Source organism: Canis lupus, chromosome 31 (assembly GCF_048164855.1).
Source record: "Canis lupus baileyi chromosome 31, mCanLup2.hap1, whole genome shotgun sequence".
NCBI lineage: Eukaryota > Metazoa > Chordata > Mammalia > Carnivora > Canidae > Canis > Canis lupus.
This window is the reverse complement of record NC_132868.1, coordinates 10,151,040-10,295,218: the sequence shown is the minus strand read 5'-3', so window position 1 is coordinate 10,295,218 and position 144,179 is coordinate 10,151,040. Positions and strand designations below refer to the sequence as shown.

The following is a 144,179-nucleotide window of genomic DNA, read 5'->3' as shown; positions in this document are numbered from 1 at the left end:
GGTGTTATTGTGACCTGCACCCCAATGATCTCCGCCTCATTTCACTTTAGAAGACACGACTCTGCCTTTCTCAGAAGACATCAGGGCTGCTGCTGAGGTTTGCAGAATCACTGCTACCCCTCACATTGTGGAGGAGAAGCAGTGCACAGAGCATATCGCTGAGTGGAAACCTGCTGCTTTACTCCACTTCTTCGGCGACATCGGGGCCGACGTGGTTCTCAATCAAACATTGTTCCAGGCAGAGGGAGTGCCATGGTAGTCTTTCTACGGGAATGCTGGTAGGAACAGAATCAATGCCCGTGATGTCTCCATAATGTAAAGAACTGCATACTGAACAAAATTAAACAAAATCTTTCCAAAGGGCATGTAAATCCACTGGCTTATTGCACCGACTTAATATGAAATGGTGCATTTCAATTCTGATTAGCAACAAGGAAAACGCTCTTCTTGTCCTAGAAACAGAACAGAACAAAACAGCAGAGCCCAAAGAAAGGCTTCGAATTGATCAAGCATGCACAAGAAAGTGCTGTCCGACCAGCATGAATGAATGACCTGCAGGGAGACCTGGCTCAGGAGAAATTTATTTTAATATTTCCACAACTACGTTCATTTTTAAAAGCTTTGACAGGATTTTTGGTGTGTCTGATTTGCAATTCTTGTTCAAAATTTGTGTGATTTTCTGCTAAAGCTATTAAAAACACGTGATTCTGTCAATGAAGTTAGGTTGTTTATCCCTCACACATTCTTTTTCCTCTTATTTTTCAGCAGTGTGATTCTTTCTCTTCACATCACATACAGAAACACTGTGAAGGAGTTCATTTTACCTCATGGTTCGATAGTATTTGAAGCCAATTACCATCACTAATGTATAAAAATATAAGAAATTAAACTTTGGTTCCCAGCATTTTCCAGAATTTCAGACTTACTGCATTTCAGTATTGCTTGGAAATTCAGGATGTAATTTCTTTAAAAATACTTCCACTTTAAAAATGTCTTTCCGATCTGTATTTTCTTTTAAATCTTCCCTTCTATGTTCTTCCAGGCAGGGGCAGAAGGATTAAAATCTCTTCTGCCCTGTATCTGCAGGGGAACCTCACGCTTGGCATGTGTGCCAGCCAGGGCTACAGAGAATATACATTTTCTATCACAAATACCTACAGCTCCACCTGCATATATAAATATGCAAATACAGATATAACCATATGTGCTTTCCATGGGGGTGTTAAGTTAGATCTTCAACACAGAAAGTGGTCTTGAAATGGTGTCTTGATTAGATCATAACAGGATACTTCTCAGCCCTGCAAGAAGAGGTTGTACAACATGTGGTTTTATTTTATATTAAGCTGTACCATTATGGTAAAAGATTAGATTAGACCTATCATGTATGTTTAGATGGTACAATATTTGATACTGCAATGGTTGTTTTAATTTCATATTTCTAAAACCAGTTTCTTTTTAAAAATTTTTTAAAACTCTTTTCCCTAAAAAAAAAAAAAATGTCTTGCTTAAAAAGTGACCACTGCAACATGCTTAATGCAGAGAAAAACTTGAAAGATAAGGGTAAAAGCAAGCATACACTGTCATAAAATATCAGCCAAGTGGCCCTTTTATGTTTTCAAAATCAAAGATGTATTTTATTATAGCCTACTGAAAAAATGTATTTTGCATGTACTTTTAAATCATGAAATAAATAAGTGTATGTCCTCTTGAGTCTGTTTTGGGAAAACCTGAGGATGGTATAAGTTACAGTGGCTACAATATTTGTGATCATCTGGCCTGCCGTAAAAAACACCTATTTAAAAATCATTTGTGCAGATACTCCCAGTGAATCATAAACATGGGACAGGAATAACAAATATAAAAAAATCAAGTGCATCTCGTGTATTTTCTTTATCAGGCTTTTTTTTTTTTTTAATTATTTCTTTCACCTCTTAGTGGAGTTATTTCGATGGATTACTTTCAGAAAACTTTTCCAACCTGTTCCAAAGTAGCCGGTTAAAAAAGTGAGGGACAAAGCATAGTATGAATATAAATTATTTGTCAACATATGGTAAGGGAGGGCGTGCCAAACTGCAAGTCTGCACGAAGGGCAGGCATTGTTTGCCGTGATGAAGTTCTCAAATTGAAGTCCTATGGTAGCGCGAGAAGTTGCTCGCATGGTCTGGGGTTACAGCGTTTGGTAAAGCGAGGGACAGCTGCACCAATTGTACATAATTAGTCAAGGTCAGACACGGCAAATGGAGGACACTCACCATTTGTCAGGAGAACAATGCAAGGGGACCTGAGTGTTCTCGACTGGGGACAGCCATAAGAGGGGTGCATTGAATGTGGCGAAGCAGGCTTGCCCTGTTTTGTGCTCCCTGGAAAGGGGGGGGCGGCACTCAGGACGATTCACATGCTAGCACTAGCCAGCCTAGCCAATGTCACAAAACACAATCTTGTTTTAACTACCAGAAGCATATGTTCATTGACACAGTGTGATGTTGGTGACACTTGAAGGAAACAGTGAAACAACAGACACCAGAATAAATGTATTTCCTACATGTGCTTGGGATCGCATGCCCCTTCCTCCATTCAATGGTATGATCTTTTAAGTTACCAACTGATGCAATGTAATCCTCTAAATAAAGGGGTGATTGCTTTCGAATGAGCGGTGGAGCTTGGAGTGAGGAAAAACGTGTCGATCTAGAAGGAAGTGCTTTTGTCTTAACAGTTGCTCAGAGAAGGGCTTTATGTCCAACGGCAGAAATGCAACATGCATTCAAACGGTCAACGAAACTTAGTTAAGATAAAAGAAAATGTTTGGTGCTGACAGGCGTTTTAGACCTCCCGTGGAATTTAATCCACCCAACAAGCAGGTGCGTCATGTGATTTTGAAAGCTAAAAAGTCTGCGGGAGTTTCAAGGAAGAGAAAATGAGGACACTAGTGTTTAACGGAGACCCACAAAGGTTCGAGGAGCTAACTTTGCAAATGCCCGCACCAGAGCCAGTGAAGACGAGGGCTACCCACCTTCCTGCCGTCAGGCCGCTCCTTGCAGCCTGTTGAGGCTGTTCCAGCGCCGGGCAGGTGTGCTCTGGCCTGAAGCTGGGTTCACCCTGGCGGACACAGCCTCTGTGCCGGGCGGGTTCCTCCTCCCTTCCCTGAAGCAGCCCCGCGAGAAGGAGCAAGGACAGGGAGAGAGGACGGCTGGCGCGGAGGGGACCGTCGGGTCTGTGTTCTGCAGTGATTTCTCATTAGCTCAGTCTCCCTGATCACAATTTCCAGGTGACATTCTTTCTTTGGACTCCGGGCCCTCATTAGTGCCTCATTATCATGTCTCCCCACATATCAGATTTATTTCAGTCCGTGCACTCTGCAACACGGTGTCCACCTGCCGTGGGAGGAATAGAGTCAAAGAATTACTTTAAAAGTAAGGATTTAGTGGATGACTCACACACACACACACACACACACGCATGCACATGCACGCACGCACACACACAAACACTTGCACACAAAATCTGTTGAACATGACAGCGCACCTTGCACTGGGAGAAGATGCCAGAAGAGCAAGCTGGTTTACCATGTTTTATAATTATCCACCCTTATAATGGGAATTCATTATTTCGTTGTGTACAAAGCAATCCATTTCTGATTAGCCTTTTATCACGCTTTCATTTTCAGAGGAATAAATCAGAATAAGGGGAAACTGCCTGTAAAATCCTCCCCCAGTGCTGCTAGCAAGGCAGGTGAATTATACATGGCACATAAATTTCTAAGTTCTTATAGGAAGAAACTGTACACGCACATACACACTCATGTATGCAGCACACACACGCACACGCGCGCACGCACACGCACACAGCATCTGAGTCTCTTCTCCATCACTGCTGCTCAACGAACAACCCCGGCTCTTTCTCTCCCAATCCCCTCACCTCTACATAAAAAGAGGAAAAAAATGTCATCTGTGATATCAGAGCCATTTCTCCCACATTCTTCACATTGTCAAGATTTTCTCTTGTGTCCTCTGGAGGAAGAGATAGAAACTGCCGTGCAATTTAGTCGATCCCCGAATACAATCTTAGGAACCTCACTCCCTGTAAAGTTAATAAAGATAATACAAAATTAACTCCCTGATTCCTCTGTAGTGCAGTTCTTCCTGGGGCACAAGGAACCGTGATGTTATGTAAGCAAGGCAAATGACGCTGTTGGCTTCCTCACTGGGAAATAGATCTGGCAATTAAAAATGAAATACACCATTAGGTAAAGCCATCACTCACAGCATCCCCTTTATGCACGCTTCCTCTAAATTGAGAAGAAGAAACCAGGAGGAAGGGCAATTTTTGCGCTCCTTACGGTGGATTCAGGGCATCCTAGCGGGAAGCCCACCGCGCTGCCGCCCGGCCCGGTGCCCACGTCTACTGCTGCTGTGCTACCTGGGCTCCTGGTAGTTCAACGTGGCAGGGGATGGGGACTCACGAGCACACCAGGCTCGGTTTCAACTGAATCCCAAAGTGGAATATTCACCCCTGATGTGAGAATGCGATGCAGCACGTTTATTGCGGTGCCATTACGCCCAATTATTTTGATTTCAGTTAACAACACGTGCAATCAACAGTCTCTAAAGACATAAAGCGGTCCTGATTTATTTCTGCTCTGAAATGTGACCGAAGTTGATTAAAGTAATATGAAGAAAGAGCATTTAGCATTAGGCATCGGCTGTTGAGGCTTCAGAATGAAAGTGGTTCCGTACCCAGCTCAGGCTGGGCTCGCTGGACCCGGGGCAGGCAGTGGTACCCACGAGGCTGCGGTGATCCCCTCTTCCCCTGGATGCCAGAAACTCTCTCCACAGGGCACTTGCCTCTGAATGGGGAGCAGAACAAGCACATTTCTAATGAAAACTAAAGTGACTTTACTATCTGTACATACTCTACTTTTTAATCTGTAATTTTGCCTTAGAAAAGAGTAGTACCTCATATTTCTCTTATAATCTCATCTTTGATATTGTACTTAGACTCCTACTTCCACGTCACTGTGATGGACCATAATATAACCCCAAAGTGCAATAACTTAATAATTCAGGACTCAGAGCAAGTGTGCTTTTCTCTTTTTTTCCCCCTAAATTTAAAAGTAGCTTAAAATTGTATATTATTAACTGCCTATTAATTGCAAGGGGAAAAGGGACCCAGACATAGCTCCTCTGACTTGAACTTGTTCTAATTTTTCTAATTAATTCATCTAATTTTTAAATATTAGTTGAAAAACTGTGAACGTCTAAGGCTTGGCTGTGTGGTTTTAAAATTTCCTCTCTGTCTCGTAAAGTAAGTGTTTTCCACTTTCAAGTATCTTAACACTATAATTATTACCATCAATCTTTGTTTAAAGGCCAGACCTACGTTACTTCCTGGTAGTGAATTTTAATAACTACCACAGCGTGCCCAATGGGAATCCTAGTGACCTAAAATAATTAATGTACCTCGGAAAGCACTAGAACTGCTCATCAGGAGCATGCTGGGAAAATCTTACAGAATTAGCCCCATAGAGCAAGACTGTACCAGCCATAGGAAGAGTTAGGATTGTTCACATTGGGATTTAAAGCTAGCTTTCAATATCTCTGTCTTTGCAACGTGAAGATAATCATACTCAGGCAACCAAGGGCCCGGGAGAATTTGTGTTGCTATTTTGGTTTGCTGCGCAGTCTTGTGTTTTCTTTACACAAATCGCGAAGCAACCGCTCACCTTGAATGAGGTTCCCTCGGTTCCCACCCCACAAGGTGAGATGATGCGATGTTGAAGGGAAGGGCCTACGTCTCGGTGGACAGTCAACCACCTTCTGAAGCGGCTGCCTGAGACGACGGTAAAGGAGCCCGCACCAACTCTCATGTGCACTTCGGAGTTTCGATGTGTGTCTCTAAAGCCTAATCAGTCATTCCAGTTTTCATTATTTCAATAGATGTCAATAAAGAAAAGGTTAATTATTTGCATTGCATTGCTACTGAAATTAGACAGCTGAAGAGTCTATTGTCTCCGAGAATCTGAGAATCTGAGATACTAATTCCGAAGGAAGATTTGCTAGTTTACAGTAGACAGTTCCTTCACTGCTCTTTGAATTCTCTCTGCTTCTGATGGTATTGGATACAGTTCAGAAATCCAAGCTTCTACCGAATGCGGGATCCATACATCAAACAATGGTGTTATTAGTGATTTGGCCAAATTGTTTCTCCTTCGTTAATGCTATTTCTTTTTCCTTTCTTTTTTTTTCCTCTGTCTTTTAATTCGGTGAAGACAGTTCCTGTATTTCTCAGCCCCATTTCAAAGTATTAACCGGGGAGCTGCTCATTTATACTTGTGCCAAACTTCTGGCAGAAATTTATGAAAGATGCTCAAGGAGAGAGAAAACCGGCAATGATAATCCAGAGTACGGACCATAGATGTAAAATTTAGAAAAGACCCCTTCTCTGAAACAGCCTTCTGGAATGGTCCAACAGCACCCTCTGCCCCCTCCAAGGGGGAAGTGTTCATCACAGCAGCACTGCAGAGATGCGGGGCCCGGGCTTGGAAGACAGCAGCGGGCTTGCTGGCTCTGAAAGCGAGCTCCAGAAAGGCCGTGCCCGTCCAGCCCGGGCAGGACGCGGTGGGAGCCCCCCACCGATGCCGCCCAGGTGAGCCCTGCCACAAGCTTCTCTTCATTAGTTCACTGATGACTGGCCGGAGGTAACAATTAAAGGGAGGGTTTTTTATGACATTATTAACGTGAGAAGTATTAAAGGTGACTCCATTTGTCATGCCTTATTAGCAAAAGCATGGGAAAATATTCAAATCACAGAACATTCAACCTCCTTCCCCCCAACAAAGTCGACCAAACCATTTAACTGTCCCACATTCCCGTCCACACCAGCAACTTCCAGTTAGAAAGGGATCGAGCTGTGGGGAGGTTTGCCTGTGGAGGCCGGAAGAAACAGGGTTACTTTAGGGCGGTATTGCTCAAAATCTTAATGTTTTGAATGTTTCTTGAATTCTCAGTATTTATTTCTAACAAGTACAAATGCACCTATACTCAGGTGACCAAACATGTCATTTAAACCCCAGTTTAGCCCGGGATGCTGGCATGGAAAACACAGCTTGGTTTTAAGAAGCCAACATACAGATTGAGTATGGCTTTATCTGCACGTAGGTAGTCACGCTCACAAAGGAGCTTGCATTTTGTCTGTTTTCAACTACAGACTCCATGCACCCACATATATCTTAAACACATAGATAAATTTATTTAATTTTCCTATGTCATGCTTACCCAAAATTTAAAAGAAACATGCTAATTCATTCCATGCCACCTAATTTAGATATTCCAGTCATGTTTCCTTAGGAAAAAATGATTAAATGTAATCATTACTAGTTAAAACCACACTCATCATCTGAAATCCTCTGCCTGTGATAGATCATGATACTGATTCACCTCAGTGTGGTTTAGCTTTCGCTTTGAGTCATTTTGCTGGTACAGATGTGGTATTCGTTCATTCACCCACCTATCCACGTATGTAAGGTTATTGAGGACTTACTGGGATTTACTTACCCTAGTAAGTAAGCCAAGGGAGTCCCTGGCTCCCTCCCTCACAGGCCAGGGAGCAAAGCTCATGAAATGTGCCCACTTGCCCCGGGAGCACATGAAGGAGAAGAGGACTGGCCAGATCTAGCACTGACACAGCAAGAGATGTAGGCTTGGCTGCACTCAGGTATGCCCTGAAATTTTGGCTTTATTTCCCTGTACGAGCAGCCATGGCATTGAATGTATAGGTATATATGTACATGAATATGTGTGTGTGTGTGTGTGTGTGTGTGTGTGTGTATATATATATATAATATATATACACATTAATAGTCTAATATCCTCATGTGCCTACTTAGGGCATATTGGTATTGGCTTTTGCATACAGGACACAAAACTATTACTCTAAATTAAAACAAAATACTCCCTCGAATAATACATCTCTCTCATTTCCTCTTCCCTGTACACATGCATGCTTGCATACTCAATGTGATACAGTCATTTATCAAATTAAAACAAAAACAAATTATTAAGGATCTCTGCAGTACTAACAAAGAAACAGCCTTGTAAAAAATGTGAATTTATTAGCACCCTATCCTCTGAATGTACATTGATAGAAAATATAATTAAATCAGCATTTTTTACTACTCACTCAGCATAAATTGTCGCTAGCTCTGCAAGACTGATGCAATGCATTGTTTGTGCTCGTGAGGACAATAGTCTTTGAGGCTGAAATCCTTTCTTTTAAAAAAAAAAATCTATACGGGATCTCCATACCCAAACTTGGGCAAATGGGGGTAGAATGTCAAATAATAGCTTCATTCTCATCATGCCACCCAGAAATTCTCATCTTGCCAATTGCCAGAGCACTGTGTATGGGAAATATCCACGATCCAAGAGCTGACAAGGGATGGCTCTTAGAAGCCACTAATTATTTGACTCCTGGTATTCGCATTGGATAAATCCCACTAACTGAGAGGCAAAAGGCAAGATAGGCTCTTGCTTCCACTCTTTGAACAGATACTGTCAGTCAGCATGGGCTGCTCTAGCAAAATGCTATAAAGCGGATTGCTTAAACAATAGATATTTATTTCTCACAATTCTGCAGCCTGGGAAGATCCAGGTACTGGCAGGTTAGGTCTCTGGTAAGAGCCCACTTCTCGGCTTATAGACGCTGTCTCCTCTCTGTGTCCTCACATGGCCCTTCTTTGGTGAGTATTCCTGGAATGAGACCTCCCTCTCTCCTTTGTCTCTTAAAGGCACTGATCCTGTCGTAGGGGTCCCACCTCCTCATCACCTAATCTAAATGTAATCTAGGGCAGCCTGGGTGGCTCAGCGGTTTAGAGCCGCCTTCAGCCCAGGGAGTGATCCTGGAGACCTGGGATCGGGTTCCATATCCGGCTTCCTGTGAGGAGCCTGCTTCTCTCTCTGCCTGTGTCTCTGCCTCTCACTGTGTGTCTCTAGTGAATAAATAAATAAAACCTTTTTTAAAAATTAAAAAAAAATAAACCTAATCTAAGCTTAATCACCTTCCAAAAGCCTCGTCTCTAGAACCATCACACTGGGGGCTAATGCTTCAACATATGGAATTTAGGAGAACATACATATATATGCAGCCCATGGTAGATACTATACTCTTATTAGACTAATATGACCCTGAAGCTCCTCTCTTCTGGAATCATGGATGATATCAAAGTGGTGCAGCTTAGTTTTGAAAAACTAAAACAAAACAACATAACACAAAATAAACAAAACAAAACAAACCAGACCAATCATAAATGGCCCCCATGATTTCTGCCCTCCACCCAAGGAGCCTGAATACCACAGGAGGACAAAGTCATACCCAATGGTTTGCCAAAGTGATACCACCAGCCAAAATCTTTCCTCTAACTTCTCTAGTAACTTTTTCCAGGATGACTCCTCAAGTGCTTCCGTGCATTTCCACAGCCATTGCCCTGCATGACTTTCTTGGGGACTAATGGCTATGCCAGATGATCTGGGAGTTCACGTTCTAATCCTAATTTTTCAATGGACTTCAACAAGTTCCTTTCCTCTTGTATGATTTTTTCCTCTTATGTAGCACATGAGCTAAAGTCAGTAGGAAACATAATTCTGATGGTGCTAGAGACCACGGCACAAGCTCTGCAAAATAGGTGGTGCTGGAGTGGCACAGGTGTCCCTGTTCCAGGTCCTGGGGGCGGGGGGATGGGGAACCAGCAGTAAGAGGTGGATTTTGACTTCAATTCACGGTGTTCCCAGACTTCTAGGGTGAAGGCCTATAACCAGCAGAGCTCTGAAGCAGAAAGTGAATGCCTTCGTGAACAGTCTTGCCTGCCATGCTTTCCCCAAGGAGAAGGTAGAGGAGGGAGCAGACCTCTGCCAAAGACTGTGGCTTGGATGTTCTGGGATGAACAGGAAGCAACAGGGAGTTGTCTCGCTGTGTTACGGGTCTACAAACTTCTAGTTCAGTGGAGAGGAAATTTGCCTGAACACCTTTGTCACTTAAAATACCTCAAAACTGAGCACATCTGAAGAAGGCAGCCATCTATTAAGGTAGAGTCTCTGTGTACATGGGAAGATTCCTCCCACCTTGCGAGGGTGCATGTTGCTAGCTTAAGGGGTAGGTCTGGGCCATGAGCTTCTGTGCCCCAAGCCTCTCCATGTGACGCCCTGGTGACCAGACACCTGCAGCTCTGACACAGGGGAGCTGTGAACAATGGATGCTTCTTTCCATGTGTATAGGTTGTAGAAACATTTGCCGGCTGGCTCCGTGTAGATGGATGAGAGTTGGCATGAGAGTAAACAGGCACCATAAAATACAATGTACTTATTTTAAAGACCTTCATGCTCACAATGTCCTGTTCTTTTTCAATGTCTGTCCTCATCTCCTTGGGGACCAGTTGCCATTCCAGTGTGTCTATGGACACACTGCAGAGAGCTCTTCGGGCCACCTGGCTGGTGGTGGCTGGAAATGGCACCCAGGGCAGCGCAGCAACATCTAGGACTCCGCTCTTGCTTCTCTCCTGAGTTACGTTCATGAAGAAAGACCCATGAGACCATACTTGGGACAAGTCCCCAGCTTGCTGTCCTTGAGAATAATTCTAACACATCCTCAATGGACGCATTCCAAACATGTTAATGAAACAAACTCGGTTAGTCAGAGAGTAGACACACCTACTCAGTGGACATAAAGTTCCTGTCTCTGAGTATGTGGAGGAAAATGTGGGACTGGTCTGGGGACAGAGGGTGGAGGAAGGGACAGTGAAGATAAGACATTCAATGATGTTACCTGGTACTTTGACTAGAGTAGAGTGCTGGAGAAGGGAAGTGAGCCCTGGCTCCCGGCCCAGGCTGGAGGAGAAGAAGGAACATATTTAGAAATTAAAGTAGATGGTGGGATCCCTGGGTGGTGCAGTGGTTTAGCGCCTGCCTTTGGCCCAGGGCGCGATCCTGGAGACCCGGGATCGAATCCCACATCGGGCTCCCAGTTCATGGAGCCTGCTTCTCCCTCTGCCTGTGTCTCTGCCTCTCTCTCTCTCTCTCTCTGTGACTATCATAAATAAATAAAAATTAAAAAAAAATAAAGTAGATGGTGCCTGCATAAAGAAAAGCATTAAATCATAACAAAATACACCCTATGTGATTCAATCTATATGAAATCAAAGAATGTATATGCTAGTACAAAACTAGTAAATTCAGAATGGTGATACCCGAAGGGGAGTTAACTGGAAAGGGCACCCGGGAATTTTCTGGGTGACGCAACTGTCCTATGTCTTATTTTGCTGACAATTATTTGAATGTGTGCAATTGTCAAAACTTATTGATCCGAACACCAAAGATTGGTGTATTTTGCCATATGTAATTTATGCCTCAATAATAATAATTTTAAACTATGGAAGGAAGCTGTTACTAGACTGAGACTTGGTAATGTCGATATTTTTTAAGAGAAGAGCCTAAGTGGTTCTGAAATCTGGTCTCAGCAGGCAGCAGCGAGCCTTTCATTTTCAGATTTCTTGAGCATCCTCTTGTGCCCGGGACACAATGGAGTTATGTGTAAATAAATAATAGTGGAAGCAGCACATTGGAACACTCACTTAACCTGTGAATCGCAAGGTTATTTTTGTAGCTGTGTCCTGTCTTCCTGTGTGGAGGGTGATTTATGGTTTTCCGCCGAGCTTCATCATCATTGTGCTCACCTTTGTTTCCATCATAGTTAATTAAAGGGAAGGTCATTGTCACCTTATGTTTTAAACCTTCTTAAAATAATATATCACCCTTGGTACACTTTAATAAGGGGATTTGTGAAGGAATGGTGTAATAGGAAAAAAGTTTACGGCATAATCCATCCTGTTCACAATTACACTTTAGCTCTTGCACATAATGAAAGTTAATAAGTAGACAAAATGAAAGGTCTATCTTGGGATTCATTCAAGTGTTGATTAATTGGCTGGGTGATATAGTGGAAAAGAAGATACCTAGCTTTTCTAAACTGCACGCAAATGTGGCCAAAACAAACTCCATTAAAGGACAATCTCTCCTTCCCTTTTTTCCTTGCAAATTGTCACCCCTAAACAATACGAAATTAATTAAACAACTGTTTATTGAATGCCTTCCATGTGCCAGGCAGAGTATGAAACCTGGAACATAAAGGGTGAAGCAAGATACTGTCCCTTTCCCCGAGGGGGACGTAGACTAGTGTTGGTTGAGATACAAAGGAAGGACAAATTATTTATTCTAAATGGTTACTCCTGGGGATACCAGAATTAGTTAAGATTCATAAGAATGACTGAAATAATATTAAGTACGCCAAGCACATCTGCCAAGAAAATGTTAAACCCTTTCTCCAAAGCCATTTATTTTATTTAACAAACACTTATAAAGCACTTACTAAAAGACAGCCATTGTTCTAAGTGTTCTCTAAATATTAAGTCATTTAATACCAACAACGTCCCTAATGAGGAAGGTACCATTATCATTCCTCTTTTATAAATGAGAAGACGAGGCACAGAGTGATCAAGTAATTTACCCAAGGTGGTATAGTTCTTCAGACTCTGAGCTCGGATCCACTAAGCTACACTACCCATAAATAAGATTCTTTTGACAGTTTCAGAAAATAATGACTTTTTACAAAATGTTCAGTTAAAGGGGACGGTGTTGCATAAAGATCTTTTAGGATTCTATATCTCTAACAGTAATTCTATGTCTAACAGGAATTACTGGTCTTGTGAAATAATACAACTCACCTAATGTAAAGAAACGATTAGCCCAGTAAAAGTAAATTGCTGACCCAGTTAAAATTTAGGAGAACATGAGGCAAGATGAGAAAAATGTGTTTTGAAGCATATCCTCTTATGCACTTGCAAAAAAGAAAGGGGATATGTCAAATCTAGGATGAGGAATATGTGAAGTGAAGCTTCACACATCAAGAAAAGTGTCATGGTGATTAAGGTAGAAGGGGTTCATCAATGACACGATTCACTGTTTGAGTTATCAACAGGCCCATCTTTGATCTGTGTTCCCCTAGGATAAAGATGGATGCAGGTTTGCATAATGCAAAAGATGAATGCAAACTAAAATAAATCACAAATGGCCAAGTGAGAATTGAGAGGAACAGTGTGGTGGGCAGTTTCCAAGATGACGGCACTGATCCTGCCTCCTGGTGTTCACACCCTTGCATCAGTCCCCCACCTTTGCGTGCAGGCTGGACCTAGTTATGTTACAGAGAGAGCAGATTCTGTCCTGGCCACTGTTCCTCCCATGTGTTCACTCTGACAGTGCTCTAGAAAGGCTCATGAGACAAGGAAGTGAGGGTGGCTTTGGACAAAATCCAGCAAGGAAATGAGGCCTCGGGCCAAGAGGTTGCAAGGAACCAAATCCTGCTACACCCACAGGCATGGGAGTGGAAGTGGATCCTTCCCCAGGCAAGATTTCAGATGAGACCACAGCCCTGCTGGACACCCTTACTGCAACTTCAAGACAGACCCTATGTCAGAGGTACCCCGAGAGGCTGCACCCACATTTTTGACTCGCAGAAACTCAGACATAATATGTATTTCTTGCTTGAAACCACTAAGGATTTATGTGATTTATTATGCAGCATACATAGTAAAAGCACTTTTCTTTCAATACGTGTTTATTTTCTGCTAACTGCCAAGAAACAGAAGGGAAACTGCAGAAAGGATGAGGTGCAGCCTCTGCCCTCGGGGAGGCTGCAGTCTAGTAGAGGAAAGGCGAGTCCATGCTCCCCAAAATTGTCCAATAAAATGTCATGCTCCTTGGGCAACAAGGAGCAAAGGGGCCTCTGTAATGATGTGTGTCAAACACCAGACACAAAGTCCTCAATGATGAAAGGTGGGGATTGGGTGGTTTTCAGTATATTTATGCTTTGTTTTGTGTCAATAGAACACAGAAGTTTAGGGGGACTGTTAGCAGATGATTTTCTTCATTTTGTAGGTGGAGATAGGCCCTAGGAGATCTGGGTGGGTTGCCTAGAAATGGGGAAGCTCTGGCATATGGCTGCTCCTTTGTTTATCTCCACTCCTTGATTCTCCCTGTGGTTGTAGTAAAACAGCAAAAGAACTGGAATGAGAAAGGATAATACAGTGGGTGATGTGCCTGCTTTTCTTCCAATAAACACGTGTTCAGCAGCTCTATGTGCCAGGTCTGGTGTTTTGCTGAGAGATACACATACCCTATATGTCTCCATATGGTAATATGGAGATGAAAAGAAATAATTTTCAATTCAAAATATATTTTATACAAGATGCCTAACGTGGTCTACCTGTTGCTTGTGTAGATGTCCTTAAGAATACTAAGTGGACTTCACATGTGTAACTCAAGCTCTGACGTTCCTTCATGTAGTTAAACTGATACTTTGTCTTCCAACATGAGCATCTGTGTTTGAAAGAAAACCAATAATTCTATAATGTGTATCGCCAATACCTCCTCTTTATAACAATCCTAAAAAGGAATAAGATATTGGGTAGATGTCAGTTCATTTCATAGGGAAGCAGTTCTCTTTCCAATAATAGAAAATAAATATTTTCAGATATATTTTGAAATATCAGTTCAATTCCATGGGAGTCTCTCTTACTGGTGTAAAGTGCAAGACATTCATGACAAAGGTGCATGGATTTCACCCACCAGAGACCACCAATTAGCTTTATTTGATCTTGTACAAATCGCTTCCCTGCTGGCAGACCATTTCATGGCCTTTGGGGAGGGAGACAGAAAGACGGCCCACAGGGCCCCTTGAGGCAGTACCACCTCTCTGGAGTTTGTACTGAGATGTACCCTTCACTACTTATCAGTCACATGGGCACGGGTAAGTGACCATCATTTTGAACCTGTTTCATTATCTTGAAACTCACCTTACACTCATCTCATAAGATGAGGAAATCAAAAAGAGATAACCTTTACAAAGTACAAAGCCGAACAACTGTCACAGGGTAGGTATTTGATTTATAGTGATCATTAGTATTTCTGTTTCTTTAATTCCATGATTGTTATTTATATCGCTGTTATATAAGGTGGCAATTTCTGAGTCTCTACACCAAAGGGAAAACTCTCTACCTGAGACACTGGGAAATAAGAATATATGACTCAGCTTTGAAACCCTTTTTGCAATAAGCTTATGAAATCAAAATGGTGCCCATTAGCTCCACTTATCTATGGAAGGATTGAGAAACACTTCCAGGCTGAAGCTGTGTTCATTTATTATCCTCTCTGTCCCTTGGTGCCATGGCTGACACAAGTCAGCACTTAATACCTGCCAAATGACTGGATTCCTTAATGGCTTTTAAAATATTAGAAATTTCATCCCCTTTAATTACTTATGGGAATGTTTCAAGGTGATGGAATTCCCCTGAATTCCTGGATGGAATGATCATCTTCATCTGAGAAAGTCTCATCCCTTCCTCTTCCTTGGCTTATGTTGAGGAACACAGGACTTATTGTAGATGGGCTGGGTTTCAACACAATTCCTTTTTTTTTTTTTATGGCAGATTCTTCTGAGCAACACTTCTTATTCAACAAGTATGACACATAGATTAGTATGACTTACTGTGGTCTCACTCCTTGAAAAATCCGGGCTTTAAGAGCCTGAGAATGCATGCTCATATCATGACTGGATTCATCCTTTCCTGGCAAGTCTAGAAGAATCACTGAATCGGAGCCCCAGGAAGTAGAAACGAGGCTTGCAGGTGATTGCCGTGTGTCCATGCCAATGGGCAGCCATCACACTCCTCTGGCCAACTCAGTACTTTGTCCAGAGCTTTATTTTAGCCCTGTGAGCATATTTAGGTCAGGTGATTTAACATCTGGTAGGACTTCTTCACTGATAGTTTCTGTTTATTTTTTTTTTCTTGTGATCTGGTCACACTGTCTTGTTTTTTTCTGTATGCTTCTTTTTTCTTTCCTGAAAACTGGACATTTGAATATTATAATGTAGCAACTCTGGGAAGCCGAGACCCCTTCCCCTCCCCGTGGCCCCAACTGCTATGGGCTCCTGTTTGCCTGTGTGGAGGCTTCTTTAGACCAAAGCCCTAGCTCTCATGACTGAAATGAAGGCAAATTAAATTCAGTCTTTTTCTAAATATCTTTCAGTCTTCCCCTAAAAGAGACCATAATGGACTCTTCTTTCCCAGACTCCCAGCAAGAATAAGTCAAGTCTCAAGTGGACTCCACTGCTCACTGCAAACTATTTTCCTTTAAATCTGGTCACAAAACCAGCAGAATGTGCTGTGCAGCCCAAGCCTTCTTATCCCTTTGCCAAATGAGGCCTCAGTGACCAGGGCAAGCAGGCTAGTAGAGCAACTATCTTCTGGTGGACAAAGCGACAAACTGAATAGTCATGTTCTGTGGAATACGTATCCAACTGTTGCGACGGATCTATCTCTTCCTGCCAGACCTTCCTTTCCTGGCTAATGCTCCACTTCCTGGGCCCCTGACAGAGAACCACCTGGCCTGATCTGCTTCTTAGAGATGCTCCTCCAACTCAGCTCTGGGGACGCTACAGGAAGGTAGCTTTCTGAAGTGCATGTGAACTTCTCCATCCAGAGAGGTGCATTTGGTGAACGGCTTTTAGGATCCAAGTAAAGAGGTTAGGCACTTTTTGCCTATTTCTAAAAGAAGCAAACACACACGAGGCAGGGCCTCCCACAAACTCCCTTAGGAGGAGAATGTTGCTTTTAAATATACTTTAATGAGGACTTGTCCCCTTTATGTCTTGTGGAAGTTAAATAATTCTGCAAAAGGAAGGTTCTCCAAGGGTTCCAGACTGCTTCAGAGACATGCCCATATCTGCTGGCCCCTGGCCTCCAACTACTCACACTTGCCTTCTCTGAGCCACAGTCTTGCTGCCCAGGGTCTATTGGGGTCTCCAAAGTCTTCATGACTCCATTCCTCCAATTGTGTCATTCAGAAAAGGCAGGCATGATTTGACAACAATCCAAACCTTTCATGTAACCTTTTTCATACAACTTTCGGATAATTTAGTGACTTTTTCTAGATATCATAGTGCAAATTATTTAATAAAAATGTTTGTTCCAGGATTAGCAAACTACTTTAAGCAATGACTTACAGACTGCTCTCTCTTTTGCAATCTTTAGCTCATTCTAATGAGCCAAACTTCTCTCTGGTGTTGATCTTTGATTTAGAGCTTCAACTGGGACATGCTTTGCCAAGTTCACACTAATCAAAACAACTGGCACACTAGGTGATTCATCAGGACAAGCATCTACTTTGTGTTCTGTTAGAATACTGACCAGCAGAGCATAAGGTGCTACTTTCTGAGATTCCTGACCCTCCTGGGCTCTAGTGCTTGGCCTCTAGGCCTTTCCTGGTGCAGATAGACACATTTCAGGGTATTTTCACACAAATATGACACCTACGTCTTCATCTCCAATGACCAAATTGGTCCCTATACTACTATCCTTGTTTGAAATACATGATAAATTTTCTTCTTGGTTGAATAAATGACTTTACAAAATAAGGGTTTATGTCATGAAGTAGGATTATTCTATCAATCTAAGGGTTTCAGTGGTGTTGCCTGGTGTTAGTTCATATTTCCCACTTGGCAACACAGTTCCCATTTGATGACATAGAGTCTCTTTCCTTGTGTACATATTTGGTGATCGTGGCTTTGAGTGTCTTCATCCTTCTAAGAGTGTAGTATCAGGTTGAGTATCTGAAGTTTTCTGCTCCATTTCAAAGATTATGCAACATCACTGTAGCTACCGGGTTAGATTAAAAACACCATCATGTTTATCTGCTGCCTGTATATGTATCATCAGTTAACTAGTATTTAAATGATGTTTCCAAATGGTTTACATTTAGAAAACAAGCTACCACCTAAATTAATTATCTATCACTATGCACTAAATTTTTGTGATAAGGTTATGTCTTTATTAATGAGTAAAAATCATAACTTCTCATCTGTCAGAAATCCTATTGAAAAACATTTGGCTTGTTGGCTATTGTATAAAATACTTAAAGCTTTGAACATACAGCTTTCAGCCTAATTTTTAAACACAAATGAGCCAAAGAGCATTGGAAATGCAATGTCTCAAATGTCTGCAAATGTCTCATCCTGATTTTGAGGCCTGACATGGCTCTCATCGAACTAAAATCAAGATGCCTACAGGGCAGTATTTCTATCTGGAAATTCCCAGGGACAACCTTCCCCTGGCCCTTTCCAGCCTCCAGAGGCTGCCTGCATGCCTTGGCTCAGGAGCCCTTCCATCTTCAAAGCTGGGAATGGTGGGCTGAGTTTGTCTAATTCACACTCCCGCCTCCTCTTGCGCGTACAATCCAGGACTCCTGGGATTACACTGGGTCACCTGGAGAGCAAGTCTCAGTCTTACAGTCCTTTACTCAAACATATCTGCAAAATCCCTTTTGTCATTTAATTCATAGTCCGGGACTCTTGTACTTAGGACATGGACACATTTGGGGTTTGTTATTCTGTCTACCATAATGTATTTAATTTGAGACTTCATTTCTTAATTCTTTCAAAGAGACAGGATATCACAAGCAAGAAGTCCAGGCAGGGGAAGGCCCTACAGCCACAGTGGAGACACATGGGAAAGTGGAGGCTATGTTTGGTTAGGTCACAGCGTCATCGGGCATCACTTCCCTGGAATGAAATTTCTGAATCATGACTAGTAAGTGCAAAAGTATGGCACTGCTCATGCTTGGATCTTGAGGGTAGCTGGCTGAGACACAGTAAAGGGGAGGATATGTCCAGGTAGGGAGAGTCCAGCTCACGAAGGAAGCCATGGGATATCCTGGCCAAGCTAACTTTTATACAGACCAACGGGACACTTAAGAGGCCCTGAGGACATGAGAGTATGACCATATTTTCATTTTGAGTAGACAACTCAGGTACCTATTTGAGGCTGAGTTGGAGCAGTGTTCTGTGGGGCATCAGGAATCCAGGAGAGAGACAGAGGATCTTCGTCCTCTGGGGGAGACAGAGAGGACCCAGAGCAGACCTTAGGCTTTAGGCAAAGGTTAAAATCCAGAACTTAACAACAGTTGTGGGAGCTTTGAGGAGAGGAGGCAGGCCAGCCCATGCTCAGACAGTGGTCTTGGATGGCTGCAGGACAGGTACTGCGACCACAGATGGGCCAGAGTGGAGGGTCAGATTTAAGGGCACAGCCCAGAGTTGGTTTGTCATCTATATCTGAGGTCCCTAGTGCAATCGGGGTTATGTTGGGGGCCTAATGTAACTAGTGCATTGAATTAAGAACATGCGGATTATGGCCTCCTGAATGAAGAGGCACGGGCCACCCACACAGGGTGACAGCTAGCTCCCTCAGCATCCAGGCTCCTACTTTGGGGAAGTGAAACTCAGGATCATTCTGGTTGAAGGCGCAGTTTCAATACGCCCACACAAAGAAAGTAAAGCCATAGGTTTATTACTGACAAATCTCAGAGCAGGGGTGCAGAGCCCAGGGAAGGGCAGTCCTCCATCCCAGGTCACAAGCGAGAAGCAGACAGAGGGCAGGGCGGCAGCACCTATTACTTTAAAGAGGTCGAGGTGGAGGTCACCAACTTTTGCAGACTCAGCTCTAAGTGATTTTATTGAAAGGTTTCCTGGGCAAAACAAAGTGGGAACTTCTGTCAGGAATCCTATGCTCGGGTTCTGCTCTAAATGTGAAGATTCTGGGAGCACCTGGGTGGCTCAGTGGTTGTCTGCTTTTGGCTCAGTCGTGATCCCAGAGTCCTAGGATCGAGTTCCACATTGGGCTCCCCGCAGAAGCTTGCTTCTCCCTCTGCCTACGTCTCTGCCTCTCTGTGTGTGTGTCTCTCATGAATAAATAAATAAAATCTTTCAAAATAAATAAATAAATGTGAAGACTCTGGGCTGAGAATCTTCTACCGTAAATGCCCAGGCAGTGCCTCAGAGTGGCTATCCTCTCATCACAAATTTGAAGCCGACCACAGGGCTGCCCCATGCAGGGTCTGATGGGGTAGTCAGGCAGAGAGGAGAATAGAGGCCCTGGACATCTAAGAGGCCCCGGACATCTAAGAGGCCCCGGACACTCAAGTGAGGCCTGTGCATGCTAACCCCAGGGGAAATGCACTGGAAACATTCCTCACCCTCTAAAAGCCTGAACAGGATGAGAATCCTCACATGGTAGCTACTTTGACTTGTCATCTGGACTGGCTCATAGGACACCCAGCAATTATGTTGAACATTATTCTGGTGTGGCTGTGAGGGTGTTTCTGGATCTGCAGACTGAGTCAGGCAGGTGGTCCTTGCCCAGGTGAGTGGGCTGCATCCAGTCTTTCCAAGGCCTGAGTAGAATAAAAAATTGAGTAAGAAATAAATCTCTCCCTACCAAATGTGGCCTTGGACTGGAGCTATACCACTGGCAGTCCTGAGTCTAGGTTTCTCAGCTTCCGTAACTGTGCGGACCAATTCCTTGTAATCCGCAAATCAATAAGCCAATAAGTCAATCAATCAATATCACACACACACACACGCACACACACGCACACCTCGCTATGAGTTCTGTACCTCTGGAGAACCCTGACCTAAATATCCTGTTTAAAATTTGAAAACAATGGTGCCCGGGTGGCTCAGTCGGTGAGGCATCTGCATTCGGCTCAGGTCATGATCCTGCAGTCCCAGGATCAAGCCTGGCATCAGGCTCCCTGCTCAGTAGGGAGTCTGCTTCTCCCTCTCCTTCTACCCCTCTCCCTGCTCATGCTCTCTCTCTCTCTCTCGCTCTCTCGCTCTCTTGCTCTCTCAAATAAATAAATAAAATTCTTAAAAAAAATAAAATTAGAAAAAATAAATAAAAAAAATAAAATAAAATAAAATAAAATAAAATAAAATTAGAAAATAATCAAATTCATGTGAAGCCTGATTTACTTGAGATGAATTGGCATAGCTCAAGCTGTGACGGGCTAGAACACATGAAGGCTGGTTGCTGGAGTGGGGAATGGCCCTGCACCCATATCACCCCCACCCCACATCTCGGGTCCCTGCTGTGTGTGTGGCTCCCATTGCCATGGGCAGAACAGGAAGAAAGACATCTCTCACCAGGTCTGCTCACTCCCACACTGCAGTCATGATCATTAACAAATGGACATTTAAATAAACAACGACATTCAGGAAAGCAAGGAATAAAACAGTTTGTCGAGTCTTATCTTCACCTGCTAGCCTTCTCACCTCTCTACATATCTCCATCTGACCATCACACTCGTTTCTGTCTTGTTTTCCTGTGTTGCACAGGTACTTCCTGTGTCTCACGACCAGTGAGGAATGACTGTGCGCTCCAGTCACACGTCTACCTGGCTGCACCCTCGCACGTCCTTCGCCAGTGACCGATCCATCACACCAGTCACACCAGGGCCCCGATGCAGCGGGCAAGCCCTCTATCCACTTGGCCACCTCCGCTCCTTTTTCTTGGGCTACCCAAGGATTTCAAGACGACACCCTAAAGCTTGACCACCAGGGTATAGAACTCTCATCCGTAAAAAATGCTTTGAAGTTTTAAAAGTCATTGAGAGAAACTAACTTCCATTCTCTCTTAGCTGCAATAAGCCTCCCTCAGAGAAACACATTCTAGCACTGAAATGAGAAAAAAAATAATAAGGTGCTTACCCAATCCATTTTTAAATGTGGAATCAATAAAACCTACTAACTTATTGTTTCGAGGTTACCTTTAAAATGGTACTGAGGGAAGGGTCTGTGTACATTAATGCATGCAAATAATTCAGGATTTAACAAGAGCCTGAAGATTTTCTCAAAGGAAGAAACATACACACCTGCTTTCTCACATGCTCTCCAATTCATCATTGTGTTCTCTTAAACTCTGGGGTGTTGCATTTTAGGGTCCTATTAAATAAATCACAAGAGCATATTATCTGAAATTAGGAACCAGACAGGACAGCAGCTAAAATTAATTCACCATAGTAATCTCCTCCTAAGAAACTCCCCTGGGGGAAAACGTTATATGCCCATTTCCATGGGCAAAGATTTCAATATATCTCTCCTATTAGCTTTACATGCCTAAATCCCTATGCATTAAAATAAAATATATCTATCCTCTCAGAAGAGAAAACTGGAAATCTGTACCGCCCTCTAAATGAGTCCAATTAAATTTAATCAAGTTGCACATCTACATTTTAGAAACCACACCGAAAGGTGGCGGGAAAACGGGTCTAAAGATAGCTGTGCCCGTGTACATTTCCAAACATTTCAACTCCGGCCTCTGCCAAAGAAAAGAAAACCCAAACTGAGAGCTATCAACACAGACACATGCACGCGGAAATCCAATCATCCTAACCCCTTCATCTCGGAGCTACACATGCAAAAATAATAACTGTGTTCAGCGGAAGTGTTGTTAAACACCAGTACCCAAATTCCATTTCATTTCACCTCCAGTGTGTTTAGGGTGGGGGGCACGAAGCGCGCTTGGGTTCGTTGAAGATAATATGATACGGGGCTCGAAGCCCTCCTTGGATTTCAAACAGGTCAACTTGTCAAAGCTTTATGTGGGAGCCAATTACATTAATTTTCCACAGCAGCCAAATACATATTTCATTTCCATCTCCCACAAGAGATGGGGTCCAGGGATCCTGTTTCGAAAGGCTCTTATCACTAAGTAACATTCATACCCCCAAAGGAACCCTTGGCAGCCGGTGGCCCGTGGATGTGATTGAGCGAGGCCGGGCTGCCTGACGCTGCCGCCGAGCCTCTCACAGCCGCACGCGCGCGGGGACAATGGGCTTCCACGTCGGCCACATTGTCAATAAATTTCAATTACACTAATTGCCAAGAGTTCAATGAGTGCACTTTGAAAAGAGGGAGAAAGGAGTATAAAAAAAAAAAAAAAAGGAGCTTATGCCTCGTAGGGCTAAAGAAAAGGAAGTAATAAATAGTCTGTGTTTTCTAATGGGGGCATTCAAGTATTTTTCAACATGGCTTAACCAGATTTTACAAGCTGTTCCCAGCTTCGGGGGATCCTGTTTTACATTTCTTTGTTACTGTCTCCAAACAACATACACAGAAACTCAATTATGTGGTGTTATATTTCAAGGGAGATTTAATTTCTTAGTTTTTTTTTTTTTTTTTTTAAACTCATCAATCTGCTCTTGCTTGGATTTGGATGGATAATGTGCTGAGTGCATTTGGGGAGGCCGTTTTCTGAATGAATGGGGCGGTTTTAAACGCTCACCCCCAGGATGGCACAGGATGCAGGGTGGGTGTCCCCATGACCTGCACCCAAGGAGTGTGCGACATGGAGAAAGGGAGCCCCGTGCCATTCTGGGGGTCACACACCCACGGAGTCGGGCACTCTGACCGGTCTCTGGAAGGTTGGTGGGACTCTGAGCAGTTCTTCACCATTGGACACATCCTCAGCACCATTCACCCTCTTCGGTCTTCATAAGCGAAGAGACAAGAGAAAGCAAGAATGGCCTCACAACCTGTAGGACGATCGGGGTGGCTCCCCGACGCCGGCCTGGGGCCACAGCACCCACTGCGTGCGGTGCCAGAGCACCAGGTGTGGAGGGATGCTCGCTCTGCAGGAGGCTGCTGGCTGGAGGATCCAAACACCGCTTGCGGGTATGTGGTCAGGCCCCCTCTCTGACACCCTCCCTGAGAACCTCGGCGTCCAGGGCACAATGAGGCCAGGAAAAGTAATGAGACAACACACCTGCCGGTTGCTCTTGCGACTGAGTACCAGGAGCTACGTTAGGCTCCCTCCCCGCCAGGTGTGGTCCATCACAGCCCCGTCCAGCAGGAGCCTGGGCGCGGAGGCTCCTTGGTTCGCACCAGGGCCGTCAACCTGCGCAGGCCCCTCTTCCTTTGTAAACTGGAGATAATAGCAACCCCGCGACTTGGCGGGTGCTCTGCAGCAGGCACTGTACTAAGCCCTTTATACGTATTAGCTCATTTCATCCTCAAATTGAATCCTCAGGGTCATCTTTTCTCATCTTCCAACACAAAACCTGAACACCAGAGAAATGTGGTGTTAGTAAATTACGCCTCGGTAATACTTTTAAGTCATTGTATTGCCTCTTGCAAGGATATTTTCATTTTAAACAGTATCTCTCCTTATTGAATGAAAAGCTTTGTGCTCTGTAAAGGGGTTTTCAGCATCAAGGAGCAGATGGGGGAAATTGTAATAGCTTGATCTTTGGAAACATGGTGCTAATTACACCCTGGGAGGATTAACAAGAACGAGGAAGGAGCATGACAGCACTTCTGAACACATCCAAAGGAAGCAGTCGTTGGGCTGCCCTCAATGGAGGCTTGTGTCCTGGTGAACAAAATATTCAACAGTGTGGTACGTGATTCTGTGAATGCCTCGTGCAAAGGAGCTGTCGCCGCCGAGGATGAAGCCAGGGCTATTTGTAATATGGCTTCCCGACTTGTCAGGCTCTGATGTGCCTTGAGTCTGTCATTTGGTTACATGACTCAACCTCCCGGGCATTTTGGATCTTTTAGGGCAGAAGGTTGACCCCTGAAGGTAAACAATTTAAAAAGAATAAACAAGAATAGAAAGGGGAAGAAATAAAGAGGAGGTTTAGGGCCACTAGGCCGTTCCTCAGAGGGCATGGAACAAAGTTCAGAGGACGCATGCATGAGTGCATCTCAGGAACTCAAAATACTCTTATCTTGTACATGCCTATAAAATATTTATAAAAATTATGAGTTCAAAAAATGAGTCAATTTGTAAAAAAAAAAAAAAATTCGAATGAGACGTGCACGGTCCCTCAAAAACCTGCTTATCTTAACCCTGGAGCTTCACTGCCCAGTACGGTGGAACAGAAGGAGGCTGTCTTTGCTCCCAGAGAGCATGCACTCTTTTGGGGGAGGGCTCTGGTCCCCAAAACACCATGGCTGCTGCTGGTATGGATGATCTTGGAAGGCCTTCCTTCCAGAGATCTCTGGCTACCTGTCCAGGTCTCAGGTATTGTGCAAATAAAACACCTTGTCATTTATTTATAGACTTGAGATTAGTTCCAAGGCAACACACCATAGAGTCTACCTTAGGAAGGAATCCAGACAGTCCTTTTGAGGAGACAGGGAGAAAAGAAGTCATGTTTGCATTTTAGCAGCAAATACAGACAAGTGGCAATGGGTCTCCAGGAGCCCGGAGTTGATTGCACACTTCCAGGTGACATGAAGTTCTCTCTCCAGAGATGGTTGGTTAGACAGGAGAGAGAGAACTCCCACATCAGGACACAGAAACTCAGGGATGGAAACAGAGAGAAAGGGTGTGTGAGCTGCTCTATGGCTTAGGAAGCAGGGGGGACACAATCCAGCTCGGCCTGGGGCAAAGTCATCCACGAAATTGATGAGGCCATAATCCCACGTGAGAAACAGAAAGTGGGGGAAATTCGGGCAAAGCAGGAGAGGGCCACTGCAGGGTGAAATGTAGCACGTTCATGTTTCAAGAGGTTAAAAATCATCTTATCTTGATAGAGAAATCATTTACTTCTGCAAGTTGACTTTTCTTAGGTATTTTCTCTTATAACAGGGCATACTTGGCACATAATTGTTTATTTGATGTAGCATATGCTGGTGTCTTTGGCTCCCGAGTGTGACGGCATTCTGATCGATGTCCTCAGGGAGATCCAGGAGGGTAGAATGAAAAACTCTTGTCGCAGCCCTTGACGGGTGTGCAGTATTAATTCCACTCAAAAGGCCCCACGCTTTACTCGGGATGCAAAATCCATCCTCTGGGAGCATTTACCCACAGGCATTAAGCAATGGCAGTTAAGAATATTGCTGCCTCGGCCTTCGGAAAGGTTAAATGCCCCGTGAGGACTGTTGTCTTGTGTTATTTTAGGACAAAGAGCAGGTATGAATTATTACTTCCCAATCTTGACCTTGCCTTGTTTTAGAGAAAGCCATCTCTCTGCTTCTCCCAGAGTGGCCACTGATAAGATTATCACGATGATATTTTAGTATTAACGATGAGGACGGTAATGACAGCGGCCTCACCCTGCGATGCTTACCGAGCTCTTTCTGTGCGCCAGGTTTGGGACTATGTATTTTTCACGAATGATCACATTCAATGCTCTGAAACAGGCTATGCTGTAGGTATTGCTGCAGACTTCACTTTGTAGGGAGGAGGGAGAAACTCAGATTGCCTACGTAACTTCCCCGTAGTAGCACAACGAGTGAAGAGCCATGCCACATGACCCATCCGTCCAAGCCTAAGTTCTTAACCACTCAACACTGAGCTTCTTCATGACTTATAAACGCATCACCCTCAGAGCAAGACAAAGCCATCCTGTGGCTGCTGCGAGGTGGAGAATACAAGCATGGAGGGCACATCTGTCAGCATGTTGAGGCTCATTCTGAACTCCCATGAATGTGGTGGACTAACACCACCATAGACGTTTAATGTGATGGCCCAGGATGCATGAGGGGGTCCGGGTCTCCCGTTACTAGGCACACCTGTGATTCCAAGGACACCTGCCCTCCTCCGCTCCATGAGCTCCTGGGCTCCTCTACCAGCCTTGTCTGCTCCTCAGTTTTGCTTGGTTTTTCTCCTGAAGAATCACAAGCATGTGGACCATGCACTGAGACATCATTTTGATGATGACAGGAAGGGAAAGCCAGAGTGAAAGCAGCGAGTGACTCACCTGGGATCTCATGCGATACAATTGACACTCAAAATCCCAATACGCACGTTTGAGGTCCCGTCACCCTGCCTCAAGCTCCAGAGACAGCCAGGCCTCCGAGCACTAGGATTAATGACTTTATACAGTGCAAATTCTATTACTTCCATTTAGAGGGAATAAAAAAAAAAAAGAGCCTTAAGTGTCAGTCTTATCCTGTGATCTGATCTCTTGCCCTGTCCTAGACATTTTCTCATTAGAGCTTTTAAGATGTCTGTTCATCAGGCTGAAGGGGACAGAACATCCTCTCTGGCTTCAGTTCTCAGCACACACAGGCTTGTGAGCCCTGGCTTCTAGACCATCTCGCAACAGCATTGTGCTTCTTTTCTCTCAAATGGGAAATAACCATTCTCTACACCTATGACCTTTAAAATGAGGAATCTTGTAAAAATTGAAACCATGTTAATTGGGTTTTATTTCCTTTTCAGCTTTAGTTCCCCACCCACCCACCCACCCCCACCTTGAAACTTCCAGTAAATGCTCAAGGTGTTTTTAAACTCTGGGAAGCAGTGACTACAGCACACCAGCGACACAAACTCCAGAGTGTGATGTATTGAACCTGGCAGGAGCCGCTCATTCATCTTTGAGGTATAGCTGGAGCATCAGTAATTCCAAAAAGCATTACATTAAAATGAAAAGCCCTGATGGCAATTGAAGGTGGTTTTTTGTTTCTTGTCATCATCCATTTGTATCTGCCAATAGCCTCTAGTTAAATCAATGTTCCTGATAAATATTGCTTGACTGAGGAAATAGAGCCAATCATCATTTCTTAGTAATGGATATTTATCTCTTTTGTGATAACATTTATTTTTCAGAGATGCACATGCACAACCTGTCCCAATTTCATAATCAATTAACACAGTTTTGTGGGCAACTGAAAATTAAAGCTACTGAATGTGTAATTATTTGCTTTCTCATCTGTTCTTTTTTTTTTTTTTTCCAACAGAGTGAATATAACTGATTGATACTGGATGCATAAGGAAGAGCGAGGACAGAAGCTTCTGATGCCCTGCCATTTAACCCTGGGTGCCCTGATCCCTCTACTTTCAGCATCCTCTCCATGTGCATCCACTGAACGCCAATCCCTAGTCTGTGCCAGGCCTTGGGCCAGCTTGGGGATGGCCTTGGCCCTCACAATCATGGGAGAAGGCAGTAACTTAAAAGTCAGACCAATAAATGGAAATTTGAAGCATAAGGAGTGCTGCCCAGGGAGGCTGGAGCCGGAGCTCTTGCAGGGTGGGGGTGGAGGGGGAGATGGGAGCATCTGAGGCACCAGAGAAGGCATTCCCACACAAGCGGCTCTGTAGCTGCTGTTCAAATTACCCATACAGGTCACTAAACAGGTGTTGGAAGGAAGCACATTCCAGGAAGACAGAACAATTTGTGCCAAGGTTGCTGGGAGGTAGCAACTTTGCAGGGTGCAGGGACGAGCAGTGGTGGCAACATGTAGTGACAAGAGGATCCTGCTGCAGAGGAGGAAGTCCACCAGAGCCAGCTGTGTGGTGCCTGTGTCTCCATCTCAGGGCAATGGGAAGCTACAGATAACTACTGACAGCAAAGCTACTGACAGTAAAATGTGGGTACGAGGGAAAAGGGGTGTTTATGTCCATACCTGTCAATTGCAATGATTACTCCAGGTGGATCATGGACACTGGCTGGAGGAAAGATGAGGAAGGGTCAGAGACCATGCTGTAGCTCATTTACAGGTGACTGCAGCGCAGCAGAGAGGTGGTGGTGGGGGTGGTTATGAAGGTGGGTCACAGTGGATGATTGGAAGGGGGCTTGGGAGGTGAAACCAACAGGGTCTGATGTCGGTTGGGTATACAAAATGAGAGCAGGGTGTGAGGGATTGTGTCCCAGGCTTGCGGCCAGCTGCCCAAGGTGAACATTGCACCATGACCTAATGCAGCCATATGAGAGAGGGCCCTGCTTGTGAGGAGACCGAGTCTAATTCACACCAATATGAGGAATCTCATTTGTAAAGAGATTCTTTCTGTATGTAATACATTTGTTTGTGTAACCATGTGGTGCTCACTCTATTCTGAGCCCTGGTCTAAATTCCTCACTCTATGAGCATCATCACTGCTTGTCATAACCCTACAAGGGGGCTCCTGCAATTGTCACCACAGAGGTCAAGAGAGTTTACTGCATGTGCATGAGCACTCACAACCCACCTGTGGGTGTCTGGGCATCTGATCGGCCAGGGCCTTGGGCTCTCAGCAGGATACAAGGCTGCCTCCCTCGGTACACACAGCCCAGCTGGCTTGCTTGGGGTTTTCACAGTTAGGATTACTGCATTTCTGGGATTTAATGAAACTGACACCAGTCCTTTTCCTTCAAAACAGTAGTTCCTTGGCCAGGTTCCACAACTTCTCAACATGGCAAGCTAACAGCCCTGCGTCATTCAAACATTCAAGGTTGCAGTCCTTCTGTGCCTGGGGTCCCTGCTCAGCTCTGGCACAGCATGGCTGGTGCCCTCGAGCATCCGCTTTCCTGTCCAACACTGCTCAGGTCCCAGGGAAACCTTCCTCCCAGACCTTGCTAGCTTTATGCCCTTGCCCCAAAGGTCACTTGTATGTGAAGGCCATGGAGGTGATGGGGTAGGCACGACCAGTGTCAGAGACCGATGGTCTCCAGGATGCAAGCAGGTTTGAGTGGAAGAACCATCAGGTAAAAGGAAAGACAAATTAATGAACTCGCCCATCCCAGAGACAGCATAAAAACAACAAATTATTTCAGAATGAAATACTGTCTCTGAGTGCCTAACACCTACTTCTTCCTTCTTCTTGGGCCTCAATTCCCAATTCTAGAAGTATTCCCAAATTAGCATAGTTGTGCATGGTGGCTGCAGACAAGCTTGCAAAAAAAAATCATATTACTCTTAAATTTGTGCATATAAAAATCTACACCAAACATTTGTGAACTGTGACACCAATTCTTTAATCGACAACAATATTCTCCTCATGTCTATATAGACACGTTCCCAGGGGACATCTGGCAAAGTCTTATTTAAGAATATGACATGGAGTTGTTGTAACTTAATCTCAGAAGTGAATTCATTTTGTATTTTGAGTTTATTGTGGTCTCCTTGGGTCTTCCTGCCTAGTCCGGCCCCACCCCCACATGCTGGCACACACAATTTCTTCCAGGGAGTGTGCCATCGGTCATCATGCAGGGCCAAGAAAGCTCTTGCAGTCAGTATATGACCATAATCACAGGTTCCTAATCACTAAGGGGTTTCAAAAAGTCTTTAAGGAATGCAGAAGATCACATGTAAATGCAAGTGACAATGGGAAATTAAACAAAAGCAGAATTTTATCGTGTTTGAGATTTGCCTTATAAGTAATTCATGTAGATACTGGTAAACACCAAGTGTTCATCAATGGTTTGGACTTATGATCAATGTGAAGCCACACTGGCAACAGTGTGAAAGTTGACATTGGAAATCAAAATAGTTAATCTCACCATGTTCCAGTTTCAGACCTGTATACAATTTTTTGATATTTTACATCGGCAATGGTCAGTTGAGGCAAATTTTCTCCTTAGGGGACATTTGGCAAAGTCTGGAGATACTTTTGATTGTCACAATTGGGGAAAGGGAATGCTGTTGCCATTGAATGTGTAGAAACCAAAAATGCTCCTCAGCCTCTTACAAAGCAGAGGATAGCACCCACACACACAACAAAGCATCACCTGGCCCTAAATATCCGTAGTGCTGACATTGGACATAACACAGAAATAGTGAGACTATTGGAAAAATAGCTGAGAGTTACCTTGAAATATTTGGAGGAATGATAACCAGGGAAAATCAGGTACTAGTTCAAAGCTATGTGTAAAGCTCATGCTCATTGCCAGATATATAAAATGAACACGTGTCAGTTGTGTTAAGACAAAGTCTCTGAGATTTCTAGCAGTTGTCATGCTGAGTTGAGAGGAAGAGGTGGGTAAGATGGGGGGCAGATGGTGCAAGCTTTCACAACAAGGTGGGGCGGGGAAGGAGAGGAAGAGGAGGCAGGCGGGATGGTGCTGCCTTCCCTGAGGGTCTAAAGAAACTGGCAAAGAGTCTGGAATGAGGCCTGCCTCGTAAGCACAGCAGCTTAGAAAATGCAATTCCGTGATCTGTTCCTCATGTTGATTATTACTATGACTACGCTTTATCAGCGCTTAAAGATTTGTGAAAGAAAAAGCCATAGGTTATTTAAAAGCAATTGAAATAATTCAACAAGCACCTAGGAGTGATGCCATTCTCTTTCTGGGGCATGAAAGAAGTGCTTGACATTTAGAGAATAAGAAAAACAGGTTGTGATACTTGTCGACAGCAGCAACACAAAAATGCAGGCCCTGGAATTGCCTACATGCTAAATGTACAGTCACCAAATAAATACGACCTGTGGGGCACCTGAGTGGTGCAGGCAGTTAAGCAATCCACACTTGATTTCCGCTCAGGTCATGATCTCAGGGTCATGAGATAGAGCCCAGGTCGGGCTCTGCACTGAGCATGGAGTCTGCCTGAGATTTTCTCCCTCTCCCTTTACCCATCCCTCACTCCGGCTTGCACATGCACTTGCTCTCTCTTGCTCTCTCTCTGTCTCTATCAAATAGATAAATAAATAAATAAATAAATAAATAAATAAATAAATACTACCCTTGCTGCCACCAAGAGGGACCTCTCCCTCAGAAGTCAAAAACAGTAGCTATGTATGGTTCCTGGATGGAGGCCTCTGTGCTGCATTGATCATTTCTCCGACGTTCACCAAGGATTTTTCACTCTGACCATCAGACGCACTGCCCCTGGGGCTCCCCCAGTATCTGCACCTGAAGTGGATGCATGACTCTGTCTGGCCACCACCTTTTATCAGAGTGCAGAGCTGGGCAGAGAGCTTCAGGCACACCCCAAAGGTGGCTGCAGCCTTACCACATCCTCCTTGCTCTCCTTCCCTAGAATCGAGACAGTGCTTTTACAGTCAACTTCACCAAAGTGCAACCCTCTTGGAGGTGACATGTCCCAGCCCATATACCTGACCTTTGACTTGGTCTGGGTCACAAAGCAAACCACCAGGGCCATTATGAACTGTGCACATCAGCAGAACGTCCTCAGCCTGAAACATTGGCACATTCTAGAACTTGGCCCATATAGTAACACGGTTAAGTCTAACTGGGCAATTAGTTTGGCTAAGTAGAGTGCATATAAAAAAATCAGAGTTTGTTTCTTCTTGCTTTTCAAGCTTTTCTGATTTTATCACTTGATGCAGGTTTAGATAAAAAGCATTAGTGAGTAAGAAAATTAAAAGTTGAGTTGATTTTAGTGATTCTAGAATTAATTAAGAATATCAAAAGGAGGTCATGAGAGAAGTATAAAGAAATGGCTGCGGTGAAGGAGAATGATGTTGGCCCAAAGTTGACATTCCTTGGGCTTAGAAGACACAGATTCCGGCTCCTCATCTTCCTTCTGAGAATGCCCTGCTCTTAATATGTTAACTCTACACAGAACTGGAAAACAAGGAGGGAAAATTGAGTAAATGTGCTAATACTTAATGACATAGTAAAATATGATAACAGTGAATTTCAATGATCAGATCCATAAAAACTCTAGGCTATGTGTTTCCAGGAGGGGAAGAGGCTGGTATGGGCAAAACTGAGTTCGCCTCATCATAAAATTTTGACATTAAAGAATCAGAGCTCAAACTATTGATTTGTTGATGTGCATGTTTATTCAACTGGCATACAACTAGTGTCTATTATCTACCAGGAGGAGGACTAGAGAAGAAATAGGGCCCCTGGCATAAGAGACACCTGGCCCACAGAGAGAGCACGTGAAGGTCAGGATCAACAACAAAATAGACAGAGTAGAAAGTTCTTTCTGGCATGTATTGGAGGGACCCTGTGCTGACCGCAGAGTTCAAAACCACTTTCCTCTGAGGGAAAAAGACATTTCTGAAAGTTGCCGATGCAAGAGGCGGCTTCTTTCCTGGTGTGATGGGCAGGCCCTGTTAGGAGGGCCGGCAGCAACTCCAGCGAGTAGCATCAGAGAGAACCTCAAGCAAGGCCAAGAGTTTGCCTGCATTTCCAGGGAAAGCTGCAGATCTGGGCAGGAGACCATGGGAGATGCACCTGGGTCCCACCCGCTGTCAGCCCTGGGCTTCATACTGACACTGCCTACAGCCCTGGACCTTGACCTCTACAGACCCAAAAGTCTTCTTCCACAGCCTGGGCATGATGGAAGCCAGGGTTTCTTAGGGCTTCCCAGGGGTTTCAGATCATGTTCGATGACCTTCATGTGCCAAAGCAGATGAGCTCCATAACCAGGAAAAGAAAGGCCTCAGCACAGACCCAGAGTCATCTGTCATGGTACTAAGACTATGCATATTGGCCCTAAGGCTCAGTTAAACATTGACTTCAACCTGAAGGCACAAACGCTGTCCTAGCCAATCCAGGCAGCATCATTTTGGCTCTCACATTGATTAGCATGACTGGGCAAGCATATCTTTACCAAAATCACTTCGCCATATGTTCATTAATGAAATGATATTAAGCTTTTGAATGTAAAGAGATTCACCTCTTACTTCGCTTATAAAACTATACTGAAATCGGTGTGGGAGGGCAAAAAAGACAAAATCTATGATTAATTTCCTTTATGTCATATTGAAAAGGGATTCACATGCTAAATAAATTATTAGACTATTTTATCTCCTCATGCAAAGTCTTTAGAGAATTGTAGAGGAGAAGTATATTTTTCTCATAAATGGTTGGTCAGTATATGAATATGAAACTGCCTTATTTATATAGAACACAGTTGCAATTTTTACATATTGCTACAGACTACATGATCTTTGTTATTCTGTGTCAACTAGGCAGTGAGACCTTTTTCTTCAGAGTTAAGAACTAGAATAAATTTGCTTTTCTTCATTGAATAGCATATTTCTTTAAGTAAATGATGAGATCCAAAATAGTGAACCGTCAGGCAGCCTGGGTGGCTCAATGGTTAAGCGCCGCCTTCAGCCCAGGTGTGGTTCTGGGGTCCCGGGATCATAGGGCTCCCTGCATGGAGCCTGCTTCTCCCTCTGCCTGTGTCTCTGTCTCTCTCTCTCTGTGTCTCTCATGAATAAATAAATAAAAATCTTTTAAAAAATGGTGAACCGTGTAACTGTTTTTTTTTTCTCCATAATAGAAGAGTTTGGGCCTTACATCAATACTAATAACCCATGTTTGCCAATGCTGGTTTAATTGGAACCAGATCAAACTCTAGACCCGAAATCTGGTTTGCATGGTATAGAAGGATAGAAAAACAAGGTTCACAAATCCATAAAGAAATAACCACACAAACCCAAAATGTGTTATCAAGAGACAACTGACCCAGATGATCAAGGTCATGAAGGACAAAACGAAAGTTGCTTAGTTGAGAGAGAGAGAGAGAGATAACAACCATGTAATTCTAGTTTAAAACAAAGCAAAACCAACCAACCAAACAAACAAAAAACTTGTCACAACTGGAACATGTGGGCAAGTGGAAAAATTTAACAAGATTGGGATATCAGATAGATGGTGGATATTGGCTAATTACCCAAGACGGGACAATGCCATTTTGGTTATATGGCACACCTATGCTTGGGTGAAACCCGCTGACATTTTGACAAAATGACAAAGTGTCATTACTTTCTGAACATTTTCAGACTTGTTCCAACTGTTTCAGCAAAGACATGTCTGTGTGCATGCTTGCAGAGCTGTGTGGGTGTGTGAGTTTTCTGGAGAGAAATAAAGCAAAAACACAAATGTTAAACCATGAACTCTAGGAAAGGATTGAATGACTAGAATCATGTCCAAAGGAATGACAATTACTTCTTTCCAACAAGATTCTATCTCTTTATATCATTAGAATTACAGCCAGCCTAGCAGTGTTAAATATGATTACAGGATGACACAGTTGTGACTGATGCTAAATATTTGAAGCCACATAGCAGGCCAGGCCAGGCCAGTTCTCTACCAGGCCCCATACCCCAATCTCTGCTTCCTCAGCATAACATCTGAGACTAGACACTTAGATTGTGCAGAATCCTATTTTTTTTCTTTTTTTAAAGATTTTATTTATTTATTTGAGAAAGAGCACACAAGCGGGGGTGAGAAGGATCAGAGGGAGAGGGAGAAGCAGACTCCCTGCTGAGCAGGGAGCCCAACACTGGCTGGATCCCAGGACCCTGAGATCTCGACCTGAACTAAAGGCAGATGCCTGACCAACTGAGCCACCCAGGAGCCCCTTGCAGAGTCCTATTTAATGAAATGCAATGTCTTTGTCTCTCAGATGCTCTCCCTACTGCTGACCCTGCCAGGGCTTGACCTACGGGGTCATGACCCTGGAAAGCCACACCACTGATCGCAAGTCAAGAGGTCTGTAGAGGCAGGAGACCAACACTAGGAAGCCCTGCAGAGATGAGTGCCCATGTCTGCTAAGCCTGAGCTCTGACAGTGGAAGGAACAGAAGCATGGCACATGAAGACAAAATGGGTTGGGGTCCTGTTGGCTAGGGCACAAACAGTGAAATAAAAGACCTTTCCTCTTAATGTTGTTCCATATAGGAATTCCCTTTGGGGGAGTTGGGCAGTAAAGTTCAGGAAGTCCACCTTGGCACTTAGGCTTTTAGCCTGAAGCCCCAAAGACTGCTCTGCACGAGAATGATGGAAACTGTTGTGGTTGTAAAGAGTCTGTGGGAAGCTCTGTCTCTGAGCAATGACACTGATGCTGAAAATGCTCTGGAGAGCCACCATGAACACGCATTGGCCCACTCATCCAGCTGCCACTGCCAGCAGAGAACACAGCCATTACCTTCTCCATGACCTGGCAAACCTCAGGGTGGTGCTTCTCACTTCAATGACATGCTGACAAACACTGTCCCTGTACTGCAGAAGAGCCCTCAGAAGGGGCAGGGATGATGCTTAACTGAAAACTGGTGTTCATGTATAATTTGCCATTTTGTCACATAAGTGTCCATATACCCACTCTGTTCCTATCTAATGTCCAAATAAAACAATAAGAACACATAACTCTTATATATACAATTGAAGACATACTCACCCCCTTTCCAAAACGGAGATACATGTGCTAAGTACTCCATTTCCATCTCCAAAGATTTTCCAATCTTGTTTTTCTTAATTTCCCTTTGAGATATATAACAAGTATTTAACTAGCATAAGATAAAAGTGGGGTGCAAGGGGGAAGCAGTTAATACAAGCACTGATATACACAGAAATACAAAGGAATACAGAGGGATTTCCCCTGGGATTATTGACCTATTGATTGGTTGATTCATTGATTTGTGTTTTTCTAAGAGACATTCTCCAAAATCCTGCCTGGAAAGTCATACCTGCATTTTAGGAGCCTGGTACATTTTTGCTTATTTCCCCTTTTCTTATCCATACTTTATCCTCACCATCCACTGGGTTAATCACTGACAAGCCTGGAGTTCAGGCATTTAATTGCTCTCTGGAATAAGCCCATAGGACCTGGAAGAGTAGGGTGAGATCAGTTGATGGGTGGAGGAGGCAGGCATGCAGTCTGAAGACTTCAGAATGTCCTCTCTTTCTTCCGTGCCCCTCCCCCCCAATACTGTTCATCATACGATCCTGTGCAATACTCACAGACGTGTCACTGGTTCATGTCCAGCAGTGTCTGATTTCCTTGGTTCTTATGGGACTTACACATTTGTATTCTTTCCTGTAGTTTAATTGAGTTTCATGAAAGAGAGAGAATAAATCATGCAATCAGTCTGTAGACACCTAAACACCACCAGGTATTTGAGGGAAACCTCTCACATGAGAGAGACCAAAATGAGACAAAAACAGAATGGGAAGAAAGCCACAGCAATGTAAAAATACTGAGGCCACTCAAGAACAAAATGTAATTAATATCCAACAATGATAAGAAAAATACTGTGTCCACAAAACAAAAAGTGCCAGTCTTAAGAAAAGATATAATTCATGAAATTTAAAGATATTAAAGGCAAAATTTAAAATACAGAGCATTAAAAAAAATCAAGGAAAGCTGTAGAAAAGTGAAATGGAAAGAATGAAATAGGACACAAAAAACAGGTAAGAACATCATGAAATGAGGCCAAACAGTCTAAAATAAAACAAAGAGGGTATTTGGAAAAAAAAACTACCAACGTGGAAAGAAGCACTGGGTGTGTATGTAAGTGATGAGTTGCTGAATTCCACTCCAGAAGCCAATATTGCACTGTATGTTAACTAACAAATTTTAAATTATAAAAGAAAAAGTATCAAAAAACGAAAGAAGAAATGTCCTAAGGATTCACCAGATCAGAGGATATAAAAGGCCGAGCACAGTGAGGGAGCAGACACACACCAAAGCAGACCATCACAGCATCCTGGAATCTCAGAACTAGAGAGAAAATACCAAGAAATCCAGAAAAAAAAATAGGTCACATGCAAAGTAACAAATGAGAGGAGTCAAAAGTCTTAGAGGCATCAATGGGTGTCAGATTTTGCACAAATTAAGACTGCAAATCTCAAATAATTTAGTTTCAGAATCCTACACTCTTAAAACTTACTGAAAATAAAGGAGTTATTTATGTGAATTATTTATATTTATATTTGCTATATTGGAAATTAAAACTGATATGTTTAATTCTATTAATTTATTTAATCAGCACAATGCATGTTTATGTACATAATGTATTTTTGTAAAATAAATTAATAATTTAATGGGGTACCTGGTGGCACAGTCAGTTAAGTGCCTGACTCTTGGTTTTGGCTCAGGTCATGATCTCAGGGTCATGGGACTGAGCACCACATGGGGCTCCCCACTTAGCACTGAGTCTGCTAAAGTTTCTCTCTCCTTCTCTCTGCTCCTCTTTCCATAATCTCTCTCTTTCTCTCTAAAATAAATAAATACTTTTTAAAAATAATAATAATTTTATTTTTAAAAAAGGCAGGGAGAAGAGTTGCATTGCTTTAAAATTTTTGCAAATCTATTGAATGCCAAACTTCTTATTAGATAACTGGGTCCTCATATCTGCTTCTTGATTTAATCCCTTGTGATGAGCTGTTTGAGTTTGAATGTATGAGGAAATTCTTGGCCTCACAGAAATAAGTGGTGGGGGAAAAAAAGAGAAATACTTAAATGTGTAATTGTGGACATTCTTCCAGGATACTACTGAAACCAAGCAAGTAGTAGTTAGTTTCTTGCAATATAGGGTCAAAACAAACAAACAAACAAAATAATGGTCTTTTTATGTTCTTTTACATTGAAATCCTCTAGTCTATCTTGTATCTTGAATGGAGAATCTATCCGTGATGCTGTCACAGCCCTCATTGGTCATTTGGAAAGCACTGGTTCACTGAATTTTGTAGATCTTCTGATTAACACAGTTCATTTCAAAATATCAAAACTTTGTCTTTATTAATAATATCCCAATCTCATCAGAAAAAATCTAAGTATTGAGAAGCTGTCAAGCTCATGCTTAAAAACTCAAATTTTATCCGTAGCAACAAAGACTGTCAGTCATTTTCCTTGAAGTGTCAGGCTCACTTGATTTGTTTTCAAGGAAAGGTCTACAAAATGTCTACCAAAGTCTGAAAAATTATAGTTCATCTGTCAGATGTTGTTTCAATTAAACATGGTGTACATGTGGAACATAGCGAGTTGGGCTTCCAAGCCAGTCGCAGAAGGCCTCTTCCTGGAAACATTTGTCATACTTTCGTGTGCAGCAGAAATGCATCATGGGACTCGCCGTGTCATCGCTTGGGGTCCTGAAGAGCCAGGGTCTCCAGGTGCACTAAGCGAGGATAGTGCATGCTGGGATGTCTGCAGCACTGGTGTCCCCTGCCTGGGGAGGCAGCACTACGGAGCCCAAGGGACTACCATCCAGCATCACTCTGGGTTTTCTCTTTAGAGATTCTTGTTTAAGAGCATCCAGCATGCATCTTTTAAAGATCTTAATATATTTGTAGTCAGTTTTTAGACAGTATTAAAATACTTTTAAGAACTCAGTTTATGAATTCATGAGTTTAATTTTTAAGATTTGCAAGATCTTATTGTTTTGGAGTATTTTACTCTTGGGGTTGTATGTTTGCCCTGGGAAGAGCCTGAGTACACAAAAACATAATCTAATACAGTAGTTTTGAGTAAGATAATTTACTCAAATAAGTAATTGAATGGCCTTTATTGTTGTAAAGGGAATCTTATCAGTTTAATACATATTGATCAATTAAATGTTAATTTTAAAATGACAAACAATTGCTAGATTAATAAACAACAATGATATTTATAAAGTTAATTTAAATACTTAAATGGAGCTATGGTTATGGAGTTTTGATATTCATACATTATACATTACTATAAAACCGAAATATCTAATTATTCCTTCCTGGTCTCCCCTTGGGCCTAAACACACAACACACAACACACACACACACACACACACACACACACAGACACATGCATACATGCAACTCTCTCCCAATTTAGAATCACAAGCACTTGAAAGAACAGAATAATGAGGCAGAGGCTTTAAATAATTAAAAATTTAAGAAATCAAATAAAAGAAACAAAATATCAACAAAATAAAATATATTAAGACTGTAAAAATAATGTAATATTTGGAATAAGCAACCCAGACGATGGATAATATCATAGGTGAGTCAATAACCAATATTTTGCTTAAGGAAGAGATAATTAGTAAAGGGGAATACAGAATTAAGGAAATCACCAGTGCAGGGTGAAGAGATCACAGCAGGTAACAGGGATGAGGCAGCAGGAAAACGAGAGAAAATCACATGAAAAGGTGCAACTCAGATCTAAAACGAAGGAAACAACAGAAAAACACATTTAAAAAGTCAAAAAGAAACATTTTTGCAAAACTCTTGATGGACAATAAGCACAGTATGTCACAGGGTAGATGAGGTGAAATCCACACCCAGACATGAGTCAGTGGAACAGCAGGACTCTTTGCACAAGGGAAGATGGAATGTGTCCAAATAAAAAAAAAGAGCTCATCTGTAAAGGGTCAATACTTAGAATTATAGTCTGAAAGCAACTATATCATCCAGAAAAAAAATAATAAACCCAATTCATATATTAAGACATAGATAACTAAAGAAGAAAAATTGAAGCAGATCAAAGAATCAATAAAACTCAGTTCTGGTTTTTAAAAGAAATTAAGTAAATAATAGCTGCCAAAATATATCAAGAAAATAGGGAAGGCAAAAATAAACCAATATTAGATCTGAAACTTATGACATATCAAATAATAGAAACAATATATAAAAATTATGGCATCATAAGATATGTTATGCTGACAAATTTGAAAACTTAGATAAATATACAATTCCTGTAAAAATATCGATTATGAAAATTAAGTCAAGAAAGCTCAGAATACCTGAGTAGACCTGGAACCATTAATAAATCAAATTATGAGTAAGCTCTTCTCTTCCTTTTCACAACAGAAAAGAGATACTGACTGTTTTACAAATGGGATTACAAAATATCAGAGAATATATTATCTCTGTGCTATATACTCTCTCAGAGAGCAAAATATGAAGTAGGGTTCCATAACTCATTCATAAGGTTAATATAATCTAGTGTATACTGGGGAAATATTGAAAAGAAAAAAATTCTAGAACAACCTCACTTGTCATGATAGATGAAAGGATTGTAAGTGAAATAGTAGGAAAGCAAATTCCTTGGGGTATGGAAAACACACATTGCTATTAAATCATGCCATATACATAGACAAGAATTAGTGGAATTTACTGAATGAAGATAAGAAAATATGTCTCAACTGACTCAGAAAAATGATTTCATAAATTTCAGCCAACTCTCAGTCCTCATCAAAAATTATATGATGACTCAAATTTGGAATAGAAAGGATTTTCCTTAACTTATCAGATATTTCTTTTATAATACTATAGTATAAGCCCATCCTTAGTGACAAAACGTCAAATGCTTTCCCCTTGATGTCAGGAAAAATGCAAGGATGCCAGTTATAACTCATCCTGTTTTGCTTTGTGTTGGTCCTAGCCAAGCAGAAAGTCAGGAAATAATTTATGAGAAATATAAAGAAAGAAACACAACTGTCTACATGTAAGACTATGTATACAACATACACATATATGAGTGTATACACAACATACATTATGGTATATACAACATATATGATATTCTATTATATAATGCATTCTATTTAAATATTAATAGTATTGCTGAATAATAATGATTGTGAAATTTAATAGAAATAAAGTAAGATCTCGTTTATAGTAGAAATAAAAACCACTGAGCTACCTAGGAAAATAGCCAACAAAGCATGTTAATAAAAGACATAAAAAAGGCCCAAATAAAATGAGAACCCTGTCATGTTCATGTATAGGAAGAAAAACTGTTAATTCTTCCCTAATTAGTCAACAAATGCAATAGATTTTTAATGTACACATTTTATGCAATTCAATAAAATTATATGGAAATCAACAAGTTGATCATTACAGTCCCATATAAAAATGAAACAAGAAAGTCAGCCAGGAGAAGTGAAGAAGCATTCCCACCTAATCAGAATTAAAGGGTAAATTTTTAGTCTTCAAGAGCACGCATGTATGCATGGACACAGAAATAGAGCATGTAACCAAGTATAGATGCTCAACAGTCCATGTATATGTGAATATTTTGTGTGAAAGATGAAATAAAAATGAATGAGACTAGCAGAATATTTTTTTGAAAACAACTTTTCATATGTGAAAAAATATAAAATTAATACTCCGATTACATCAAAAAGTAAGTCCCGGGTGGATTAAAGATATGATTAAAATGCAAAGGTATCAACTTTCAGAAGATGACACACAAAAAAATATTCATTCAACATCAGTGTAGGGTGAGACTTCTTAAGGAGATCTTAAAAGACCAACATTATCCTCTCAAGTCATTGTTCATTTTGACTACATTAACATTAAAACGTCTTTGTTACAAAAGACATTTCCATTATCCATTAATAATAAGGATAACAAACATTTATATAGTGCTTATTATTTGTCTGTCCTTGCTCTCATTGCTGCATATATATATTAACCCACTTAATTGTCAAGATATCTATTAGGTAGATACTATTATCATCATAAATTTTCCAATGAGGATATTGAGCTATAGCATATTATGTAACTTCTTCAAGTTCAAATAGCTAGAAACATTAGAAGCATACCAAAGACTTGGAAGAGTTATTTAAACAAACAAAGAACAAACAGCACAAGAAGCAAACCAAGAAAATAGCTTCCAGAATATGCTGAAATCCAGACAGAGTAATAAGAAAAATTTTAAAATTGATACACTAGAGAAATAGGCAGAGGTATGTTTTTATCGTCATATGATGGATATGAGCATGCATCAGAAACAGGATGTGATGTCTCATTGGGAAAGGACTAGAAACACCCACTCAGAGTGGAGCAGAAGGAGGGAAGGCAGCACCAAGGCAGCCAGGCTTCCTCAAGGGACACACAACTAAGGTAGCTGGGACCAGCTGACAATCTGGCTGCTTTCAGAAAGCTGGACGTGCTGTTCTCACGGAGAACTGTGTGCTCTCCTGTTCATCAGCCTCTCCCCACATGCTCTGGAGACCCTGGCTCCATGTCTCATGGGTTTAAGCAATCAGAAAAACAAAAACAAAAACAAAAGAGAAGAAACAAGTGCAATATGTTCATATATGTTTCCCAAAGAAGAGATGAACGATAACTTGCCTCTGCCATCATCCCCTAGGACACACCGGAATCTAGGTTTGCTCCAGCCCCTTCCTGCACACAAGAGCAGGTCATTCATAAAAGAATAAACTTGAGTCTTCAACAAACATAGAAACATGCTCAGCTCTGCCTTAAAAAAGGAACTGTAAATTGGCACTACAAGGAGATGGCATTGGTGAAAAATTAAGGAGTCTGATGAGGGCATATGTGGGATGGGGTTACGGAAATATGCATTGCTGTGGGGAGGCCATATGGACCCAGCCACTTTGGAAAACACCTGGGCAATATCCAGCAAATGTGAAAATGCTCACACCTAAGTATGCAGCCTATTCTAAATACACATTCTACATCAGACAGAGAAAGATGTGCACTGTGTGTTCTCACCTGTGGAATCCAAACAGGCCAAACTCCTAGAAACAGAGCGGAATGGCGGTTGCCAGGGGCTGGGAGGTGGGAGAAATGGGGAGATGTTGGTCAAAGTATACAGACTTCTGTTACAGGATGAATACCTTTTGAGGATCTAATGAACAGCATCAGAATTATAGACAATAACACTGTACTATAGAGTTGAAAGTGGCTGGGAGACTAGATCCTAGAGGTTCTTACCTCAAAGAGGAAATGATCTGAGAGATGTGTTAGCAGACACTATGTTGGTAATCCTATTGCAGTATGTAAGTGTAGCAAATCAACAGGTCATACACCATAGGCTCATGCAATATTATATATATCAATTATACCTCAATAGATCTGGAGAGATTATCGAATATATATATATTATAGACTAGAGATATATGCTCACAAGGCCATAAGTATAAGAATACTTATTGCAGCATTTTTGTAATAATAAAAAAAGCAATGTAAGATCTTGTGACTTTCATTTAGAAAAAGATGTTTTAGATATGACACTAGAATCCCAGTCTATAAAGCAGAAAAACTTTAACTTGAACTTTAAAACAGCAAATCGGGATCCCTGGGTGGCGCAGCGGTTTGGCGCCTGCCTTTGGCCCAGCGCGCGATCCTGGAGACCCGGGATCGAATCCCACGTTGGGCTCCCGATGCATGGAGCCTGCTTCTCCCTCTGCCTGTGTCTCTGCCTCTCTCTCTCTCTCTCTCTCTCTGTGACTATCATAAATAAATAAAAATTTAAAAAAAAATAAAAAATAAAACAGCAAATCATACTTCATAAAAATTGAAAACTTCTTCAAAATATACTTTTAAAGAGAATGAAAACACAATGATAGGCTGAGTAAAATGCTTGCCAATACCATATCAATAAGAATTTTAACCAATATATAAACCCAGAAATGCAATAAATAATAAGAAAACAAAAAGACAAGTTTTAAAATGAGCAAATGGAAAAAAATAATGAAATAAAAATGAGCAAATGATGTGAGCAAACACATCACCAAAGAAAACATACAGATGGCAAATAAGCACACTAAAAATACTCAACACCATTTATCATCAGGGAAATGCAAAATGAAACCATGGTGAGATAATACCCTATCCCTGATAGAATGATTAACATGTGAAAGAAAGAAAGAAAGAAAGAAAGAAAGAAAGAAAGAAAGAAAGAAAGAAAGAAAGAAAGAAAGAAAGGAGAGAGAGAGAAAGAAAGAAGAAAAGAAAGAAAGAAAGAAAGAAAGAAAGAAAGAAAGAAAGAAAGAAAGAAAGAAAGAAAGAAAGAAAGAAAGAAAGACATGAAAAGAAAAAGACTAACCTTATAAATTTACAACGTGTTAGAGAAGATTTGGAGGAAGTAGACGTTCATGGACAGAGACGTTCATAGACTATGTGAGTAGGAATGTAAAATGTCATGATAACTTTGGAAAACAGTCTGGGTTTCTTCAAAAATTAAATCTACTCCTCCCATCTGCTCTAGCCACCCTGCTCCTAGATATTTACCCTGCAGAAATGAAGGTATATGTCCACAAAATACCCCCAAGGTATGTTTAAACAGCCTCATTAGTATTAGCCGACAACTAAAATAACCCAAATGTTTACCAAGAGGTGATGGATAAACTATGGTACATCCCTATGATGGAATATCACTCAGCAAGAAAATAAATGAATCATTTATATAGGCTTCCACACGGATGCTATCACGAGAAGCATCCTGAGTGGGAGGAGTCAGAAAAAAGTACATAGGGTATGATTCATATTTCGGTAAAATGTGAACTTCATTTCCAGCAAGAGAAAGTAGATGAGCAGTCGGCTCCGGAAGAGACTGGGAGTGGGGGGCGGGTTATGACAAAATTTGGGAGTGAATGATGCGTGCATTATCTCCACTGTGGTGATGGTTTCCTGGGGAAGAATTTATAGATCAAAGCTTATAAAATTGAACACTGTAGATATGCACAGTCAATTCTATGTCAAATATACCTCAACAGAGCTGATTTTCAAAAACATCCTACTAAGACTCTCACATCAATGAGCTTACCCCCCCACCCCCAGCCGCTGTATTACGTATATATGGAATGCAGGTTTTTCTTTTAATTCTCTCCAGCATGCAAGTCTGTGGGAGGCTACTGAATCCGTGGTTTTGACCTGGGTTCTTTCTTTTCAACTGGCACAGGGTGATCCCTGGGTGGCGCAGCGGTTTGGCGCCTGCCTTTGGCCCAGGGCGTGATCCTGGAGACCCGGGATCGAATCCCACATCGGGCTGCCGGTGCATGGGGCCTGCTTCTCCCTCTGCCTGTGTCTCTGCCTCTCTCTCTCTCTCTGTGACTATCATAAATTTAAAAAAAAAATCAACTGGCACAGGGAAGCCCACCACCGAGGAGTATTTCCCCGGGCCCGCGGAGCACTGTTGACAGCTTACCCTTGATGTGAAGGTGCAAGCAGATCTAGGGCACCCGCACACTCTATGTGGGTGTGCATTACTTACAATCCTGTATGTGTGGTCATTTGATTAACACAGGGAAAGAGGCTGGTGGTAGTCTAGCAGTGTCAATCTCCAAATGGAAGCTAGGCAGTATTTCTCAAGAGTGGACATGCAGTGATAAAGCAGGTTCACTTCCGAAATATGCAAAAGAATAAAAAATAAAAATACACAGAAAATACTCCTATGGGGGTATTTTTTTTTCCCCAGTCATTTGAATGTCTCTTACACATCAACTCACCTTTATATTTTTTGCATGTTTCCAATGTGGGGAGCATCCGCATCCCTTGGCTGAGTTCAGCCGGGCCTCTCCTGCAGGACTCCCTCTTCCCGTCCGTGACCTTGGCCCACTTTGCAGCCCCGCTGATTGCACTTAGCCACAGCACTTAAACGCCTGGAACTTTCCCGCTGGTAAATGCTGGCCCCTCGCGCGTGAGGGTGAGATCCGAGGACTCGCATCCTGCTTGGCAGTACAGGGACCGGGATTAATTGGGTAAGTGTGTGTTTTCACCTCCCCTGCCTCCCCGCCCCCCCACCTACCCCGGGGTCAAGACCGCTTTGAGAGTTACAAGAGTAGCAAAGGGGGTTGCTGGGGGGTGCTGAGCTGCCGTGCCCACATCATTAAAATTGTGGGTGTCCGTGCCACAGTGTCGCTGCAATGCTTAGGTGGGATCTCCCGTGTGTGTGTGTGTGTGTGTGTGTGCGCGCGCGTGCAAATATTCCGTGCAGCGCTCGGGGAATTTCTGGCTCTCCAGAAGTGTTAGTCGCCGGCTCAATAATCAGCCTTACCATCTGACTGCTAGATCAGAAGGTATTCACTTAGCAGTAATTAAGAGGAAAAGCTGATTTTTATCGGTGGCAATTGTTAAGGAAGATTTGATTCGCACACAGGCAGCTGCCCAGCTCGCTGACGGTGCAAATGTTGTCTTATACCCCCACCCACTGGCTGGTCCTGGGAAGCAGAGGCTGCGCGTCTGCAGACCCACGCCCGCCGCCTGCCCCGGAGCCTCCTTCATCCCCTGATGGTGATTGTGGAATTCATGCAGCTCGCAGAGAAAATGATTCCTCTAAAAGATGGGATGCTTCTGAAAGTCTCTGGCCGAGAGCCAAGTCGGATTTATAAAGGCAACACAGGCGAGGGAAGAAAAGGAATGTTCCTCGTGCTTCTGTGTGCGTCATTATCAAATACATTTCAGAAGATACGTTTTAATTAAACCCCTGAGCAGGGAGGAGCGGACAGTTTTTTTGTTTTTAATTCTGTGCATTGATAAAAGTTAAGTGTAAATATGTTTCAAGGAACTAGTAAATCACAAGAATATCGGAGGGTTAGTTTCTCTTCAATTACAACGGCTAAAAAAAAAAGCAGTAAAAGAACTGCGTTGGAAATTTTCATTTTATCGTGTTAGTTCCACTTTCTCCATTGAAATACAGGAATATCATGCCACTCAAAGGAAAATTTAAAAAAAAGAAGAAGAAAAGATACACTAGGAAAAACCCTTCAAAATATTCTGAAACACCTAATAAAACCAAAGAAATTGCTCTTTAATAGGCCATGGAAAATGTTGCAATTATTACCCAGTGAACCACATAAATTCTTTCAAGTTACATTTTAACTGTAGAGTTTCATTTCCATCCCCTAGCAATAGGGAAGGCAAACAATCCAGCATAATGGTTAAATTGAAAGGGAAAAAATGTTTTCCTTGATTCAGCTGCCTCACATAACTGCACCGGCGAAAAGATTCTGAATTCAACATAACCCGTGTGTGCCTCATCCTGAAACAGGAGTTTGGAGAAAACCTCCACCTTCTGTGTTTCCTGCTGAAGAACACAGCGGCTCAGGAGCTCATGGTGCACCCAGGCACGTTATGCCGCTGGGTGGTGAAGAGACCCAGGCCCCGAGTCCAGTGGTCTTTCTCCTTTACCAAACTCCTCTCAAAGAAATACTAATATTTGTATGCTCATTTGCATGAGCATGTTATAATTTGTACAAAGTAAAACACACTCTTTGTAAGAATATTTGGAGAAAATCAATGCTCTGATGAAATCAAAGGCAAATAAAATAGTTGGCCCTTCGGTTTCCATCACTGTACAAATGCTATTTTTCTAAAATCTTTTGAAAATGCCAGGGACTTCTTGTCTCTGACTGATGGATTTCAAAGTCCTGGCACTCGGAGGTTTAGCACTATTGTTCGTGAAAGGAATTATGGGTAACCACAGGCTACTAGAAAAGTGCATTAACACAAATGATTAATTGATTCCTGTTCTCATGATGATAGCAATATCTGCTTACTGAATTTTTTTTAGTAGGTAAAAATACTAAAAAGAGTAAAAAAAAATAACAAAAGCAATCTATAATTCTGTTATTGAGCATATCCAAACGAACCATAATTCCATTTTTAGAGTACTTCCCTCTGTCTCTAGAGAGATGACACATGGATAGATAGATACACAGATGGATAGACACATAGATGATAAATAGAAAGCTCAATAGGTAGTTCGATCTCCATATCACTCATACTGCTTTTCTCATGGCAAAAATAATAATAATAATAAACTTATGGTGACAGCTCCTGAAAACCTTATTTCAGAGTTTCTCCGATCTTAACATAGGACCATTAAAAGCAAATGGACGCAATTTCCAAACAAAAGGGCGGGGATAGGGGACAGTTTCACACATTTCCTGGTCAGGCACAGACTGTGGATATGAAGGGAGTGGGATTCTCAGAGTCTCTTGGGGTCAATAATCTCAAGAGCAAGAGAGATGTTTACTGGAATGGTGTGTGTGTGTGTGTGTGTGTGTGTGTGTGTGTGTGTGTATGTGTGTATGCACTCATGTGCACAAGTGTGTGGTAGGGGGTATCAGATCCCAGGAGTCAGGATTTACTAAAGTCTTTAACAATAGATTCTTTGCATTTTACTTTTCAGTTTGCACAATAGCTTATATAATACTGACTTTCTTAGTCTCTGATTTATTCTTTTGTGCAAATATTGATGCTTTTTTTTCTATGATGTCTTTTTTGAGGTTCAGAAACTAAGAACTGCATAAACAAATCTAACAAAATATTTTCACCTTTTTTCCCTTTGGCTTTTGAATTAGCAAATTCCTCCTGACCCTCATGGTTGTTTACGTTCATGCATTTGTCTTTATGGCTCATTAATAGTTTTATTAAATATATATTCCCGCTGAAACTTATTTTTGTGTATTATAAAAAACAAATCATCTAAACTTATTTTTTCTAAGTAGTTAACCTGTGTTTTAGTGCAGATTGTTAGAAATCCATAAACAAACATAAAAATCAATTTGATAGTATTAAAATGGTAAGAAAATATATTTTTTATTTTGTTCTACTAATTTCTTCTGTTCCATCCACCGTTATTTCTTTTATCAGTAACATACTGTTTGATAACTACTATACTGCCAAGAGCTCTTGATGGTTATTTTTATTTTATTTTTAAGAATTTTTTTTTTAGTATAGTTGGCACACAATGGCACATTAGTTTCAGGCACACCACATGGTTGATTGTTATTTTTAAAATGTTGCTTTCTCACAGTCCATTTTACAGATGTCTTATATAGTCATATCTGAATGGACATCACTAAAAAAAAGATTTTGATGGAAATTAAACTTTAAAAATTTAAAAATTATACCTGTATACACATCTATATAACATTGTGAGACATTTTTTTTTTGTGAGACATATTTTTAATGTCTTAAATCATGTCATGCCTATCTATTTAAACCATATGTAGCCTTCAGGTAAGATTTGAAATTGTCTTCAGGCAGACCTTATGCATTTTTTGCTTAAATATATTTATGAGTTTTTTTTTAATTTATGGCTCTTTTCTACATTTGTGGTTATTGCCACTGTTATACTGGCATAAATTGTAATGTCTAGTATTAAAGAGTTCAAAATTCTGTCAAATTATTTTGCATAATAGATAATCTGATTGAATTTCACATTATTTTAAGTTTTGCTTATTCTTTTTTTTTTTTTTTTTGGTAGGTTTGTAGAATCTCAAGGTACCTGCATACACTGACATTCTCTTTTCATCTTTTTGGAAAGTTGTGCTTTATTTGCTTTTCTTATTTTATATGATTATCTAAAAAATCAGAAAAGTGATCAGTGCTAAACAGGACAGTTGACATTCTTTCTTGAAATTTTTTGCTTTAATAGAAATTAACTGAATTCTTCAGTTAGATGTTGGTTCTTTGCATAAATAGAGGTGATTTATAATTGTAAGTAACTTCTTGTTTCCTAAATGACTTCCATTTGGTTTTGTTTGATTCTTTTAATCATGAAAGAATACTGGATATGATCAACTGTCTTCCTGAACTCTATTGAGATCATCCTAGGCAAGTAAGCCATCATAGAAGAGGTTTTTCTGACTATTGACTCATCTCATTGCTAGTACTGTGTCTGCATGGCCAGAATGCCTTTCTTCTATTTTTATACATATGTTCTAATTTGTTGACTTTACAATATAACTGTTTTAGTTGAGCATTTTAAATAAATATTGTAAATCTGTTATTATTTATATTTTACTTTACTTTTTCCTGAAGTTGGCATCATTAAATTTATCTCAACTTCTTTAGATTTTCTTCTTCAATAGAGATCCTTAGTACATTTCATTTAATTATTTCTTGTTTAATCATGAAACTAATAGAAACTTTAATCTTGCCCCTAATACAACAACAAATTTGAGTTCGGTTTTTAAAGACATTGTGTATGAAAAAATTTTGCCTAAGTACTATATTAACCACATCTTAAAAAGATGTTTTGTAGATAGAATTTTTCCTGTTTTAAATGTAATTAGTAAATATTATATAAGTTTTAGAAAATGGATAATTCGGGTGATTCCAGCATTTGTTTTACCTAAGAGTCCCAGCAATAAAATTATTTGCATTTGGGTTGTCTGATGCTAATAAGAGAGTTAGTGACTTAATCACTACAATATGCTGTTCTCAGGGTTGACAGAGCTTGGCTACATGGTTTTCTGCTCCATGTGATGTTGGCTGGAGTTAGAATCATCAAGAAAAGCACTTGGCGCTGCCTTGTATATTTACACTCCCTACCACAATAGATTATCACTGCTTGTTTCTAGAGAAACATTTCACATAAGGACCAGGAAATATGCACAAAAATGTTTATATAGGAGCAATATCTGACTTACATGATCAATTACAGAGAATAGTAACAGTATGTTTTCACCATGAAAAATCAAAGAACAGCACAATGAATGAATTACAATTACATGCAAAAATATGCCTGGATCTTAGCAATGTAATTTGAGTGAAAAACAAGTCCCATGGCATAATATCTAAAATATATTTCCATTAAGCCCAAAAATGAGGCATAGAGTAATCTGTAATAGAACTTTTTCAAAGTAAGGGGATGATGAACACAAATAATCAGGCCAGAGGTTGATTTGACTAGTTGAGGAACTGGAGTGGGATAGATGGTAGATGGGGAACACCTCAAGAACTGCCATGTTATTGGTGATGGTCTAGTGTTGGAGGTGAGCAGTGGCCTCATGATATTATTAAATCAATTGATTACTTAATTAATTTCAAAGAGAGTCAGGAATCGTGAGCCAAGGATGACTGTGCCACCTTCTTGGATATTTGTCAAGCTCCTCACATACTCTCCATCTGACTTTTCACTGCAACTGTACCTGCAACAGCCAGGTGCACATACTCATACAACCCCTTCCAACAGGTGCATGTCTGCCCTTCCTCCATGGGACTCTGTCCACTCACTCAGCTACTCTGATGCATGCACAACCTGGAAGAGCAAGGGAGCTGGCACCTTAGAGAGAATTCCTGGACCAAAAGAGGATGGGAGCCAGTGGAAAAATGTGGAGTTCCCCATGTGTCCCTTGCACATGGTGCTCACATTGGAACTGAGCTCCTGTCTCTATTGTCTGGTCAGCTCCTTAACACATCCTTGATTTAACTTCCCTTGCCTCTCCCCTCCGTTTCTTGCTTTTTGGTATCCAGCATACAGGTTCTTCTTTGGAGAGAAAAATAGATAAACCAGTTAAAGATAAAATTATTAATTCCATCATGAACACATGAGGGACACTATTTTTTCTACACCTTCTCAGTTTATAGTATATATATATTTCCACATATTTGATGCACAATAAACTACACACAAAGTACGTGGTCTAATGAGAGGTATGTAATCACAACCAAGAGTGTGAACCCCCAAATTTTCACCTTCCTTCACTTCTACCCAGAACACTGATCTTCTTTATGTTGTTATAAATTAGTTTACATTTTCTATAATTTTTATGTCAGTGAATTTGTACGATATATACTCTTTTGGGGGTTCTGGCTTCTTTCACTCAGTATAATTATTTAGAAATTGATCCAATTGATCTCTATTCTCTTTATCAATATCATACTGTGTTAATTACTGCAGTTTTGTAGTAGATCTTGAAACCAAGTTAAATGAGTCATCCAATTCTGTATTTCTTTTTCAAAATTGTTTGGCTTTTCTAATCTTTCACATTCCGAGACAAATTTTAGAATAAGCTTGGTCATTTCAACAAAAAGAAGTTTCCTAGAATTTCAGTTGGGATTTTATTGAACTTATATATCAATTTGATAAGAATGGAAATCCTAATATTAGTCAGTGCATGAATACAGCATATATCTCCATTTATGTCTTTTCTGATGTATTTCAACACTCTATTTTTACTTTCAACATAAAGCTCTTGCACATAATTTTTAAGGTTTATATCTACATATTTAAGATTTTTGTAAATAATGCAGATGTCACTTTTAAATTTAAATTTGGCTTTTTTTAGTATATTGATCTTATACTCTTTGACCTTATAAAACAAATTATTAATTTCATTAGTGTTTTATATTCTTTGTAATTGTCTACATAGATGATCATATCATCTGTGAATAGATATAGGTTAATTACTTATTTCACAATATTTGTACCTTTTTCTTCCTTACCTTACTTTGCTGGCTTGGACTGTAATTAGGATATTAAACAAGATGGTGAGAATAGACACCATTGTTTTGTCCAGTCTTAGGAGAAAATATTTCGTCTTGTACTTTAAATAAAAATTTAATTGTAGGTTTTAAATGAATGCTTGTTAATTGGTTTAAGGAAATTCCTTTATATCCCAGTTTTCTAAGAGACTTAGCATGAAGAGAATTTAATTTAGTCAGTTTGGGGTGGGGGGGGTTGCATTAATTGAGATGTTTATATTGTTTGAATTCTTTAGTTTGATAATATGCAGTCAGTGACTGATTTTCAAATGTTGAATAGGCTGTGTGTTCTTAGGGTAAAGCAACATGTATGTGCTATATTATCCTTCCTATATATTTCTAGCTTCAATTTGTCAATATTTTGTTGAAGATTTTTGCATCTATGTTCATGAGAGATACTGGTTTGTATCTTGTTCTTTTGCAATGTCTTTGATTTACATATTAGGATGATATTGTCATAAATCATTTTGGAAATGTTTCTTCTTCTTCTTCTTCTTCTTCTTCTTCTTCTTCTTCTTCAGCATTGATATTATTTTTTTCATTAAATTGTAGAATTTTCCAATGAAGCCACTTGGCCCTAGAGTTCTCATGCTGGAGGTTTGTAAAATGCAAATTCCATTTCTTTAAAAAAATTGTGACTACCATTTATCTATTTCTTTTTTTTTTTTTTTTTTTACTGAGCATGGTGATTTATTTCTTGAAGATAATTTATTTAATCTAAGCTTGCCAATTCTTAAGCATAAACTTGCCTGTGATGCTTCCTTGCTACCATCTTACTCCCCATAGTGTCTATGACAGCTTTTCATTTCCAATCTTGGTGGTTCGTGGTTCTTCTCTTATTTCCCTAATCAGTCCACCTGGAGAGTTCTCCAAGAACCAGACTTTTGCTTCACTGATTGCCTTTATGGCTTTTCTTTTTGCAATTTAGCTGACTTCTCTTCTTTATTATTTTTTTCCTTTAGCTGGTTTTGGCTTTAATTTCCACTACTTTGTCTGGTTCTTAGGGCAGAAGAGGCTCTTATGGTGAGACCAGCAAGGAGTGAATAGTGTCACATGTTCCCAGGTGGCTGACAAAAGATTCTCCTGCCATCCATTTAGCCAAGGCTTAGGATTTAATGAGCTCAAGTTTTTGGAAGAGTACTTTATTCTAAGAGAGAACTGCATTACCATTTCTCTTATTTTTCCTTTGTCTGTGGAATTTTTGTGTTCCCTTCTTTTTATGGTTGAAATAATACAAATCCTTTTACATTCTTGCTTTCTTTTTCCCCATCTGATTCCAAAATATGTATTTCATGAATTGAACAACTTACTTGATGTCTTTCCTGCCCATCTGAGTCAATTTCATGTTATCCTTGAAATTATAACATAAACTTCTGCTGCTAACAATATAACAATACATCCATATACATTGGCATTTATAAATCCTCCATCGTTCTGGGTATTTGGCAAGGGCTTTTCATCTGCAGGTTAGCTCTGTCTTCAAATGGAGAAACCAGTATGTGTAACTTTATATTTTTAACTTTATTTGAATATCATCTGTAAAGAAACCAATCTGTCATTCATGGATCTGCATCCCTACCTTCCCACTACAAACCTCTCCTCCATCATGGTTTCCTGCACTCTTCTACCTAACATATGTGTCACCAGTTAAAATGCTCTGCAACGTGGATTCTACTCTTCCCGACACCTGTTTTAATTCCATCACTTAATTTTAGTCTAGTCTCTTTTCATACTCACATGTTCTCTGTGCTTCTTGCCTTCTTTTCAGCTAGGTTACCTTACTCTTGGTCTTCTATTTTCTTATCCACTGAGCCAATATGTCCACATATTTGCTAGCTCTTGGTATTTCCAGTTGTGTTTTTTATTCTTAAAAAATTCTTCTTTTGAAATTGTTAAATTGAAGGAGTAATGCCTGTTTGTTGTACAGATGGGATAATATGAATATATATAAAGGAAAAACAAAACATTCTTTTTTTCTCCTTGTCTAAGGAAAATCAGGTTAACAAGCTGGTATGTTTGTGTGTGGCAGACTGTATTTTCCCCTCAAGCAATCACAGCAACACATCTGGTCCTTTATGCCCTTCCAGAATCTTGTAGATCTCCATAGAGATGGCTTCTGCTTTAATATTTTTTTTAATTGACCAGTGTTTGTGATTGCTTCAATTACTAGAATGTGGTAGAAGGAATGAAACTTGACTTTCAGGTTTAGGTCATGGGGCAATATGATTTCCACATGGTATTCTCTCTCTCTCTCTCTCTCTCTCTCTCTCACCTTTGGAACCCACCCACATAAAGAAAAAGTGAAAAGTGAGCCCCTAGGCAATAGCCAGAAGCCATCATGAACCACCAGACATGTGAACAAATGACACTTTAGATGATTCTAGAATCTAGACTTCAAGTCTCCAGCTGAGACTCCAATCATTTTGTAACAGAGATGAGACATCCAGTTTTGTCATATCTTCATTCCCCAATCCATGCATCTGTGAGAGTAATAAATGGTTGTTATGTTACTATTTGGGGAGAATGGAGGGAGATTTGTGATTTTAGTTTAGTCTTTTTCTTTTAACTAAAGCCATACTAACTAGATTTCTCTAGGGTTTACCTTTTTTCCTGAACAGTCTCAAAGTTACCATATGTTAATATTATATAAACATTATATAAAATATTATTCTTTCGCCAGGAAAAATATTAGGTTTGGGAAAAGTCAAGCCAAGGGTTGACCACAGACACCTAGGTTTGTCCCTCTGGTGAGCCAAGATGCCTCATACCCTACAGCAAATCTCTGTCTGCTATATTCACACGTGTTGTTGACAAGGACTTGGCCAGAAATCTCCAACATGGTGCTTTCAATGTTGTATAAAAATAGTGAACTTCATCAAAGTGAGGACTTCAACCTGTCACTTTTTGAAGACACTTAGAGAATGGAACATCCTAGAGAACATTTTCAAGTGTTTGACTAAAATTCTAAGCAATAAAAAGAACAGGGGAAAAATTTTATTAACTATCGAATAGGCAAGAGGCCATCCACAAACTGAGATACTTGAAGTATTTCTGGAGGTATGAATAAGGCAAAAACTTAGATCCAAAGTCTTTTCAGGCTAATAATGTACACACTGGCTTAGATGACAATTTAGGAGAAGTCTGGAAGCAGATCACCATGTGAACTCTTTAGGCTTCAGGGCAATCCTGCTTGAAAAAGGAAAGATTTGATCATTTTTCTGGTGGTGGAAATCTTCAGCCTCTTTGAAACTATGAAGAATTATTTTCTAAATTTGTCTCCTTGTAGAAGAGTTTTGATTGAAATGTGAGTCTGCATGAAAGGAAAAATAACACTGAAGGTAAATGAATGAAGTTGAGGACAAAAGAAATGACATCACATGGCTTACTCCAGAGTCTTAGAAAATTCAAATATTGCTTGAATTAGCCTACCACATTCTGGCCAAGAAACTTGGATAATTTATAACTTCATAAAATATGACTTTAGGAATTTACCTATTTGTTAACCATCAAAAAGAAAACTTGAAATTTACTAGATGACAAAGAGAATGCTCAGAGATTTTTCTAAAAGGATTGCTACAATTTTAATTTCTTATTTAACCTAAACATTAACATTATTCTTATTTATTTGGATATAACTTTATGCAAAAGTAAATTTCATTTCTTTTTTGGGAGGACACAATCTGTAATTCTTTAATTCAGGAAGACCTCCTCACATTTTCTCATGAGAAAGCAACACCTCATTTATATAGTTACTTTTTTTTTTCACTTCAGGACTCAATACTGTTCAAGGGAGTTGAGAATAGAAACATTCTGTATTTTCCCACAGTTTCTATACATATGTACATATAATAAGTTTATCATAGCTTGTTGCAGAATCTGAGCTCAGTTCTGTTCAGGAATTTGTTTTATTATTCCTACAAAGAACAGAGTGTAAATGTCCTTTTTACATATTGTTGAAAAAAGGTATCTTACCCAGAGGAATTTAGTGAATGTTCAATTAGTGAAAAATCTCCATGCCAAATGTTGCATATGCTAGATACTGTGAAGCAAGCTTCAGTGAAAAATGCTATTCTAATTTATATGCACCATCCCATGTACAGTGAAGCTTGGGACTTCTGGTTAATGAGTCAGATGCACTCATTAGCAACTATGTTCCAAGCACTGCTTTAGATCAACTAAATTCTGTTTAAGAATCTAGGTCTAAAATTTTCACTGTGAGCTGAGCTTTCCCTTTGCATTTGCATCAGACCATCACCCAGCCACGTGCAAAACAGGTAGACAGTAACAGAGGAAGGTCATTGTGATTGTTTTTTCCCACTTAAGCATTTTCTCATCTGTTGGTTCTTTTGAGTTTGAAGTCCATGCTGAGGGAGGACTTAAGGCACAAGCAATCTCATGCCTTTGCACCATCAGACAACAGTCCTACTTCTGAGCCCTACGGAAAAGCAGTACTTAATGAAAAAAAAAATACTGAAAAAAATATAAAGAACCCATTGGAAAATATAAAGAAAATACGTGCAAATACTGGTGATAAAAATGCGTTAAAGAACAGAAAGTAGATGTGTGTGTTTTTCGGTACCTGACTGAAAGTACAGATGAGTCAGAGGCTAGCAGGAAGCAGAGACTGGATGATATTCATCACAGAAAAAAATGAGTTTCTTTTAAGGCTGTGCTCAGCAGGGAAAACACAAATTACACATTTAGGTCAGTCTTAAGGGACTCCTGAGATTGTTTCAGGCTTAATATTTCTCCCTCTAACTCAACATTATACTCAATTAATCTGCCCTTGTCCAGAAGTAGAGAGAGATCTTAAACAGTCTCATTCTTTCTTGCTGTGAGGACCTTTCTCCTTGGAGAATACGGCACACAAATTGCAAGATTAAACCTTCTTTTTTGGCTTTGAAACCTAAGCTAATATAGTAAGACTTTGCAATGTGTTACAGTGGAAAATAGGTAGGGTGAGATCAGGGAACATAAATTATAGTGATTGAAAGGGCATTCGCAGCCGATCTACAGAGCTGGCTGAGATGTTTCTTACTTAAGAGAACTTACCAAAATGAATGATATCTGGCGAATTCAGTGCTAGCATGGTCTAGGAAAAGAATAGCAAGTGTGAGGATGGTTAAAATATTGACAATTCCAAACACCACCGGCCTTAGAAGTCATCATCAGAATTCCCCAGTGTCCCAGACAACTTCTCTTTCTTTGGACTTTGACCACTAGGGGCAAGGGCATTGGGCAAAAGACTCTAGGTAACAACAGTCATCAGGGTGAGCATTTTGAAAACCATACAGCTGTGGGAACACGCTGTTGTTCCCCTGAAACCAACACAGAATTGCATGTCAATTACACTTCCATAAAAATAAACAACTTTTTAAAAATTCAAATATGAAAAGGAAAGCAACAGAAAACACAGTATTGAAAAAAATAGCCAATTAAAAAATACAGAGGTAAAAATTCCCCTGGGATGTGGATGCATGCTCAGAAGAGATGGATACAGGAGTCAATGCAGAAGGAAATATCAAGAATAAATAGCAACATTTAAAAAGAAAGTGCAAGCCTTCACCAGCAATCAAAAATGAAAATGTAAACAAGTTGGAAATGCTTTCATGTGCCCAGGAAACTGGCAGAAACAAATTTGAAATAAAGATACATGTGAGTCTGGGTACTGACCTTTGACAATAGCAAACTGCAAGGGAAATTTTTGCTGGGCTTAGTAGCCTTTATCTGCACCAGTACTTTCCACCAACGGTGACCTTCAATGTATCAAATGTGCGGTGCCACATAATGTCAGATGTTCGAGATTCTCAGGGTTTGTAGCAGCAGGAAACAAGAATTCTGCAGAGGCTCTTGACTGTTTGATTCAACATTAATAAAAGAAAAAGAAGTGAATTCTATTGTTCCATGCTCCTACTCATAAACAGTCTTGGATTTTGCAAATGCACCATGCCCTTCACTGGTCATTCACTGTTAATTTGCCATGGATTTCCCCCCATAGTCAATATTAGAGTTTAGATCACTGAAATGATCCACTTTCGTTCTGTGTTCCAGGATTCCAAACCCCTGCCCCTGATATCACTCAATAAAGGTGGGCTTGCTTTCTCATTACTGGCTGCTAGCAAGGTTTGTAAGTAGAGGGAGCCGGGAATTATGACCTAGTGCAGGTGGGAGACAGACACGTGCTCACAGAGTGATGTGCGGCGCTTGGGGTGGTTTCAGCTCCCACAGTGATGTCTGTGGCACACGACTCTGAGTTTTTAGTCAAAAATTCAAAAACTGAATAAAGCTTAAATGGTTGCCAAATTGCTAACACATTTCTCCAAATGTAACAAAAAATGTGAGTGTACTGAATAATAGAATATCTGTGTTTGAAATCCACATATTTCTCATGCAAAATAATCACATAGGAAACTCATATTTGTAGTTGCCATGCAGAAAAATACTAGCAAGCTTAAATAAATTATTATTTAAAAAGTTGGTAGGCTTGACAGCAAGAAAGGTCAGGGTTTTTCTTTATCCTTTTCTTCCTCAATGAAATTGAATAAAAACCAGATCCTCACCATTGCAATCACATTATTAGTGGTAATAGGAGCAATAAGCTTATAAGTTGATAATACTGATAAATCACATTTGGAGCAGATGGGGATAATTCTGATAGCTTAAAAGTTTTGTCTGAGAATTTTATTCAGTGTAAGCTTTTAAATAAAGATCTTGTTCGAGTAAATATTCATAGGGTCCTATCAGAAAGATACCTGGGAGTTCCAGGAGTTTAGATAGTTAAGTTCCGTTTACAAAAAAAAAAGGCAAGAAAAGAATACATGTGCGATCCTAATACATACCTGAGATCACACCCATCTTCAGAAGATTATAACTGGGGATGGGGATCCCTGGGTGGCTCAGCGGTTTAGCGCCTGCCTTTGGCCCAGGGCGCGATCCTGGAGTCCCGGGATCCAGTCCCACGTTGGGCTCTCAGCATGGAGCCTGCTTCTCCCTCTGCCTGTGTCTCTGCCTCTCTGTCTCTATCATAAATAAATAAATAAATCTTTAAAAAAAAAACAACTGGGGATATTTTGCTCCCCTAAATATTTTATTATTTATATTTATAACTTAATCTAGGAATGGCCACCCTTAATTACTCTTATGATGTTCTGAAATATGTATTTTGATCATATTTAAACTGGAGAGGGGGGCGGGTTACTTCTTTTTCAAGCCACTTCACCAACATACCCAAGCTTATCATGTGTGTGTATGTTTCTGTGCCTTTCTTATGTGTTTATTTATGCTGTTTTAATTTCCTGCTTAATTATCTCAAATTTCATCTCAAACCAGTAACTTGAAGAGTGTTTATCTTTTCCAATAGGTTGTTCTTACTGATTTTCAACAACCAAGTAAAGTGGTTTTTAAAAATTCTTTGATCATCCTCATGGAGTCCTCTTGGAGCTCATAATAATTTACCACTGTTGGTGAACTCAGGCATGGCTCTCTGGGGAGTTAAGGAGAGGAGACAGCATTCTCTTCTGACAAAACACAAAGCACCTGTCCTATGGATGTAGGAAGTCTTGTGGACACAGTGGGGCTGGGGCCCAGGTGAATGTTCCCCCTCCCAGCCCTCACCACTGTGCAGCAGGTACATCAAGCACAGTGACTTTATTTCTTCTGCGTTTTAAAGAGTCAATAAAATAAGCCAACATATTGGGAAGTATTAGAATTGGAGTACTGAAAAAAAGCCAATATATTAAATTTATAAAATATAAACTAAAATATTTAAACTATGACATTGAATACATTCCAGGCAACAGCAATAATTGTTGGGGTCAGTAGTCCATCCAATGGTAACATGAATGAGTTGATATAAAACACTGCTCAATATGAAATCATGTGCCCAGTGAATTCAAGCAAAAGAGGGCATTGTTTAAACAAAGAAAATATCCAGGCAACAAATTTTTTCTGTAAGAATTTCGAAGGATGAATTTTAAGGAAATCGAATAAAGATAGAAAAGTAAGAATATGAGAAAGGAAAATAAACAAAGACCTCTTTTTTACCCCCCATAAATCCAAGTAACCATGATCTTGGAAAAAAAAAACAACACAATAATAACATTAAACTTTTTCCCAATACTTTTTTAAAAGGTGAAAACAAAGTACTATACAGCAATGACACCAAAACTGGGGCGGTTATTCAGAATGACATCTACGTATCTCTCACCAATTATCAGTTAGAGGTAGATTTGCTATTTTTATTTATTGCATTGATTAATTTTAGACATAGTCACATTAGCATGATTTACGATTACTTAAAATATAGATAATTTATAGTTTCAAACTTATGTCTGGAAAAAACAAGTACATGGTAAATAGAAGACAGATAGCTAAATAGATGATAGATAAATGGATCCAACAGATATGAACAAATAGAGGGAAGAAAACAAAACACTAGGAAATAGAGTATACATAACACAGTGGAAGATCATATCATGTGCCTAAAAATGTGAGATGCATGCCCATAGTCTGACAGATTCTCTTAGGAATTGTAGCCCTGCCACCTGCAGCCCACACCCCATCTCTCCCACTGAGAGCTGCCCTTTTGCAGAGAAAAGGATGTGCTTCAGGTGACCTCGTTGTCCTGTCACTAAAAGGCAGCCCTTCACCAGTGAGGAACAGACTTGTAAAGATACAGAGCTCCAGCTCCAGCCTCCTGATCAGATGGGTCCGAGCTGCTATTCTGGGCTCTCCAGAAGTCTCTGGAAGAACTGTGCTAAACTGACCTTACAACCAGTTTATCCCCACCCACCACCCCTCCAGGGGCTGCTACTGATTATCCACCCTAAGACAATTAGTGAGAACAATACACTTAATGGGTCACATTTCCTGTTAAAACAAGAGGACTTCTCAATAAAAATTAAAACATTAAAAATAGATAAAATGAACAAAAACAGAATCCCTCCCAAAGCCCTGACCTCATATCAGGCAAGCCATGACCAAATGCAAGTTGGTAAATCTACACTAGACAAAGCAACAGAGCCCGACATCATTATATCACGATAAAAGATGTGATACAGGTAAAAGATAAAGGTAAAAGATACAGCTTTCCTGGATCTGCATTATACCTAACAAACTATAAAAAGCACGGTAGTAAAGAAAAGTTACAAGAAATGGATAAATTCACTATCACAGTGCAGATTTTAACACAACTTTCTCAGAAACTGATGCACTGAATGAACTCACAAAATAGCAGATATAGAAATTCTGAGTAACGAATTAACGCTTATATCATAATGGAATATAGAAAGTTCTGTGGTCAATCTTTAACCTTTGAAATAATTACAAATTGATACTGAAATAATAACCAAAACATCTTATATTTTGTTAATATGAAAAAAAGTTTCTAAATTTCTAAACATTTATCAAGGACAAACTGATGCTGTAATAGTGAAAATTCAAAAAAATGGGATTTCTACTACAATTTAGTCCATGTAAATATTATGATTCCGTTTCAAAGCCAAAACAGCTGACAATTAGAGACAATGCTTTGCCTATGGACTGATTGCTAAGGGAACACTCAAACCAGAGAATGAAGCCTGATCTTCTGATGTAAGAAACTATTCCTTTTAATGCCATTGTAAGTCATAAAATGACTTTATTTTATGTGATGAAGTTCAGTCTTGTGAACTGTGTATATGTGTGTGGAATATCCTGGGATTTGGTATAGCAAACATATGCCAGCCTAAAATAACGTAACTCTCACCTTTGGGTTCCTAAGAGCTTGTGCTCACGTTTGCTGTGTTGATTTATGTTTAAACATGTGAAACATAGCAATCATCATCCCAAATATACCATTTGCTTGGTAGATTCCTTATTACATACAAATACGACTGATGTTGTGGGAAATGTGGTTAGATTTGAGATTTCAAAGATACTTTGCAGTATTCACATACTTTTACACTTCTTTCCATGGAGACCTCACCCTTTCTGTTGGCGCTAAATGTGCCTCTACACTCAGGACACCCAACTGCTGCCTGCTGAAATCTGCCCCTGAACCCCAGACAGCCCAGTGCCCGCTCCTGTCCCGATGTCTGACAGACATCTCATTCAAGAAGCAAAAGACCAAGTCTGAGCTTCTGAGTCCCTGCCCTGGTCCCCATGCCCAGGCCTATTCTATGGCCCTTCTTTCAGCAAATGGCACTCCCAGCTTTGAGGCTGCTCTCACCAGAAAGCTTGATGGCATCCCCACCCCTCTTTCTTTGCACTCTACAACTGTAGATGAGGAAGCCTTTTTGACTTGAGTCATACCATATGGTATCCTCAGAATCTGATACATGGTCACCACCCGGAGCTCTCCCCCATGTGTGACTCAGGTGTGGGCCATGACCCCCTGCAGCAGCTCCCAAGTGGCCTCCCTGCTTCTATGCTTGACCTTCAGCAGCCAAAGCTCTGTGTTTCACTCCGTGGATGTTGGGAGTCCCTGAAGTGGCCTTCCATGTGGCTCCAAAATGCCCTCGGTGCAGCCTACCATTCTGACTCCTTTCCTACTGTTTTCCTTCTTGCAGTCAGCGCCCACACTGGTCCCCAGCAACCTTGACCTGACCTCACACGCTCCCACCCCAGGTCTTTGCCATGGTCATCTTTTCCTGAAACTCTCCCCCAGCCATCATCCCCGTTGCTGACATTTTACCTGCTTGAAGGTTTTGCTCAAATGTCTCCCTTCCTCCCACAGGTCTTCACCTGACCACACCAAATTATGTTGCCTCCTGCCTGCCACCACCCCAGGCTCTCCCCAGCACCCTGACTGGGTCTCAGGTATTCTTCAGCTTCCATTACTTACCATGCTTCAATAACCATTAAGGTCTATTCAGTCATCTCTGCCTGTATTTTACTTTCTGTCTCTCCTTTCTGAAAGGCGGAAGACAGTGTTTAGTCTTGAAAAAAAAAAACAAAACAAAACAGTACGTATCTACGTATCTAAGATTCTCAAACACAGGCCTAGACCCTACACAATTACTCCAGCTTTTGGCTACAACAAAGCGACTTTCCTCATATGAACTGCAATCTTTATAATCAATAATCAATGTTGTCTTGACGTCCTGAGCCTCTACCAGAGCCTGCCTCATCCTATGAAAAACACATCTGATGAAAAGATGTATAGGCATCATTCTTTCACTCAGTACTGTCATTCATGTATCAGTTACCATTTTCATTTTGTTCATAAAATATTTCACATTAGTATCCTTTTTAGACTAAATCAAAAACAACGTGTGTGTGTTTTTAAATCTATTTCCACTGTGAGGTTTTAATAGAACATACCCCACAAATATATTAATCTACACCTCTTTTGTTTAAGCAAAGGTCTATCCAGACAGGCATTTTCAGAAAGCAATTATTAAATGGAATAACTTAATTATTGCAGCCTCTTGGAAGAAACAGCCCTGCTGTACTAAGTGCTGTATCAGTAGCTACAATGTGGGCTGTGGTACACACAGATTGAATCACAATAGGAGGTCAGGAGGAAGCAGAAAGAGACAGCTATATATCTTCCATGCTTCTCTTTAAATATCTATTTTTCATTTCAGAGTTTCTCATTCCCTTAGGTGTAGTATGAACTTAAAAGCAACCTAGATTCTTCATAGGACTTTTAGAGTATATGATAGATCAATAATTTGTTGGTTTGTTTATGAAATATGCCAACTTACTAGGACAGAGTCATTTTTAAGAGGAAGCCAAGATCAATATATATGTGCATAGATTTATGGGTGTTTTTGTTACAATCAGAATAAGTCTGTTTAAAGAACTCGAAACGGCAAGCCTGGCTGTTTCAGTGTGATCTATTGGCTCATGGGTGCCACTTTAATTCCAGAGACTAAAACTATCACGTCTGAGACTTTTATTCTGATAAACTCTCCTTGAATGTAATTAATTTTAACAGCCAGGATTTAAAATTGCAGACAAATAACAATCCAGCTGTAGCTTAACGGCATAATCTCTAGGATTCGCTCTCTTTCTTGGGAATGTCAAATATTTGTTCATGCCAATGAATTTTAGAGCTACAGCCTTCTGAATTTTCATCCTGCATTTTTCCCTTCGGAGAATTAAGGAAAGGAAACAGAGTTATGACCTTAAGTCTGTGTGATTACTTAAATACCAAACCAAAAATTTGTTACCATCTGGCCCGGTGTGTCCACCTTTCTATCTCTAGCTGGTTGTATGGACTCAGCCATCCTACTCTGAGCAATGCATTTTGGACAGAGGCAGAACTCCTGAATGAATAATCTTAATTCTGTTGGTTAATTTTGGTGATACTTTCTGGTTGTGGATCTGCTGAACTCAACTAGGTGGTCTCCCCAATATTGTAGAGTTAGCCCAACAACACTAATGGACATCAGATAGTTGAAGCAATAGGATAAGAAACATTTCAATGGGGCAGGTGCATTTCTAGTAACCACAACCTGCTATTCCTGGGCATTTTCATAAGGCACTCCTAACTGTGACTCTCACCTGACACGTAAATATAATTTAGCTTCTCTCACATGTCCCCATCCTCAATGTCCCATAGATTGCTCAACAATAAGGTAAACAGAGCTTCATTTCACTTTTCAAGTGTTAATCACGAATCAAAGGAGAAATATTGTTGTCTTTAATGCCTAAAACCTATTATGACTAATTAAAATTGTGAACACATACAGGGAATATGGAATCAAGGTCATTTTAGCCATAATGATACTAAATAAGTGATTAAATTATTTCTTTCCTTTCTTTTTATTCCTGCTGTTGTGATAAAAGGCTGATTTGCCAATTAGACCAGCCCCTTTGGGTGCCAGCAAACAGATTGATGCCCTTTTTTATTTATGTGAGGGAAGATGTGCAGAGCCTCCTCACTCTGGCTGTTCGTCTGAGCCCCTGCCACGTCCCCTGGGTCAGAGATGCTTATGCACCTGCGTTTCTTCTTCCAAAAGCAAGCCAAGCTAAAGCAGGAACTTGCTCAGCTAATATCTATTAGACCGAGGTGTAAACATACAACTGTCATTAGGAAGCAGTCTCCACTGCGTAGAAAAATAAATACACAGCACATAGTTGGCTTCCTCCTCACCTGGTCCCTTCTTACTGACCCCTCCTCATCCTCTCCCACTTCCAATGGGATGTGACCTGTCATATCTCACCTGCTCCCGATTGCTTGCCTAAGTCCATCCTACCCTGCTGAATGCCTGTCTCCCTGACAGCTGCAGTCAACATCAATCCCAGCTTCACTGGGCACCCGTAACATGGATTTTAGTGCAAAATGTCATGAGATATATTCTTCCCTGCTTCATTCATTAAATGCTTCAAATTTTGAATCCCCCTCTGGATCGAAACTCCTTTAACAGAAGAGTTCTATTTTGAGAGTTTAAGTTCAAGAAGCAAAAACATAAAGCAATTCCATTATTTACTTATTCAGTCACTTAATTATATCAGTGTGGACTTATGGATATTTAACTTATACTTTGCATTATAACCCAATACTGACCATCTTTGTTTTGTTGGTAAATCTTTCCAGGTTAGGTCAGATGGCTCCTTTGTCCCTTTCACATAGTCTCATCGAGGCTGCTTTTTTCCACCGCTTTTTGAACATTTTCCTAATTTCTGGCACTTTGTGATGCTTCAGGCTCGTCAGGTATATGTATTGCTCCAGTTCTGGAACCAGCCAGGCATTTCTCCAAGAAGCCTTGATTCCTTTCAGTGGAGAATGGGAATTAGAAACAAAGATCTGAATGCTGGTGGGCTTGTGGCTGCTGGGGCAGGATTTGGCTTTTAGCCACCTGTTTACCTTTGAGTATATTCTACTTAACCTCTCTGAGCTCTGTTTTCTTTATTTTCAAAATGAGGGCTATACTGCAATGAAATAGCTCTCTTGCCCAGTTTTTTAAAGTTAGTCTGCATGCTCAACGTGGGGCTTGAACTCAGGACCCTGATATCAGGAGTCCCATGCTCTACTGGCTGAGCCAGCCAGATGCCACTCTCTTAACCAATTTTGACCTAACAAACTGACTAAATTAACCCTATTCTCCATTCCTCCTGTAAGCCATATGACTGATGACCATACAAATGGAAAATTTGATAAAAGCACATCACTTTTAAAAATCCTATAAAATGAGGGATTCAAGAAATGCACACTTACAAGGCAGATTAAACAAATGGAAGAATTCCAGATTCAAAGTACTTTACAAAGTGTAGGCAAGGTTTCACTCCTGTACAAAAAACACACCCAGGGAAATCCTACATTAAAGCGTTAAGTGTACATTCCAAGGAGAACTTGGAATTTCAACCCACAGATTATATTCAAAGAAATGACCTCCCTTTTCAAAAGACTGGAAAATAAATGGGCATTTATGGTTTTAATTTTTTAAAAAAAAATGTGGTCTGGTAGGTCATGGTAGGGAACGGCTATAACCACATAGGTGGGTTCTGCCCAGACTTGGACAGTGTGAAAGTGCTGTGTGGGCAGAAGAGGGTCTCAGGGCATGACACACAGTACAGCGCTGGGTCAGGCATTAATCCTGGAGTTGCTAGAGTTGGGGAACCTCCAGGGACCCACAGAGGAGCATTGTATAGAAGGGACTGAGGGAATATCAAGGAATATCCACATCTTTACTGGATGGTGGACATGGTAGGTAGGTAACAGGAACACAGAAATACACTGTAGTGAGTGTCTCAAACAGAGGGATGTGTACGGTGCTCTGGGACTAAATAACAGTGAAATTCATCCCTGTCCATGTGTCAGGAATCAGCCAGGATGGCTTTACTGGTGGTTCTCAGCACAACGTGGCAAAGCTGCCTCATTTGTGCTCAGAACTTGGGCAGAAAACGATGTCCCTTGCCTGGGCCATCCCTCCCCCATGTGGCAACTGATATGAGAACTGAAGGACTGACCCCAGGCCTGTTTGCCCTGGAGAACTGAACATAGAAGCAGGGCTCCATGAAGCACAAGTAACAACTGTCTTTGTGGGAAGAGCAAGAACCTGTCAAAGGAAGGGGAAAGGACCACCAGGACAGAGTTACTGCTATGACACTGGTGTTCCACATGGTCAGAGCACTCTCCTGGGGGGTGGCTGTTTTGGAGGGCTCTTCCTGGGACTGATGTGCCTGGAGGAAATAAGCAGTGGCTAGGTATTACCATTAATGAATCTGTGTGCACTTCATCAAACATCTTCCTTGTGGCAAAAATAAATTCACCAGGTACTACAAATTGTGGTTCTTCTGAAGACTTTGAGGGGGGAGAAGGAAAGGTCCCATGGGTATATAATTGAGCATCTACTTGGTTTTTCTCTGAAAACCATGAAAAGATCCCAAAAGGTGAGTAGTATGGACACTCTATGAGGAGGTAAGAATGGACATTTGATAGAATTTGCTAACAGAGAACCCAGTTTGCTAGGGTTTCAGCAGGAAAATACCACATTTGAGGGGCGCTTAAGTAACAGAAAGTTATATTTCTCCCAGTTCTGGAGGCTGGAAGTGCAAGATCAAGGATCAACAGGGCTGGTTTCTTCTGAGGTCCTGAGCATGAATCTGATGCATCTCTCTACTCTGGCTTTTGGGGACTGTGGCAGTTCCTGAGACTCTTTGGCCTGTATACATGCACTGCCCCATCTCTGCCTTCATGTTCACAAGGCCATTCTCCTGGTATGCATCTCTGTCCACAAATTTCCCCTTTTGGTAAGGACACCAGTGAAATTGGATTAGGGCCCATTCAATCATTTCATTTGTAATTTGCTCACCTTTATAAAGATTCCCTTTCCATTATGGTCACATTCTGGGGCGCTGTTAGTTAGGACTTCAACATATGAATTTGGGGACATGATTCCACCCGGAACAGCAAGAATAGTTAAGATCACCTACCAACTATGAATTAGAACAGTGAAATAGTTCCTATTTTTTTTATTTAAAATATATGTGAAAGTCATATACAAAAAAATTCAGGTGAGTAGTTCAAACTTCAAACAGTTATATTCTTTTGAATGTTATTTCTCTCAATATAAAGATCATCTAAATATTTTTATATTAATCAAAGAATAACACCACTTAAACCTGTATTCGTCATTCAGAGTGTGACTATGATATATTAGAGTTGTTTTCTATGGTCTTTTCATTCATGGGGTAGTGAATATATTTTTAGTGTGACATTCTCAATGTACACAAGAAATAAAGTCATATCAGAAATGCATTTCACTTTAGTTGGAAGTTGAAGGAATAAGGTTTATTCTTATGTCAAAGTAATTTTGCACAGCTCTTCACTGTAAGGTTCTGAGTAAAATCATGTTTATTTTGAATAACCTAAGATCACCATTTTTATTTAACACATTCATGATAGGAAAAAGTCTATTTTACAGGGCAGAAGAACAAAGAAATATTGTAAAAATAAACTTTTAAAAATGGATATTTCCCCCAAAGAGAAACTATTCCAAATCCACCAATGGGTGTCATTTAGAGCAACTGTTCACAAATTGTTCTGGGATGTGCGTTGGTCCCTGAGGTCCCTCTGGGTGACCCCCAGGCTAATCTCATGTAGTATTGATGCTTATAATATGAAAATGTCTATATTTTAGTTTCCAGAATGGATGGTTTATGAATAATGTATAATATTTAATAAAACCAGACATTGCCTCATTAATGTCTCATCAAAAGTAAAATGGATCATTCCCTTAAATCTGGCATTTTTGGGTCATGTACGGCATAAGATTGGGTAGATAGATATCCATCCTTTTACCCTACTAAACATATTTATAATCCAGTGAATCTCAGGATTAGTTTCTGGAAGGTTTTAATCACTAATCAGATTAAACTCAACATAAGAAATCTATTGTGTTTATTAATCCCTTCACTTTGCAAAGAATGCTTTTGTTTGCTTGTTATGTGCAATGCTTACGAAGAAAAGAAAGCTAAGCCTGCAGGTAGGAAAGGACTTTTGCAAAAGGCACACCATAAATTAGGATGTTAAGGCTGCTGCTTAGCACATACTTGTTAAATCGCGTTGTTTGAGGCTCATCACAATATTTTGGGGGATAATGATCATTTGGTATGAGAAATAATTCCAGAAGAAAACCTCCACGGGCCTGTGAGACTGGGTGTCGATCCCATTCAGATCTGAAATCACCTAGTGATTGTTTGAGGCTCATCACAATATTTTGGGGGATAATGATCATTTGGTATGAGAAATAATTCCAGAAGAAAACCTCCACGGGCCTGTGAGACTGGGTGTCGATCTCATTCAGATCTGAAATCACCTAGTGAATGATTCCCAATAGTCATTATCTAGTAAATTATTTCTATTCTTAACAATTACAAAAGCTATGGTGAACTTGCAACCTCCCTAAGTGACCACAAGAAATTATTCGTTTTGTTTAATGTTGGCATTGTATTCCTGCAGAAATGACAGTGGTCTTAAAATTCTGTCACTGAATTTTAAAAACCACGATCACTTGGTCTTTTTCCAAGATGGCATATGTATCTTTTTAGACCTGAGTGTGACTTGCGTTTCCCATGCATGCATTATATGCACGCTCCTCCTCTTTCTGCATTTTCTGTGGGATATGGTGGGGCCCCATGGGGGAAGGAAGCAGACTGGTGAGAGATGGGCTCAGAGGGGGAGGGGCCTGAGTTGGGCCACGCTGGCATGAAGGGAAGTGGTTGGAGGGGTTTGTCCTTGGTATATAGGCTGGTGTGGGGAGAGGCTGACAAAACACCCCTTACGAACAATTTCTCCTGGAAATGGGGCCAATATGTTGTCTGAGTCAAGTAGCTGACACCCTGAATTATATTAGCTGCAGTCTGAGTGATCTGAAAAGTCAGCTTCCAGAGGCTGCCAGCAGCCCCCAATGATCCCCACAACCTCTAACCAATTGCAATCTCCACCTGAAACAATTTGCTGAAATAAGTTGAATCATCTGAGAGAAGCTATGCCTGCTCCCTGTCCCCCAGCGGGATCCTAAAAATGACCTTCCATGAAGTGACTCCACCTATCTCTATCCATCTTCATCCCCAGCTCACAGGTCAGCCTTCCCCTTGAGGATGCCCATGTGTCTTGGACCTCAGGCCCACCCCTACCTCTGTTCTCTGCACTGAGGCCAGCACATTGTCTGCGGGGGCTCTCCAGGGTGCTCTAGGTGAGCCCCTCCACCACCATTTCCTGGAGCTTGGGGGATTGATGACAAATTTCATCTGGATTAGAAAGATACACCATCCACAGCAGATGCTCCAGAAAGGTTGGATGACTGGCTGAATGAAGCTATCAGGGAGGCAGAAGGTAGGGCAGTTGGAGTAGATTAGACACAGGTGGTGAAGGGGCTTGGGAGGCAAGTCACTCAGCAAATAGATATTTTCTGGGCATAGTGCTGCAAAGGGAGAAAAGCCACATTGCTTGCCTCCAGGGAAATTACCAGACTATAAAGGAGATTATGGACTTCATCCTCAATCACAGAATTCTTGCTGATGTTAATATTTAAATTTACTTAGTTTTTAAAACCCAGGGCAATGACATAATTCAATCTTTTATGAAGGAAATTACTCTGATAATGAGGTGGGGAGAGAAGTGGGCCTGTGGTGGCAGGGAGGACAACTCTGAAAGAGAGTGAGGAAAGTTAGAGATGGGTTTTGGCAGTTCTTGCACGTGGGCTCGAGCAAGATGGGGTAGGATGGAGAGGAAACTATATTGGCCAATGAAAGAGGTTAGCGTTTTCATGAAAAATTCCTAACTAAGCCCCTTGTTACATATTACAGGGACCCCATTTTTCCAAATGCATCTTTGTTTTATAATCCAAATCGCAAAGCACTGTAGAATACCTACCGAGGAGACATTGATTCCCTTAATTAAGGTGTATCTAAACCAGAGTTATTTTTGACTCTCTTCTAATTTGCTGATTCTCTTATCTCCTACTCTGATTTCCCTCTGGCTCATTCTCTCCCATTGCATTTTTCCACCAAATTCTATTTGTGAATCAATTTGTCCCTAAGAATAGAGCAGCCCTTGCAAAAATGTTTTCAGTACACAAAGAATGGAGAGTACAAGCAAGTAAATCAAAGGTGATCCAATTAGTGATTTTTTTTCTGGGACAGAGATATTGAGTCTTCATTTATTGTGCGAAAAAAATAGAGCACCAAAATAAAAACAGTTTGGTATCCTTTTTAAGTAAAGAAAAGTGCAGATGCACTTAGAAAGTTATTTCTTAATCAGCTAACAGTGAGGGACTCAGAAGCAGGTGTCTACTGAGGAGGGTATTTATAGCAGGCCTAATACTGCAGATTCTGAGATACTCTCTCAATAACCAAATCCACTGAGCAAAGTGAAGGTGAACATCACCAAAGCTGCATAAACATCATTAACATCCTGGAGGGTATGAAAATAAGAGGGGCTAGTTTGATCCTGCTCTGTGGTCTGCCCTCCTCCAAATCCCCATGAGTGAAGGGGACCTCTAGTTACTAAGAGCCGGGAGATTTCTGCACTGCCCTTCCACCATGCGGACATTCCTATCATTAGCCATCTGTGCTCTAAGCACAATCCAGAGCTTTACAGAGCTGAAGTGATGAAGTCTTTCCCTTTTTGTTTCCATTGACCCTAGCCTCTCACCAAGGTGATTCCAACTACCTCCTTCACTGGTAACCTACCAGGAAGCCCACTATACCTCGCCATATCCCATGTCAGCCTGCATGAAGGCTATTCATCTTTGGGTTGAAAAGGTTCCAGTTCATTCCTAACCTGGCCCTAGACATCTCTGGATTAAACAATGAGAGAAAACATGCTAGGAGATCTCAAAAGACACAAAAAGATTCATTGATTGAATCAAATCATCTATGCATCAAGGCAGAAACATCTTTGAAACAGGGTTCTTCTAATAACACTTTGCATGGAATGAATGAGTCAAGGTTTTGAAATGATTGGTTGCCACTGTGCAGACTGGGACATGGGATGGACTATGTGGCTGACTTCATTTTCATTTTTGTTGCCATTTAAAAAAACAACTTTCCAAGTGAGTACATTTTGTCAATTGTCACAATTAACAAAATAGCTATTAAACTCTACAACATTATTGTGGCATGTGGAGATTAAGGTTATAAAATAGCTGAAGTTAATATCACAGCTTTGAGGGGCTCCTGGGTGGCTCAGCAGTTGAGCATCTGCCTTCAGCTCAGGTGTGATCCCGTGGTCCTGGGATCTAGTCCCACATTGGGCTCCCCGCAGGAAGCCTGCTTCTTCCTCCACCTGTGTCTCTGCCTCTCTCTCTGTGTTTCTCCTGAATAAATAAATAAAATCTTTAAAAAAGTTTAAAAAATAATAAAATCATAACTTTGGTCATAGATTTGGTATTGGTTATCTATTTTCCTCTTCACACATACAACAAGAAAATTGCCCACAGATTAAGGAAGATAGGTGATAAATATATGTAATTCCTTGATATGTGCATCATTCTTTTAATTTTTTTTTATATTTTTCTGCTCCAGTGCTATAGTATATATGGAAATACAAAACTTCTATGGAGCAGGATGGTTGTCTGAGATAAAAGAAGCCGGTACAGAAGTACATGTGAAAACAAGGGCCCCCAAAATGTCTGGAGAAGAGAGCAATGAGGTTAAGTTTGGGGCATAAGATTCATGTCCAGAAATAATTAAAGTGAACAACAAAAAGGAAGCCCTTTGAGGATTAAAAACAGCTGGGTGGCTGTAGTAGCCTGGAAAGGGAAGATGCCAAGGTGCCCACCCTGTAAGGCCAGAGAAGGAGTAGAACCCACTTATAGCAGCAGAGAAAGCCCAGTTTACACACACCCATCAATCCCACCATCCAAGTGCCTGCTTTCCACATGGGTAGAAACAGCAACACTATTTTTAGCATTAAGATCACCGCAGGGATCCCTGGGTGGCGCAGCGGTTTGGCGCTTGCCTTTGGCTCAGGGCGCATCCTGGAGACCCGGGATCGAATCCCACGTCGGGCTCCCGGTGCATGGAGCCTGCTTCTCCCTCTGCCTATGTCTCTGCCTCTCTCTCGCTCTCTCTCTCTCTCTGTGACTATCGTAAATCAATAATTAAAAAAAAAAAAAGATCACCGCATATTAGAAACGATACCACATTTAACACTATAGTGAATTGAAAGACACAATGTCATAATGATACTTTTAGAATAAATATCAGTTATATATGACTTTAAGAACATAAGCAAAATTGTAGTTTTATTGGTCCCTATAGACATAGAGATGAAGACAAAGTGAGTTCAGCTACTTTTGTGCAAGTTAATATTCCACAAAAGCTGCTTAGCATTTCACACTATGTAGTTTCTATCACTTAAAAACCAGAGTCTGAAAGAACCACATGGCTCATGCCTGAAATCCTCACTGGAGGACATCTAAATCACTGAGTAGAACGATTATTGTTTATGAGGAAGTCCATAGAAAAAGCAGAGGGACTCCGTGACAAGCATGAAACCACAAATCTGACCTTTCTCTAGCTCTGCAGCTTGTGCCCTGAGACTCCTGTCCCTGTAGCAAGGTGATTTGGGGAAAGTTAAAATGATTTATTGAGTATGATCTTTAATCAAGGATTCCACAAGACTGAAATAACACAAAATAATGGGATGATAACAGAGGGACCGGATGTTGTAGTTATTTACGGCTGCGTAAGAAATTACACCAACACATAAGAACTTACAACAGGGGTCACCATTTATTATCTCACACACCTGCTGCATATCAGGACGTTGGTGGCTCTGGCTGGGGTCAGTCATGAGGCTGCAGTCGTGACGCTGACCGGGGCTCAGTCATCTGGAGTCCACTTCTAGTGCTGTTCCCCCACAAGGTTGGCAAACTGCCACTGACGAGGGACAGAAGGCTTTAGATCCTCGCCATACAGATTCCCTGGGTGCCCCCGTGACACAGCAGCTGGCTTTCCTCAAGGTAACTGATTCAAGAGAGAGTAAATCCAAAGCCACAGTACCTGGGATGGTGTGGAGGCTTCCCTCCATCAGATATTTAGTTTACCCCTGAATACGAGGTCAGTCTTACTGATTATGGGTGGGCTGCTGTGGGCCAGGGGCACCAGGAGAGGATTCTTGGGGCCGTTCTTATAGGTTGGCTTACCCCACTGGGTGACATTCCTCCAAAGACATGCACTATCTGGCAACACCCACATTAAACTCTCCAGTAGAAGAGTCAAACCCATGACTCTGAAGTCACTGTCGTCGGAGCTACCCACTCCTCATACCTTCCTCATCCAGCTCCTCACCCTCTAACATCCAGTTCCTTCCATCACTGTTTTGCTAAGAATAATATTGTCTCGAAGGCTTTTGTGACTTTGACACAACACCAGAGGCCCCTGATTTTCCCGTGCCTATCCAAATGCTGAATCCAGACTCCAGCTCTTGAATCTTATATCCATTCCACATTACCTATGCACCGAGGCATCTAGTTTTCCTGAATGTCCTCCCATCTCTTTATCACGGTACCTTGGTGTTTGCATTATTCCTTTTTTCCTTGAGATATCCTTGAAATTTCTTCAAGTGCCTTTCTTTAAACTCACCCCTGCCTTCAGTGATTACTCTGGCAACAGGCTCTGTCTCAGTGATCACATCTATTCTCCTGGAATCACAAGTGACTTCTGTTAAAAAAAAAAAAATCAGTATCCTTGCCTCTAACACAGACCTCTGGGACCTCAGCTGAGCCCAGACCCACAATCCACATTCCTGTTACACACCTCCTTTTACTATCTCCCAGGCTCCTGAAGAGCACAGTGTCCCCAACACTGCTCCTTGCCTCTCCTGCCTGTCAACTGAATAAACGTCTACTCCATCTGACACCTGTGACTTCTAGATGTCTTTGCTTTTGGTATTTCCCACAAAAATCTGGTTTCGACTTCATTTTAATTCAAAACCCACTGGAAATCCACCTCATCTTTTTCATTTGCATTGATAAAAATGTCTTATCAAGAAGATTCCATACCCCTCTACTGACAATCAATTTAGAGATTGGTCCACCTAAATTCCTCTTCCAAAATGCTACCAGAAATGCTTTTTCTGAGAATCCGTGTTTAATTGGTAGTGTCTTCATAAAGTTTGTCAATATTCCAATATTTTGCCATCAGAATAGCATTAAAACCTATACCAGGATTCAGGTTGGCCATGACCAGGGTCCCACTTACCCAAATTACCTTTCTATACTTATTTCCTCATAGCTTGACCAGCCTTTGTGGACATTCTCAGCTCCAGAACCTCAATCACTCTTGTGCGCGCACACACACACACACACACACACACACACACACACACACATCCGTCCACACACAAACAATGTAAATACTGATGCCCAGTTCAAGGCACTGGGGCCCAGGAGAGAACTGTTCCTAGATACCTGGCTCAGCTAGAATGGAGCCCAGAAACAGGAGTCCAGAAGGATAATATATTTCTGTCTCTAGTAAAAAGCCAATGGTATGACTTTCATTTCTGGTTCTAAAGCAACCCCCCTGAGCTTTGGGACTTCTCATTTTAAAGGCTTATGACACTTTGTCATAATTGAAACTGTTTGGCCAGTATGTGTTCAAATCTATTTTTTCTCCATTCTGTCTTTCTTTTTCTCTGGGTTTCCCGTTGCATGTGTGTTAGACCTCTTGACATTGCCCCAAGAACACCTGAGCTTTATTTTTTTTTCAATTTGTTTATTCTGTGTTCTTCAGATTGGATAATTTATATTTACCTAACTTCTGTCTTATTGTTTCTTCTGGTATCTTCATTCTGCTGGAGGACTTCATTGGGCTGGAGGATTCATCTACTGATTTTTTTTTTTTTAAATTTCAAATACACCATTATTCATTTCAGGTGTTTTCACTTCATTATATTTTGTAGCTTCTATTTTTCTGCTGATATTTTATGACTCCGGTCTCTGTACTTTGTTATCCTTCACATCTCTGTCTTTGAGACTGGTCATAATAGCTCTGTAAAATTGTCTGCTAATCCCAACATCTAAGTCATCTTGGAGTTACTTCTACATTGATTGATGTTTGCCTGTGTATTTTTATTTTGCATGTCTACTAATTTTTTATTTCATTATAGACATTATAAAATTATGTTGTAGAGACTATGGATTCTGTTATATTCCTTCCAGAGAGCATTAATTTTTCGTATTAGTGGATGACTTTCTCAACAAAAAGCAAATTCATAACTCTGCCTTCCCTGCACAGGTAGTGACTGTTACCTGTCTTGCAAACTTGGCTGAGCTACTCACATTGCACCTCCCGTGTATGCCATGTAGCAGTTGCATAGGTTTGTGCTGTGTTTTATAAGCAGATCTGGATCACACCCTCTGCAGTTCTTTCTCTTTAGGGACACATCTCTCCTCATTTTCCTCTGGTCATGGTATCCCTGAAATCTGTCATCTGATTTTTTAAACCAGTGTTATTATCGTTTTCTATCCAATTTCTAGTTTTTCCATAAGGTGGCTTTAATGGGGGACATGGAGAGGGGAGGGTGATCTTTGGGTGAAAAACAGTTTAAAAGGAAAAAAAAAGGTGGCACTCACAATCATTTACCTCTTTCATATCACTCCAGTCCAGTTTCTTCCTTGATTGTGATCACTCTGGTGACTTCAGACAATTTCTGTATTTTCTCCTGGAGTTTATTTTCCATGTGAAAGGGTTGTCCCACATGAGATGACCTACCATTTCTGACAGTAGAAGTGCCTTCACTCTGTATGTTTCTTGAGGATCGCTTCAGAAGTGAAATATCAAGTGCTATGTTACACAGAACAACATTTATTTTATAGTGCAAACAATTTACCAGTTTTGATGCAGAGAGTTTGCATCCAATGGAAGCAAAATGAAGCACTTAGAGAATATTAATGCTTGGCGTCTACATTTTAGTCCCACCCACTTTCCACCTCAGCTCCACCCTTCCTGAACATCACCAGGGCTTTACTCCCTCCCCTCTCTTCTTTCTTGTTATGGATAGTTAGGATGGGATGGCTTCAAGAATTGAAAGGTATGCTGTGTCCACCTTCTGAGTTCACTAGACAGCTTTCAGAAAACCTTACATTTTTTACCCCAGGCATTTCCAAAAGGGGGGGGGGGAAGGAATAGACAAGAAAAAGAAATTGGTTACTAAGAGCATGTCCAACAAGGAAAGGATAAAATTGTCGCACATTTATTACCCTCCCTTTTCCTCAACACCCTCTCAGGATGGGTGGCTCACTGCAGAGGAGCTGCAGGTCCTGGAGCTCCTCCAGGCCAGAGGAAAATGAAGAGAGATGTGTCCCTGAGGAGAAAGAACTACAGAGGCTGTGGTCAGTTCTGCTCACTGAAATTCATGCCTCATACTCAGATGCACCTAGTCTCCAATTCCCAACCAGGAAAGAGAAGGAAAGGAGGGGGGAAGAGGAGTGTCTCAGGACGTGACAAGAGCCACAGACTTGCTCTGAGCCCAACTAGCACTCCCGGGACCCCTCTCCGACGATCTGTGCCCAGGAGTGAAGGGCTGTTGTGTTCCTCAGGGCTGTTTATCCTGCCAGTCTGAGGGAAAGAGACTTTGCAAGTAACTTCCCTCTAGGACTGGACAGAAGAGGCCAGAACCCATGACTTCTTCAAGTTATAGGGAAAGACACATAACTATTTTGTCTGATTGTATTAGCCAGCACAAAATATTTTTACTCATGATATCTTTTGTACTAAACACGTCTGTAGTCTCTCTCTAGACATTATTGTGGTGGTCTTGCTTCTGTTTTTATTCTGAAGACTTAAATCATCCACAGAGGAACTTAATACCTATGGGCAGAAATCTGCCTCATTTTTTCCATATTAAAACCTCTCTGCAAAAAATAAATAAATAAATAAATAAATAAATAAATAAATAAATAATAAAACCTCTCTGCGTCAATCACTGCCCTGGCTAAAGCCAAGTCTCCTTCGGTGTCACCAAAGCCAAGAGTCCTACAGATTTCATTGAAATTCTCTCCGGGGCAAGTGGGGGTGGCATTAAATTCACTCCCTCGGTTTCTTTTCTTTTTCTTTGGCACACGAGGAGTTAAGCACCAGGTAACTTCAGAAAGTCAATTAAGAAGGGATAGTGTTAGCTTCATCACAAGGCTTTTCCTATCTATTTTTGCCAGTAGTTACTTTCAAACTGCTAACTCCAAATCACAGTCCTGCGCTGTCTTCAGAAGTTCACTCAATCAAAAGCCAAGTGCTGAGTAATCAAAGATCTTAAATCACTGGAAGTTCTAACCCTGACCACAAGAGGATTAAAAATCCAGTAGCCAGAACTCCGTTCTTCGATCCAGCAACTGCCCGTGCATAATGAGAAATCCCTAAAACCCCAGATCACAGCCGTGGCCTTGCCCACCGCAGAACTAAGTGGAAAACCTCTCTAATTCCTTAAGAGATCCTATCTGCCTGATGAAAATAGATATTGGCTTCTGTGTAGCCTGATTAGAAGAATAGGAGAGGATTAGCAAAGATGCGAGAGAGAAACCGAGCCCTGCTCATTTACATGGCACTGCCCGCTGACAGGTGATGCTAACAGAAGGGAGGAGCTCAGAGGCAAGCTGCCCTGAATTAAAGCAGGCATTTATTTACTCAAGTTATAGAGAGATTAAGAGCCATTTATTTTGCCGTATCCAATTTTTAAAATCTATTAAGCACTTTGATGCTTACTAATTTTCTTTTCTGTAGCAAACAGCCACGCTGTTTGGAGAGATGTTTATTTTCCTTCACAACAACCTACAACTGATGGTAACTGAAGGTAAGTGGTTGTAGCAATAGCCTCTTCCTACGTGTTGGGATGAATGAAAATTATTCCTATCTATTTAGAGTATAAATATTTAAAAGCCCACATTCTTTAACACTGTGCCATTGCTTACTTATTGCCATATAATGTGTATATACAGTATACTATCATACACACGCCCATATACCATGTGTATGCTAAATATGCATACTGGATACAGTGTAGCATAGCAATATTTGATATTAGAGAATTTACTGAAATGATTGCCTATTTTGAAATAACATGCCTTGAGTAAGCCTATATACGTTTTAGCATTACAATTTGAAGTTAAAATTCTCCGGAAATAATAAACCTTCAGAAAGATCTTAGATTCTAATTTCTTCAGTAAAATTTGGGATTCTGTGATGCCTTTGCCACCTGCGGGGCTCCTGTCATTGGCTCCTTTTGAAAAAGTTTTTTAGAATGTGTCAATTATTTGAATAATTTAATAATTATAAATTATTGTAATAACTATAAAGTGCAAAATTACTTTGAACTAGTAAAAAAATGACATGTCCTTGCTGAAACATTACTTGTTCAGCATTAGTATACTAGCAAAATGCTATCTATATACTTGGGATTTCTTTTTCAACTCTATCATTTTAAGCAAAACTGATTTCTTTAGCCAGACTGCTAGCTCTAAATTCAGAGTATTTCAATATAGTATGAGAAGATCAGTCTATATATGAAGGTTCTGAGATATAGTGGATTTGAAGGCATATCTTTAAAAAATGTCTTTGTTAATTCAAGATCACAGATCTTTCTCCTGTTTTCTGCTGAACACATTATACTTTATTATTTTACATTTGAATCTGTGATCCCTTTAGAATTAATTATTGTAGATGGTATGAGGTGGATTGAGAGATTTTTGTTTGGTTTTTGTTTCGATTTTTTTATTTTTTATTTTTTATTTTTTTGCCTATTAATATCTGTATTCGTTTGCTAGTGCTACTAGAGCAAAATAACAGACTGGCGGGCTTAAACAACAGAAATGTATGTTCTTACAGTTCTGGAGGCTGGAAGTTCAAGGTCAATGTGTCCAAAGGTTTTGTTTCTTCCAGGACCTCTCTCCTTGGATGCAAACAGCTGTCTCCTTGCTATTTCCTCACATGCTCACCTCTTGGTCTGTATTGTCTTGATCACCTCTCCTTATAATGACACTGGTCACAGGCTTAGGGCCCACCCATATGACCTCACTTTACCTTAATTACCTCTTTAAAGACCTTCTCTCCAAATGCAGTCACATGCATTCATAAGGGGTGAACCCTATAGGATCTAGGGTTAAGACTTCGACATAAGAATTTGCAGGCAACACAATTCACCCCAGAACAGTATCTAGTAGCATTAGCAGTATTTTTTGCAACACTGTCTTTCTTTGTTGAATCCCTGTACAGCTTTTCTGAAAATCAGTGTCCATCTACATATGGTCTTAATTCTGCATTCTCCATTCTGTCCCCTTGAACTACCAGTCTATATTAACACCCATGAATTAGGTAGCATGTGTTCTCCAACTTTCTTTCCCTTTTGAATATTACTGTGGCCAATTTGTAAATTTCAGAATTCATTTGTCAATTTACACAAAATACTGTGCTGGATTCTCTTGTTTTTCATTTTAGTTTTAAAGATTTTATTTATTTATTCATGAGGGACACACACACACAGAGAAGCAGAGACACAGGCAGAGGGAGAAGCAGGCTCCATGCAGGAAGCCTGATGTGGGACTCGATCCCGGGACTCCAGGATCACACCCTGGGCCAAAGGCAGGCGCTAAACCGCTAAGCCTCCCAGGGATCCCCAGTGTGCTGGATTCTTGATGGGAATCACACTAAATCTATACATTCTTGTGGGAAAATTTGATATTTTAATATGACCCATGACATTTGAGCAATATTAAAATATCCTAGGGTTTCCAAGTCTATGAGTAAGGTGTATCTTTTATCTTATTAGGTCTTCCTTAATTTCTCTCACCATAGTTTGGTAGTTTTCAGTATACATGACTTGCAAATCTGTTAATTGTGTCCCAAATATTTAATATTTTATAATGCCACAAATACTATTTTTAATTTTTTAAATTTCTGATGGTTTGGGGCTAGAGTATAGAAATACAAAAGCTTCTTGTATGTTATCTGTGCATGTAATTACCTTGATGAAATACCAGCTGTATTACATTTTTGTAGATTCCATCAGATTTCTACATTGACAATTCTGATCCTGAGAATAAAAATGGCTTACTTTTGCTTTTCCATTCTTATTTATTTATTCATTTATTTATTTATTTATTTATTCCTTTCTTTTTATTATTGCACTAGCTAAACCTATCAGTACAAATTTGAACAGAAGTGGTGAGAACAGGCGTTCTTTTCTTATTGCTGATTATTACTGTAATAAGTTATTTCTAGCATTAATTTTCCCAATGTGAAGTATGTTAGTTATAATATTTCTGTAGATGGCAATTCAAATCCAGGATATTGTCTTCTCTTTCTAGTTGTGGGGAGTATTTATCGGTAATGAATATTAAATATTGTCAAAGGATTTTTCTGTTTCCATTGAGATGACATGGTTTCTCTAATTTAGCTTTTTAATATGATAGTTACCAATTGATTTTAAATGTTGAAGAATCTTTGAATCCCTGCAATAAACCCCACATAGTCATAATGTATTATCATTTAATATATTGCTCATTTGATTTACCAATAATGCATTGATTTATGTATCGATTCTCTTGAGAGATATTAATATGTAGTTTTGCATTTTTATACTATTTTTGTCGACTTTTATAATCTGAGCAATACTGACTTCACAGAATGAATTGAGAAATATTACCTCATCTTCATTTAGGGGGAAGATTTTGCATTAGATTAGTATTATAAATACCACATATTTAAGGAAGACTGATATTCAATGAAGCCATGTAGCTCTAGGATTTTCTTCATAGAAAGATTTTTAAGTTAAGATTAAATTTTTTTTAATTTATTTTTTATTGGTGTTCAATTTACTAACATACAGAATAACACCCAGTGCCCGTCACCCATTCACTCCCACCCCCCGCCCTCCTCCCCTTCTACCACCCCTAGTTCGTTTCCCAGAGTTAGCAGTCTTTACGTTCTGTCTCCCTTTCTGATATTTCCCACACATTTCTTCTCCATTCCCTTATATTCCCTTTCACTATTATTTATATTCCCCAAATGAATGAGAACATATAATGTTTGTCCTTCTCCGACTGACTTACTTCACTCAGCATAATACCCTCCAGTTCCATCCACGTTGAAGCAAATGGTGGGTATTTGTCATTTCTAATAGCTGAGTAATATTCCATTGTATACATAAACCACATCTTCTTTATCCATTCATCTTTCGTTGGACACCGAGGCTCCTTCCACAGTTTGGCTATCGTGGCCATTGCTGCTAGAAACATCGGGGTGCAGGTGTCTCGGCGTTTCATTGCATTTGTATCTTTGGGGTAAATCCCCAACAGTGCAATTGCTGGGTCGTAGGGCAGGTATATTTTTAACTGTTTGAGGAACCTCCACACAGTTTTCCAGAGTGGCTGCACCAGTTCACATTCCCACCAACAGTGTAAGAGGGTTCCCTTTTCTCCGCATCCTCTCCAACATTTGTTGTTTCCTGCCTTGTTAATTTTCCCCATTCTCACTGGTGTGAGGTGGTATCTCATTGTAGTTTTGATTTGTATTTCCCTGATGGCAAGTGATGCAGAACATTTTATCATATGCATGTTGGCCACGTCTATGTCTTCCTCTGTGAGATTTCTGTTCATGTCTTTTGCCCATTTCATGATTGGATTGTTTGTTTCTTTGGTGTTGAGTTTAATAAGTTCTTTATAGATCTTGGAAACTAGCCCTTTATCTGATATGTCATTTGCAAATATCTTCTCCCATTCTGTAGGTTGTCTTTGAGTTTTGTTGACTGTATCCTTTGCTGTGCAAAAGCTTCTTATCTTGATGAAGTCCCAATAGTTCATTTTTGCTTTTGTTTCTTTTGCCTTCGTGGATGTATCTTGCAAGAAGTTACTATGGCCGAGTTCAAAAAGGGTGTTGCCTGTGTTCTTCTCTAGGATTTTGATGGAATCTTGTCTCACATTTAGATCTTTCATCCATTTTGAGTTTATCTTTGTGTATGGTGAAAGAGAGTGGTCTAGTTTCATTCTTCTGCATGTGGATGTCCAATTTTCCCAGCACCATTTATTGAAGAGACTGTCTTTCTTCCAATGGATAGTCTTTCCTTCTTTATCGAATATTAGTTGCCCATAAAGTTCAGGGTCCACTTCTGGATTCTCTATTCTGTTCCACTGATCTATGTGTCTGTTTTTGTGCCAGTACCACACTGTCTTGATGACCACAGCTTTGTAGTACAACCTGAAATCTGGCATTGTGATGCCCCCAGATATGGTTTTCTTTTTTAAAATTCCCCTGGCTATTCGGGGTCTTTTCTGATTCCACACAAATCTTAAAATAATTTGTTCTAACTCTCTGAAGAAAGTCCATGGTATTTTGATAGGGATTGCATTAAACGTGTATATTGCCCTGGGTAACATTGACATTTTCACAATATTAATTCTGCCAATCCATGAGCATGGAATATTTTTCCATCTCTTTGTGTCTTCCTCAATTTCTTTCAGAAGTGTTCTATAGTTTTGAGGGTATAGATCCTTTACATCTTTGGTTAGGTTTATTCCTAGGTATCTTATGCTTTTGGGTGCAATTGTAAATGGGATTGACTCCTTAATTTCTCTTTCTTCAGTCTCATTGTTAGTGTATAGAAATGCCACTGACTTCTGGGCATTGATTTTTGTATCCTGCCACGCTACCGAATTGCTGTATGAGTTCTAGCAATCTTGGGGTGGAGACTTTTGGGTTTTCTATGTGGAGTATCATGTCATCGGCGAAGAGGGAGAGTTTGACTTCTTCTTTGCCAATTTGAATGCCTTTAATGTCTTTTTGTTGTCTGATTGCTGAGGCTAGGACTTCCAGTACTATGTTGAACAGCAGTGGTGAGAGTGGACATCCCTGTCTTGTTCCTGATCTTAGGGGAAAGGCTCCTAGTGCTTCCCCATTGAGAATGATATTTGCTGTGGGCTTTTCATAGATGGCTTTTAAGATGTCGAGGAATGTTCCCTCTATCCCTACACTCTGAAGAGTTTTGATCAGGAATGGATGCTGTATTTTGTCAAATGCTTTCTCTGCATCCAATGAGAGGATCATATGGTTCTTGGTTTTTCTCTTGCTGATATGATGAATCACATTGATTGTTTTACGGGTGTTGAACCAGCCTTGTGTCCCAGGGATAAATCCTACTTGGTCATGGTGAATAATTTTCTTAATGTACTGTTGGATCCTATTGGCCAGTATCTTGTTGAGAATTTTTGCATCCATGTTCATCAGGGATATTGGTCTGTAATTCTCCTTTTTGGTGGGGTCTTTGTCTGGCTTTGGAATTAAGGTGATGCTGGCTTCATAGAACGAATTTGGAAGTACTCCATCTCTTTCTATCTTTCCAAACAGCTTTAGGAGAATAGGTATGATTTCTTCTTTAAACGTTTGATAAAATTCCCCTGGGAAGCCATCTGGCCCTGGACTCTTGTGTCTTGGGAGGTTTTTGATGACTGCTTCAATTTCCTCCCTGGTTATTGGCCTGTTCAGGTTTTCTATTTCTTCCTGTTCCAGTTTTGGTAGTTTGTGGCTTTCCAGGAATGCGTCCATTTCTTCTAGATTGCCTAATTTATTGGCGTATAGCTGTTCATAATATGTTTTTAAAATCGTTTGTATTTCCTTGGTGTTGGTAGTGATCTCTCCTTTCTCATTCATGATTTTATTAATTTGAGTCTTCTCTCTCTTCTTTTTAATAAGGCTGGCTAATGGTTTATCTATCTTATTAATTCTTTCAAAGAACCAACTCCTGGTTCTGTTGATCTGTTCCACAGTTCTTCTGGTCTCGATTTCGTTGAGTTCTGCTCGAATCTTTATTAACTCCCTTCTTCTCTTGGGTGTAGGATCTATTTGCTGTTTTTTCTCTAGCTCCTTTATGTGTAAGGTTAGCTTTTGTATTTGAGTTCTTTCCAGTTTTTGAATGGATGTTTGTATTGCGATGTATTTCCCCCTTAGGACTGCTTTTGCTACATCCCAAAGATTTTGAACGGTTGTATCTTCATTCTCATTAGTTTCCATGAATCTTTTTAATTCTTCCTTAATTTCCTGGTTGACCCTTTTATCTTTTAGCAGGATGGTCCTTAACCTCCACGTGTTTGAGGTCCTTCCAAACTTCTTGTTGTGATTTAGTTCTAATTTCAAGGCATTATGGTCCGAGAATATGCAGGGGACAATCCCAATCTTTTGGTATCGGTTCAGACCCGATTTGTGTCCCAATATGTGGTCTATTCTGGAGAAAGTTCCATGTGCGCTTGAGAAGAATGTGTATTCAGTTGAGTTTGGATGTAAAGTTCTGTAGATATCTGTGAAATCCATCTGGTCCAGTGTATCATTTAAAGCTCTCATTTCTTTGGAGATGTTGTGCTTAGAAGACCTATCGAGTATAGAAAGAGCTAGATTGAAGTCACCAAGTATAAGTGTATTATTATCTAAGTATTTCTTCACTTTGGTTAATAATTGATTTATATATTTGGCAGCTCCCATATTCGGAGCATATATATTGAGGATTGTTAAGTCCTCTTGTTGAATAGATCCTTTAAGTATGATATAGTGTCCCTCTTCATCTCTCACTACAGTCTTTGGGGTAAATTTTAGTTTATCTGATATAAGGATGGCTACCCCTGCTTTCTTTTGAGGACCATTCAAATGGTAAATGGTTCTCCAACCTTTTATTTTCAGGCTGTAGGTGTCCTTCTGTCTAAAATGAGTCTCTTGTAGACAGCAAATAGATGGGTCCTGCTTTTTTATCCAGTCTGAAACCCTGCGCCTTTTGATGGGGTCATTAAGCCCGTTCACATTCAGAGTTACTATTGAGAGATATGAGTTTAGTGTCATCATGATATCTATTCAGTCTTTGTTTTTGTGGACTATTCCACTGAACTTCTTAAAGGGGAATTTTAAGAGTCCCCCTTAAAATTTCTTGCAGAGCTGGTTTGGAGGTCACATATTCTTTTAGTTGCTGCCTGTCTTGGAAGCTCTTTATCTCTCCTTCCATTTTGAATGAGAGCCTTGCTGGATAAAGTATTCTTGGTTGCATGTTCTTCTCATTTAGGACCCTGAATATATCCTGCCAGCCCTTTCTGGCCTGCCAGGTCTCTGTGGAGAGGTCTGCTGTTACCCTAATACTCCTCCCCATAAAAGTCAGGGATTTCTTGTCTCTTGCTGCTTTAAGGATCTTCTCCTTATCTTTGGAATTTGCAAGCTTCACAATTAAATGTCGAGGTGTTGAACGGTTTTTATTGATTTTAGGGGGGGATCTCTCTATTTCCTGGATCTGAATGCCTGTTTCCCTTCCCAGATTAGGAAAGTTTTCAGCTAGAATTTGTTCAAATACATATCCTGGCCCTCTGTCCCTTTCGGCGCCCTCGGGAACCCCAATTAAACGTAGGTTTTTCTTCCTCAGGCTGTCGTTTATTTCCCTTAATCTATCTTCATGGTCTTTTAATTGTTTGTCTCTTTTTTCCTCAGTTTCCCTCTTTGCTATCAACTTGTCTTCTAGGTCACTCACTCGTTCTTCCACCTCGTTAACCCTCGTCGTTAGGACTTCTAGTTTGGATTGCATCTCATTCAATTGATTTTTAATTTCTGCCTGATTAGCTCTAAATTCTGCAGTCATGAAGTCTCTTGAGTCCTTTATACTTTTTTCTAGAGCCACCAGTAGCTGTATAATAGTGCTTCTGAATTGGCTTTCTGACATTGAATTGTAATCCAGATTTTGTAACTCTGTGGGAGAGAGGACTGTTTCTGATTCTTTCTTTTGAGGTGAGGTTTTCCTTCTAGTCATTTTGCTCAGTGCAGAGTGGCCAAAAGCAAGTTGTATTGGGAAAAAGAGAAAAAGAGAGGAGAGAAAGAAGGAAAGAAAAGAGAAAGAGAAAAAAAAGGGAAGAGAAAAAAAAAACGAAAGAAAAAAAAAAGAAGAAAAAGAGAAAGAAAAAGAAAGGAGAAGAAAAAAAAGGGGGGTGGGGGAAGGAAACAAATCAAAAAGCAAAACAAAACAAAACAAAAAAAACAAAAAAACAAAAACAAAACAAACAAACAAAAAAAAACCAAAAAAAAAAAAAAAAAAAAAAAAGAACCACAGGGGAGTATCTTCTGATTCTGTGTTCTTTAAGTCCCTTGGCTTCTCCTGGAAGTTGTCCGTCTAGCTGGTGTTCTGGGGGAGGGGCCTGTTGTGCTGATTTTCAGGTGTTAGCAGTTGGGGGAGCTGCTGTGCCCCTGCCTGGTGCAGGGCTCGGTGGGGTTGTTTACCCCGTGAGGCCGCAGGAGGAACAGCCCCAGTGGCGGGGCAGCTCTGGAAACCTGGATTCAGCTCCGGCAGGAACTCCGTCTGCAGGGCCTGGAGGCTCCGGGGCGGGGCCGCTGATCTGCTCAGCTGGGGCAGGAGCGTCCTCGCTGTCCTGGGCCCTCCCGGCCTCTGCCTGTCCCGGGGGAGGCGGGATCCTGGGCTGTGTCCCGGCGCCCTGTGCTCCGGGGCCTGCGCTGTTGGATTCGCGCTCCCGGGCCGCGCAACCCCCTCCGCGGAGCCGCCCCCGAGCCCCTCCGAGCTGCTCCTGGAACCGCGCAGGCCCCTCTGCACGGAGCCTCTTCCTCTGCCCGAGCCCCTCCGAGCTGCTCCCGGGGCCGCGCAGCCCCCTCCGCGGAGCCGCCGCCCGAGCCCCTCCAGCTGCTCCGGGTCCCGCCGGGTCCCGCCGTGCGCGCTGCAGCCCTTAGGGAGCTCGGCGCACTCTCCTGGGCGCGCAGTTGCTGTTATTGTCCCCGGGAGCCCGAGGGCATCCCCGCCCTCCTGGGTCCTGCTCCAACTCCCCGCGAGCCCCTTTCCGCCCGGGAAGGTCGGTGCAGCTCCTGCGTCTCCGGGACGGGGCTCTCCTGTCCTGGGGACACTCGCCCCGGCCTCAGCCCGGCTCCTCGCGGGGCCCCTCCCCCTCGGAGGCCTTTGTTTCTTTATTTCTTTTTCCCCGTCTTCCTACCTTGATAGAAGCGCGAACTCTTCTCACTGTAGCATTCCAGCTGGTCTCTCTTTAAATCTCAGGCCGAATTCATAGATTTTCAGGATAATTTGAAGGTTTTCTAGGTAGTTTGGTGGAGACAGGTGATTTGGGGACCCTACTCTTCCGCCATCTTGCTCCTCCCCATCCAAGATTAAATTTTTTAATAGGCCTATTTAGTTTACCTTCTACCTCGAGTTGGTTTGGTGGTTTGTATCTTCCAATAGATTTTTCCATTTTATCTAAGTTGTGAAAATGAATGGTATAAAATTTGTTCATGCTGAATTTTTATCTCTGCAGATTCTTCTTATGTTGATTTATTATCTATAGATATTTTTAAAATCTATAGATTTTTTTTAATTTGAAGAGAGAGAGCGGGAGAGCAAGTAGGGGTGAGAGGCAGAGGGAGAGGGGGAGAGAGAATCTCCAGAGGATTTCTCACTGAGCACAGAACCCAACACAGGGCTAGATCTCACCACCCTGAGGTCATGACCTGAGCCAAAATCAAGAGTTGGGTGCTTAACCAACTGAGTTACCCAGGTGCTCCTCTATAGATCTTAAATATACTCTTATTTTTTTAAAGACGTTATGTATTCATGAGAGACACACAGAGAGAGAGAGGCAGAAATACAGGGAGAGGGAGAAGCAGGCTCCATGCAGGGAGCCCAATGTGGGACTTGCTCCCAGGACCCCGGGATCATGACCTGAGCCAGAGGCAGATGCTCAACCACTGAGCCACCCAGGTGCCCCTTAGATATACTCTTAATATCTCTAAAGTCTAGAATGATGTTCTCTTGTTCCTAATAATGGTATTTTGTGTCTTCTCTTTTTTCCTTAAAAATCAGCTATGTATTAGCTCATACTGAAGTCTCAGCACTAATCCCTTCTAACCATCTCCCTGCTCACTGTGAGGGGGCCCACTCCAACAGTGAACATCTAGGCATTCACCATCCATCACTAATTTGTTTAATTAGGCAATTGCAGTATTGATAGCAATATCAGAATTGCTAACCCTCATCCATAGGAAATAATTCCATCAACCAGACTACAGTGCTCACGTACAGTTCCTTTAGCTTTTGGTTTTACAGGCTCCACTCATTTCCAAATTAACTAGGTCAGTATTTCAGTGAAGGTTTTTTGTATATGGTCAGATTACTTTGTCACATTGTGTATTCTATTCTGGGATTCCTTGATCCAAATGATTTCTTATAAATTTTTATATATTGGGGTTCGCTCTTTGTCTGTGAAGACCTGAGTTTCAACAAATACATAGTATCATTTATTTGCCATCACAGTACCATACGGAATAGTTTTAATGCCCTAAAATAGCCTCGGTATTTCATTTATTCAACTGTCACTCCCTCTTTCTCCCAGTGACAATTGATCTTTCTACTATCTCAAAATATTTGCCTTTCCTGATTGCATAGAATTGGAATCACAGTGTATATAGCCTTTCCAGACTGTTCCTTTCTTTCCCTCATACATTTAAGACACCTTCATGTATTTTTCGTGGTTCAAAAACTCATTTTGTCTTATTGCTGAATAATATTTTACAATTTGTTTATCCATTATACGGAAAATCCTCTTGGTTGCTTCTAGTTTTTAGTGATAATGAATAAAGATGCTACAAGTGTTCACATGGAAGTCATTGTGTTGGTATAGATTCCAGAATAATTGAGTAAATACCTAGAAGTGTAATTACTAGATTGAATGGGAAGACGGTGTGTAACTTTGTAAGAAACCACCAAACTGTCTTCCGAAGTGGCCGTATGGTTTTGTTGCCTGACCAGCATGAATGAGAGTTCCCATTGCTCTACATTCTTGCCAGCTGTTGACACTATCAGATGTTGTTTGTTTTGTTTTGGTTTAAGCCCATTCTAATAGGTGTGGAGTGGTGTCTCCAACATATAATATAACATGCAGTGCTCATCACATCAATGATATAATGCCGTCACCCAGTTACCCCATCCCCCTCCTATCTCCCCTTCTGCAACCCTTCATTTGTTTCCCAGAGTCAGGAGTCTCTCCTGGTTTGTCTTCCTCTCTGATTTTTCCCCACTCAGTTTCCCCTCTTTCTCTTATGGTCCCTTGCACTATTCCTTATATTCCACGTATGAATGAAATATTTTGCTTTTTGTTGACACCTGAGAGTTCTTTGAAAAAAAATGGTAAAATGTATAAATCTCAATCCTGTCCAGGCCAGCCACACACAATCTAAAGGTGACACAATTACAAATACCAGAAATGAAAGAGTAGTTACCACAGCTTCACTTCACATTTCACAAAAATTAACTCCTAATGGATCAGAGACCTACATGAAAAATGGAAAACTATAATCCTTTCAGAACAAAACATCTCAGGAAAAAATATTTTGACCTTAGTGTGGTAATGAGATTTTAGATATAACATAAAAGCATAATCCATGAAATAAGATATTAATAAATTGTAGTTTATTAAAATTTTATTTTCTCTTGGGCAAATGACATTGTAAAAGTAATGAAACAACAGGTCATGGATGTAGAATATGTTTGTGAAATGCATTTCTGATAAAGAATATGTATCCTTGGATTTTTTTCCAGCTCTTGCTTTCAAGATGTGCTGGGATGGCCCAGAACAGTATTGAGTACAGGGCTAACTTTTCTCCACTACAAAGGCACCATCCCTCTAGTGCCCTCTAATGTGATGTCCTTTGAATGATGGGTTTTGATGGTCTGGCTGTGGGAACAGGTATTATTCCTTACTCTGGGTGTCTGGTACTTTTCCTTTGAAACCTGGCATGTGGTTCTTTCCCTCTCTCCTGTGGGTTCTTGACACCCAGGAATGGCTATGTGTGGCTGCCACTTGCAGATCACCAAACTTCCCCCGGATGCTCTCCTTTCAGGACTCTGAATACAAATTCTATGTGTCTTGGTTTTCCTAGGTTTCCAGGTCTATCTGTTCACCCCAGGGGCCCACCAGGTTCTTCTGGGTCCCCCTTCCCTGCACTGTACTCTGGAAACTCTTACCCCATTCTCTGTATTTGCCTTCTTTACTTCTGGCCCTCAGGAATCACTATTCTTTGTTGCCTGTGACTTAAAGATGGTTGCTTCAGGGGTACCTGGGTGGCTCAGTCAGTGAAGTATTGGCCTTCCATTCAGGTCGTGATCCTGGGGTCCTGGGATCGAGTCCCGCATCAGGCTCCCTGCTCAGTGGGGAGTCTGCTTCTCCCTCTGCCTGTACCCCTCCCCGCACTTGCACGCATTCGCTCTCTCTCTCTTTCTCTCACTCTCTCCCAAATAAATAAATAAAATCTTTTAAGAAAATGGTTGCTTTAGGGGCGCCTGGATGGCTCAGTGGTTGGGTGTGTCTGCCTTTGGCTCAGGTTGTAATCCTGGAGTCCCGAGATTGAGTCCCACATCAAGCTCCCTGCATGGAGCCTGCTTCTCCCTCTGCCTATGTCTCTGCCTCTGTGTGTGTGTGTCTCATGAATAAATAAATACAATTCTTAAAAAAATGGTTGCTTTATATATTTTGTCCATTTATTGTTGTTTTGGAAGAGGTTAAATCCAGTTACTCTATCTGGGGTGGAAGCATGCACTGACACTTGTATGCATTTTTATCTAATTTTGGATAACACAAAAGTCCCCTTTACTTGTAACTTAAGAATAAATACTAAGGAACAAGGAATTTTTGTCTCTTTTGTTCCAGAGTCTCAGCATTTGAAATAGTGGCATTCAGGAAAGACTTGATGAATAAATTTGGTATTTGAAGTTGAGAGGGCTTAGCAATGTCCCCATATTTCTCTTCAAGGTCTTCACATGAACTAATCAACTTTATACATCTAACTTGATAATGAGTGGACTACTTTGACTACATATGTAATTTTTAAAAAGCTGAGTCATTACAGAGACAAATTTCACAAGCTGGCTTCATCACTTGCTCTATCTTTAAATGTGATCAGATATCCGAGATACCAGTCTGGCACCTACTTGTGTTGAAATTAAAGTTAACTACTTTATGTCATGGCCTGAGTTGTGTCCCCTGAGTTCATGGGTGGGAGCCTAACTCCCAGTGTGATGGGTTAGAGGGTGGAATCTGAGGAAGATAACTAGGGCTCTTTGAGGTCAGGAGGGTGGGGCCCCACGATGGGTTGGTGCCCTCATGATATCTTGCTTTCTCTCTCTCTGCTGTGTGAGGACACTAAGAACAGGTGGCCCTCGGTGAGCCAGGAGGAGGGCTCTCACCAGAACTTGACTGTACTGGCATTCTGGTCTCGGCTTCCAGCCTCCATGGCTGTGATAGAATAAATCTCTGTTGTGGCATTTGCCCTGTCTGCAGTATTTGGTTACGACAGCCTTTACCAACTAACGCACTTTATTTTTGCAACCCAGTACATCGTGCTTCCAGGACAAAATGATAAGATGGGCTCCCCAGCTCATCTGTATTCTTCTAGAGGATGCCATCCTCTGCCAGGTTAATGGAAGGAGCTGCAGGAATAGATAATTTCCACATTCCTGGGAGTAGTCTCTGGGTGGTGTTCTGTGGGCAGTGTTTCAGAGGGAAAGGTCGGTACACAGGAGGCCCCATCTTTAGACTCACCCCCAGAAGGCTGTTGGATGGCACCGTGTACCCAGGAGCTGAGGTCCAGCAGGCTGGACGAAGTAGCCACTTTTCGGTTCCGTCTCCAGTAGCACGAATAATTTGAGAGGATGAAGTGTGAATGCACGGACAGGAGCAGCTGGAATTCTCTTCCACTCTGTAGTGAACCTTGTCTCCACGGACAGCTGTGACCTTGAAACCACCGGGTTGCTGCATTCCCATCGCCCCCTTCCTCTCGCACTTCCTACACCTGGGAGCATGGACTTGCCGTCAACTGGATCTGACATGCCTTTCTGTTCTCCTTTTCCTCAAGGCCGCTCTCGAGTTTCTAAAAATGTCTATAGTTTTCTCCTCTTCCCCAGACCCAACTCACATGAAAGGTTAAATGTTCTTCAAAAACTCACAGCCGTGGTGCTTTCATTTCCAGGTTATAGACTCTCCAACATGATCATAGACAAACACCGCTTCTAAAGATGCCATTAAATATTGATTCACTTACTTGACTGAGAAAATGTCCCTGCCGATCTATGAATTTTTGAAAGCACTTTTTCCCACAAAGCCCAGTGTTAACAACAACAACAACAACAACAACAACAACAAAACAGTAAACAAGCAAACATCTCCACTTTGGGGAGAAGGGAATACAGGCGTGCACGGTGCCCCTCCCCAGTCTGAGACCAGCTGCTGGCTGGGGCACGGGGCCTAGGTCTCCTCTGCGTGACAAAAGTGGCATGGAGGGGCTGGGGCTGTGCGGTCCCTGCCTGCGTGGGTTGAGTGGGGAGGAAGGAGTTTGTAGTAGGAATTCCACAGCAAACAAAGCCCACATTACTCTCTAAACAAGTCGTTCCCCTGAGGAAGTTCTAAGACATCTGGTGCTACTAACACAGCAGTGGAAGTGTTTGGTAGGCTTGGAGGTAGAGGGACTACAACTTTTGAATTTTTTGTGCTTCTGTTCACATCCTCTTTTCCTTATGCAGTTTTAGCAATATGATAATGTCTCTATTCTGCTCCTACAGAGATACAGACATGATTAAAACATGCTCCCTACGTTGAGGGCATTAATTTTATGTGTGTAAGTGGACAGACGGAATCAAATCATCCTAAGTGTTAGACCAGCCATGAAGTCCAACTGCTGGTCTAATAAACATGCAGCAGAGGGGAGGGCAGGGCAGGAAAGCTTTCAAAAGAGGAGATTTGGGCAGGAGGGTCTCAGTAGATGCTCCAGGTAGAGAAGAAGGTGAGGATCTCCCATGCAGAGGGAAGAGCAGATGCAGGATTACCAAGGTCTGAAACATAACTCAGAGGGAGGTGTGCGAACAGACCCTAGATTTTGTCTGGGGCAGTGACAGTATAAATGAGTATAAAGAGAGAGCTTCAGAATCAATTACTGTTAAACCAGATTTTATATAGTGGTTCATTGGGTTTTCAAACGTTCTTTTTTTTGTTTTGTTTTCTTTTTTTGGTTGAGCACTAGGGCCCTTTTAAGAAGACTTCATTTTTATTTGTTCAGAGCAATTTTAGGTGGACAACAAAATTAAGGGGAAGGCTCAGAGTTTTCCCATAGGCCTCCTGCCCCGACAGACGCACAGCCTCCCCATGAGTAGCAGCCCCACCAGGGTGGGACATTTGTCGCAGTTGTTGAACCAACAGTGAGGCAATGTTATCATCCACAGCGCGTAGTTGCCATGACTCTTCCCTCTTGCTGTTGTGCATTACATGGGTTTGGACAACTGTGTAATGAGGTATATTGATCATACGTATCACACGGAGTATTTTCACTGCCCTAAACATCCTCTGCTCTGCCTAATGATCTCTTCCCCACTACCCCACCCTGGCAACCACTGATCTTTTTGCTGTCTCCATAGCTTTGCCTTTTCCGGAATACAGTTGGAATCGCACAGGATGTAATCTTTTCACATTGGCTCTTTCACTTAATGATATGCATTATAAGGCTCCTCCATGTCCTTCCATGGCTTGACAGCGCATTTCTTTTTAGTGCTGAATAATATTCCACTGTCTGGATGGACCACAGTTGATTTATCCATTCACTTACTGAAGATATCTTGTTTTTTTTTTTTTTTTCCAAATTTTAGAATCTATGAAAAAAACTTGCTGTAAATATCCATGTACAGGTTTTTGTGTGGACAGAAGTGTTTGACTCATTTGGGCAAATACCAAGACACATGATTGCTGGATTGTATAGTCTGGAGCATGCTATTAGCATGCAGTGGTAACTCATTGCTTTACTTTGCATTTCCTAGTGACACATGAGAGGGAGCACCTCTTCTTTTTTTAAAGATTTTATTTATTTATCAGAGAGAGGGAGAGAGAATAAGCACAAGCAGGGGGAGCGGCAGGCAGAGGGAGAAGCAGTATTTCCACTGAGCAGGGAGCCTGATGTGGGATTTGATCCCAGGACCCTGTGATCATGACCTGAGCTGAAGGCAGATGTTTAACTGACTGAACCAACCAGGTGCCCGTTGGGAGAATCTTTTCAAATGCCCAATCACTATCTGTGTTTCTTTTTGGGTGATGTAACTGTTAGGATCTTTGACCCATGCTTTGATTGGGCTGCTTGTTTTCCTACAATCGAATTTTCTGAGTTCTTCGTATATTTTGGATAACAATCCTGTATCAGATGTGTCTTTCACACATATTTTCCCCTAGTCAGTGGCATGATTTTCATTCTCTTGACATTGTCTTTCACAGAGCAGAATTTTTTTTAAATTTTAATTTAATTTTTATTTTATTTTATTTCTATTCATCCATCATTTCTTTCGTGGAGTCTGACTTTGGTGTTATGTCTAAAATGGCATCACCATGCCCAGCAGCATGTGAGTCTCACTTTTCAGGGGAAAAATGATATTTGTAACTTTTCCAGGACTATGGGCATGATCTAGATTTTAGGATCATGATGTCTACAGCCAGATTTCAAGGTCTTTTCATATAAGGACTTTAAATAGCAAGTCCTTGAACACATACAGGGTCCTGCTGTGTTGTGTACTTGCACACAACATAACCCATAGTTAATGCTTCATATCGATTCATTATCAGGATACCCTGCCCACGAAGAACCCCAAACAGGCCAGATGATGTAAAAAGGTTCCCCTGACAGTATTAGCAAACAGCACTTGCAAGCATGGGTTGGTGCCAGATAGCTGGCGGATCATACAAATTTAATTCTTTACTTGATTCTAGGGTAATTTCCCCATCAGCAGCAGAAGGTGTAGAAGAAAAACCTCTCGTTCAACAGTTCATGCTCCTCTTGTCTCGGTATTGATATTAATGCCAACAAAATTAGTAATTTGACAATTAGTTCCCCACTTACCTGAGAAGACATGAAAGGGAGAAAGAAAGTATTTTAACTAGATTATAATGTGGCTCTGACAAGTCAGGATCCTGTCATGTTATAGCCTCCCAACGTTAACATTTTCATGTCTGCTTGGCAGGTTATTAAAATAAATGAGGGTGCATTGGGCTGCTGCTGTGCTTGCGTCTAATGGGAGTTGAGGAATTTGCAAGCCACCGATGTAAATTGACCGATCTCAGAGACTGAAAGGATTTGGCTAAAGTGGACAATTAGGATCATTTCTGCACAGCTGAGTGAAATATTCCTTGTTATTTTAATAATTCAGGCCCAGGGTAATTTTCGGAGGCTGAGTTTGTCAAGATAATGTGCCTGTGCTTGTCTGCTTGTCATTTTTAACTCAATCCCACATGTTACAGGTACAGCCTAGCTTACAAAACAGGAAAATCATTCACTGGAGAATTTGCATATGGAATACAGATACGCCGCATTTAGGGAAAGCAGACCGGGAGATTGACAGGGAGCCGTGGTGTGAATGCCTCACCACCATGCAAGTCTGAAGGGCTGAGAGGGGCTGTATTGCTTTGTTGATACAATTACAAGTGTTATTGGACAATATGCATATGCAGGCGTGGACCACAGCCATTTACCTCGTGTAACCTGCACTGTTTTGGCAAAGAAGCGTGTGCAGCTTGGGTCCTCCCTCGCAGAAGATGCAAATACTTGCTTTTGGCTTGATTTTAGTACATGGGCTGGTAGAAGAATATCTTTTAACTTTTAATAGCAAGACACATTTAGAGAATTATACATGAGTTCAAGATAGAGAAATTCTGATGCTAGAGAGTTCATCAGCACGTTTCTGCAAGCAGGAGCTTGTTTGGCCAGATGATATGGTCTCAACAGATTAAAACATCACTTGTGATTACTATGATTGGTATAAAAACTAGAAGTGACCCTCTTCTGTGTGTAGGCTTAGTGCTACATGGAGACAGTCACGTTAATTTGAAATCAAGAAGTTCTTAAAATAAAATTCTGATTGTAAGTCCACTTTCTGCCGGCCATGCTTGGGGGGCCTATGATCAATGGGTGGTGAATGCAGTCAGCTCAGGAAGATCCTCATAATCTCTCCAGCCCCCCACACAGAGTCACTGAGGCAGCTCTTCTATCTGGTTTATTTTTCAGACCTCCATGCAGTAACTTATTTAAAGATAGAATTTACAGAAGGGTATCATCTTGGACAATGAAAGTATTAAACCATTGCTTTTAGAAAAAGAGAGACTTTGCAAAGCAAGTGAAACTAAGCAGGAAAACAGAACTGGCATTATTAGGTAACCATTCTTTAGCGTGGATTTCTTTTTCTTTTTAAAGATTTTATTTATTTGTTTATGAGATACATAGAGAGAGAGAGAGGCAGAGACACAGGCAGAGGGAGAAGCAGGCTCTCTGCTAGGAGCCCAATGTGGGACTTGATCCCAGGACCCTGGGATCACGACCTGAGCTGAAGGCAGATGCTCAACCACTGAGACACACAGGCATCCCTAGCATGCATTTCTTCAGCATATTCAGTAATATGGCCCTACGTCTTCTCGAGTGGATTTATCAATAAATTTGAAAGGATGTGTAGGGGTAGGACTTAATACGTCATAAAGCAGAGATATCTAAAACAAGTGGGTTATGCCAAATAAATAAGTGTTGTATGAAAAAAACAAAACTTTCATCCATTCCAACATTGTTACAACATCAATGGCTTTTGACCCTAAATTCTGATGGAAGATGGTTTTGTGTCTCAGAAACCTTGTAGATTAAGTCCACCATCCCCAATCAAATCTCCTTTTAATCTTGATACATCTGAACCCTCAGGTTGAGTTTTTCTTGTGCCACCTAGCATGAAGGACTTGTGTGTTGAAATGCTGAACTGCCTGGCTCAAGAGGAATACATCCACATGGGTCTCACCACCCATCACAACTCAGCTGAGCTGCTGAAGCTGGAAGAGAAACCATGTTTCCAAACAGTGGTGTTTCTAAATGATCTCCCGTAGGATTTTTTCTAACCCAGTGACTGAACTGTGGGAGAGGCCCATTGTTCTTTGGAATTCTGGGCCAACCGGAGGGGAACTCCATAAGTTGAATCATGAACAAATCATGGTTTCAGCAACAGAGGGGACCCAGAACAAACCTGACATCTCTCCCCGTGTCACACCATCCCTGCAGAAGATCGACCCAGCCTCCCAGACCCCAGTCGCTACCTCTCCCCTTACAACTGAGCACACATAGCTGAGAACCATGCTATAAGACATGCCAATTTCTGGGTGAGTTGGGTAATGGCAATAACTTAATGAATGAGCTTCACAAATAAAGCTTTACTTCTCATTCAGAACCTGGGCAGCTTGAACGGCTTCCCTGGCTAACCTTTATAGTGACTGATCATCCTATAAACTAGTAGAATCTAGGCCCCACATGGCACAAACTACCCACAGCCTGTTGGCACTGTGTCCCATGGCCCTACACTGAAAAGGTATCAGAGAAACAAAGCATCCTTGTGGGTCCAGGAGGCTAGTGAGCAGCTAACTGGTCCCTGTCACACAGGCTAACAAACTAAAAGCAGTGATATTTCTGAATTGAACACAAGCCCCAAACATAAAAAAAAAAAAAAAAATTGAATGCAAGCACAAGAGACAAGAATGTGAAGTTATGCATCAAAAGGTGCATGATACAGGAAGACAATACAAGAGGACTCCGGCCGCTGGCCCATGAAAATCCTCAACAGATGGTCTGTTGAGAGGCACCTCCCTGGCAGTTCAGAAACAAGCATTATTTTTAAAAGTAGACATTAAGGAAGAGTTTTGGAATTTTAAGGATTTACTTCGATCATCCCTTCTTGTTTTTTCCCTCACCAGCCAGACCATGATATCTCTCCTTGTGATGACTTTTTTTTTTTTAGTTTTTATTTATTTATTCATGAAAGACACACACACACAGAGAGAGAGAGAGAGAGAGAGAGAGACAGAGAGAGAGAGAGAGAGAGAGAGAGGCAGAGACACACCAGAGGGAGAAGCAGGCTCCATGCAGGAAGCCCGATGCGGGACTCCATTCCAGGACTTCAGGATGACACCCTGGGCTGAAGGCAGGCACCAATCTGCTGAGCCACCCAGGAATCCCTTTGTGATGACCCTCTTGTTGCACATTTCTCCACGTCACTGTTCCTTCCTGGTATGGGACTTGCATGTCAGCTGTCTCACGTGTTGTGTCTTTGGGTCTCCCACAGTCCATAGCATCCAATGAGACTAGTAGTGTACTAGATGCTCAGTATTAGAGTGTATTAGGTTGGAGCATTAGGCTGTAATAGATGATCAATAAGTGAGTAAAAGTGAGTTACAATTGATTAGCATGAGTTTTACACAAGTGCCTCCACAAGCTTAATAATTAAAACTTGCCACTCTACTTTAATTTGGCCAACTATGACCCAGACAAGGGAGCTAGTGGAGCTAAGTATGCTTTGCAGGATTCTCAGGATTGAACAAAATTACCCCAATTATAGGTAATCAATTCTGTGACTATTATGTTATGACTCTGTTCGATCAAACAAATTCCCACTGGGAAAGTCTTCTCTTTTTAATTTGATTGAGAGAAACAAATATCACTTCTGATTTGAAAATCCATAACAAATTGGAGACATCAGCTGTCAATGCTAAAATATCTAGGAAGGGGGCCTGGCATTTCAATGAGAAGAAGGAAATTAAGGGAACCGGTCCATGATCAGGAATCGTTTTAGAACCTAATTTAATCATCTCTCATTGGCCTCATTTTGTCTCTGGTGTCCCAGAAAAGACATCAACTTATGGCTGAGAAGTGCAGTGTGTTACACAAAAGAATCTGCGTGTGTGGAGACACACTTGAGCCGAGGCAGAGTGCCTCCTCGTGGGTACCACTGCTTCCAGCGACACTCCCTGAAGCGTGAGCCCCAACACATGGGAGACTTAACGTCATGATGGTGCATGGCCTTGTTTCACCATATATCACAGAAATACATTCTATGCTGGCAAATTAAAGTCTTGCAACCTTACAGAAATTGCCAAAACTGACTCTGAAGTGTGTCTTAAATTTTCTTAGGTGAAAATCCCAATCTGGTCTCTAATAGCAACTTTGAAGGCATTAGACTATCCAATTCCTACGTATTTTACAAGCTGCATTTGACATTTGTTGAGACTTACCCACCATTCCACTAAGCAGGCTTTTCCTTTTCACACCACACTGACATAAATGTAGGGAAAACATCACAAACAACAATGGCTTAGGGATGGATGTCCCTGTTAATCAGTTTTCTCCTCTCGTTTCAGTTTGCGGTCTTCACTTTGTGTTGATTTAAGGGAGGAGACTTGGTATTCAAGGCAAATAGTTATCGAAGCACAATTTATTCAGAACAGCTTTCAAACGCAGGTTTGGAATATTTGCCTGAATAATCACTCGAGCTCAAATACGGGGGAGCTCAAATGTTTTCTTGGCTGATGACTAACTCAATGCTGGTCTTTGAATGTACATTTTAACTAAGATTGTATCTGGTGTGTTTTAGCTGTGCATCTGGCTCCTTGTGCATTATATATCTTATTTAAAACTTAGCCTTTTTAGCTTGTGCAGCACAGTTCCCACCCATCCGGCTCTGACATTCAGTCTCACAGCTCCTTTCAGCTGTTTTCCATATTGGAGCTGTTCAAAGGCACTCACTATAAACACTCGCATTCAGATTAACCCTCTGAAGCCAAGACAGGAACCCACAAATGAAACAATGCATCGGATTCCTCGGTTGCCTTAGGTTACATTGAATAAAAGTATGGATTGGGACATGCAGTAGAGATACACTCTCCTCTTTACCTTCAATCTCTTAAAAATAAGAGATATTTCTAATCTTTCTAATTATTCTTTCTTCCATGTGAAGCGTATGGGGTGGGTGAGGGGGACGCAGGAGCACAGAGGCAGAGAGAAGCATCATATGTATGTCCGGGTGGCTCATATGTACACTGAAATGATAACACTCACAAGGAATGGGATATCTACGCTCTGTCAAGAGCTGAAGTGCTCCTGGAAGATGGCGTTGGACCTGGTTTTGCACAATGTGCAGGATTTAGATGGAAACGAGCTGAAGGTGCAAGGGGGATAGGAGCCCGTAGGCCAGGTTTGGGGAATGGCAGATAATATCACTTGAGCTGAAAGTAGGATTAATAAGGGGGACTGGGAATAGCAGGTGTCATTTTGGGAAGTGTAAGTAGAAGAAAATCATGAAGAGTATAGACGACCAGGATAAAGGGTTTAGAACCATCTGGTGGGCAGTAAGCTCTCATTGCCTGCAAATTGGCTGGGCTATAAGGTCAAGGGGAGAGGAATTTGGACAATGTGGAAAGCAGTCACATTATCTATGCTATCTTTATTATTTTTGTAAAGATAGATTTATTTATTTATTTATTTATTTAGTTAGTTAGTTAGTTAGTTAGTTACAGAGAGAGAGCTTGAGCAGGGGGGCAGGGCCAGGGGCGAGGCAGAGAGAGAAAGAGAAGCAGACTGTGCTGAGCCTGGAGCCTGCCATGAGGCTCGATCCCATGACCTGGAGCTCATGACCTGAGCCAAAATCAAGAGTTCAGCACCTCACCAACTAAGCCACCCAGGCGCCCCAATGCTGTCTTTATTATTAATGTTATAATTAATGGAGTCAGCATTTCCTGCACTCTGGGGAGAATGACCACATAGGACAATGAGTCAACCAGGGAGACCCATCTATCAGGCCAGAGACATAGAGGCTGGAGTTCAGAGAGAGGAGAGGTCAGAAGCCAGAGCTTCTGGATTTGGACACACTTCCTGTGTGTATATGCTGTGCGCATTCACATTCTGCACACAGCATCCGCTATCCAGACTACCTGAGGACAAGCACGTTCTTTCCTCTTTTGAGAAGGAAGTAATCAAGACATCGTGGCTTTTTTTTTTAAAGTGTGAGAATGTTACTCTCTCTGCCTCCATCCTTGCCTCTGGTCACAGAGACCCCACCTTCTCAAGAATAAATTGGAAACCTATGCAATATCCTGGATCACCTTTTCCAGCACGTGGATAGTAACAATGAATGAACAAAGGAGCCACTATTTGCCTCAGAGAATTTTCCGACTGTCCAGTGGGCCAAGTGCACAAGGTTTGGCCATTCTCTCCGCAGCCAGACAGCCAGGACACCATCACGGGCTTTTTTCCATCCATTAGCCCAGCCTGTGAAAGCTAATATCGGAATAAGGTAATTTGAATAATTCTGAATAATTCTGAAGTGAGAAGGAGAGAGCAAGAGGAAAGATAACTTAAAAAAATTACTTTTAAAATACTAACAAGACTGTCTGTATTGCCAGCCATCAGGGGAAAGATCAACTAATACATCAAAACCTCCAAGATACGGATGCCTCAGAAATGTCGCCTTCTTCATAGAAATCCTGTCTTGTCAACTGGTCAGAAGGTTTCAGTGTTTAAACAACCTCGCAGCTAATCTGACATTGATATAAAACTTGCCATTTACATGAAAATGCCAGCCCTCACCCAGGGCCTGATGTGGCTTCTTGGTGAGGCGGAAGAATCTGCACGTATCCTGTGGATATGGAAAGGGTAGCACACAGTGCATTTTATTTCAGATAGCTGTAAAATACAGAGTGAGCTGGTGGTGAGGGTTAAGATGCTAATATGTGACTAAATATATTTACGTTGATGAAGCTGATCACCAGATGACCAGGAAGTGTCAGATAAGGGCCTTTTAGCAAATAAAATGTAGTTTGACTACATTGATTCAGTGACTGCTAATGAACCCAAAATACAACTTGATTGGCCCCTTTAAATCCGTTAGAGCAGGGATCTATTCAGAGTGAGGTAGTGGCAAGAGTTGAGCTCTGATGTACATAACAGGCCAATCTGAGTCTTTACCCTCCTAGATGATTACTTGCTCATCAAGCCCATGGGCTTCTAGGATATGGTCTTTATTAAAGTGGAAGATAAAGGGAATCTGGGTGGCTCAGTTGCTCAAGTGTCTGACTCTAGGTTTTGGCTCAGGTCATGAACTCAAGGTCATAGGATCCAGCCCCATGTGGTATTTTGCGCTCAGTGAGGAGTCTGCTTGAGATCTCCCTCTCTCTCAGCCCTCTCCGCTCAAATACATACATACATACATACTTACATACATACATACATACATACATACTTACATACATACATACATACATACAGAAAGAAAGATCTTTTTTTAAAAAAATGATGAAAAATAAAGTGGAAGATAAGATATAAAGGGAGATGGACCACAAAAAAAAAAAAAAAAAGGGGATAATGGGAACCCCCAGCAATTTGCCATGGACCACAGCAAGACCACAATGGCTCTGAGAGAGTGCATTCTGCAGAGTAAGCACCCAAGACTGAGTCACCTGGATGAAGCCTGATTTGGATACACAAGGTGACTTTTATGGTCACTGTCACCATGTGGGTGTTTTTCTGACATCATAAGTGTGTATAACAGTTATCTTCCAGCTTTCCTTTTCATGATTTCTGACCCTACTTCAGTTTATCCAGAAGCATTCCTATGGCCCCCAGAATAATTAGACTGGTAGGGCAGAAATGTAACGAGGTCACAGAAGGCAATGCTGTTTCATTTTCTTTCTGACATGGCTGTGGGGAATCCAAAGAGATGGGCCTCAGGAAGGTAGGGTGAGGTGAATATAAGGCACATAAGATCAGGGCATATCATCACTGGGTTCAGATAGAACACAACACTGAGGGATGGGTCTGCTGACCCAAGAGCAAGGATCCTTAAGCTCTAAGACTGTGGATCACAACAAGAACTTTGTATTTCCAACAGACTCAGGTAAGAACACCCAGGGCTCTCAGTGGGTGGAGCTCATGGGGCTCCCACCTCTGGGGCCTCTCACTCCAACCATGTATCCAAGGAAAGCCTCTGAGCAGCCAGACGAGGTTGCAAAGAAGAAGGTCAGGAGAGAAAAGGGCCACCTCTGCAGACTCGATGCTCAACTCTACTTCTCTGTCTCCAGCTTCATAAGACTCAGACCTCACATTGGTCCATTGCACAGATGACACCATACAGATTGGACAGTTAGCAGGATATTCCTATTACAAAAAGAAGCACCATGCATGGAGATTTTTGTGGGTTCTGCAGACAATGCCTTCCACAACCAGGAATGTTATGTGGCCCATATGTCGGGTGTCATAGAAGGACGACTATTTGAATGGTGCCAGATTAAAAATGGTATCTTTAGAAGGTCAGTCTGTAGTCCAGGCAGCCCTTTCATTTAGACCCTATGACACGGCATGCACTGTGGTTGGAGACATCAGAAGTCGGGAAAGATGCAGATGATGTTTATGGAAAGCTCCAGGGGAAGAATCACAACATAGGACCCTGAGATTCTGAAGCCATAACACCTGCACCAGAGAATTATATGCCTCTTGATAAAGCTCTTAATATATTAATGGGCCCTGGTAGATGGAACACTTGACCATGGGGCTGAAACAGACTGTGAATCCAGGTTGCACCTTATGAGCAGGGTTTTTTCACCCCTGTCACATTACAAATTTATATGGATATCACAACAATTTGTTGTAAAATGTGAATGTAACATCCTGGATGAAGCCATGCAGGACCAGAAGGCATGTGTGAGTTACATAACCAGTTAACCAAGAACCAGTGGCCACCTACTTCCATGGTTTTGGGAGCGCCCTTACCCCAGTACTTCTATAACTCTACAGTGGTCCCATATGACCAGCTGAGGGTAGGATGGCTTAGGATATGGATGCAGGCTGACAATGCATGGCAGCCACTACCCTGACATTTTGGGATGTCCAAAATAGATAGTAGAGAAAAAAAATCTTTGCAATGGGCAGAAATGACTTTGTGTGGAAGGGAAGTAAAGTGACATGAGAATGTATACTTATTTCTGAATAGTTGCCAGTAGCCTGGCTGTTGGTTGGGGACATGGAAAAAAAAAGAATTGAAATATAACATGCAAAGTGTTCTGATTAAGTCAAATGGATGAATGCATATACAAGAGCGAGCACAATATGTGAAGATATTTGTATCACTTGCTCATGCCTAGTGGAAGGTATCTATCATGGAAGAGACGTTGAATACCCCAGTAGACATAATAACTCAGAGTCAACATGAACAGCCATCATCATTAGCCAACATAGACTTTGCAAAATAGGCATGTGAATAGACTTCATGATTGTAGAGATGAAGGTTACGTGGACCAAGGTTGGCCCAACCTTGAGTTTCTTGCCTGAAGGTTACATGGACCTGGCACTTTCCAAAACTGATTTAGCTACTATCCAACATGCAAGGCACAAAGACCAGCACTGATCCCCTACTATGGCACTATTCCTTGAGGACAGCAACCAGCCAGGATATGGTCTGGTAAAGAGACTACACTGGACCTCTTCCATTCTGCAATGGCCAGAGGTTTGTCTTCATAGAGATGACTACCTATTATGGGGGAATGTTTGTCTTTCCAACCAGTAGATTCTCAGTTAACCCCATTCTCCAGGGTATTATGGATTGTCTGATCCCACACAGCACAGAATCTGATCAAGAAACCCACTTCACAACACGGAGGTATGGAAAGGGCCATGGACCAGAGAATCCAGGGGTTGTTTCATGCATTGCACTTCCCAGGAGCATCCAGCTTCAGGGAATTCTGGAATGGCTCTGTTTCTTAGCTCATACTGTTGTTACATACTACTCTGTAGAAGGTCACTTGCTGGCTAAGGGGTGATCACTATCACAAGGATTAGGGTTATACTTCTTTGTTCTTCAATATTGAGAAAAATTATTCAATTATTTTCTCTTCTTAGTTTATTGGAAAATAAAATGTAGTATGGTAGAGGCAGGGTCACAAAGTCAAAAGTGTCTTCTGGAAAATGGGTTCTCAAATTGACCATGTATGCAGATCATCATAAGGGCTGGTTTGGGCCCAACCTTGAGTTTCTTATCTAGTAGGTCTGGGGTAGGGCTCAAGAATTTGCATTTGTAACACATGCCCAGGTGGCACTGGAGCAGCTGATACTGTTTGGAGAGCATGCTTTGAGAACCACTGGTCTAAGTGCTATTGTAGAGCCTGGTTCACCCTAATGCATGGGAGTAAACCCTCTCGTGTCACTTGTGTCTGTGTCATGTAACTCCACTCTACCCCTGCCGCCCCAGGCAATGTTGAGCTACTCAGGGTGCACAGCTGGCACATGCTCTCTGATCAGTTGGTCTCCTAAGAATGTGAAGTTAAAAAGGGAGAGAGGCAGGACTGAGAATTGTCTAAAGAGCCACAGTGATACCTTAGTGCTCTAACAGGCTGCCAAACTTCAGCAGCAGAGATCCCAGATCTACCCTAGTTCCACTACAAGTCTAGGTGCTTTCATTGAATATAACTGGTCACAAGTAAAATCTATTTTATTGTAGAAAAGAGATGTTTCAGGCTTCATCAGTAGGAATGGCATTGAGACTATTTAGCAGAGATGTTGGGAAGAAGACAAAGAGGCCGTGATCACATTCTCACAACCAAAAGGAAGGCAGAATGAAGAACACAGTTGACGCTAACATGTATAAAGGAGAGAAAAGCCTGAGCCTGCACCAAGCAGACATTGCTCCCGATTGCTCTACGCAGAGATTTTGTTTTGTGTATTGGTTAGGGACACCAATTGCCCCAGTTTGCCCAGAACTGAGGGGTTTCTTTGGACATGGAGCTCTCAGTGGTAAAACCAGGACAGGAAAATAAATTGAGAGAGTTGTTCATCATGCTCATGGAATTGATATTAAGGTGATGCCACTGGGGACACCTGGCTGGCTCAGTCAGTACAGCATGTGACTTTTCATCTTGGGGTTGTGAGTTTAGTACGCACATTGGGTATAGGGTATACTTAAAAAAAAAGAGAGAGAGAAATTTAAAAAGATAATGCCATCAAGTTGAGAAAAGCTACATGCTGGCTTCTACTTGCTAATAATGTACTAGGTAATTTGGCCCCAACTTCCTGCTGAAGACAAATCAAAAGCTAGACAACATAACAAAGATAAAAACCTTTTTAAAAGGATCAAGTGTTTAATAAAGTAGTAAGATATCATTGGACCATACATGATTGTTCAAAGTAACAGTGGAAATGTACTGGGTAACAGTAGCATATGAATGAGTGTAATACATGACAACAATGTTATTTTCTTATAACACTGAGGAGGAATTTTGAATATTCGTATGTAAGTTACCTGTGAACCAAAGTGTTATTTGAAAGTACACTTAGATATAAATGTATAATGAAAAATCTGAAGCAACTACTAAAATTTTAATGATTAAACAATATGCATCTAAATAACATATGGGTAAAAAGTCTCAAGAGGAATATAAAAATATTTTATCTAAATGAAAAAGGAAAGGCAACTTACCAAAATGTGTGCAATGCAGTGAAAGCAGTATTTAGAGGACAATTTATAGCATTACATGATTATTTTAGGGGAAAATGCACAAAATAAGTAAGAATATCTTCCATCTTAGTAAACCAAAGGAAGAAGAACAATTTAAGTCTAAAGCAAGTAGAAGAAAGAAATATTAAAAATTAAAGTAGAGATAAATGAAATTATAAATAGGAAAACAATAGGGTAAGTCAATTAAACCAAAACTGATTTTGAAAAGATGGATAAAATTGATGGCATTCTTCCCAGGATAACAAAGAAAACAACTGATGAATATTTTATTAATATCAACATTAAAGAGGGATCATCACTAGTGATTTGATGGATGATGAAAGAATAATAAATGAATATTAGAAAAAAATCTGTACCTATAAATTTGATAATATAGATGTGCCCATTAATTAAATTACATAAATCATAAAAATTACATAAAATCATAAAATTCACACAGGATAAATAATATAAATAGGCCTTCTCTATTAAAAAAAAAAAAAAAGAAAGAAAAGAAAGCACCAGGCTTTGAGTGTTTCAGTTGTGAATCCATTAAATTTAAAGTAGGAATCATATGAATTCTTCAAAATGCCATCCAAAAATAGGAACAAAGGAGAAAATTCACAACTCATTATATGAAGGCACCATTGCTCTAATACCAAAACAATATAAAGAAGTACAAAAAGAAAACTACAGACCAATATTTCTAATAGATACAAATCTTAGCAAATTAAGTCCACCAACCTATAGAAATAACTATACAGGATGACAAAGAAGAATTTATTTCAAGTATATAAGACTGGTTCAACATTTCAAAATCAATCATTGTAATGAACCAACAGGGTAAGAAAGTAAAATTATATGATTACATTAATTTATATGGAAAAAGCAATGGACAAAATCCAATACCCACTCATGATAAAAACACTCAGGAAAAGAGAAATCAAGGGAAATTTCCTCAATATGGTAAAGAACATTCAAAAAACAAACAAAAAGAATATAGGTTACATCACACTTAATGGAAAGCAACTAGATGCTTTTCTCTTAAGATCAGGAACAAGGCAAAATTGTCTCCTCCAACTATTCTTACTTAACAGTGTACTAGAACTCTTAACTAATATAATTAAGAAGAGGAAATAAAAGATATACAGATTGGGAAGGAATAAAACTTTTTGTCTTCATGTGTTTATGTAAAGAATCCCAGAAAGTCAACATCTGCAACAACAATTAAACTCCTGTTACTAATAAGTAACTATCACAAGAGCTGCAGGATACCAGGTTGATATACAAACTCAATTGTTTTCCTATCTACCAAAAATAAACAATTGAAAGTTGAAATCAAAATTAATTATTCATTTATGTTATTACCACAAAAATATAAAACTTATAAATACATCTAATAAAATGTCTACATAATTTATATTCAGAAAAACACAACATTCTGATTAATGAAACCAAAGAAAACCAATGATCTAAATTGCACAGTAAAGATAATTATCAACAAAATAAAAAGTCAACCAACTGAGTGGGAAAAGATATTTACAAATGGCATATCCAATAAGGGGTTAATATCCAAGCTATATAAAGAACTTATATGACTCAACACTGAAATTTTTTTTTAATTAAAAATGGGCAGGGGATCTGGACAGACATTTTTCTAAAGAAGATACTCAGATGGAAAACATGATAAGGTGCTTAATATCACTAATCATCGGGGAAATGAAAATTAAAACCATGAGATATCACTTTACACTTGTCAGAATGACTAAAACCAAAAACAAAGAATAACAAGTGTTGACGAGGATGTGGAGAAAAGGGAACCCCAGTGAATTGTTGGTGGGAATTCAAATTGGTCTAGCTACCATGGAAAACACTATGGAGTTTTCACTAAAATTAAAAATAGAATTATCATATGATCCAGTGTTTCCACTACTTGGTATTTATCCAAAGTATAAAAAAATGCTAATTTTAAAAGATATATGCAACCCTATGTTTATTGCAGCATCGTTTAAAGTAGCCAAAATATGGAAACAAATCAAATGTCCATCAGTAAGTGATCAGATAAAGAAGATGCTGAACATATATTTGATGGACTATTACTCAGCCATAACAAAGAATGAAATCTTGCCATTCACAACAACATGGATGGATGTAGAGGGGGTAATGTTAAGTGAAATAACTCAGAGAAAGATAAATACTATATGATTTCACTCATGTGTGGAAATTAAGAAACAAAACAAACAGACAAACAGAAAACTGGACTCTTGACTACAGAGAATAAACTGGTGGTTACCAAAGGGGAGATGGAGGGGGGATGGGTAAAATAGGGTATGTGAAGTAAAAGTACACTTATCTTGATGAGCACTGAGAAATATATAGAATGTTGAATCATTATTTTGTACCCCTGAAACTAATGTAATACTGTATGTTAATTATACTTGGGATGAAACACAAAATAAGTCAATGATGAAATATTCTATATTCATAGATAGGGAGACTAGACATTGTTTCATTGTCAATTCTTCCCAACTTGATAGATGGATCACAATTCCAAATAAAATAAAACCATGGCTGTCCAGTTCATGGTATTTTATGCTAAACAATTCTAAAGTTTATATCAAAAAGCAAAACACCCAGAAGAGCCAGTACAGTAATGAAGAAGAATAGAGTTGAGGGATTGACACTATACGGCTTCCAGACTTACCAAAAAAGCTATAGTAACCAAGGCAGTTTGGTATTGGTAAAAGCTGAGATATAGATCAATGAATCCCAGAAACAGACTTTTTAAAAAAGATTTTATTTATTTACTCATGAGAGACACAGAGAGAAAGAGAGAGGCAGAAACACAGGCAGAGGGAGAAGCAGGCTCCATGCAGGGAGCCTGACGTGGGACTCCATCCCAGGTCTCCAGGATCACGCCGGGCTGAAGGCGGCACTAAACCGCTGAGCCACCCAGGCTGCCCCCAGAAATAGACTTATACCAATGTCTGATTTTCAAAAAGTAATGAAGGCAACTCAATTAAAAAAACAATAGTCTTTCCAAAAAATGATGCCAGAAATATTGGACATCTCTATGGAAAAAAGAAGAAAAGAAAAGAAAAGAAAAGAAAAGAAAAGAAAAGAAAAGAAAAGAAAAGAAAAGAAGAAAAGAAAAGAAAAGAAAAGAAAAGAGAAGAAAAGAAAAGAAAAGAAAAAAGAGGAGGAGAGGAGAGGAGAAGAGAGGAGAGAAAAAGAAGAAAAGAGGGAGAACACAGAACTCACACTTTTCAAAAAACTTAACTCAAGATGTATCATAGACTTAAATGTAAAATGAAAAACTGTAAAACTTCCAGAAGCAAACATAGGAGAAAACCCAGGTGGCCTTCAGTTTGGTGCTTAAGTGTTTAAATACAGGATCAAAAGCATGAATCTGTGAAAAGAAAAATGGAAAAGTTGTTATTTTTACAAAAAATAAGTTTTGTACTATGAAACTTAACTGCTAAGAGGTTGACAAAAATAATACATAGACTGAGAAGAGATATTTTGCAAAATTCATATTTGACAAAGAATTCTATCTAAAATATACAAAGAAGTCTTATACTCAACAATAAGAAGACACACAATCCAGGAGCACCTGCGGGGCTCAAGGGCTCGATCATCTGACTCTTGATTTCGGCTCAGGTCATGATCTCAGGATCATGGGATCGAGCCCTTCATTGGGCTCTGTGCTCAGTGGGAAGTCTGTTCTCTCTCATCCTCTCCTTCTGTCCCTCCCCTCACCTCATGTGCATGCGCTCAAATAGATAAATAAATATTTTTTAAAAAATGACACACAGCCCAATTACAAATGTGCAAATGATCTGAAGAGATACCTTGGCAATGAAGATTCACATATGGCAGACAATCATATGAAAAGACATAGGTCATTAAGGAAGTGAAAACTGAAACAATGATGAACTGCCATTGCACACACACTAAAATGGCTAAAATCAAACAAAACAAAACTGACAATACCAATTGCCAGCAAGGATGCAGAGTAAGAGGCACTCTCACCATTTATAAAATAGTACACAATGGTATAGCCACCTTGGAAACAGTTTCACAGATTTTTCTAAAGCTAGATGTCACCCTACCACATATTTCAAAAATCGTGAGCCTACAGGTATTTACCCAATGGAGCTATAAATTCACATACGCACAACACCTGCAAAGAAAGTTTTGTAGCAACTTTATTCATAATCTTCAAAACCTGGAAGCAGCCAAGGAATCCTACAATCAGGGAATGGAGAAACAGGGTGGGATGCACCCATGCAATGTGATATTATTCAACAATAAGATTAAATGAGCCATCAAGGCGTGAAGAAACATGTGGGCACTTAAAGTTCCTATTGCTAAGTGGAAGAAGCCAGACTGTGTGATTCCAACCATATGACATTCTGGAAAGGGCAAAACTATAACTGATTTTTTTTTTAGATTTTATTTATTTATTTTAGAGAGAAAGAGATAGAGCATGAACTGGGGGAGGAGCAGAGGTAGAGAAACAAGCAGACTCTGTGCTGAGCATGGAGGCCAAAGTGGGGTTTCACTCGGGGCTTAATTCCACGACCCTGAGATCATGACCTGAGCTGAAATCAAGAGCTGGACACTTAACCAACTGGACCACCCAGGTGCCCCTATAATTGATCTTTAAGAAGATCACCAGTTGCTTTGGGTCGTGGGTAGGATGAATAGGTGAAGCAGAGAGGATTTTTAGAGCAGTGAAACTCTTCTGAATGCTACTCAAATGATGAGTCCATTCCCACTGGTCCTTTCAGATTTCTTTTCCTATAAATTTCAGGTTCACAGCCATTATAAGGGTTTGCATCCGGTCTTCTAAATATTGCATTATAGGAAAGCTACCTTATGGGGCACCTGGGTGGCTCAGCGGTTGAGCGTCTGCCTTCAGCTCAGGTCCTGGGATCCTCAGGTCCTGGGGTCAAGTCCCGCATTGGGCTCCTCCAAGGGAGCCTGCTTCTCCCTCAGCCTACGTCTCTGCCTCTTTCTCTCCCTGTGTCTTTCATGAATAAACTAAAATCTTGGGAAAAAAAGGGAAGCTACCTATTATGGAAGCTTATTTTTGTTTGTCATATGCATGGGGATGGTCTTTCCATAGCCTGTAGCCACTCTGTGACTTTTCAGTATAATCAGTTTAGAGAATGTTTGTTATACAGAAATTTTCAACTTATTTTAATATAGTGAAAACCTATTTTTCCCCTCTTTCCTTTCTTGATGCCTTATAGAAAAACCCTGCCACATGTGGAGGACACATTGTATCTCCCTATTCAACTTGAAGTTTGGTTTTGCTCTTTTAGGTCTTTAATATAGCTATAATTCAATTAATTTTAATTTTCCATTTGGATAGCCAATTATCCCACTGATTTGCAGGGTCCTATCTGCCATATGTTCATTTCATATATGAATATATAAATGTGTGTTTGTGTTTCTGTTCCTGCACCTTCTATTCTGTCCAAGCAGCTCATTTGTTCATTTCAATTCCTACATGGCATTAAATAGCACAGCATTACAATTATTCTTGCTGTTTGATGAGGCGAGATACTCCCTTTATGATTCCTCAGAGTTATCTTAGCCACTGTTCGACTATTACTAAATTTTAGGATGCAATCATCCAGTTTTGTAGCAAAATATGAAGTAGTTGATGTGAATTTCATTACACATGTTGGATAGATTGGAGAAAAAATGATATACTGGTCCCATCCACTAATTTAGGATGTCTATTTATGTGTCTTCCTTTATGTCTTTCAATAAATTTTCAGTCTTTAAAATGAAGCTTTTATGTGTATTTAAGTTACATTTATTCATGTGTATATTTGTTGCTATTTTGAGTGAGATTTTTTAAATCACATTTTACAACTGGTGGCTGCTTATATTTAAGAGTATAGTTGATTTTTTGTATATTAATAGTTTATCCAACAATTTTCTGAGCTCTCCAGTTAGTTCTTACAGTTACCTTCAGATTTTGCTGCATTTGCCATGAAGACAATCATATCACCTGAGAACAAGGACTGGTTTATATCTCACCTTCAATTGTTTTGCTTCATATTTAAAATTAGAGGATCTATTAATATAATAATCTATTAATATAATGTAATATTAATATTCATTTTAAGAGAAAGCTGCTCAACATCTGCAAAACAAAATAAAACAAAACCCTGCCATCCACCCCTGAGGCTCCCTGGATAGCATATCTTGACAGTCACTTTGAACACTTGGCAGCTGGGCCCGAGGACCTCAGACACAGGGGTCATGTCTGCAAACAAATTTACTATTTGTACAAAAATGCGGACAATGAATTTAAGTCCTGCCATGCCATTTTGCCCAAAGGCACAGCTAGCAAGTTGCAGAAACACACTGATGTTTGAATATGAATACAGGCGAGTTCCATCCCACAGAATTGGGAAGAAGTCCACTGGACCAGAGTCTGCAGCCACAGCCCTGGTACCCCAACAATACCCAGAGGGCCACTGACAGGCCCACACTGGCCAAGGCTGTCTTTCCCTCACCAGTTTTCAGTGAAGAGCCTTACTTTTTATCCCCCGTTGTAAATGTCAAAAGAATGCATAGTGCCCATTTGAAAATGTTGGCCATGACTTTGCTCCTGGAGCAAAAAGCTTACATCATGACCTGCACGGAGATCCAGCTGTGCGAGGCTTGGCTTCCCAGCCCCACGCTGGCTCTGTCCCTGGGCCGGGGGCACAGACAGTGCCCAGAATAGACCATGAACCTATTCTGAGGCTTTGCCCAATGCTGCTCTGACTGTGCTGGCCTGATTAAGTGTTTTGAAAAGACTGACATAGATTTATATTTTATCTGAGATCTTCTTGGTTTCATTAAAAATATCTAGTTTCTGTTAAATTATTTGATATCTACAGAAAAAAAATTATTTGCATAAAGGAGTAGGAGCAACCCCCAGCCTAGGAAAAGATAGAAGAGCAAGTTGCTGGTTTTCCCCTCATGTCAATCTTCTCCTATCCCTGACAATGGACATCCCAATCTCTAGCTGGGCACATGATCACACAGAACAAAAATCCCATTTCTCCCCTCTTCTCACAGCCAGGAGTGGCCATTTGCCTGAGTTCTGGATCACGGCATAACCAAATGCTGTGCTGCTGGCACAGCCTTCCTCCCCCTTCAGGTGCAATGGCCAGAGCTCGAGCAGCCTTCTGGAAGCACACAGGTTTTGCCACCAGTGGTGGAGCAGAGGTAGAATGCCCCTTGCTTACCAAAGACCATGGATCCCAGGGATGTCTACCTCAAAACTCCTTTGTCATGTAGAAGAATGAAACATCTTATCAAAATCACTAGCATTTTGTGTTTTCTGTCGGTCAGAGCCACACTTAGTTCCAACCACTACAGGTGTCGGCTGACGTGGGCACCACCATTTGCAATTGCAAAACATCAAGGACTTTCCCTTTAAAGATGGGGTAAGTGTGGGAAGAGAGTGTGTATCTCTTCTCTGAAACTGAATGCAGCTGTGGAAAGGTGTGAGGCCAATCACATATTGTCTCCTGTGGGTGCAGAGGAGTTTTCTGGATAGATGATTTCTTCGTCTACCTGTCTCAAATTTAACATGTTCCAAACTTCCAAAACTGCTCATGCTTCTTTTAAAATCTTTCTTTTGGGCAGCCCTGGTGGCTTAGCAGTTTAGTGCCACCTTCAGCCCAGGGCATGATCCTGGAGACCGGAGATCGAGTCCCACGTCAGGCTCCCTGCATGGAGCCTGCTTGTGTCTCTGCCTCTCTCTCTCCCTCTCCATGAATAAATAAATACAATCTTTAAAAAAAATAAAAATAAAATAAAATATTTTTTTGATGAATAGAGTCAAATTCCCCAGGGCTATTTGGGTACTTTGCTTCCTGGTCCGACTGCCCTGACCTCATCTCCTTCAGTCTCTGTGCATTGGGATGTCTACCATGGGATAGCTTAACCAAGACGGCCTCTTCGCCTTCACACCTCACTCTAAACTCATCATAGATTTTTACCCCCTTCAGGAAAAATTATGATCCCAGTTCCACGAGATGATAGACCATCCTCACCCATGATATTTCCCCTCATGAACTATACAGCAATATCGAGCTGGAAGACACATTTTCTTATGCTTCCATGGCTTTGCACAAACTGCTCTAACTGCACGAAATAATCAATCCCAGTTTGCCTCTTTCTAAGGCTCTGGACTTAGTAAAGTTTTAACATGGGTCATCCCACACTTGAGTCAAGCTGCAATTCTTCTGCAGTCAGTAAGCCTTCTGCACCTTCTAGAAAGTACTGAGCACCCGAAGCAACCCTTTCTCTTCCAAGCTTCTGCATCTACACAGAATGCTGTTGTTTCCTCTGTGGTGATAAAAAAAAAAAAAAAAAGTAATAACAGAATTCTTCAGCCTCTGCGTCTCCAGGATGTGCAAATTCTAATAATCCTTCTGAAGATCCAGAGTCTGAGGACTACGTGGGATGGTCATGGAGAAGGGTCACTTGGAGGATACATGACCTTTTGCTTCTCTCTTGTCCTGTCCTTCTTGTCTTATTATCTCGTGTCATTTGTTTGCTGCTTCTCCCGCAGATCTTTGCTGCCAAAAGTCACGTCTCTTGATGTCATCTTGACAAGAATGGTTCTTTTTCAAAGAATTCTTTGAAAAAGAACCATCACAGTGAATACCATGTTTCGCATCTCACTGTGTGTATCTGGCTCCTCCAAGGGAGTAAAAGTCCTCAAGGAAGTTCAGTGTGTTTTATGTCTTCCACAGAGTGTGATGCCTGGTATGGGCACATAGAAGGTGATCAATCAACATTTATTGGCTGAATACATAAATAACTCTTTTTAGTGGAATTAATTCTGAATTCTTTTCTGATGTAATGGAACACTTGGTTTTGTTTTTATTCTTTCATCATTGTCTCATGAATCTTGTGAACCCAACAGAAACGTACATACTTGAAAATATTTCTTACTAAATAATCAATAAATGCTCACGTTCTTTTTGACTAAATTGCAATTAACACAGTTCTTCATATACTTAGTATGCATTTTGTGTAAGCTAAGGTCCCATAGAATGGACTCTCATTATGACTGCGCTGAAACTAAAATTGCTTTATAATGAGAGGAGGGCATGAGAAAAAGCAAAAGGAAAGTAGAGAGAAGGAACAGAAGGAAGATGAGAGGAGAATTCTTGCTGCTGCTAATTTTAATTTCAGTTTTCTACTTGAAGAATGTCCTTTACCTGGATATGTGTTTTTTTTTTTCTTTTAGGATAAATTGGGTACCTACCATGAGCAATGCAATATGCTAGGTGTTAATCCCTCAAAAAGATTGGGTTGGTGGATAATCTTTCTTCTCACAATTTCAAGTTATTTTATAGGACAGATGTGATAAACACTCGATTTTCCAGTTTAGTCCTCAATCTTAAATTTATTGACACATTCTTAAGTGTCTTCAGGTCAGCTCTGGTTTCCCTTTCTCCCCATCTTTATTAAAGCATAACTTCCAAACACCCACATAAGCTACAGACAGACACAGAGATGAAGGCCAGGATGGTGGTCTACTTAGAAAAATAGATTGAAAATGGTTTTGTGTGTCCTGAGAGGATGGGGATGATGAAGCAAACCTCTGATTGGAAGATTGTAGGACTAGAGAAAGAAAAGACATTTGCTCAGGAATATAGAGATTTCTTTATTTGTTTTCTCTTATTTTCAAACCCATTGTGTATATTAAGGCTTGCCTTGGAGACCCTTAACCTGTCAGGATTATAAATGATTATTGAGTTTGCCTATCAAATATACAGTGCTGATTGGCTCGTCTGAATAACCACACAGATTTGGAGTTATGGTCGGAACCAGCTATAAACTGATAGCTCCCAAATTGCCATCCCTAGAGCCCTGACTCTCACATCTCATCTCAGCCTGCTCTGATCTCAGCAGCACACTCTGGAAGGGGAGACACCGTCCTCTCTGTGAGGAGGCCAGCGCAGGCAGCGATTTGAGCTCCCTCCCTGGCTTTCTCTAACAGCTCCTGTAATTTGATGCATCACATCGGGTTAACTCACGCTCAGGGCGTGGAGGACACCAAATGACACCTTTGCCTTTGTGTGGCACTGGGATGGGGTGTCAAAAATGCAGCTCTTACATCTTTTAGGATTCTGATTTGCTAATAAATTAAACAAGTTAAGAAAGTGGCTCATGCTGTTTACCAGCTTTCTACCATCTTCCCCTGTCTACCCAACACAGAAGCATATGTTCCATTTGAAAGCCTTACTTACCTTTAACATTTTTTGTGATTGAAAATGATGTACCAACATTGTACAGCATTGTGTACGCCTCAGCCCTGTATCTATGCGGACGCCCAAGTCTATAGCTGTATCTGAATCCATATCTGTATCCATATGTGTACCTATGTCTGGGTGTACATCTCTATCTGTAAGTGAATCTTTGCTTGTGTCTACATCTGTATCCCTATGTGCATCTCTATCTGCACGTACATCTGTGTCCAGATGTGCATCTATATCTGTGACCACATCTGTATCCTTATGTGCATCCGTGTCTGTGACCACATCTGTATCCCTATGTGCATCTCTATCTGCATCTACATCTGTATCCTTATGTGCATCCATATCTGTGTCTACATCTGTATCCCTGTGTGTACCTCTATCGGTATCTGCATCTGTATCCACATCTGCATTTATATTATCATCCATGCCCAAGCACTTTGCTGCACTAATTATGCCAAACTGGGGGACTCTCTCCTCAGTGCAAATATTCAGGAGATGTGATGGTAGCTCTGAAAGAAAATTGTCTGCTAGAATACGGCAAAGAGAAAAAGACGTAGGACACGTATTCGTATTATTACATTTAAAATTTTAGCCAAATTTTCATCATTCTCTATTTTTTTTCAAAGAGGAACCCGCCCTCCTGCCTTAATATGGTTTCTCATCAGCATCTGCTTCCACTTCTTTTACCTTTCTTACATTCCTCTTCAAATTCTCTTTATGTGCCCTTTTTTATTGGTTTGTTTAAATCCTGTGTATAAGTCCATTTAAATAAAAATAGGGCAGCCTGACTAGCATTTGCGTGGCGTGCAATTACAAGCAGGTGAGAGTTGAACAATTAATACTTCTTTTTTTCTCAGTGGTGGTATGAGCAGTGCCAATTTAATGCTGTTTAAGCTTATTATCTAATTGCATGCTTGTGCTAGCTTCAGAAACGGCATGACATGAAGGCAGACGTGGGCTCTGTTCCCTCCGCAGTAGAATATTCAATTATTTGTTCTGACTCATGTAATTCCCTGTATTCCAAGCTTGTTAATGTCATTACAGAGCTGAAATAAAGTGATTACTCTTAATGAGTATTTATCCAATAGGTAATGCACTTCCTGCACCCTCCAGCTGACAGTGGACGAGCCTGGGTCCCTCACCCCTTGGCTCCCCTGCTCTGGAGGTGCCATCCCCCATCTCTTGACTTTCCTGTCAGGGAGGCAACATCGCATTGCGGTGTTCTGTGAAATACTGTCAGATGATGGGGAAAAAATAAAAATCTTAAAAAAAAAGAGGAAAGGGAAGAATTGCAACGTCCCCCGGCAGAGTTCCAGCTAATGACCACTGCTTCCACTCGCTGGCAGTGATGACAGCTTGCGCTAAATGATAATGGCGTGCCTGCTGTTGAGTTCGCCCACTTATGTTATTTCTCTTGACATGGTTCTGGGGAAGGCCTAATTTTTTTGACATTTGACCATGCAAATTTGAGTCCTGATACATTATTCTGCATTTACAGCCTCCCAGTGTTGCTGTTTAAAGTGTGCTACAAGCTGCAGGAGCTCAGCTAATAAAGGCCACCGAATGAAAGAAAGTTAAATATGAATGCAAGAGGGGGTCTAATGAAGAGCTGGCTTGTACATCTCAAAGATGACCTTCTGGAGATGAACGAGTGGAAAATCCTTTTTAAAGCAAATGGTAAAGAATGTAACATCCATTTTTTTTTCTAGAATATTTTTAAAGGTTTTCAAATATATACCAATGAGAGAGGAAAAAGAGCCCATTATATATTACATGGATGTTTTTAGACTCAGCTTATCAGTTAGTGTACTCTTCACCAATTTCATGGTGGTGTTGCTTTCCAAACACTGAAATGTGTGATCCTGCAAGAAGCATCTTGATTGCTGGACCTACACTGTCTCTAAATTCACTGAATGCTTCCAGGCCATCAAACGCCATGCCTGTCGGGTCTCAGTCAGAGACCCTTCCCTATTACAGATTTCTGTGGGTTTTGGAGCAAACCAAACAATATACTACAATGTCCTAAACTCCAGGCCAAAATTGGGGTATGATTTAACAAAAGTGGAAGAAAAAAGAATTAGTAGATAATAATAGCAGCTATATGAAACAGACTTTAGAATTACTAAAAATAAAAAAGAACTACTAAAAATAAGCATGTAATCTTAATAATGATAAAATACCAGTATTCACAGGTTTTACTATGTCCATCAATATTTGTAGGTATTTTTAAATACCGTCCTACTCTATAATGTTTGCAAAAAAGGAAAGTCACTGCTTATTACTTGCCTATCTCTATTTTTATTTAGGAATCATTCACTTCACTAAATTGGTATTTCTTCACACATTTTGAAATGCTTTAGTGTACCTAGTGTCTCTTGTGGTTAAATATATTAAAAGATATCATTAATAAGCAGTAGTTGAGATTTGGTAAATGTTAAGAATATTCCAGAAAATTCTGTTTGTAATTATGGAATATATTTTTCTCCTTTTCTTCCTTCCTCTTGCCCTCCCCTTACCTTCTTTCTGTTCTCCTTTCTCTTTCCTTCCTCTTTCTCTCTTTTTTTCCCATTTCTGAGCACTCATGATATTTTTGAGCATCCACTCTATTTATCTATATCCAACAACAAATGATCCTGGGAAGTTTACAAAGATAAATAAAATACAGTTTCTGAACATGAGAATCTTGGAACAAGAAGCGACTAAGCAAATATAGTAAGATACCAAAAAAAAAAAAAAAAAAAAAAAAAAAAAGCTTTGCATTAAAAGAAAAAAAAATGTTCTTATTACCAGGGAGTTAAACCAGCTCCCTGAGATCAAAGTTAAAAAAAAATGTAGCTGTCAATCTGATTTCTATGAAGGGGCTATTTTCCTGCAAGCTTTCAAACATGCGTGTGCTCCGACATCTGATTCTGCTCAAGTTGTTACCACTGGCTGGCCAACACACTGCTAATCCCTTACTGTCTCCCTGCCTTCGTCCTCTGGAAAGCACCAGAACAGAGACTGACCCTCAGTCGCCGTAGCAGCTGTGCGCTCTGCAGGCTCTTGGACCTGGGGGACAATCGGGTAGCAAGCTCCACATTCCACCACCAGGCCATCCCACACATCCTGTCAACAGCAGCTGCAGGCTCTCCAAGGCCCACGTTTGTTATGAGACACGGACTAAAAAGTGTGCTGAATGCAGACCTGACCCAGAGGAGGAAGTGGATACGCACTGCTGAGAAGCCTTCCTATCACTCTCGGAGTCATGGAGACGTAGCCGAAGCCTTGAATTGTGGTCAGCGTATATTTTGTTCTTTCGCAAAACTCCTAAGACAGAATTTAGAATTGAGTTTGAAATATGCACTTTGCGTTTATGTTATTTGATTCATGTTTTCCAAAATTAATAAGTTAATGAATGACATTTTAATAATAAGAGTCGTTTTCCCTCCACTCCCCCAAAAAAGCTGTCAAAGGAGGTCAAAAATTAGTTTTCCATTCCAGGGAAAGGTACATGAAATGGCCTTTCTCCTACCACAGTTAGGATGAGGTCCTTTTGGAGAGCACTTATGGAGACAATACATCAAATTCTCCTTCCCGTCTTCCAGAGGCATCACACCTGGTTCTTATAAAGCTATCTAGGTTTGTATGGCATCAAGCCAGCCCTCACTGATGGTCTGAAGGGTCTACAGGATTAAGCTAGAAAGCCAGCAGTGTTGTTAGCCAGAACAGCCCTCATGGCCTCCAGGGAATGCTGCAGACATCTCTGTAAGGTCTCCAGTAAGTCAGTGTGCTTGTCACTACCGCTGCATACAGGAAGGCCCCAGCCACAGTGGCTTACACTGCTTTCTTAGCTCACGGCTTCTGTGGATCTGAAGTCTGGGTAGAGATTAGCTGGCAGTCCTGTCTCAGGGTCTCAAGGAGCTGCAGTCCAGGTGTGGGCCTCACCTCAGATCTCATCAAAGACTCAACTGGGGAAGTAACCACATCCAAGCTCTCTCAAGTCATTGTAGGATGTGGTTTCCTGGCACCTGTAGGACCGAGGGCTTCGGGCTATTTACTATCTAGAGGTCACCCAGAGTCTTAGAGGCCAACCACAGTACCTTGCCAGGTCTCCCCCAGGCAGCTTTCTTCTTCCCAGACAGCAAGGGAGAGAGACAGGCTCAAGCCGGGTGGCCCCAAAATATTGGGTGATCTCGTCATGTAATTATGTATACGTAGTCATGCACGCCTCTGCACCTTTGCCATATTCTGTTACTTAAGACGTAATTCCCAGGCTCTGCCCAGACTCAAAGGAAGGGAATTACACAAAGGAAGGAATATGTACAGATCATGGGGTCCACCTTGGATTCAGTCCCACCTGTATTCACATATTCACTGAATCTCAGCATGAGGCTATTAGGTATCAGCAGACAACGTTCAAGGTGAGGAAGACATGCCAATGAACAGAACAGTCACAGGGCTTATATTAAAGGAGAGAAAAGACAATAAAGGAATAAACAATAAACTATATCCCATTAATAACTGCTATGAAGCAAAGAAGAAGGAGAAGAAGAAGGAGGAAGAAATGAGGTAGGAGAGGAGGGAACACATAGCACAAGAGAAAACCCAGGGACAGGTACTTACGTTGGGCTGTTGGAGAAGGTGTCTGAGATGGTGACACGATCTATGTCTTACATGATTATAAGGGGAAACAATCTTGCAAAGACCTGTGCTAGAGCTTTCCAGTTGGAGTAATAGCAAACACAAAGGCCCTGTGGCAGGAGCAAGAAATATAGAATGCGTTGGGAGCCTTTTGAGCAAGAGTGATACGGACAGCCATGAAAGAGGCAGGCGGGTACCGGGAGGGTACCGAAGCCATGGTGAGGGGGTTGGACTTCATTCTAAGGGCAACAACAAGCCAGTGGGGGGATTGGCCTTGCCTGGGCACACAATGAAGTGTATATAAAGACACTTCATTAGTCTTTATATACACACATACATATATAGAGAGAGTTTCTTTAACTGATTGTTAAAGAAACTTAGCTCAATGTTCTGTAGAAAGAGCCACTGCTACAATTTGTTTCTGCTTCCTCCCAGGGTCAATTAATTTGTTCTTCATTCCCATATTTTCATGAAATGAAAATTAAATCTAAATGTTTAATGTTACATAATGGTTTTTACACGACAAAACATAGGTGATGTTGAATTGCTGATGTCGAATCACATCGGAAGACACATCCTACTCATGCTAGCCACTGCGTTAGGGTGGTGACAGCCTCATCCCTTCATTGTACACTCTTCCTATGGGGTGGGGGGAGGAAGCATCACACAGAAGCCCAGTGTCTTCATCTGCTTGGGCAGTCAGTCTGGGTGGCCTCCACAGCAGAAATTTACTCTCTCACAGTTCTAGAGACTGGACATCCAGGATCAAAGTTCTGGCTGATATTTCTTCTTCTGAGGACAAAAATCTTATCAGATCAGGGCCCATCCCTATGACCTCCCTCATTTGACCTCAGTGACTTCCTTAGAAGATTTAGTGCCAGGTCCAGCCACACTGGAGGTTAGGCTCTAACATGAATTTCGAAGGTGGGGGGTGGGTGGGAGTGGGGCAAAAATTCAGTCTATAGCATGAAGTTACCATCAACCATTCACCCAAACATTTTGTCAATGATTCATAATCATTGTCTCCAATCAGTACTTAAATCAGCACTTTTATATTACTTTTAAATTCTGTCATTCTTTCCATGTTTATTTGTTGGAGATTTTTAAAGAACACTTAACTTTTAAAAAGTCATTGGTGTTCATGAGAGACCACGGAGTTGGGCTGCAGGTAGAAATACTGTATAAAGCAGGAGGGAAGGATGCCGTCCTTCCCCACTGCTGCCAGGCCATCCGCCATCCTGGTGCTGTGGTGTCACAACCAGGTCAGCTGGGCCAGTGACTCATATCCCATCTGGTGACACCCTTGCCACCTCTGCCCTTCGATTTGGGGCCATCTGCCTTCAGGCTCAGAACTTGCTCTGGAGTGTCCAACATCGCAGGTACACTGGCAGATTGGTCTGGGAAGCTTCCATCGCCCTGTCCGCTGGAGAGGAAGGAAATCTGCTGGGTGTGGAATCACAGGTTGACAGTTTTCTGTTTCTTTTCCTGCAGGATTTTTAAGTCGTTCTGTTGTCTTCTGGATTCCATTACTGATCTTCACAAATCAGCCCTGGGTCTCATTGCTGTGTCGTTGAAGGACATGTATCACATTTCTTCTGCCTGCTTTCAAGCTGTCTCTTTAGCCAAGAGTTTTATGTTTCACTGGTACGGCCTCGGTGACACTTTCTTTCTATTCATTCAGCTTACTGTTTCCTGAGCTTCTAGACTCTGTGGGTTGACATCTGTAAGACAACTTAAAAATGTTTTAGGTGTCTTTGTTTTCTTTCTTTCTTTTTTTCTTAATTTGAGTAGACTTGACACACAGTGTTACATGGGTTTCAGGTGGACAGCCTAGTGATTTGACAACTTTTAGACATTAGGTATCTGTTTTCAAATGGTTCTTATTTTCCATTCTCTTTCTTCTCTCATTCTGGGAACCTGACTACATGTTTGCCAGGCCAGTTGTTTATATGCCACATCTCTTTTCTATTCTCCACTTTTGAAATTCAGTTTTATCTCTGTAATTTGATTTGAGACTCTTCTATTGAACTCTCTCCAAGTATCTAATCTGTCTGTATATTTTTTGTATATTTTTTATTGGAGTTCGATTTGCCAACATATAGTACGACACCCAGCGCTCATCCCGTCCAGTGCCCCCCTCAGTGCCCGTCACCCAGTTACCCCATCCCCCCGCCCACTAATCTGTCTTTATTGAGTGCAGTGTACTTTCCATTCATCAATGAGTTATTAATTTAGTTCCTACAAGAATGTTTCTTAAATTTTTATACATTCTGATCATTGTTAAATTATATCTAATTATACACATATGTGTGTATGTAATTAGCTTCATTATTAAATTAAATATATGTTTTGATTTTTGATTATTGGATACATCAATTAAATTCTTCAAATATTTTATTTTCCTTAATTCATATTTGCATTTCTTGCAATTGTCTTTTTGCATGTGATAAGGATGGTGCATAAAGGACTATATAAATTATGTCTGTAATATATATTTTTAGTTGTATAACCATTTTTTCTCATTCAAAAATTTGGGCTTCGAAATGTGATTTAATTATTATTAATGCTGACACTATACTTTCTTCTGTTTGATATTTTTTAATCAATTTGTTCCAAGGTTTTTTTTGTTTTAATCTTCCTCTCTTCTTCTTTGTGGGGGTAAAGGGTCTGCTTATTTCTGCTAATTTGCCTGGATTTTTAAAATCCAAGATGACAATCTGTATGACTGCATAATAATGTATCACTTGCATGTTTATTGTTTACCTAGTTTAATATCTAACACCTATTTTATATATGTTGCTTCTTTTTAAATTTTCCCCTTTTTTTCTGGCATATTTTAGGTTCACCTCTATTCCCCTCTTCTTCTTCCCCATACATTAATTGGGAAACCAGTTACAATGTTTTCCTCCATGCTTTTCTAAGATAAATCATTCAACTGATAATTCCTTTATAAAGTATACAAAATCATAACTGTTCCTTCCCACTGAGATGTTTCTCCCATCTGCTTATTCATTATTCTGAGATGGAACCTTGAGAGAACCTATAATGACTCTTCCTCCAGAGTCAAGGATATGGCCACCTTTGTTTTCTAATGGTTTAGAATTTCAAGTTCTGGGAATTTATCCTTTACTTTTAGGAACCTTGACTTATTACTGAAATTAAAATTCCTAGTTATGTTCTCATTATTAAGATTTCTATTTTATATGGTGCACATGTTTTCTCATTATTGGATCTTTCCCATCCAATCTTGCTCTGTCTTCTTTTTCTCCTGATTCAATGCTTTTGGGTAGACTACTTCCTGGACAAAAAATCATTCATATAGAGAACATGAGCTTCCTACTTCCTAAATCTCTGCATATCTTAAAAATGTCAAAAATTCTTTGCTCCTCATCAAAAGACAGAATGATGGTACGTACCATTTATTAAAATTTTGGTAAAAAACATTCATTTCCTCACAAGAACTGCATAGAGTGCAAATATCTCGAGCTTCTACTATAGGATGTGAATGTCTACAATCTGTGGATCATTTTTATTTTGAAAATAAGTTATTTAAAAATAACAATAGAAAAAAATTAAAAATAAGACTAGCAGTAGGAAAAACTTTGACATTTTATCCCTCTCACTGGAGTGTAGGAATATCTATAGGGTCATATAAATGTTATAGTTCTTCATTTGTATTTCATTGTAATCAGAATGATTTCTTGATCAGAGAATAAAATTTCTGTTTGTTAAATTAAGCATTTTATATTATTATTCTGTCACCACTTGTTTTTTCTCATTTTTTCTCTAGAACTCCCAATAGATTAAATTTTCATCAGTTGCCCTGACAATGTTTCAACATTATATCAGAGATTCTAATTCCTTTTCATGTTTACTTTCTTCATTGATAAATATTTTCTGTTTGCTATTCCTACTATTGGTTATTTCTAGAAAATTGTGTGTATGCCTCACAGATTTCAAAGCAGTTTTGGCTGATATTGGGACAGGGATAACATCCTTAAACGGCACCCAATGAAGCAGTTAGTGTAAATGGCAGGTGAAAGATATAAAATAATAATAATAATAATAATAATAAAGTATTAGTACATTTAGTTATAATCAAAAAACAAGGCAGGCTTAGCATAGCTTTCAGATCTCCTTGCAAGTACATTTCTTCAAATAGGCCATGTTAGAATCCAATCTCTATCAGGGACATTGATAAACAATTTCACAATACAATGTATATTCATCTATAGCTCTCACCATAACTGCTATTGAAACATTATTTTGTGATTGTGGAATATCTTCCCAGTGTAATGCAGGTTTTTTGGAACCAGGGGTAGTAGTGTGTGCATCCAGCATTGTGTCTCTTGCCCTAAGCATAACTGACTCAACATAAATGTTTGTTGAATGAATGAATGATTATAACCAACATAGGCAATTGATCACCTCCATGGAAACTTTGTGTGTATATAGGAATTGAAGCAAGTCTTGAACTTCTCCCCTGACACAGACCTCTTTTGGCTATTGACCACAGGCCTGATAAAGTGCTCTGACGTCAGAGACATCTAGTGCTGATGCCTTGACCTGGGGTGAGGGGTGGGAGGACACTTCAGCACAGGGAAGTCTGAGAACTCTTAATTTTTCCTTCAGAGAAAAAGCCCAGATGTATTTTTTTGTTGGAGGGAGTGGAATCCTTAGATGGCTGGCCTGCCATTCTGATTGCTGTCACCCTCCCAGCCACAGAATATGAAAACTGGTTGGACATTCCTTTCAGGCCTGATGAGCAGAGACATCTGGGAAGTATGTTCAGGAAGGACTGGATGCAGCAAACCCCAGCCAGTAGGAGCTTGGTCTGGAAAACGTCCACACTCCTTGCTGGGAAAAAGTCAGATTAACACTCCTCACCCTACCTAAGTACACATAACTGTAGCTCAGATGGTCCCCTTTCTCTGCATAGCCTCAGCAAAGAGCAACAGAGCCTTTAGGTAGTTGGTTTTCACAATACCAAGTTGAAGTCAAATAAGTTATTACATTAATTTATCCAAGAAATGGGAATTTCAGCAGAAATATGGAAAATGACGTATCAGATAAAGGGCTAGTTCTAAGATCTATAAAGAACTTATTAAACTCAACAGCAAAGAAACAATCCAATCATGAAATGGGCAAAAGACATGAACAGAAATCTCACAGAGGAAGACATAGACATGGCCAACACGCACATGAGAAAATGCTCTGCATCACTGGCCATCAGGTAAATACAAATCAAAACCACGATGAGATACCACCTCACACCAGGGAGAATGGGGAAAATTAACAAGGCAGGAAACCACAAATGTTGGAGAGGATGTGGAGAAAGGGGAACCCTCCTGCACTGTTGGTGGGAATGTGAACCGGTGCAGCCACTCTGGAAAACTGTGTGGAGCTTCCTCAAAGAGTTAAAAATAGACCTGCCCTACAACCCAGCAATTGCACTACTGGGGATTTACCCCAAAGATTCAGGTGCAATGAAATGCCGGGACACCTGCACCCCGATGTTTCTAGCAGCAATGTCCACAATAGCCAAACTGTGGAAGGAGCCTCGGTGTCCATCGAAAGATGAATGGATAAAGAAGATGTGGTCTATGTATACAATGGAATATTCCTCAGCCATTAGAAACGACAAATACCCACCATTTGCTTCGACGTGGATGGAACTGGAGGGTATTATGCTGAGTGAAATAAGTCAATCGGAGAAGGACAAACATTATATGGTCTCATTCATTTGGGGAATATAAAAAATAATGAAAGGGAATAAAGGGGAAAGGAGAAAAAATGAGTGGGAAATATCAGAAATGGAGGAGATATCAGAAATGGAGACAGAACATGAGAGACTCCTAACTCTGGGAAACGAACTGGGGATGTTGGAAGGGGAGGTGGGCGGGGGTGGGGGTGAATGGGTGATGGGCACTGAGGGGGGCACTTGACAGGATGAGCACTGGGTGTTATTCTATATGTTGACAAATTGAATACTAATAAAAAATAAATTTATAAAAAAAGAAATATGCATGGAAAATTATAGGAGAAAGAATATTTTATGTATAAAGAAGAGAAAATGCGAAGGCAGCAAGAAAGGGTGATGTTGGCCATGTTGGAGGAATCACAAGCCGGCCAGCATGGTGGGAGATGTGTAGCTTCTAACAAAAATTTTATTGTTAATTTTTTCCTCTATGCCTTGCAAAGCTCCCAGACTTAAGAAATGCACAGAGCTCCTTGGAGGAGATTTATAAGTCTACAGGGATGTGTGGCAGCTATGACAGGGCCACACTTCCCTACTGAAGCTTGAGGAGGAAAAGACAGAGTGAGTAGAAATCAGCAACTCAACATTCAGTGTGGAAATGTTGATGACTTTCTTAAAAGTAGCTCATGCTCCCTAAAACCTGCCAAATGCAAGATCACAAAGGCAGGCAGAGGTAGAGCATCTGAGCTAGTTCTAAAAGTAGCAAGGAGTGAATTTTTATTTTCATAGCTGTTGATTCATATTTAGCACATAGTTAGTCCAAAACTGGTCATGAAGTTGTTCGCGCTCTCAAATCTTTGAATAAGACTGGGAACCACAAACACTCAAGACATACTAAGAGGAGGGGATTTCTAATAACTCCATAAAGAAACTTTTATAAGGGCACAACATCCATCATGTTGTCACCAATTTTATAGTTAACCCAGAGTTTGAAAAGATCTTCAATAAAATTTGAAATCTAAAATGTGGTTCTCAAAACACATTTCAATACATCAACATTCTTCAGGATTTTATCAGTGGTTATTACAACTCTGTCTGCGACAGGGAAATCTGTTTAAGTCTATGTGACTGCGGTGAATTCACACAAGTTCTGAACACTGTGTGGCAGAAACCTGGTTTGATGAAGGATTATAGAGATGTATGTTAAAGGAGTTATTCATAAAGTGAAATGGATAATTATAAAATTATATAAAATACTTATATAATAATAGTGCTATTTTTGTATAGATTATATTAAGTAATAAAAGTGATGGATATGAAGGCCAGGTTTTCAGCAGATGTTTGAGTCAAATCTTCTTGATGAGAAAATAAGCAGTGAATTTTTTCACCTTGGAAAATCAGAAAAAATATGTCTAGGTCAATGTCAGGATTTAAATTAAAAAGTAGAGGAATGCCTGGGTGGCTCAGCAGTTGAGCATCTGCCTTTGGCTCAGGGCATGATCCTGGAGTCCCGGGATCGAGTCCCACATTGGGCTTTCTGCATAAAGCCTGCTTCTCCTTCTGCCTATGTCTCTGCCTCTCTCTCTGTGTTTCTCGTGAATAAATAAATAAAATCTTTAAAAGATTAATTAATTTAAAAGAATAATAACTAGTGATAATAACATAGTTTTAGAAAAATATCATGGGATTGACCTGAAAATTTTTAAATCAGATGAAGTCTTTGATATTCAATATTTCCAGGCTGATGGCAAATAAGAGATGATGGCTTTTACACCACAAGGCTCAGCAAAGTCTCAACACACTCAGTTTCCCCAATGGCTTGACTACCATATCTGGTGATATTGGTTCTGGATTTCTTGAGAGATGGGGTGCTAGAGATCTACCACTTTGCACCCCAGATCACTTGTCCTAAAATGCATCTTTGAATCAAAACACAGAGTGATTCACAGATTACATGCTCAAGGTGTCTAATCAGAAAGCATGAAAGATGAGATGCACAAGTGAATCGAACACTTCTTCTGGCTGATGTGAAGAGCAGTGGTCTGCCATAGCCTCGTGTGTCGGTGGGTATAGATAAAATCTGCTCACTAGTAGCACTATTATAAAACCACAGAGACAGTCACTAGAAGAACTCCAGGTGTGGCAGTCAATGAGACAAAATTTGGACTGCAGTCACTTTGGTTTCCTAGAACTTATACATAAAGGGATGGAGAGCCAACTGGTCAACTGGTCTGTGTGGAGATGACTCACAGCCCTAAAGAAAGAGTCAGAAGAAGGTGCATCTACTTTTGGCAAGTTGATTAATAGATCACACTTCAGCACCATGGCTAGGGAAATGTAAGTGGATCAGAACAATTCTGACACATTTCATGTCCGGAAGGTTTGAGTGGAGACTGACTTTGGAACAACTGGAACATATAAGGAGAAATGTGCCCATGAGGAGTTGAGGGAGCTGAACCATGCAGGGTGAACATGAACCTATGTTGGTAAAACACTCAGTCACAGGACACAGGCAGGATTGTGGCACCCCAACTGTGCACTGGCCTGATTCACAAAGCACATCTCTCCACATCTCACCAAATCCCAGGCTTTTTTTTTTTTTTTTTTAATTTCAATGGATTAAAGGACAGGATTAAGACAGACAGACATTTTAAATTTTCTTATATGTGAGCAATTGCTTTTTCTTATTCCTATGCACTTTATAAAATAACAAACCTTGAATTTTCTTACTGTATTTATAGTAGATACATCCTTAATTCACTTATTACAATTTACATTTTTATGGATAAAATGTGTTATATTACTTTTTTATTTAAACTCAATTTGCCAACATATAGTACATCATTCGTTCCAGATGTAATGCTCAATAATTCACCAATTGCATATAACATCCAGTGCTCATCCCATCACCTACCCTCCTTCATGCCCATCACCCTGTTACCCCATCCACCCACCCACCACCCCTCCAGCAACCCTCAGTGTGTTTCCCAGAGTTAAGAGTCTCTCATGGTTTGTCTCCCTCTCTGATTTTTCCCCACTCGGTTTCCCCTCCTTCTCTTACGGTCCCTTGTACTATTTCTTATATTCCACATATGAGTGAAACCATATGATAATTGCCTTTCTATGATTGACTTATTTCACTTAATAGCTGCATTGAGATATAAGTCACAAACCATTCAAATCACTCACATAAAATGCACGTTTAATCTTTTTCAGTATGTTCACAGAGGTGTATAACCATCACCAAAATCTGACTTCATCCACCTAACATTATATCCTCATGTCCTTCATTTTGTAACATGTATCCCAACTGCATTCCTCTTCCTGCTAAATGAAATTCCACTGGATGCTTATTTCTCTTTGGTTAATCCCCTCACCAGTTGATGGACACTCAGGTTGTTTCTACTTTTTGGACACTACCAATAATGCTGCTATGGAAATTTGAGTACAAGGGTTTTTATTTTTATGTTTTGTATGTAGGTTTTATCTCTCAGGAATAAACACCTGGGTCATGTGTTAACTATGAGGTTGATATTTTGCTAAGTGTCTTCACTATTTTGTATTGCCACATCAAATTATGAAGACTAATGTTTCCTTCTGCCCTCAACATCATATGTTATTGTCTGCCTTCTCACTACATTCATGAGAGTGAGTGTGAATGGTACTTTAGTGTGATTTTGTTTTATATGGCTCTATTTAATGAGACATGTCAACATCCCTTTCTTAAATTATTTAAATATTGTTTCTTTTAATTCTTTGAACATAACTTATGACAGCTTTATTGAAGTCTTTGTCTGCAAAGTCCAACATCTGAACCCTCTCAAAGGCAGTCTCCATTTGCTCTTGTCTTCTTATTCTCTGTTTATAGATCACATCTTCATGTATCTTTGCATATCTCATGATTTTGGTTGTTGAAATCTGGACAACTGATATAATCTATTATTTTTAAGATTTTATTTATTTATTCATGAGAAACATAGATGGAGGAATAGGGACATAGGCAGAGGGAGAAGCAGGCTCCCTTCGGGGAGCCTGTTGCAGGACTTGATCCTAGGACCTTGGTATTACGTCCTGAGCCAAAGGCAGATGCTCAACCACTGAGCCACCCAGATGCTCCCGTGATATAATCTATTGTAGCAACTCTGGGTAAGGATTGCTCCTTGGGATTTTCACTATTGCCATTGTTTACTTTCTTGTTTGTTTGTCTAGTGGACGGCCAGACTGATTCAGAACCATCTTTCTCCCAGCCTCTGATATTGCTCCTCAGAGTGTGCAACCTTGAGCAAATGTAGGGTTTTTCTTACCACCAAGGATAACTAGGGTTTTAGCTGAGCTCTCTGGAGTGCTTCTTCCTGTAATTTTTCTCATTAAGGTTCAGGCTCATCTCCCTTTATGGATATCACACTTAGCTGTTAGCCTTCACTAATTGCTAGGCACCTGCTGGCTGTTTTTGACAATGCTCTGCGACATAAATTTCTCCACAGACCAGATCAATCATATCTGAGGTCTGTTAAAAGGCAGGATCTACCCTTGACTCTTAAGCCCTCAGAGGGCTTTTCTTAACCATTGCTTTTCTTATTTTCTTTTAAACTTCTAGCAGGTTTACTGTTTCTACTGTTGCTAATGGTGTCTTAGTAGCACATTACCAAGATCTCTATTGTTTTCAACAAAACCTTTAGACACAAAACTCACAACCTGCCAAATAGTCATTCAACTTGAGGAGACCAGAAACAGTTCTCTTTTCTCATGGCCCTATCACCCCCTACACAGAATCTCTGTATCACTGCTCTGGGGTTGGGGACTCTTCCAAAATAAACACCCTGCTCTACAACCTGAGGGCTAGGCAGGAATGGTAGCCCCAGACTCATGGTTTGTACCTTCTGGCACTGAACCTAAGGGGAGAGGTTTGTTAGGGCCCCACGTTCATGGTGTGCCACATCCAAGTTAGAGCTCCTACCCTACAAGGAGAAGCTGGTTGAAGGGAAGACTCTCCAATCCATTTGGCTGCACTTTCCTGAAATATGGCTTCTGCATCACGAAGCTGTGCAGAATGAGCCATGACAGTGGTCTTCCCCTTTCAGAATGGAACTGTAGCTCCAGCCTGGGATCTAGGGGAGATCAGCTCCATTTTCTTGGCCATAAGCACTTGGGATACAGCTCCCCTTACACCCGGATAGGAAGGACTATTGGAAGAGGGCCATGGCTCACACATCACAGACTCTTATTGTTCTTACTGCGATATAGTAGACTTTTTTTCTTAAGATTTTATGTATTTATTCATGAGTGACAGAGACAGACAGAGACATAGGCAGAAGGAGAAACAGACTCCCCACAGGGAGCCTGATCCACGAGTCGATCCCAGGATCCTGGGATCACAACCTGAGCCAAAAGCAGATGCTCAACCACTGAGCCACCCAGGTGCTCTATTGTAGACTCTCTTAAATAAATGTTTCCCATTTGCTATATGTCCTCAGGACAATCTCCAGATACTTTAATTTTTGTTTTCATGTTTGTCACCAGTTAAATAGATGTTTCACCTGGTAAGAGAGTCCACTGAGTTTCTCTCACTGCCATTCCAGAAATCCCTCACCTCATGTGTGTTTTTTTTTTTTTTTGAAAGAGGGATTGAATTTTAAAAACTCACATGAGAACAGCTTTGTATAATTCCAGCATTGGTGTGGTAAAACTATTATGAAAACCTGAGTTGTTCCATTTGTGATAGAAAACTGTCACAAAATATACTTAGCAAATACAGCAAAATATATTTAGGAGTTTCTCTTTACACCCCAAAGTAATAGTCATATATGGCATTAGCCCCAAGAAATGCTGTAATGTTTTTGATACCATGATAATGCCAACCATACTGTGTTATTAATATGGAGCATCATCATGGGATGCCTGGGTGACTCAGTGGTTGAGCATCTGCCTTTGGCTCAGGTCATGATCCCGGGGTCCTGGGATTGAGTCCCACATCAGGTTCCCCACAAGGAGCTTGCTTCTCCCTCTACCTCTGTCTCTGCCTCTCTCTGTGTGTCTCTTGTGAATATATAAATTAAAAATCTTTAAAAAAAAATGGAGCATCATCACCCCCAGAAATCAATCATTCCCCACTTTCCCTAACAACCAGGCATCATCTTCCAAGTGAACCTCAGAAACCATGGTATTGCTTAAAAAATAAGTATGGCTCCATTTGTGAAAAATTCTCTGGATCCAGTGACATATTGGACATCTTGCTCTGGTCCAGAGATTGTCCATGTGCTCTTGGAGATACTGAGAGCTGCAGCTAGGCCCACTGGCCACTTCAGAATTAGAGTCTGCCAACTGTCTACACAGCCTTTCATGACATTTTTTCCTGTTAGCCTGAGAGCTTATCTTTACAAATAAGTGGTTCCACCTGTAATAGCCCCAAATTGTGATGTGGAATGTGTCCAGAGTGTTGTGCAGCGGGACCAGATCACCAGGCTGTCTATCACCACGCACATAATATAACCATTGAAGCCTGTTGTTAGGACCCCAAGGCCAGCTAGGGGAACTTACCCCATATGAATTGATGATCACATCCAAGAGTCCTGTACCTCTCTGCATCTTCCACTGCACTTCCTTTTCTGAAAGAAACAAATCCCCAGCAGGCCAAGGTGCACCCAGATGCCCTGCTTCTGAAATCTGTGCCTGGTTACCGCACACTTTTCTTAATATTCTCAAAGATCTAGTGAATCATGAACTAGTTTGGAATTTCCAAAACCCTGCTGTAGTTGGTAGTCTCGTGAGCATCTGGCTTATTGGACAAGGGGACCAGATGTTAGACTGAGGATGTAGGAGGTATGACAGGATCATGTTACTATCCTCTGGAAGCCCCAGCTCATCTGAGCAAGTCTGTTTGGAGGAAGTACAGTAGGTAACTACATATGATCATGGCTCCATTTCTGTTTTTGTATGCTTGTTTTTAAATCACGTTTTTTTCCTACTCTTTTTTCTTAGAGGTTTTCAGAAACATTTTAAGGAATTATTTTATCTAAAAATCAAACTAAATAAATGAGGTTAGATAATCTTGATATCTTTATATATATAATATATATTATATATATAAAGCAAAATAAATATTATCTGCACCAATTCACAGAGTATTTCTTTACAAAAAAAGACATATATATGGGTCTTGAATAATGATGATGCTTGATGGTGTTTATCTTTGTGGTATGATGGAGGATGTTGTTGGGACCAGAGTTTGTAGGTAAAGTTGGTGCTAAGGTTTCATCCTGGAGCTGGGGGTTGGAGGGTGGGATTAAGGTTGAGGGGTCATTGGATCAGATGCTGATTTGGAAATAGGATGCCATGTATAAGTGAAGTGGACTGATTGGATTGGGGACCACATCTCCTTAAAAGCTGTGCTGTTTCCTTACCACCTTCCTCAAAATGCTCCTCTCTTGGGAATTCCCAAGGCCAGGGAATCCTCAGACCAGGCATTTGGTTCATTCTGGTGGCTCATGTGCCTCTTTTGTCTGCCATAAAAAATAAATCTCTTTCCCCTTACTTCTGGTGGTCACCGTATCTCATGCTTATTGAAGGGGTCCAACTGTTCTGTGTCTCATTGTCGTTTCTACTCTACCCAGGATAACAGGGACATTTACTTGGTGATTTTACTTATGGTGTACTATTTGATTCTTACTTAAATACTACGAGCGAGGTGATTATTTCCCTCCTTTATCAGAAGTAAAACTTATGGCTTAGATAAGCCAGGGACTTGGAGCAGGTGGAGGGTACTCAGTGGCCATTTTGTAAATAAATGTGTGCATGTACATACACATATATGACTTAGAGTCAGAAGGAAGGAAGAAAGGAAGGAAAGGGGGAAGAAAGGAATTATAAATAACACCAGGTCTTCGGAGACCAGTATCTATCATTATTCAGTAGTTCCTGCAGCCTAATGACCCCATACTTCACCTTGCTAGCCACCGCTCAGTAAGAACTGAGGCAAATTGGTCCCTATTATCTCAAACACCACCACCTACCATGCACACGTTTGTAAATGCATATGGGAAACGCAGAGAGTTAAATATGATATGTTAGAAACATTAAACCAGTGTATGAATGGAGAGTGGGAAAGTAAGATTTAACTTTAAAAGGAAATTTTAAATCTGGCTATATTATTATCTACTTTAGGGCTCTTTAAAAATACGTTGGCAGGAGCCCTGAGAAGTATATCCACATTACCGTAAATTCCACTTAGATCGTGATGGGGATTAGTGTGAATCAAAAACCAAGCCCTCATCCCGTGTGGAGTGGCAAACACTCACTGCAGCCTCATTTCCACTAATCTGGGGCTGCTGAGTGATCTTTGATCACACCAAGTATTACAGATGGAAAAGTACTCTTTTCAAATCCCCAACGTGTTTCCAACTGTCAATAAAATCCTTTTTAAGTGTCAAAAGCAATTGCTCTGGTTTACACTTACACTGCTAACCATAGCAGCACATTTCAGTAGTTCTAAAGCAAAACAACAACCAAATGGCATAACTGCGGGCCAGTATTCTGACAGCCACATTCACCCCCAGCTTTAAAGGCATTAGGAATTCATTTCTAAAAATTGCCATTTATGTTAACTGTGCTTTAAAGATTAGGTATTTCACTCAGAAATATCTTATCTGGGAGGCAAAACAACCCCCACTTCAACCCTCGAATTAAACAAACAAATCACACAGGTTACATGTCTAGCCAGATGTTTAAATCCACACAGAATATGAAACGGCCCTGGTTCCTAGAACATGTGATAAAAATTTTAATATTTGGAAGCAAGTGAACAAAGGATGTCTTACATTTAAAAGATGATCTCAATGAAATTGGATTCTTCCCCATAAATTATACAAGGAGATGGTTTGCAGTAATTGATGTAATAAAGTAGCTGCTAGAAAGAGACACAGCCCCCTAACCTAGATGAAGTAAGCAATCACACTTTCCATCGGAAAGCTCCGTCGGTGGGAAAGCTGTCGGCGTCAGAACAGAACCTACAAACCCTGTTGCGTTTAAGCATCAGAGGCCTTAGTCTTATTATCTTTCCAGGATGTGCATGTATAATAAGCTTCTCCAACAAATGAAGGGGGGATGTTTCTGGCAAAATGAAAAATGGTGATAAACTATGTCCAGATGATTAATTCACAGAAACTCTCCATCACACAGCGACGACATATGCCCATCTCCTCTGTTGTCCCCTTGGAGATTTTCCTACTAAACGTATGTGCATATTTTTCATGGCCACTGATACTTGAATTGCAGCCTGCTCCCATGCAGAACATGAAACACTTCAAACTGCATAATGCTGACTAAATTATCAAGTCTCCAGTGGCCTGGGGAAGCAATAGCCATAATAATGAGTGTGCTTAAGTGGTTTGTGTAGATCTCCCCACCCCGTAACTTTAATGCCCTGACTTATCAGGTTGGTTTTTTCCCTCCTTTCCCTGCTAGAGATTGTCTCACATAATATTACTGGCCATTTTGTGTTGAGGAAATGCACTGATCTATCACTGTAAATGAATGTGAAGTAAGAGGAAGAGTAGTGATGACCCATTTATAATCACGGTTTAATCAAATGAAATTGTCGCTAGGCATGTTTTCATCTGTGGTTAGTTCACCTTGTTTAATGGTAAATAATACAAGGATCAGTGCACGTGACATTTGAAACATAGGTTTTACTTTAAATGATATCATCCATCGGTACATCTAAAATTGGCACATCAACCCTCAGTAATGTCTCATAATTTGATATCTTTCCCATTAATCATTTTCTGAAGAAGTGAAACACTATCAAATCTGAACATACGTATTTGCTAGTTTAGTAGTTAAAAGGATACTGCAAAAATCCAGTAGTGCTCTAGTTTGGTTGCATGGTTGTGCCAGTGTAGGCACAGTATTCAGCGTTCAGAAAACCTAGGTCAGGGATCCCTGGGTGGCACAGCGGTTTGGCGCCTGCCTTTGGCCCAGGGCGCGATCCTGGAGACCCGGGATCGAATCCCACGTCAGGCTCCCAGTGCATGGAGCCTGCTTCTCCCTCTGCCTGTGTCTCTGCCTCTCTCTCTCTGTGTGACTATCATAAATAAAAAAAAAGAAAAGAAAACCTAGGTCGATGTTGTAATGTTGTTTATCATTTTATGTGACTACTATGTGCCCAGGATTGATGAAATAATTGTTTTACAGTTTCTGTAATTCAGTTACTAGACTACTAGCAACAACAACTAAAGCACCACCTTGTGGCCAGGATCCAAACTAAAGCACCTCCCTGTCAGGGAAAAGCCCCAGCTGAGGAAGGTCAGCTGTGAGCTAGATGAGAGGTGCTTCTTAAGTGGATTTGCCCAGGTTTGTTTCTTTGTTTTGTCCAATGCTCCTCTGAAAACCATACTCCCCTCCTCTCAGTCTCTGATTTGGGAATGATAAAGCCAGCCAACATCTCAAGGCAGGGCACAAGGCTACGTCTTAGCCAATGGCATCCATCCCTCACCTGGTCGCAGGTGACTGCCAGATGGGGCACTTGAGAGCATTGGGTCAGTAGAATTCTGTTCAGGAAAGTGGTGTGCTCTTCTGCTTGCTGTGGCCAGGAGGATGAAAGATAAGCCTGAGGCAATGGGATCCACCTTTGCCTCCGAGCATGAAGATCCTGCTTGGGACTCAGCAACCCAGAGGCAAATGACCCAGGGGAAGGGAGCAAGAATCACAGCTGCGTCTGGATCTTGTATGTACATCATGACACAATACATTAACTTTTGTGCTTTAACCAGTTTGAGTTGATTTTCTGACTTGCAACCAAAATCACTCTGACTACTGTAGTCCCTGACCCTTGAATTCAATCCCATGGGAGCAAGTGCTTTTGGAGGGATCTCAGTGTCATAACAAGATGATAAAGATGCCATAGTCCCCAGAGAGCAGATAAATGAGAAAAATTAATCTCTCCTGGTGCAAAGGGAGGAAGCAGCTCTGGCTCAGGCCTGTCTAACCTTAGGATGCCACATGGGAAGCTTTGATGAATTAGTGAGATGTGAGAAATGTTTCCAATGATAGTATCAGATAGAAAAAAAAATCCGATCCTTCCACAAAAAACAAAAACAAAAACAAAAAAAAAAACCTGAAGGATTTCTGCTTTTCATCTAGTTATCCCCACATGGTTCATTTCAAGGGGCTCACACAGAATGGGGTTTACATTTATTCTTGGGGTATCAAAAAAGCCTTGCACATTGCTGTTGGAGAGGTGAGGCTAGAGGGAGGATAGGAATAATTTTGTGAAGACTGTGACAAGGAAAAGGGGGCTCTTGTTGCCCCCAGTCAGCGAGGTCAACACGGTAGAGACTGCTCTACACAGAGCTGTCCCTCTGCGGTGACTGCAGTTCCCTTTAGATAATACAGCAGCCACCCTCAGAGGAGCCCAGCCCTCAGGCTCTGATCACAGCTCAGCTAACAAAGAGGGATTCGCCCAGAGAATAGTAAGACTAGGTGCACTGAGAATACTCGCCAGCTTCACTTTCATAATGCTCAGAATCGGGACACAAAGTAACCAAAGGAGAGAGGCAGTGATAAAGAACAGGTGGACCCTGGGAGGGCCCCGGTTCTCCAACCACCCACCTCCACAAGGAATCATTTTGCTTCTCCAGATCTTTTGAAGAAGGGCCATTTAGCCAATCACTCAGCTAATGGGTCCTTCTGACATCTAACCCAAGGGTGGTGCTTCACCTGCCTTCTGCTGATGCTGGGGATCTTTAGGAGGTTCCTATTTATTTGATCAACTCAGCAGATAATTGGCACAGGAAAGCATCCATTGTTCATCAACTGCAGCCCTGTCTCTCCCACCACCTGCACCCCAGAATTCTGTTCTTCATTTTGCCTACCCTTTGCTGTGCACACATTCAAGTGATTTCTGTGTAGGAGTTAATAACCAGGTTTGTGGAAACAACAGGGGGATATTTACTTCTTTTCTTTTCCTTACAAATAATTTCTTTTGAATAGGTAATATATGAACAGTTTTCAAAAATCAAATAACTCTAGGGGCACCTGGGTGGCTCAGTCCAATGAGCGTCTGACTCTTGATTTTGGCTCAGATTATGATTTCAGGGTCGTGAGATTGATGGAGCCTCATGCAGGGCTCCATGTCAGTGCAGAGTCTGCTTGAGATTCTCTCTCCCTTTCCCTTTGCCCCTCTTCCCCACTCAAAAATAAATAAATAAATAAATAAATAAATAAATAAATAAATAAATCTATCTTTAAAAGAAAATGATCAAATGGCTCTAAAGAGTGGGCAGTTAAGATCTAACCTTCCACCACCCACCTGGCACTACCCGGAGCTTTCCTCCAGGGGAGTATCCAGAGTCGCCAGTCTCAAGTCCAAGGATATTTCTCAGGTAGAGTCCTAGGAATTTACCATGCTGGGTAAAAGAGCATGTGCATTTTAAATTTAGAGATGTGCTGACAAATCACCTTCCATAAATTGCATCAATTGATAGATCAAATAAATGTGAAAGAGTACTTGCTTCTCCATGGTCACCAAGAAATTGGAATTTCAAACTCAAATCTTTACCAATCTGGTCAGGTAAGGACAAATATTTTATTTTAATTTCAACTCCCATTTATTTTTAATTATAATGTCAGTATTGTTTCACTTATTAAAATGTTTATGTTGGGCAGCCACAGTGGCTCAGCACTTTAGCACTGCCTTCATCCCAGGGCATCATCCTGGAGACCCGGGATCGAGTCCCATGATGGGCTCCCTGCATGAAGCCTGCTTCTCCCTCTGCCTGTGTCTCTGCCTCTCTCTCTCTCTCTCTCTCCGGGCCTCTCATGAATAAATAAATAAAATCTTTTTTTAAAAGTTTATGTTTCTTTTTCTAAAACTTTATTTTTGATAATTTTTCCTTTGTGTTGGTCTTTATCCTACTGATTTATAGAAATGTCTTACATACTAGACCTTTGATATTTAGCTGTCAATATTTTCCTTCATTTGCCATTTGACTTTGACTTTGTTTATGGTGGTTTTAACTATACGTATTTTAATATAGTAAAATTGACTAATGCTTGTCTTTTATGGCTTCTGAGTTTTGTTTTATATCTAAAAGTGGCTTTCTTATTTTGAGATGATATTTTAAAAATCTACCTAGTTTTTCTAGCATTCTTATTGTTGCATGTTATTTTCTTTAAAACAAAAGATTTTATTCATTTATTCATGAGAGACACACACACACAGAGAGAGAGAGAGAGGCAGAGAGAGACACACGCAGAGGGAGAAGCAGGCTCCATGCAGGGAGTCTGGTGTGGGACTCGATCCCGGGACTCTAGGATCACGCCCTGGGCCAGAGGCAGACGCTAAACCGGTGAGCCACCCAGGGATCCCCATATTTTCAAAATAAGTACATATTTCTACTTTACTTTGGCAAAGATTATGGGGCAGATATCCCACTTCATTTTTCAGTTGTTATCCAAACAGAACATTTACTGAGTAATCTATATTTTCTCCCATTGACATATAATGCCACCTTTGTCAATGTTGACAAAATCCATTTTACAGATGAGGAAAGTGAAACACAGTGATTTGAAGTAGTTTGCTAAAGCTTTCATCAGAGCCAAGTATTCACCCAGGCAGTCTGTCTTTAGAGTAGGCTTGTATCTGTATTTCTCACCTTATGCTCTCCTTATATTTATTTTATTTTTTCTATTTTACTAATTACATAGGCTTTAAACTTTTGCATTTATTTTCCATCAGGGACTGACAGAGCTGAACCAATGTCTCTCATCATTGCTAAATTTCTACTTTCACCTTGGGGTATACAAATTTTACTTTTTGATATCAATTGCACATTATACAGGACATAAAGACTGACAATCTTCTGTTTTAGATAATATATAATTAACTATAGATAATTACTTTACCACACTGAAGCCTTATTGGTTTCCATGGGGCTTTAATATTAATAGTGAAAAATCTTTCTTTATTGTAGTAAACAGTATCTTTTTAATTTAAAAAGATTTTATCTGTTAGAGAGAAAGTAACAGCGATCTTTTAAACTGAAACTTTTCCTTCATGTAGTTTCAGTATTATACTTCATTTTTTCTTTCTTTTAAAGATTTTATTTATTTATTCATAAGAGACACAAAGAGAGAGGCAGAGACACAGGCAGAGGGAGAAGCAGGATCCCTGACGGAACCCCAGTGCAGGACTCTATCCCAGGACCCCGGGATCACACCCTGATCCAAAGGCAGATGTTCAACCACTAAGCCACCCAGGTACCCCTGTACTTCTCAGTTATATTTTAGTACAATTTCAGCTCTAGATTCAATCATTATCCTTTTCTGTTTCTTTTTTTTTTTTTTTAAGATTTTTTTATTTATTTATTCATGAGAGACACAGACTGAGAGAGAGGCAGAGACACAGGCAGAGGGAGAAGCAGGCTGCTTGCAGGGAGCCCGATGTGGGACTCCATCCTGGGACTCCGAGATTACACCCTGAGATGAAGGCAGGCACCAACTGCTGAGCCACCCAGGTGTCCCTCCTTTTCTGTTTCTGAAACAATAACATACCAATGAAAATGAAACTAAATCATGTTGCATAAGGAATAACTTTTCACACCTTATTTTATTTTGAAACCCACCCTTGCAAGTTTCCAAGAATGAGGGGTGCTTATGTATTATTATGGGCTATATATTAAAGCCCCAACCCCCAAAGCAATAGTACTAGGAGATGGCCCTTTGGGAAATAGTTAGGCCTATATGGGGTAATGAAGCTGGGGCCCCTATAATTGGGTTAGAATCTCTTGTAAGAGGGGGGAGGAGCAAGATGGCGGAGGAGTAGGGTCTCCAAATCACCTGTCTCCACCAAACTACCTAGAAAACCTTCAAATTATCCTGAAAATCTATGAATTCGGCCTGAGATTTAAAGAGAGACCAGCTGGAATGCTACAGTGAGAAGAGTTCGCGCATCTATCAAGGTAGGAAGACGGGGAAAAAGAAATAAAGGAACAAAGGCCTCCAAGGGGGAGGGGCCCCGCGAGGAGCCGGGCTGAGGCCGGGGCGAGTGTCCCCAGGACAGGAGAGCCCCGTCCCGGAGGAGCAGGAGCTGCACCGACCTTCCCGGGCGGAAAGGGGCTCGTGGGGAGGTGGAGCAGGACCCAGGAGGGCGGGGATGCCCTCGGGCTCCCGGGGACAGTAACAGAGCAACTGCGCGCCCAGGAGAGTGCGCCGAGCTCCCTAAGGGCTGCAGCGCGCACGGCGGGACCCGGCGGGACCCGGAGCAGCTGAAGGGGCTCGGGCGGCGGCTCCGCGGAGGGGGCTGCGCGGCCCCGGGAGCAGCTCGGAGGGGCTCGGGCAGAAGAAGAGGCTCCGTGCGGAGGGGGCTGCGCGGTTCCAGGAGCAGCTCGGAGGGGCTCGGGCGGCAGCTCCGCGGAGGGGGCTGCGCGGCCGGGGAGCGCGAATCCACCAGCGCAGGCTCCGGAGCACAGGGCGCCGGGACACAGCCCAGGATCCCGCCTCCCCCGGGACAGGCAGAGGCCGGGAGGGCCCAGGACAGCAAGGACGCTCCTGCCCCAGCTGAGCACATCAGCGGCCCCGCCCCGGAGCCTCCAGGCCCTGCAGAAGGAGTTCCTGCCGGAGCTGACTCCAGGTTTCCAGAGCTGCCCCGCCACTGGGGCTGTTCCTCCTGCGGCCTCACGGGGTAAACAACCCCCACCGAGCCCTGCACCAGGCAGGGGCAGAGCAGCTCCCCCAACTGCTCACACCTGAAAATCAGCACAACAGGCCCCTCCCCCAGAACACCAGCTAGACTGACAACTTCCAGGAGAAGCCAAGGGACTTAAAGAACACAGAATCAGAAGATACTCCCCGGTGGTTCTTTTTTTGTTTGTTTGTTTTTGTTTTTGTTTTTGTTTTTGTTTTGTTTTGCTTTTTGATTTGTTTCCTTCCCCCACCCCCTTTTTTTCTCCTTTCTTTTTCTTTCTCTTTTTCTTCTTTTTTTTTTTTTCTTTTTTTTTCGTTTTTTTTTCTTTTTCCTCCCCCTTTTTTTTTTCTCTTTCTCTT

General features: G+C 40.9%; 2 long non-coding RNA genes across 2 annotated transcripts; one reads left to right on the top strand and one right to left on the bottom strand.

The window, feature by feature from the left end:
• Positions 1–19,420: 19,420 nt before the first annotated feature.
• Positions 19,421–22,020, bottom strand: LOC140622389 (uncharacterized). Its single transcript, XR_012022159.1, has 3 exons — positions 21,804–22,020; positions 20,127–20,324; positions 19,421–19,619 (listed from the first exon to the last, which is right to left on the bottom strand). It is a non-coding gene; the product is annotated as an uncharacterized lncRNA (long non-coding RNA).
• A 23,622-nt stretch (positions 22,021–45,642) lies between these two features.
• LOC140621953 (uncharacterized) lies at positions 45,643–124,803 on the top strand. Its single transcript, XR_012021696.1, has 4 exons — positions 45,643–45,774; positions 63,006–63,088; positions 119,322–119,500; positions 123,935–124,803. It is a non-coding gene; the product is annotated as an uncharacterized lncRNA (long non-coding RNA).
• The last annotated feature ends 19,376 nt before the right edge of the window (positions 124,804–144,179 follow it).